Source organism: Halictus rubicundus, chromosome 6 (genome assembly GCF_050948215.1).
Source record: "Halictus rubicundus isolate RS-2024b chromosome 6, iyHalRubi1_principal, whole genome shotgun sequence".
NCBI classification, from domain to species: domain Eukaryota; kingdom Metazoa; phylum Arthropoda; class Insecta; order Hymenoptera; family Halictidae; genus Halictus; species Halictus rubicundus.
Window position 1 is genome coordinate 13,080,152 of NC_135154.1, and position 108,755 is coordinate 13,188,906.

The 108,755-nt window shown below is 39.3% G+C and overlaps 3 protein-coding genes across 8 annotated transcripts; 2 read left to right on the top strand and 1 right to left on the bottom strand.

The window, feature by feature from the left end:
• The first annotated feature begins 1,232 nt into the window (after positions 1 to 1,232).
• LOC143355311 (adenosine receptor A1) lies at positions 1,233 to 41,334 on the top strand. The gene is made up of 6 exons (XM_076790042.1): positions 1,233 to 1,280; positions 5,932 to 6,078; positions 30,329 to 30,363; positions 31,712 to 31,971; positions 32,781 to 32,997; positions 37,903 to 41,334. Exons 4-6 carry the CDS (start codon positions 31,719 to 31,721, stop codon positions 38,567 to 38,569), a joined length of 1,137 nt encoding a protein of 378 aa, XP_076646157.1. The 5' UTR covers positions 1,233 to 1,280; positions 5,932 to 6,078; positions 30,329 to 30,363; positions 31,712 to 31,718; the 3' UTR covers positions 38,570 to 41,334.
• Positions 41,335 to 50,949: 9,615 nt separating this feature from the next.
• Positions 50,950 to 53,674, top strand: Polr1f (RNA polymerase I subunit F). Its single transcript, XM_076790038.1, has 4 exons — positions 50,950 to 51,372; positions 51,508 to 51,650; positions 51,718 to 51,913; positions 52,001 to 53,674. Exons 1-4 carry the CDS (start codon positions 51,182 to 51,184, stop codon positions 53,337 to 53,339), a joined length of 1,869 nt encoding a protein of 622 aa, XP_076646153.1. The 5' UTR covers positions 50,950 to 51,181; the 3' UTR covers positions 53,340 to 53,674.
• Positions 53,675 to 55,059: 1,385 nt separating this feature from the next.
• Positions 55,060 to 93,542, bottom strand: Cyc (basic helix-loop-helix ARNT-like protein cyc). 6 transcript variants are annotated; one of them, XM_076790032.1, is made up of 17 exons: positions 93,083 to 93,542; positions 85,082 to 85,550; positions 82,131 to 82,607; positions 79,882 to 79,953; positions 79,590 to 79,676; positions 75,678 to 75,915; positions 67,813 to 67,905; positions 66,765 to 66,882; positions 65,465 to 65,647; positions 64,028 to 64,268; positions 62,925 to 63,063; positions 61,308 to 61,426; positions 61,152 to 61,234; positions 60,873 to 61,033; positions 60,440 to 60,581; positions 59,752 to 59,826; positions 55,060 to 59,378 (listed from the first exon to the last, which is right to left on the bottom strand). In XM_076790032.1, the coding sequence occupies exons 1-17, from the start codon at positions 93,096 to 93,098 to the stop codon at positions 59,194 to 59,196; spliced, it is 2,898 nt and encodes a 965-aa protein (XP_076646147.1). In that variant the 5' UTR covers positions 93,099 to 93,542; the 3' UTR covers positions 55,060 to 59,193. The 6 variants fall into 6 exon arrangements, with proteins under 6 accessions (XP_076646147.1, XP_076646146.1, XP_076646148.1 ...); XM_076790031.1 differs by having other exon boundaries at positions 60,440 to 60,587; positions 93,083 to 93,470; XM_076790033.1 differs by lacking the exon at positions 59,752 to 59,826 and having other exon boundaries at positions 60,440 to 60,587; positions 93,083 to 93,463.
• Between the last annotated feature and the right edge of the window lie 15,213 nt (positions 93,543 to 108,755).

Genomic DNA, 108,755 nt, shown 5'->3' on the forward strand with positions numbered 1-108,755 from the left:
AAATCTACCAACTGGATGATTTCCAACGTTCCCGTCGACGATTCCAGAATGAACGGACGCTTCCTGCGCCATGGTCGCAAAACAGCCCTCCGACCTACAGGGCAGGGCCTAATTTACGACACCCTTAAGTGTCGCTTTCCCTTCCTGAGTTCCCTGATGAGGAAAACTAAACGATCGTCCGGGACGCTCGGAACCTTTGCGTTCCGTCGCAACATCTGCTGCGGAAGGGTTAAACAGTCGCGTTTGTTTACAGAAGCTGTCGTAAAAATGTATGTTCAAAACGCGTCTAGCATGTTTGTCGGTAAAAATCGCCGAAAACAGAACAAAAACCGACAGCATAACCGTCGGTCGACGGGTGTCGCACGTATCGGACGTAAACCGCGAGCAACGTCCGTCGAATTTCAATTTTCGTGGAGCGTCGGCGATCGTACCAGACGTAATTAATTCTCGGCCTTCGTGCATAGGGATTGAACCGTTCAATACAAAAGTGATGTAAGCCAATTTACTCTATTGATTTTTTGTTTTCGTACAAAGAGGAACGGTGCTCGATTTGTAAGCAATTTTCTTCATCTTCTTATTAGTATCTTTCAAAATGGCAGTCTTGAAACTGCTGGGATTAAGTCATTTGCATCATTAGCGTATATATACGCTTAATTTATTTTTTCTTACAGTGCTGAAATATGAAGTTCTTTTACTTGTAGCCATTTTTGTACTTGCATATAATAAAAAAAAAGTTTGGCGATGAAGGCCTTCTTTTCACATTTCCTCGTGATGCAAACGGGTTAACAAGTCAAGTTCAAGGATCGTCGCGCAAGTCAAGTTTGACGATCCCAAAAATTTGCAATCACACGAATACGACGTTTTTTCATCACCTTCCAATCTAATTTTACATTTTCACTTTTCCCGAAACCTCATAGACTTCCAGGAACCGGACCGTTGGCGAGGTACCTGCAACCCCCCTAACGCCTACGATTTCGGACGGTCCCCGGGTGCCGGTATCTCGGCGAGTTCGAAGAAAACAAACAAAAGCGGCGGGGTTGTCGGTAAGGTGAAAAGCAATCGATCCGAAATCTAATGGTAATTTCAAGAGCGGCGTGCAGGTTGTCGGGTGGGCGCTTGCGCACCGTTATCTAGAAGGCTCTCGGCTGATTCTCTCGGTCTTTGTCGGCCGCAGCCGCGATCCTCCGTGTTCCGGCTGTGTCGCCCACCTCGGGCTCAGTGAGCCGATGTGTGAGCGCCGCGACGCCCAGAGCAGCCCCGACACGTCGAGCATCGTCGACGTGGGTTTGACAAGAGGCCACGCTTTTGTTGTTTTCATTTTTCTCCGTCGTCTGTCGTCGTCGTTGTTGTTTAACTGTTGTTGTTCTACATTGTCGTCGCTTACATACTCGCCATTCGTTCTTCTCGTTCATCCATCCCCGATCGGCCATCGTGGCGCGGCGCACGCGGCTACACATCGCCGATCGGTTTGATGTGTATCGAAAGGGTGTCTGGGAGAGGGAGATGGAGAGAGAGAGAGAGAGAGAGAGAGAGAGAGAGAGAGAGAGAGAAAGAAGGAGAAGAGGGAGGAAAGGGCAACGAAGAGAGAGAGAGAGAGAGACAGATTAGAGGCGCGTACATGTTCACCTTCCTCTTCCAACCCGCCCCCTCTCTTTCACCGAAAACCACCCCCTTCACCGGATTAACTCCATCTTTCTCTATCTGGACATTCGCACGTTCCTACGCTTGACACGGTGTGTCCCCCGCTGTTTTCTCCTTTGCATAGAGACCGGTGATTTTTACGTGTCCCCCGTAAAACGTTCAGGCGTCTCCTCCGTTCGTGCCGTCCGTCCTCTCCTCGACCAGTCCGGGCCGCTCGCTCTCGTCGCGCAGGAGGAGGCCACGAGAAGCCAGAAAGAAAAAGGGGATTACCGTGGTCGAGGAGAAACGATCGTTGACGAGCCATCCGCCGGGAAGGAGAATGACATAACACACGGCCGAAGGGTACATTAAGCGGGGTTCACACACGCGCGCGCGTAACAACGAACCTTGGGACGGTACGCGACGCGCGACGCCACATAGTGTTCGGGGGCGGATTCATGACGCGCGTCAAAACGCCCGCGTGCAACCCCGGTCCACGTCGATTAGTGCACACCACGTTTACTCGCCGGCTCCTCTTCGTCGTTCCGAACCACATAGATATGGAGATCAACCTGTTGACCCGGGGTTGATGAGTCTCTCATTCAACCGGCCGGACAGTGTCTCTCCATTTTCGATCAGTCTCGAGGTGCAAGTAACTCGCATTCTTTCTTTCGCGAGCGACTCTCGGTGGCGTGTGTAGACACGTTTAAGACAATGCATATCGAGCCGGATCAACTGCTAGATGTATTCGCGCACGCCACGAGAGTCGCTCACGCGAGAAACGTCTACTTGCTGCTGGTGTATTCGCAACTTTAGTCGTTCCTTATTTCGAAGCATGTTCGAGCGGGTGACCGAGAGAGAGAGAGAGAGAGAGAGAGAGAGAGAGAGAGAGAGATTAATAGGTTGCTAACCCGCAGCACAGATGATAAATGAATTAGCGTCGAGGGTCGCGTTACAGAAGTGTGAACCCAGCTTTACATGCGACTAACCCTTGTGCTCTTTCTCCCCCATGTAAGAAACGAACAACAAAAAGATAGCTGGCTTCTTTCGTTACCTCGTTCGAACGTGTTGCTTTTCTACTTTTTTTCTTGTTGCTATCCCTCTCTTTCTCTCTCTCTCTCTCTCTCTCTCTCTCTCTCTAAAAACCGGACAAAAATTGATGGAACAGAGGAGAGAGGGGAAGGGTGTAATGTATTGTGCGTACGGTCAAAGAGAGGGGTGAACAAGAGAGAGAAGGATGGAAACAAAGGGGGCGTACGACACGGGTGAACAAAGACTGCGATGATGGTAACATGTTAAAGACTTTGAAAACGATGGATGGGAAACTTTTTTTCAATTGCTTGATCCTTCGCGCGACTTTGATTCACCATTTTCTTCCCCGTTGTCTCCGCTCGTCGAGCTTGAATATTATTTTTGTACTCGGGGAGGAGGTGGGGGGTTTCCTCGTACGCCAATGCATACGGATAATAGATTTGGTTGAAAAAGCAGCGTTCGGTGAATTGCTCGATTCAGGACCACTGCCACGGGCCCGACTTTCATTTCATTTCTTCCTTTGTCTTGTTCTCTTTCCTTTTTCTGCCTCGCATTGTGCTTTGGAGCACGCACTGTGCCCGACATCCGCGGCACAATGGGAACTAAGGATTTGATTCCAGGTTTGACCTGTTGATTCTGCGGTGAATACGCCTGTCGTTACGCGAAGCATGCACGCTTAATAATTTACCCCTTTCGCCCTCCGATGCTATCAATCCGCGACATGCATGCCGGTGACTGTTATCTTGTGAACGTATTTCGCTGTTCTACATACATAATACACTCGTCTACGTCGCGCGATACCATTCACGATTTGCATCCCGCGTCTATGTATGTACGCTGCGAGGACCGCCTCTACACAGTCGAAAACCAATACACGCGAACCGTTCTTTCTCTATGGAAATGATTGTACTGTACCGAGGCCCGCCGGCAACGCAGCTTCTCAACGTACGCTTGTGCGCGAACTGGTATGATTGATACTATGTATTTGGTTGTTTGATGTACTTGTCACGTTGAACAGATGGATAAAAAAAAACATACCAGGAACAAAAACGGAAGGTGTTGCAAGGATGTTGTCACGTTTGTCTGTGTCTGCAGTACGTAATAAAATTGTATCATTGTTACTGGTTGTTAAGGTGATACGTTGTTTGAAATGTTCGACACATTCTTTCATGTTGAATGTTGTTTGAGCTGTACCACAAAAGGCGTAGTACGTATGCTATAGTTAAATAAGAAGGTTGAAAATGCTCTTAAGCTAGATGGATCGTTCGATGAATTGTTAGGAAAAATTATCTTTTTTTGTGCGTTCATTTTGAACAACAGGGGGATAATTCACTTAAGAGAATAGAGATAAACTCGAAAGGTTTGAAACACCCCTGTTGTCGCGGTAAATGCTGTAGTCATTCAATTTTCTGTAATGAAATTTTTTCTACCTTCCACCTCTTTAAAGCTACGACTTGACCCAGATGCTTGGAGCTTCTTGTAGGCATATACAGGGTGTGGTATTTGAAACAGGCAACTTGAGCAAGTCGAGTGCTCCTCGCGATACGAAAACATGCCAATATCATGCTAATTTGATGGTAATATTTTTTCGTAAGCCGAGACGCACGGTAAATGCGAGGATTAATTTCTTTTTTATATTGCGAGACATACTTTTCCATGAAAGAGATATATCGTTTAATGAACATTTCCAAGATACATTCAATGTTCGTCTGGCTGAAGGTCGTCCAAGGTTATTTAAGATGAAACACGTTAGCATACCTTTTCTCACGAGTATGTTTTTCAAACTAAAATATTGTTGATATATTTTTAAAATGTATTTCAGTAAATGATGATCCCTGTCACGTAGTTGGGAATTTGAAAAATATATAATTGTATGATGTAGGGAACAGCAAGTAGAGTGAGGGAAAAATTGTCATGCCAAGATGTTGTTATTGTAAAAATATAAATATGTTCATTTAGAAACATGAATAAAGAAAACGTACAATTAAGGATTTTTTTAGCACTTCTCCTCTTATACAACTATCGTTTTCAGCCATAAAATTGAAATAAATTCCCTGACACGAATCTTGATAACAACAGTAGCTATTTATTAAATAAAAAAAAATGGGTGTCAGACTGTTTTTTTTTCTACTGCTACCCTCCCGGTCGAGATATAGGGTTGTAACATCGAATGATTTATAGCAAGTTCCATTTACTTTAAGAGCATTTTTTATTTCATTATTCAGTTATATGTTACGGAGATATTCTATATAAATTCTAAAAAGCATTTATTGCGTGATAGCCCATGTACAAACAATTGTTGATCTTTTTTCAAATAGAAGCTGTATTTCGGCTTCTTTTATAGGAACGCGAATAGTTTATAACAAGATCAATTATTTATTACGCGAACTTTAAGAATAGAAAATTACACATCGCTTATCTTAATTCGAGTGAAGAGTATAGCAAACGGATTTCGTTTAGGGAACCATGTATTTTATTTATGAGTTATTGTATTAGAGTTTATGTGTTCGGCTGTATTTAGTAACAAACAGTTGAGATTAAAATCGAGCATATGCGGCGCACTAATAATTTATTCCTCACGGTCTTATAAAAGCAATGAATTCGCTATGGTTATTTCAACACTATATATTACAATAATTGTAAACTACTCGCGCTAATTTAATTAGAGCGCTGAACAGTTTCCAATTCGAGTACCCTTGCGTGCCGTCTCGGTAAACATAGCGAGTACTATTAATTTAACTATTTCGCAGAATATTCGCGGCAGTAAAATCCGACATGCAATTTCCATACTTTTGCTTTCCATGCTGACCCATCTCGGTTGCTATTATTTCGTACACAATTTTTTCTTATCGTATCTGAATTTCAATTTTGATTCATCAAACACATCGTTAATTTCTGTCAACTCTACTGGGGTCCTCGAATGAGCAATACATCTGAAATTGCATTTTCCTAAAATATAAGATTATGTTTACCAAAATGAGGACTCGGCCCCGAACAAATTACGCGATCCTAGTGATAAAATGAAAATGAAATGAATGGATCGAAACAGACCGTCAGAACGTAGGTCGACGTAAAATATTTTTCATGATTTTAACTGCCATAAACGCAGAAAGATCCGCCAATGAAATCCCAGTTTCGTTAGCGATTTAATTATAGTACACGTTCTGCACGCTGGGTAATGAGAATGCACGATGGAGATGTAAATCGGCCCGAATTTATTTTCAATATCGACACGAGTGTGTTGCGTCAGTAAACCGGTTGCATGGTCTTCTGCGATAGAAACATCGCAACGGAGGAGGCCGAAATTCACGGATCCGCGAGAATTCCGCGTGCCGCCGGGAAAACCGAACGAATCCATGGACGCTGATCGTTTGTTCAAATATTATCGGCCCTGAGGAGAGTTCTCTTCTGCGTGGCAACCGCGTGGTGAGTACTGCTTATCTCTCTTGCATATTTGTTTCGTCAGATTTCTCAGGTACCATCCGCTCCACCGATAAAAGTAAAACCTGTAAATACCAACCTCGGCGATAAAATTGTTTACTCAGTTTTTCCATCCGAAGTGTCCCCGGTATTTCGCGCGAAGAAAACCATTTAAATGGTAACAACAGTATGTTGTAAAACCAATTCCCAGACTCCGTAGGCTTCCTGTCTCTGGGAAGAAAATATCCGAAACGTTTTCGTATCATTAATAATATCCTACAGGAAAAACAAAGTTCGGTAACAAAGAAATAGAATTTTATTTTGACAAAAAAGAAACGAATAAATCAAATAACGTAACCTGTCCTTGCTTACATTATGATGTCGCCAGTAACCTAGCAGTTAATCCGGCATAAAACGATAAAATAAAGAAAAATATATATCGTTTCGAAGGTGTGCAGAAAATCATTAGCGGTTGAATACCGACAATAAGTTACTGGTTGACAGCCTCTATATGAGATTTCGTTAACTCGTCAGCAAACGGAAATTGAAGGACTGTTATTCATTGTGAAACAGCAGACGTCGAATTTGTATGCACCGATTCACACCGAATGGAATCGACCGGACATAAACAGCTCGTTAAACATTATAGAATTTTTTATTCGCCTGAATTCTGGATACCGACCGAATCGTAAATACGTAAACAGCCGCGGTTTAGTCGTCCGGATCAGATTGAAACGCGTTAATAGTATTTAAAGCATCCTTGACAGAAAACCGATTATTCGCTTACGTTCTATTTCACTCTATTCGATCGTGCGAATTAATTAAAAAATATCTCAATCATCGCCCATCGTTGAAATTCCTGTTGGACAATTTATTTCTCGTTGTGAGCCCTAATTAAGTGAAATAAAAGGCGTTTATACATTTCGCGCGACATTTTGATTTTCTGTGTTTTCCATTTTAATAGAAAAATTAAATAGGTATCGGAATGGAAGATATGAAGTAAACGAATTAATTAAATTTGACAATTTCAGTTAGGATAGGATCAATCAGAAAAAGTTATATGGCGACAAAGCGTCTTTACTGCTTCGCGATACGGGTCCATGTAGCAAGAAGGAAATAACGAGAAATTATGAGAATATGAAAACAGTAATTGCACAAAAAGCAGGATCAGCTGAACCGTAGCATGAATTTCACGCGCGTCAGCAGTATTCGCTAAACGTTGTGGCAGCCGCGTGTACGCGACGCTGAATTATAAAATAAAAATTTTTAAATCTTTTGTGCGTGCGCTACCGGTTCGCATAACACGTCCGCATTGATTTCGATCTTCTCTACTAATTTTTTTGCGCATTTCTCTCGCGCATCGCCAATTCCATTAGTAAGAGTGTTCACTGACGCGAGAACCTACTCCATGCGTGCTGTACACTCTAGGGAAATTGCAAAATTAATTGTGTCTCGTGCATGTTTGCATTCGCACAATGAAGCGGGCGTTATACGGCTAAATACAGTTAAACACGTGTTCAAGGATACTGGAAATTAATTAGTAAAGTATAATACGTATGATCGTGTATTGTCTGTAACGTGTCAGACGAATTTTCGTCTGCTGGCACCGAAACGAACGTTCACACAGACTCATGGATATGTTTTACAAACTAAATCTGCCAGTTGCAAATTAGACAAAATTATTTTATACACTGTTCGAAACAATATTAACTAATGATAGTTTGTCTTTATTTTCATTGTAGGATTTGTAACAATAAAATTTTGACGAAAGAATTTAATATTCTGCAAGTCTTTTGTTGTAACAATTACATTGTACAAAGTGACTAATTTGACAAAATTGTTATACGCTGTTCCGGAATATGTGCTTTGCTTTGGATAAAAAATGTCAACGCAACAATATTAACCAATGGTAAAGATTGACTATGTTTTCTTGAGGACGTTGTCTCTATTTTTCTTGTAATTTAATATTCTGCAGTTCTCAGAAATTGTATGCAACAAATATTGTATTCTCACCTGGTTCGTTTTCTCTCGAGGATAAAGATAAAACACCATAATCGCTCACTTGTATAGAGAGGAAAAGAATACAGTGCGAATATACGACTCGGTGTACAGTATAATCTGTTATTGCTGTGTTAAATATTGACAATATTTTACTGCATACAATTTATCAATTTAACTTCGTTTACCTACGTTACGCGGATAACGCAGTACGCACACCTACTATGGCGTTTGCTATTATCTGCGGTTACACGTAACCGCGGCAGGGCCTGAAACACATTACCCGCGGATACGGTGGCACTGCTGTGTTTATTACAAATAAAATTATAGCAATGCTACTTGTCTTAATGTGCCAACTAAATTGACTCAAACGCTTTATTTTGACACTAACATGAACATTTTATTGTTCAAAAGAAAGACGGGTGTGCTCTATAAATTCACCTGATAGCTAATCAATGTTGTTAAAAGAAAGAGAGTTAAAAAAACACAGATTTTAAATTAATTAATAAACGTTTGTTACTTCGACTGCGGATCTTTATGCAGAATAAAAAGTTTCTGCATTGATTTTGAGAATAATACCTATGCCGGTGTCATTTCTGACCTACACCGATATTTGTTATATGAGCATTGTATGGTTCTGCTAATAGACTCATTATTAGTTTCAACATATTTTTCTATTCTTTGTTCTTCATTTTATATAATCTTTTATCCATTATTTTAATATTCATTTGGTTAATTATAATAGCATACCTTAGTTTTAATTTGACAAAAGCATTTTCATGTATAATCTCTCTTCCATATAAACTACACAATTTTATTAACAATTTTATTTACATTTTATTAACAAAATTCTAACTTGAAAATTTGAAAAGAATTAATGAAAAATTGAAATCGTTTTGTTTTTTGAAATTCCAAGTTCAGAATCGTAATCAGAGTTACCGAAAACATTCTATTACCAAATATTTATGGAAATTAAATCATTCTTTCGTATTGAATCCGTCATTTTGTTTGTTGTAAGCTTTACATCAGATTCACATTCAAAGGCACCAGAAATGTGGGATTACCAATTTTCAAGAGAGTCCAATGATTTTTTGTCTTACGTATCCGCCATTTTGTTTTCAGTAATTTTTACAATCAATTCATAATCAGCGACCCGAAAAACCACAGAATATCAATTTTTAAACAAATTGGAATACTTTCTATTTTGGCCACGTTTTGGCGATTTCCGACCACTGTCCGACGCGCCGAAATAATCTCGCTCATTGGCATGAATTTTTCGGAGACATAAGTTTCCCTCGTTCTCGCCGGTGGTAGGGGAAATCCGGAGCTTGCGGTTCGATGACCGTTCCAAAGTTGTTTTCTAGTCTCGATCGCAGTTCGATCGTTATCGACTCTGTTTTGCGATTAAATCGACGGGAAGTATCATCGCGAAACTTTCGCATACGCGGTGTAGCGTAACCCCGGGTAAGTCCGAGATAATTTTAGCATTTTTCGGTTCAATGATAATATTTGCCTGTTTTCGAAATGGGCCAAAAATACACGAGCGCCTGAATCTCAGGCGCCAATCGAACGCCACTTTGTTTATCTAATAAACATGTTTGATCTTCGTCGGTTTCCGTTGCGAATTTTTTCTTTTTTCTTTCAAATTTTTTATTTTATAATATATAATAGATATATAATTTTTTACCTCATCATATAATTATGTAAAGATCAATTTGTTTGGAACTTTAACTCTTTCGAACGAAGAGGTATTAATTATGATGAATACGATATTATTAAAAGCGAAAATTACTCGAAAAACTTGGACCAACGTGAAAATTGCAAGAAAGTATGTTTCAGCGTAATTGCAGGGTTTTAAACGAGAATTACTTCGCTGTATCAATATTTAATTCCCGATTCCGTGCTAGACCGACTCCCCCGGGATAGACATCATAATAGTAACTTATTCTCGGTTAAAATCCTTTCCCTATGAGTATACTGAATCAGCGTTTTCTACAGTATGCTCTGCATGATCGCTGTACACACCCCCGAGCCGTACGAGCACGCGGGGCAATCTCGCGAACCGCCGAGAGATAACGAACGTGGAAATGTTAATGAATTTTTTTCGTAATTCGTACGTACCACCACCGCGGGAATCGCCACGGAAAATCGGAATACATTTGAATATACTGCACCTATCTTTCCTGTTGCACAAATCTCATCGTTTCTGCATAGTCATACATATGCAACGGGCCCGCGTCTTAAATGGAAATGGGTTATTACTCGCACGTAACGTCATTCCGACACCGAAAATAGTAATTGTCTCGCCTGCTGCGAGACAAAGCGCGAGGGACGCGCGTCTTTACGTTGAACGCCATGTTAACGTTTCTCGTATATGGGAACACATTTATTTCACCCTGTCTAGAACTGCCATTGAACCGTTTGCTCTCGGATAATTTAATGTACTAGCACATAACACGTGAAATTAAATTTTTGTTCCATTTTCGTCATGCTAATAAATTGCACAGGTTCAAGGAACATATACATAAATTATAGTATAGTATGAGGAATAAAATTAAACGAATGATTTTAGATTAATTGCATACCTTTACACATGTATAACCTTTGAACTACTGATCTCCTAGAATTCAAACTTGGATTTTCGCCATTTTATCGCCAAAATCTACAGGATTATATAAATAAAAGTTTTAAATTTCTGGTTTCCCGAGGTGAAGTTTAACCGAAATTTTTGTTCCATTTTCGTCATGCTAATAAATTGCACGATTTAAAGTAACACATTAAATTGTAACATAGTGTTCCTCGTTGTGTGTTTCGTCTATGATTGTCTAAGCGTGCAAGCTTATTATTAGCAAAATTATGAAAATAATTTCAAAAATAGATGAGACCTTTTAACGAATTCTTTCTTAAATGGTGCCAAGTAATTTTACTCGGGTAAAATTTCATACACGCATTCGGTGTGTGTTTAAGTATAGAATTTCCGATCTGGTCGTGTCTTGCGGGCACGTCTTTTTTTCATATCTTTTTGCGGTGACCCGTATTCAGACGTCGAGGCGTGACACAAAGGACTATAGACACATGATCTACGCAACCTGTGTAAGCATATACTCGAATCCCTCAATTTCACTTAACTCTTTTTTTCTGAATCCCGGGGTTCTTGTCATCCTGTTCTCCCACTTTCTGTTTCCCGTCACTTCACGTTTATAGTGCCTCACATTCTTGAATACATTATCCTCGCTCATGTTTTCAGGGTATTCATGCGAGAAGCATCCGTTTTGATCAGTCCACGCAGGAGAATATCAAATTGATTTTTTGACAGGTTCGTTATCGGCGTTTATTTCGGCAACGGTTTCCATAGCTATTTTACTGCATGTAACGAATCTGATTGTCAAATCCGGGAAACAACATTGTCATGGAAAAGTCATTCTTGTCGGACATTGTACCCTGTGCATTATAATGTATTACAACGTGCATACATTGATTTCCTCTACTTAGAAATATAAACTAACGATTGTCAAACATCCGTTATACTTTTAAATAATATGCATACAATTAATTTGGTTTTCTTTACTTAAATTGTCAATTAGCGATTTTTAGAACCACCTTTTATTTAGAACAATAAAGAATACTCATTCGGAAAAATGAAAGAATCGGTAAGATTTCAATATTCTGTGAAATAAGAATAATATTCGAACACTCTTTTCGATGAGAAGTATCAGGAAATCAGAAAATGAATTCCGTCATTACTTAAATTGATTTCCTATAATGAATAATGGATATTCTATGAAAATAATAATTCTTTAATTACCTTTCAATTGGAATAAGGCCAGAAACTAATTGCACCATTCATTTTTTTCGTTTACTATTTGACGAATGATCTTTATTAATATTTCATTGAAAATAATAACGAAATCACGAAAAGTAATAAATCAGGTTTCGAATCTGTACGTATTTAATAATTTATTTATGGAAAATAATCGAGAGTCACGTTTCGGAACTTTTTGAAATTGTTTTTTTCCTTCTCTATATTTAACCACAACCATATTTAAATATCAAGATCGGAATATATGTACATATAGTTCCCTGGTCAGTCTAGCACAAGGTGACGTAGTTCCTCATAGACATTATCAGTTTAATTAGTACGATTCCCACCGGATAGTTCACACGTGGAATTCCATAGCAGCAAACATGGATATGAACAAACATTTAATTTTCGTAGCACATGTACTTCGAATTTTATTGTACTAAAATATGCATTTTACAAAGTGTAATATGTATAATACAGTAAATGAATTTATACAATAATGAATTGAATTACAATTAGCGACTATGCTATATTTAAATTAGTTACGAGATATAATAAAATATATTAGAGAATGATAAAATCGAAATTCAGATTTCGTTTTCAAGTTAGTAGCCGTCAAAAGTTCGTCTGAACTACATATAGTGATCTGCTAATATTGGCGCACGTGAGTTAGGTTAGTACACTCTCGAATTTCTCCTTTCGTTGACTTCTGGAACCGCTCCCTAAAATGATTTCATACAATCGAGCACCTTAAATATATATGAAAAGTGATCTGATTAATAATTGAAATAGACAATATCAGAAACTGATAAAAATATTATAAACTGAGCATTCATTGTTAAGTATTAATAAATAACCACTACTGCATTACCAATGTTTTTAAATTGACACCAGTTATCGTAAAATGTTATTAATAATGGTAAGAACCTTAAATAAAATATTTTTCGAAATAATTATGATCTTGGACAAATAGTAGATCGATTTAAAAATATTTTGAACATTTACAAACGTTTCAACGATTCTGCATCCACACTATTTTCGGAATCCTGTCCAGTCACGTTGCCAGAACGGAAATACAAGATTCAGAAATGTCTCCTATGAATTATAAATATTTTTTGGCGTCACTTTATTCCGCACTTCAATTATTAGGAAGCGTATGCATCTTTAATATTGCAAATCACGCGAGAGCACGTGTAAAAAACCATATAAGATATGAGAGGGCAAGAGGGCACGGATGCAAAAGAACTAAATAAAAAAAAAAAAAGAGATTAAATGTGCCACGTACAGGAGGATGTAATCTACACCGAAATGAGTTTTTGCATTTCGAGATGACACTATGTTGCATTAGGTGGATGAAGAGTGGATAAGGGTGGCAGAAATATGTGTTTCAAATAACCATCGTCGAGGTTCTGCATGGAGTTTATGTCTCTGCAGTTGTGAACTGTTGGCACAATTTTTCCATCAATAATGTATTTGATTGTTGCTCACGTATAAAAATTGTAAGAAATCTACGTAAATTCAGTCTCGCGATTTTTATAAAACAAGAATTCGTTTTATATCGTCTGCAAGTTTTACCGTTGCGTTTGCTTCAGTCGAAAGATCTTCCACATTGAAAATACGAATTATTTGCAACAATAGACAGCTGATACGTTCGATCGAATAATTTCTGCCGGGGGAAGTGGTGGTGGTGGTGGTAGATTCTTATCGAGGAGTTTATGAAAAAATTCAATGAAAAATAGTCCCCTGCGCGAGAAGGCAAAAGAATTGCTATGAAGAGTTTGGCGGTCCTTCAAATTCTACCGCAACGCACGGCTCTGGCTGTGACGTTTCGCGAACGAGTATGATATACGCCCTGTGCGAAAATTCAAGGTGAAATAGCAGACGCAAATGGAACCCTGGGAAACAACCTCGCGCGCAATTTAGCACGAACACTAGCCGAACAAGACATTACCTAAGCAGATTTCTACAATATAGACGGATCGCGTTTATTTTGGAAGTGTTCCACGGAAAACACTGCTCCATAGAGCTGAAGGATTCGCTGTCGAAACGAACCGAAGGGGGTGCGGGGTGGGGAGGGGATAAGAGAAAATAAACAGAGTGACCGTTCCGTTCTGTGTAAATTCGCCTGGCGCGTGCAAGTTGCCATTATTGTTCATGAATAAGTATGAGGAACATTGTAAACACACCTGGCTCGCGAGTCGGCGGAACTTTTGCAACGGACCGGATTTTCCAATATTAAAACGAGAGAATGTTAGCGGAACGTCTATCGGTTCATAAGAACCAGTTCTTACATACAAAATACTTGATTTCTGTCAGTAACGTTCAATAAAATTAAGACTGCGGATCTTCGCGTGAAATAAAAATGTACTGCATCGATCCCAGCAATAGGAAGTTACATAAAAATTGATTTACTCTGTGGCTTGTCAATAATGTACCAGTAACATCAAATTCATTTGATATTTCTCCTAATTTGTATTTCATTTATTCATGTTTCTGATAAATTCATAAAATGCACAGTCTAGGCATAGGTGCGTGAAATCCGATTTTTTGCCAAAAAGATGGCGCTGGGCCACAAAAAACAGGCACACAGATTAGAAAGCGCTGCGACTGTATGAGAAAACTGCGATAAGCCGGAAATATTGTGCGGGTACGGAATATATTAGGTTTTCCCCCGAAAAAAATGCAGAATGGTCCTTTAAAAAGTTAAATGGCGCGGCTAAGAGGAAGCTTAAGAAAAGATGAGACATTAATGAACAGATGATCGCGGTTTTCCCTTGTGCTCGTGTTATCTGACAACATTGAACGTGCGCATCGCGAAAAAAACTTCTGGGACGACCTAGTGGAAAATGGCGCGGAATAATAACAGGATCCCCGGAAATCCCCATCGGTAGGTTGAACAAAAGCTTAGCCGGAACCGAAGGAAACAATAACACCCGGCGAACCATTTTCTGCGATAGCATTCGCAATAAGCTGGGCGTGCTAATGCAAATGCAAATGCAAAAACACGCTCCCGACGTTTTTAACAACGCAGGCTTTGGTAGGTAGCCGCTCGTGATTCACTAACGGGTGGAATAACCTCGAGCACACACTTCACGCGTCGATACGTGGAACGTTGAACAAACGGGTCATCCGATAGAGACGAAATTCGCTTCGCTTCACAATGCCTTTTACTTCGGAATGTTTCCCCAATGAAGTTCAAATCCACCGTTCAATTTTCCGGCACGTTGATCCGCAGGACACATTAGCGTTTAATTCAACTCGCCTCTTCGAAACTGTTATCTCGTTCGGAGCAACTTCGAGCGTAATTTGTAACATTACATTAACCTTTGAAACGCTGAGCCGCGGCCACGAACAGCCTATTCGCTGGGAATCATACTTTAACCACACCGAAACGTTTTATCTACTGAGAGCCTGTTGTTTGTGCTGTTCCAAAAGAAAGCTTGAAAATCTCTTTCTACATACACAAATGAAATTGCTATTGAAAGATAAAATTCGTTTAAAAATCCTACGGCGTACACTTCGAAAAATGACGAGACACGATTTCGAGACGCAGTCCCGTTGATTGAGAGAAAAATGAGCAATGAATATCATTTGGTTGTCGGTGATTGGCAGCAAAATTAATGTTAGCCAGGAAAGTTTAAATTTTAGTATGCAGGGAGCAGTTTCTTCCTGAAATTGTTCGCTCTTCCGTCACGTGGAACGCAATTAGTATAAATCTCTCGAGCACCGTGATAATTGGCTCATAATTCAGACGAAAATTGCAAACCGGGCTCAATTATATGTATGTACGTCGATGATTAACGCGCAAGCATGCTCAGCAGATTCTGTTTCAGATTCCAATCGGGCACCGACAGCTACCGAAACAATATTGTGCGTGTAAAAAGGAGCTATAGTCCATCGGGTTCTTTCGATTTATGTGATAACGTTCCCTCGAGAGTTTTGTTCCGCATCGGTTTGTGACTGCGCGGCCCTCGCAAATTAAACAGGACAATAATAGTAAATTTTATTTCGTAGCATAAATCAGAGGTGCCCTGGCAATTTGTAAACGAACACGAGGGGGCACTAGATTTTCAAAAATAAACACAACAGTGCTTGCTATCTGGTATTAACCAATGTGTTTGATCTTCGTCGGTTTCCGTTATGTTAGTACACACTGTGATGGTTCTCGCAGTCCACCGGTGATTATCGTTTAGGCTATCGGTTGCAGAAATCGGCCCGGTTATCCTGTTACAGCCGAGCATTGAGTAGTAAGCGTTTTCGGCATTGAGCTATCGTAATCAATATTAAGTTACGCACGAATTACCGCGTAATCTGAGGTAAAACATACTAAACGCCCGGATACGTGCAATTTCCCTGGTAATGTCCCCGTGTAGCGGAAAATGGAGGGAACGTAGTTAGAGTGGACTACTCGCTGAGAACAGGTCGTCGCAGATTGGCTTATCGTTTCCAATCGATTGGGAAGCATCGTTACGCGGTGCTCCATGACTGCCTAACAATCGTTTCGAGCCTGCTTGAGATGCAAATCTTGATCGTGAGCGAGCCACCCAGTGCTTTGGTCCACTCAACATACTTCCTTGTAATTGTATATACGTATACGTATTATACGCGGGACGCACATAGGGTGTTCGGCTGCGCGTGGTCATGCGTTTAGGGGGTTAATTCTGCAAGCCGAAGATGGAAATTAAGGGTGTCGGATCTGCTGTTTCAGCGTCGCTCGAGCGATTCGAAATCTTCCTTAACGATAGAACTACCGAGCCCCAAACAAGACTGGTGTCTACGGGTTTTGCACTACAAATTAGCTTTCGCACGAACTTAATTCATCCCCTTGCAAATCAAATTCAACTTGTCGTGATTATGTACGTAATAAAAGCATGTGTACATGCCCTAACAGTAAGATAAAAATAGTTTGGATAATATTTATTTTTAATATTAAACAAACTTTTAACTCGCATACATGATGTGTACATAATAAATGCTTGTACACATGCCCTAACAGTAAAATAAAAATAGTTTGGGTAGTATTTACTTTTCATATTAAACAAACTTTTAACTCGCATACATGATGTGTACATAATAAATGCTTGTACACATGCCCTAACAGTAAAATAAAAATAGTTTGGGTAGTATTTACTTTTCATATTAAACAAAATTTTAACTCGCATACATGATGTGTACATAATAAATGCTTGTACACATGCCCTAACAGTAAAATAAAAATAGTTTGGGTAGTATTTACTTTTCATATTAAACAAAATTTTAACTCGCATACATGATGTGTACATAATAAATGCTTGTATACATGCCCTAACAGTAAAATAAAAGTAGTTTGGATAATATTTATTTTTAATATTAAACAAACTTTTAACTCGCATACATGATGTGTACATAATAAATGCTTGTACACATGCCGTAACAGTAAAATAAAAATAGTTTGGGTAGTATTTACTTTTCATATTAAACAAAATTTTAACTCGCATACATGATGTGTACATAATAAATGCTTGTATACATGCCCTAACAGTAAAATAAAAGTAGTTTGGATAATATTTACTTTTAATATTAAACAAAATTTGAACTCGCATACATGATGTGTACATAATAAATGCTTGTACACATGCCCTAACAGTAAAATAAAAATAGTTTGGGTAGTATTTATTTTTCATATTAAACAAAATTTTAACTCGCATACATGATGTGTACATAATAAATGCTTGTACACATGCCCTAACAGTAAAATAAAAATAGTTTGGATAACATTTACTTTTAATATTAAACAAAATTTTGACTCAGTGAGTACAATGCCATAAAAAACACATGTAGGAAGGTAAACAGTATTTGAGAGTATCGATAGGAAGAAATTAATTTTTATTTGGTTACAGAGTCTTCTAAATGATGCATACAATTTTTATTTCTCATAGAGATCCGCAGTCTGCACGAGACTAGTGTTCCTGATTTCTCAACATTTTTCATTTCTCGAGAAATGAGAAATAAGACTATATTTCTCGAAAATTCTCGAGAATTTTTAATGAAATAAAAAAATATTAGGAAACTTATAATATTTGGAATATCGTTAATAATATTTATCGAAAGGGCAAAAAACTTTAACTCAGTGTTTATTCCTGTTCAATATGTACATAATTTTAAAAACAAGGAAAAAATAGACGCTAAATATAACCGATAAATTTATTTATTTAAAACCAAACTTTTATAAAGTGAAACATTACGCTTTTGTTTTGAAATGACTTCTTTTTTTGTAACAAAATCTGTGGCCGTAGAAAAATTTCTTTCATTTTGTGTGCATGTTGGCTTTATCGTATATAGAACATCCAAAAGTTGCTGAAGATTGGGTGTCCTTTTGGGTGTGCATGACCTCACATCGACATGCGTTCGCAACAATTATTATAAACTTTCACATTGCAAACATGCACACGTAGGCATTGATATGCTGCCTGTAGATATGCTTATACGTACGCGATTGATTAGTAATATGCAATTTGAGTTAGCTGAAAATTCATTTCCGAAAATATGTTATAAAATAAATGAGATTCATAGAAATACTGGAATTTCTCGAGAAATGAGAGATAATCAATTATAAAATTTCTCGAGAAGGAACACTACACGTGACGTATCAGAGGCATCTTTGCTGAATAAGGAACATAGGTTTCTTGATTGACTTTTCATGGTTTTTGACGGGCGAATCTGCAAATAGTGGTGGCAGGTAGCCGCCTAGCGTCTGTTTACAGCAGGGTGGCGACCCTAACCCGCAGCTAATGGCAAAACACCGAGTGCGTCGATGGTCACTTTGACGCGCGTCTGGCTATCCGAAGTGTTGGCGTGACGAAACCGGCCGCAACAAAACAATGAAAAACAATCTACAAAATCCTTCGGACAGCTTTCCATTCCCGGCGACCAGACAGCGTAATAATAAATTGGTTGCTGGACTCCTAATTCCGGTATTAACTTCTCGACGACTGAGAATATCCATTAATCTGTCCGTTAACTTGTCCATTAAGGGAATCGTTAAAAAGGGCGAGCTCCATTTACCGATATCATAACACCTGACAGTTCTGAAGGTCTCGACGACATTTTGCATCGCAACAGATTTATTTCTCCCCTTTTTTTCCCCGCGAGAATTTTAATATTTTAGTCGATGCAAAATATCTACCTCCATTTCCGAATTTCATAAAATAATTAATGAAAATGGAAATTTGTATTCAGATCCATAGTCTAGTCACAATATTAATTGCTCGACTGCGGATCTCTATGTAAAATATTGATTTTCAATATTAGCTACAAGGTATAGGAAACAAATAAAACTTTATTTCTTCCATTAATCATTTCGATAAGTTGAAGATGATGAACTTTTAAATTCTGTTAATTCCTCTGGTGTTTTACATTTCAAATCCACAGTCTACTGATTACAATAAAACATTAGCATCGGATTCAATGGTTTGCCGTTATAACCATTCGTGTTATGTATTTTTGTTTCCGTATGCAGTATCAGAAATCGATCACAAATATTTAGGGGGCGTAAAGCGAAGCAATTACAATTGACATAACAACAATTTTGTCATAATCAACGCAAGTACGGTAAAGTTTATGCTAGTGTGGATATTGACACAATACAGTGAACAAATTGTTTGTTGAATCAAGAAAAATATTAAAAATTCTCGACAGGCGAATTAACTTGTCATTCCCAGTTGAAAGGTTAATCAAATCCATATTAATACTAATTTGTGCTGGAAATGTCTTTCACTGAATTGTACTTGATCACGCCAGGAAAATGTACGAAATAAACTGTGTTCGGAGTACGTTCACCCATTCTCAGGCGAAGGAAAACGTAACGCACGTAGTTTTGCTTTTTGTTTTGCCGACTGCACCCGCCGCCCTTAATACTAGCTGCACTTAAAAGTATCTTTCTACTGTTTCTCACTGTTCTATGTCGCAGTGAATTTCCACTCTTGTTTAAACGTTCGTCTTCCATTGGTTTTCCGTTTGCAAAACAGGACGCGAACAGGGTAATTAAACGAGTAACAGAGGCAACTCAAAATCACTTACAAAGAAAGTTTTGTAAGTGGTAAGTTAAAGAATTCACACTGCGGAGGAGTTTCAATTTGTTCGAGGAACTGATGTTCTCTGGATCTTACAAAATTAATGAAGGGCTACGAAACCAATTACTCGTATCGAAAGTTTCCCTTCTTGGATCATTATCGTTGGAAAGCAAAATTACACAACCCTGACCCAAACAGAAATTTCGGAATAAATAATGTTTAACTTGGGGTAGAGGGATCGATCGACGTGGGAAATTAAATTCTCGAAAAATCGGTGGACAGTCCTGTCAGGTCAGTTCGTACGGAATCTTTTCATTAATTTCTTTAAAAATTTTAAACGTTTTTCGTGGCCTGACTCGGTGTCATAGCGCAACCGGTCATCTTGGGAAGTAGAGGGATCGATCGACGTGGGAGGTTGAATTCTCGAAAAATCGGTCGACAATTCTGTCAGGTCAGTTCGTACGGAATCCTTTCATTAATTTCTTGAAGAATTTTAAACGTTTTTCGTGGCCTTACTCGGTGTCATAGCGCAACCGGTCATCTTAGGAAGTAGAGGGATCGATCGACGTGGGAGGTTGAATTCTCGAAAAATCGGTGGACAGTCCTGTCAGGTCAGTTCGTACGGAATCCTTTCATTAATTTCTTGAAGAATTTTAAACGTTTTTCGTGGCCTTACTTGGTGTCATAGCGCAACCGGTCATCTTAGGAAGTAGAGGGATCGATCGACGTGGGAGGTTGAATTCTGGAAAAATCGGTGGACAGTCCAGTCAGGTCAGTTCGTACGGAATCCTTTCATTAATTTCTTGAAGAATTTTAAACGTTTTTCGTGGCCTTACTCGGTGTCATAGCGCAACCGGTCATCTTGGGAAGTAGAGGGATCGATCGACGTGGGAGGTCGAATTCTGGAAAAATCGGTGGACAGTCCTGTCAGGTCAGGTCGTATGGAGCCCCGTCCCATCGCTAATTCCGCGTCAGCCTGTAGTTCGCAGGGGCGTCGATATTCAAACGTCGAAACGTCGCAACGCGATTAAGCCTTAATCTGCATAGTAGGTCCAATCACGATTCGGAATATTATTAAACGCTGCTCAAACAAACCGAACGCGAATCAACGTTTGCGTGCCAATCACGTTCGAACGCGTTGAATGTCTGCTTCCACGCCACACGATCGTGCCCCGACTAAACTGCCAGCGCAAATCGGACCTAATTTCTTCGAGTTTCGAGGGAGCGTACCGATTGCCGGGTCTGTTTCATACGTTTCTACTCGACGGCCCCGGCCATCGAAATCCTGATGCAATTACTCGAACGGGTACGGTATTTACATGCATTTACATTTTATCGATCGATCATCCCTCTATCAACGAGTCGAGTAGGCAGAAAGTAAAATGAGCGTGTATATTCAATTCAATTCAATTCGGTTCAATTCAATGCGGCTGATTCCCTTTTTTTTTCTCCGTCGCTCTTGTAATACGGAAACGTGTACGAACAGTTTGCTGATCGAGTTTGTAATATCGGCTTGTTATTTTTTGGCGGCGTCGGTCTGAATCACCATTTACGGATCATCTGCGTCGTCATAAGCGATGAGAATGACCTGGATCGTGCGCATCGATTGCCGGGTTACATGCCTTGTAATCCACCTGAAAATAGTGGGGAGGCTTAGGTCACTTTGACCGTGTCGAAATTGCTCGGAAAATACCCCGCCTAAGTCTGAAAAGCCCGTAACTTCTGTTTTATCGATTCTTGCAAATTTTACTTTAGCACAGATTCCCTTGAACCCTTCAACTTTCCCTAATCACCTACACTATGGATTTTATGCACTCAAAATACAACTGCGTCAAACGTGAAATAGGTAATATGTCAGAAGAATTTAAGGATATTGTTATTTTATTTGCAACTTGCTAACACGTTTACGAAGAGAAATTAACTGCCACATTACTCCTGCATTTCTAAATTGCTTCAAGAATAATTTTTTTTCATAAAAATCCGCAAGCTAGTTATGTCACGTTTTCTGCTTCCATGATAACGATTTAGTCTAGGAAGCAGAAGAAATTATTAAACGAGAAATAATTTCTGAATACTGATACAACACAATATTTTTTACGGAAATAAATAATAAAAATATATTTGTTGATATTTCATATACTATTTGGTATCAAGTTTATAATCTTGCATATTGCAGCTGATTATTGATAATTATTAGGTTGGTCTCGGAACTGTTCTATCTGCATTGAACAAAAGCGTTGCCAGATGTACAAAGCAGAGAATTTTCTCGGCGATACGAAACATTTTAGTGCACGGACGGACGTTGCCACGAGTTTCGTGATATAACATTTCGTAAATGTGAACAATTACGTCGCGTGTTCCGAAATCCTTCAACTCGTTGGATTTTATGCACCAATTATAAACCTCAAAGTTCTGCAGAGTGATTTCAACAACTTGCCAAGCCATAGAGCACCGTGCCAACTAAAATTAGCAAAAAATCCCACGAAGACACTTTTCTGCTCTTGAACAATCTACGGTGCGCAACGACACAATTTTCTCGCGAGTATGTTGCTGAAAAATGAAACCACTGAATGTTACGTTCAAGACGATTCCTTAGGACGTTTCATGGGCAACAGGAAAATTTCGTAAAAAAATGACGTTAGAAGTCGTGGCGCGCAAGAACCTAATGCCCAATGCCTCGTGCCTCGGGGGAGGTGGCTCGAGACGCTATCCCGTTAATTTTGCAAGATATGCAAAAACGTAAGGCACGTTTTTGTGGGGCAAATACCTTTTCCTAGGCCACGTCTTTCTCTCCCTATCTAAGCAGCTTGTTCCCTCTTTCCGTCGACTCTCCTCCTGTGCACCTTTTGTTACTTCTCCGTCATTGACTATCTTCGCCTCCCACCCCCTCCGGCGACCAGTAGTATAACTCCTCCTCCTTAAAACTATCTGCTCTGGTTTGCCAGGCTTTCGGTTATGGTTGATGGAACACGTGGTGTAAAATTCGCCGGCTTCGAAAAACGGCTGACGGCGGAGAAGCCGCCGGTGGTTGCCCAGCGAGCCTTCCAATCGATACAGCTTCCGTTCACGTACTACCCTCCCACCTTCTGCCACGCAGTCTGGGTGTGGTGGTGCCATACTACCTGTTAGACGCTCCGGATCCAATATGGTTGTATGTATACAGTCGCCGGACAAGATTTACGCGAAGGGTATGTTCTGCATCGGTGGGAAACCGCGTAAATCGAATCTCCCACTATAAAACACCGTATACCAATAAGAGGGAAAGAGTCGGTCTCAGGAGGTATACGACACGTGTACATACGCAGCCGACATACAGGGTGGTACCACATTTCAAGTCTCGCATTCGATTATCGCCCGGACCAAGTCATGGTACATATGGGAGTACGTTCGTCGTCGGAACCGTTTTTTTTTTTTTTCGTCGGATCGCCCAATTTTAGCGAACTCGTTCCTGGGTAATGTCCCGAATCATGCGAAAACTTTGGGACCGAAAGGTTGCTTATATCGCGTGTAGAGGGCATTGCTTGATCTCTTGCGGTTAACTTTGAACGGAGGAAGGGACAGTAGGTGCCGTAAGTCGGTGATAAAACTTTGGTGGTTTTCATTATTTTCGTATGGAACTTTGATTAACACATTCGCGACATTTTTCCGTTTGAAATGATGCCAAACACCATCCATATTGTCGACGTAGAGTTGCAAGCAAATATTATTTAGATATAATGAAAAATAGAAAATTGTTTTTTAAATTCAACAAATATGACAAAGGATTAACGCTTTCAAAACCGAACATACCGTTCGGACGTCGATGTCTGCATTTTTCACGTTTCTCATTCATTTTACACGAAGTTCCGAAAATTTTACTGTTTTATCGACTACTACATATTTCAGTGACGCCAATCGATAGACTTCGGTTCGCGTAGTGGGCGGACGTTGTAAATATTGCAAACTATTACTACGTAATTCAATTTCGAATGTCTCGTTTCTTTTTAGTGTCATCGAATGCGTCAATTACCGTCGTATTTTTCATCCGGTATTAAAATCATCTTTCATTTGTATAATCCTATGGAAGCTACGGGATATAGAGTTAGAAACCAGGATTGTGAGCTAATCAATCACGCTTTGACTAGCATTGATTGAGGTTGACAGGATCAATGACTGACGTGATCCTTGTCGACGGAGCAATCGAGGCGTATGCTCCAGGAACTGGTACTATTTTTGTTTAAAAATCTTCTAAGTGACTTTTCGAGAGACTTTGCGCTACCACGAAGTTGCGGAGATTAGGTCATCAAAATTATAAAGACAAACATCTTTCTAAAGAGCTTATGTATTCGTAACATTGCAACTCAACATCTCTAATCACATTAAGCTATTTCAAGCTCTCATTAACTGCAACAGGATTACAAACGATTATCTACTTCCGTGCACTTTAATCTACAACGATCTGTTACATATTTAATTCATATGCGATTAACTTTTAATCCATTTACATCCGGTAGACAAATTTACAATTATCACGGCATTGTAGAGTGTAATTTATAAAATACATTAAACATTTTTCAACTTAGTATTACCATAACAGGAGATCTTTATCAACACTCCAGTATTAATAAAAGATCTCAGAATGATCGTACATTTCTTCTTTTCATTGAAAACTAAATTCCTCTCGTATATTTTTCAGATGGAGATTTTCCTTGCACTAAATTACAAACTATTTATAGTTTATGTTTTTCCAAAGTTTTTTGAAATACAATTTTCTCCAAACATTTTTCGATAACTTTGTCACTTTATCCCAATATATTAGAAACTATCGAAGTCGAATTAATACAAATTTGTTTCTATTTGCAATCGTTTCTGAACTTTGAAGCGTGTTGAACTTTGGAGGGTGGTCTCACCCGTTAAATTAATTAAGGGGCGCAATCTAACGTTTCTGTCTGTTCAAGCCTGCAGAGTTTGAAACTGGTTTTCTCGATTAGAAATTAAGTATTCATATTAAGAGCCATCTTCGCGAAAGTCTTAATTGTACGCAAATAAATTGCAACAAACTTCGCGGTGGTTGAAAAATATTGTAAATGGCTCGGATAGCTCCCCGGCAAGTTGGCGTGTTATAAATGGATTTCATGAAAGTTTCAGACACATTTGACCATGCTATTCTCGTGAGACAATTACAGTCGAGTCGCCGCATCCGAACACCCATTATCCGAAATACCCCAATGCACGAACTGTGTTCTAGTATGCGAACAGAGTGTGTTCTAGCAACAGATTACTCGCCGTAGCAAAATTTCAGAATATGGCAACGAACAAGAATAAACCATGGATATTGCAATGGAGTTTTTAAAAACGAATTATTATTTCTCTGTTAATTGGCACACTGAAGTCCCTGTTCTATACAGTTCTGGCATTTCCGGGGAAATATTGTGTTTGACCGAAGGTAATACGATAGACAGGCATCAAACAGTCAATATTTGAGGACATCTATCAAAAAGAATAAGTGGACCCTTATTTGGTGTATTCAGTGGTTCTCAACTCGGTTATTAGGAAACTGCGAATCAAATAAAAAAAAAAATAACAATTTTCTACCCGAATTGCAACAAGCAGGGATTCAATAGAATTTTATTTCCTTTCTTCACAGTCTCAGTAACAATGTAACATTATTTTAACATTGTCTTAATCTTTTTGGTACTCTTATTTGGTTGCCTCTTCAATTTGTTCAAGCGGATATTTGGTAAATTTTTCAAACGCTTGAGAACTGAGTATTTCTATGTCAAATGTTGCTTTTTCCAAACTATCTTCAAACGATTGAAGATCAAAATGAGTTTTCCTTACATGTATTTTTATAATAACTACATTTACTCCTTCTTTAAAATTTACTTCATTTTCAAGGATTTTCAAGGTTCTGCGCAGGTCTTAATTTCAAGTGTACCGTGGACTATAGATGATTCTTGTAAATATTCTTGATTGTACTCTAATTTAGCCACTGGCACTTTGCCAATGTTCTCTACAATGCTGTTCCGTGCAATCAGCTAGGTTTTAGTATGGTTTCATAGATTTTCAGCTCATTTTCCATTCTACTTTTAAGTTCTTCACTATTTCATTTATTTTCATTTTATTAATATATTTCGCCTGTTGGCTTTAACGTTAATTTGGAAAATTAATATAATTTTAATTCCATTCAATAATTTTCTATACCACTGTTATTAATCTGTAGAGTAGACTAATCTGTAAACTTTTGAATATATTTATATTTTTAATATAATTTTATATTTTTCCAAGCACATTAATAGTAATTATATCGACATTCTCGAAATTTTTGAATCTTTTCACTGTTTTAAATTACACCTACTCGTTCTTGTCATAAATGTATGAAATCCGCAGTCTAGTAATAAGTCCCATGAACATAGTCATATTTTTAAAGAGTTCGAACATGTTAACCTAAGACGTAGATTACTAGTTGATCTAGTGACTCGTCACAAAAAATTGCTAAACGACCCTGACATTATACCTAAAAGTTTTGAACTTTCGAACTCCGAAACGCCAGTCGTAGATCATTATATTCATCCTTTTTTTAGGTCAAACTTTTTTAGAATAAGCATATCGCTCCAGGATCTTATTACTCGGGTTTGCACTTTCGCTAATGCTATTCCTAGCATAGCAGATTTTATCTGCACTCATTTGATTCACTTAAACGCCCCGTTACAAAACACACATCGATACCTAGTGCTTCTTAGATAATTCGCTTATACTATGTAGCTTCATTATGTTCGGTTATTCTTGGTACACAAATTTTCCATTTTTTGGCCTTTTAATTATTCACGTGTCTATTAACATAGCGTGTTCATTATACATGTATACGCTTGAAATTACTTTGTTTCATTAACGCGTCTACTGCCGAACCATAAAAATTCCATAAGATGTACAAATTAATTAATCATTCTACCAAACAAGAGACTGAAAACGTTGGTCTTAATTAGTCTGCGGATTTTATGCATTTATGATAAATTGTACGGAATTCAAAATAGTAAAAATCTGTGGAATTTAGGAATACTGTTACTCGTATTAAAACGAACACATTCATTATCAGATGTTACACACGTGCGACGGCTATGATTTTGAATTTCATGATTTAGATTTTAATTAAATATTTCTTTTTGAATCCACTGTAATTACGTCAGCAAGGCAACGTGTTAAATTAGGAAGCTTATTGGCTGCAATGTGTACAAATTGCTAACATTAAATCAATTTATTGCCGGCGTTTGCTGTTCGTGTTCGGCGCGTCTGTCCCGAGCCAAGTGAATCGTGCGGCCCTTTGAAACCCGACTCGAAAGGCACCGGACGAGGTGAAAAATTTCGATATAAACAGCCCAGGCTCCCGTTATTTACGTTCAGTCGGTCGTGCCTAACTCGCGTAACATCGATTTCCATGCGAGTTGTTTCCAGGCGTTGCCGAAACGGCAAAAACAGGCCACCCGTCAGGTCGAGTAGAGACCGTTCCATTACCGCTGTTAACGTTTCTTCGTGACCGAGTAAGTCGAAAGTAGAGGACGAACATTCTCCAAAGACCGGACACGGACACTAGCTCACGAACTGAAGAAGCTACTCGAAACGAGCGGGGTGAACCAGCCTAAACCAGCCTGACCAGTCGAAACGTACTGCGTTTTCCGCATTTTTTTTCGTGGATAATTAATTCGTGAAAAATTCCGGGTTTTTTCGACGATATTAACGTAACCCTTAACTTTATACCCCATTTCTTTTCACACAACAAAATATCATCAAATAGTCGAATTATTCGCTGCTTTTTTAGCAACGGTATTCTAAAAAGAAGTTGAAACGATCGAAACTTTATATTCAAAGCGACGCCATCTTGTTACTTTTCGATACCTTAGCCAGAGGCATACTGAATAAGAATCGACTGGATTTTTTATTTCAGGTAAGCAGAACCGGAATTACGGCACCCCATCGACGTACTGTATTTTTTTCATACACTAGTTTGACATGTTCCATTGCAGTAAAATTTAATTACCTTCCAGCAAAAAATTTGCAATCACCCTCTCAAAACAAGTAATTACATAGGAACAAAGCTTATGTTGATGGTTTTTACTGAGGGAAATTTTCAAAAAAAAAAAGCTTAAAAACACAATGCTACACTAGAATACCCTGTGAAGGGCGTGTCTCGAGATTTTCCCTTATTTCAATGATCTACATTGTTCAGCATACATCATTCTAAATAATATACACTTTTAAATAAATTTTATGTCAGCGTCAATCAATACGATTGTCTTGCATACTTTTTATATGCGCGTGAAATCGGTGATTGTATTATGTGAATTTTGGTCAAAATGCGATTATCGATCAACGTGCTTCCTAGATGGTGAAAAAAGCTACAAAATGGAGACGACAGTCTCGAAAATGACCAAAAAATTCAATTCCTACCGTAACGCAATCAATAAACTCGAAATTCATTGACAAAATGTGTCGATTACAATGGTGCTTGCTTTGATGATCCTTCGGACATTATCAATAATGGATTGGACTTGGGCCACTTTCAAAGTGATGGTTTTAATTATCGAACGAACTGCGACAACTTATGCTACTTATACTCTGAATACACTTAACCGCAAATGTTGTTTACGGCCGCCAATTTGAAGTTGTACACGTAATTACGGACAGCAAAAAATAATTGACGAATGGACTTAGGCCACTTCCAAAATAAACGGCTCATTTATTTGTAAGAAGCTAAAGAACACATTAAATCCGCAGTCGAGTAATAACACCGAGGGTCTACCGGTTCCTCGAAGTCGAACGGGTGGCCGATGGAAAGAGAGAGAGAGAGAGAGAGAGAGAGAGAGAGAGAGAGAGAGAGAACGCGTGAAACATTTTTCCGAGCACTATCTCCCGAACGAATTTCATCAAAATCGGTGTGCGCCGGCTGGGAATGTTGACTCGCGAGTCAGCCAAAGGGCTGGGATCTGAACTTTATTAGAATCGCGGCAGACAGGCGTTGCATCGCCGAAGATGCGTTTCATCCACCTGATATGCAGGTACCGTGTGTGTATATTGGCTCCGCGGTTCAGCTTTGAAATCGGCCACGCAACGTTTATTTCGCACGGACCACGGAGCGTGAACCGAGCACATACTGGACACGTGTGTATGTATGTATGTATGTATGTATGTGTGTGTGTGTGTGCGAGCTTCGCGAAGTTTACCGGCGAGATTGGCTATAGCCGGAGGAACAGTCGCCGAGACGAAGTTTCGGTGCGTTGGCTCGGCTAATAAGCTAGCGGCAGCTCATGCTTGCCCGGAAGTGATATGGAACGCAAAATGCGAAATAATAACCGAACTGCTGCTCCGTTCAAAAAGAATCGCATCGACGAGACGCGGGGTCGTGCGCAATATCCGGACACCAAAAGTAGACAATATACATTCTTATCCGAAAAGATCGTCGCAGCATCGACGGGCGACACTATAAAAAAAAATAATCATCCGACGAACGTGCTGAGTCCTCTCATTATTTTCGCCTCGAAAATCACTTTCATTTCGACGCACTTCAATCCTTTGTAGCTTCGCGTCACGTCGAGACCAGAGAAGCAATTTCGGAACCATTTTACTGGACCCTTTCACGGCAGGCAACAAGTAACTTTGAGTTTGCAGACAATACACTTCGCGTAAACTCGACGCACGAATTACAATATAATTAACGTAAAACGCTTGCTTATTCTGCATTCGAGATCGTTCGACATTTGTTGACGCGTTCACTACGAGTCGTTGTTTCGGCAACAGCCTTTATGGTTCCAATGAATGCAGCTCGTGAAGTATACAGGGTGTCCGAAAAATGTTGTACTTCCTTGAAAGCAAAATAAAGGGGACGATGAAAGGAATAATTCCTGAGATCATTTGAAGTATTTCACCGCGGCTTTGTTGCCGAGTTATTCACGAAAAACACGGACCAATCAGAGCGCGGCAACAGCGGACCGATTGGTCTGTGTTTTTCGTGGATAACTCGATAACAATGCCGCGGAGACGATTTTCGCTAAGGGAAAGGTTACTTGAAATCACCTCAGCAATCAGCCGTTCCAAGGAAGTACAACTTTTTTCGGACACCCTGTAGAAAGGGTCTCTTAATTTCAATTCGTTTTAAAGAATGTGCAACCTTTAGAAATTAATCGTGAAATATTAAATTCTACAGGTTTGCCAAGCAAGCTCGAAGTTTACGGGGGTTTATGGAAAATTAGCGGGTGGGGATGAAGCTAATTAGTGGAATAAACCAATAGTGGGAGGGCCAGGGAGAAGTGCTCGAAGATGAAAAACCTTCGGAGGGAGTTCAACCAATTATATCGTGTCTATAATAGTGACTCCGGCGGGGTAATAAATATAAAGTACATTTGCAATATTAACGTTGAATTTTCTGTTGCAGAAACCGGGACGCTGAAATACATGCGGCTCGAAAACGTAAGTTTTCAACCTCATTCATTATGAAAGATCCGCAGCATCCTCTATTTATCTAATTTATGACCACGGCTGGTTCCATCTCTTTGGCTTTGGTATTGTGAAGCTACGATCGTTTAAATCAATATACAGGGTGACCAGTAGACTGCGGATCTTTATCCAAATAAAAATCTTCCCGTATCGATTACAAGAAAAGGAGGTTACAGGAAAATTTAATAATTTTAATAAGTGCATAATGTGCCAGTAATATTCGACTCGTTCGATGTTTCTTCCATTTTGAGTTTCGAAAATGTAGAATAGAAGTCGAAAAGTTTAGAATAGAATTTTTTCATACGAGGCTCTGTTTTTGAGAGGATCGAGTTTGTCTGATCATGATCTACCGATTCTACTTGTTACAAACGCTGTTGTAAACGCGCGAACTTGACGGAATTTCAAAGCGAACTTTTTCGAAAACAAAATCTCGTAAGAAAAAATTTTATTCTACACTTTCGACTTATATTTTTCTATTGAATCACCCCCCTTTCCGGGTGTGCCAGTTACCACCCTATTTAATTAGACGCACGCGTGTTCCTAGTTACCGTTTAATGTTCCTCCAGCGAACGCATTTCTCAAAGGATCATTTCAATGTTTTTACCATCCTTCTGCCTGTCGATTTACTGCATACTATTCTTTCGCTGCACTCAGGAGAAAAGTCTGCCAAACGTTTTTGTGATTTAACTGTATATCATCATCGTCCCGTGAAATACGTAGAGTCCTTTTCCTTTGCATTCACCCATTACATTAATTCCTTTTGTCGTTCTTTGTCGTCCTTGCCTGCCTTCAAACGTGCTTTACAGCCTTTCAAACATAACCATTTCCGTTAATTGCATGATGAACGAGTTGTGTCCCCTTCTTCCTGCTTCTTTTATTTTCATTCATCTCGTTCTTACTTCTCCCCTGTTCCTTGTTCCACTTTTCCACCTCGTATTTTTCTTATGTTTAGCTCATTAGAGTTAGGTATTGTAGCAGCAAAAATATTTCAATCAAGATGTTCGTCAGTAGACTGAAAAAAATTGTCTGCTTTAACTTCGTGACACAAGAGCTACGTAGAAATTAATTTTGTGTTCTTCACAATTTTAATGAGTTTAAAAGTGACACGAAATTATATGCTTGAATTTTCTAAATTATTGGTCCGTGTATTCATTCATTTTTGCCATGAATGCATAAAATCCGCAGTTTACATAAACGTCTTCGCGCATTTGTCCAAAAAATGGAAGCTGCCATCTTTTTTTTCGCGCATTTAACCGAGCATCAGTGAGATCATTAACAGTGTTTTCAGGATGCAATTACGCAAACTGTCTTTGTCTTCCAGTCTCAGGATGAACGCGACGATAACATACACGAACGCGACGAGCACTTTAGCTGAAATGATGGGCTTCGAGCCGGATGTTAGAACAGATAAAACCGAGAATGCGCTGGACAACGACCTTGATATTTCACCGGTGACATTGTCCTCGGCCTGGTCCAGAGTGGGAAGACTACTTTTGTTGTCATCAATGGCCGTCGGCGGAAGCGTCGGGAACGTGTTCATGATTTCCGCGGTGATGGTCGAGGATCAGCTGAAGAAACGAGGTTCGCCGATTGTCATTCTATCCTCTCACGAATCTACCGGTATCACTATCACGCGTCACTTGCCCGTCACGCTCACTGATAAATGGGGAGACGCTAAGTATATCGTATCTCTTGAGAAACTTTATGCTAGCCATTTCGTACCGTGGCGTCGCATACCTTCGAATGGTTGAAGAATCAGGAATATTCAACAATTTTTTTATGTATCAAATTATCGTTCTTTGAAATGTCAACGGGTACATTTTAGCATGTGACATTTGAGCAGTAAACTGGAACATCCTAGCCGCCATTTTACTAAAACCATATCCGCAAAAGCTTTTTAATTTTAATCTTACATTAAATTAGACGAGAAAGCAATTTTTAGAAAAGTTACAGCTAACTTAGTTTAGTCTAAATAATCCGCGTCAACTGCAACAAACAGGATAAAATTTATTATTCAAATTCTTCCAATTTTACTTCATAATTTTAACGATGCGGAAATACTATTATCAATTTTTAAATTCCGTAATTATTTACTGGAAAATACCACCCTCGGGTCTTGATGTTTTCATGTGCTGTCGAAGTCAGTAGAGTGGTGAAGTTTTTAATTGGCAGTTATTGAAGACTCATTAAAAAAGTCATCGAGATCGAGTTAGAGTCTAGTATTTTTATCTCGTTATGAACAAACAATTCCTTTTTGTTTTTTTTTTGTTTTATGCACTGACAGTGTATCAACGCCAAACTGATGACGAATTATTCATAACGGTGGTTCTACATTTGATTACAGTGATGTTCAGGCAGTTTGGTGTAATGGATGAATATTCGGTTTCCAGGGAACGCGTTTCTGGTGAACGTTGCATTGGCAGACTTATTGGTAACGGGTGTCGTGATACCGGTGTCAGTGATCGTGATCCTGGCAGGACATGAAGAGTCGTTGAGCACATGCCGATTCGAATGGACTCTCGTGGCACTCTGCGCTTTGGTCACGATGTTGACGTTGGCAAAGATCGCCTCCGAAAATTACACTCGTCTTTGTCTACCGCCAGAAAAGTAAGGACAGTTTTAATACCCGCGAATTCGAGTTTCGGTCTATCGGTCTTCTCTTGTTTCATCAAATCGTCAGACTAACAGTAAATAAATTCGCCGAATTGAATACGAACTTATACACGAATCTTTTATTTAATATTTCAAAGTAATTTTCTTAACTGTCATTAGTGCCATCACTTTCTCAAGCGGCCTTGAACTAACAATTACTATTTAATATCCTTAGATGCACAACTATTTGTACCTTTAAGTGTTCCTCCATTGTCTGGCAGTGTTTCTAATACACCGAAGCAGAATTTAGTGCCAATTGGACAAGGATTAACACTAAATAAATTGCTTCGCGCGAGGATTAAATATGGGGATATCTTGCTAGATTGAGTTTCAAACATTTTTGAGAAAAATATCAATAAAATCTCGGACCTCTCCCCTTTAAATTGCGCTTTTTTTTTTAATTCGTGGACAGCAGAATTGTGGACAGAACAGGCCGACAAAGGCCGCAGTGAACGGTGATTCAGGTAGACGCGGTGTTCGGTTGACCGCTCTTCTCCGGTAGAGTTGGTAACAGCGGTTGGCAAAATATTTGAAATAGTAAATAGTCTGCTTTATTCGAAATTGTGTCGATGACTTTCTAAATAATGTATTCTATTTCCCGGCAGCGAGTCTACAAAATTATATTTAAATATAATATTTCATTCGAGAGATGTAGAAACGGGGAAAATAAATTTCAAAACATTGTCGTTTCTCTATACTGAAAATGCTATTGAAACGCTGTTTAACGTCGCTGGACGGAATCATAACAGTTTTATTCGAAACAGTTTTTCTTTTTATAAAACGTGTACAATTTCGAATCTTTTCAAATTCATCGTGCGCAATTCGCGGAAATTCAAACAATTTTTCCCTCCTTTCGGTTCCCACCGATGCGGAAGTGTCCGCGAAGTTGCACAATTTTCAAAAACGGCGCGTTTCATGCATATCAAAGGACGCACGAAACTGGATAATACGTCGGTAACAAGCTCGCGTAGAACAGTTTCTAATTTCCCAAAAATCAAGCCGAGCTCCAGTAGCCGGTAATCGCGTTACATCCCGATTATTCATTAATCCGATTAGCTGATAATCCAATCACAGTCTGTTTAGTTGATAACGAACGTTGCTTTGACCAGCAACCGAGATAAGTTTTGATTTTCCTGGTGTAAACAGCCCTTTAAAGGAACAAAATTGACACTTTAACCTATTGTACAATTTTCATTTACTATTTTCTTCGTCCTTTTTCACGATCCAGCTAACGGGTAGAAATTGCAAGGATTAGCGATGTAAAAAGCAATATCCTCGTGTCAAAGAGCGTGGTGTGGGAATCAGGACTGTATCATGTCGTTCGTTGGCCCTGGACATTTCTTCCATTTCTCCATTTATTCAGCACGTTGATTAACTCTCCCAACAAACTTCTTTTTTAATTCAGTTCTGTCTTCCTATCTCCTACAGCCCCGTAGAATCTTTTTGAACGTTCTAAAATGTTTCTTTTAGATCCTATATTTTTCCGTAGGTTTAAAAACGTTTCCTCTAGATTCTACAATTTTCTCGCAGGTTCTAAAACGTTTCTTCTAGTTCCTACAATTTGCCGGTAGATTCGAAAACATTTCTTCCAGTTCCGACAATTTTCTGGTAGGTTCTGAAATGTTTCTTTTAAGTTTTATTGAGTCCTATAATATTCGTCGTAGGTTTTAAAATGTTTCTTTTAGAAGCCACAACTTTTTCGATGATGCTAAAATGATCTTGCAGATCCTACAATATCTTTCTACGGTTTCTTCCGGCTGTATCTCCTGTAGGTTTTGAAATGTTTCTATAGTTGGTAGAATTTTCTCCTAGGTCCGAAGCCATTTCTGCGGATCCTACAACCTCTTCGTGCTTTCTGAAACGTTTTTGTAGACCTTAAGATTTTTTCTAGGTTCTGGATATTGACCTAAGGCGTGCAGCGAGTATGGCGACCCAGCCCTGATTGGAATATCTTGGCCCTCAAAGGGACGGTTAGCTTTTCGGAGAAAATAGTTAGGTCGGAGAGAAGCGTCGCATCGATTGTTAGCAGGTCCGCTTCGCCGTTTGCTTCGGCGAACATTAACAGAGGCGATGTCGTGACTTCAAGCGTTATTGTTGCCCATGGCAATAGGGAGAGATTACCGGGGCTTCCCGGCGAAGTTTAAGGGGGACACGGAAAGGTGTACCTTGCCGATGTTAAATTTCCTACGTTTTCCTTTTTCCCAGAAACCCTACCAGATGCTTCTTACGCCACTTTCCAACGCCTCCTCGGCGCTTTAACTTACATTTACACGATGAAATTACAAAATATTTCTCAGAGGAAAAATATAGATAACTTCTGAAGCAACCTTGATTGTATTCTTAAATATTTTTGTTTTCAGTCCCAAGAATTGCTTACCCGCGACAAAATATTTCCTGATTTCAATCAATCACTTACCAGCTATGGACTGTGTGTGATTTCTCTTGAAAATTGATTTTTTCATACAATTATCTCCCCTATACTCTTGAAACTGGCCCACCATAATTCCGTACCGGGTACTCGTATACACAAAATATTCATGCGATTGTTCTGCGACAGAATTATAGCGAGCGTGCAATTTCAGTAAATCATCGTAATCTAGTTTGATAACGCAGACAACGCAGTTCGCATTATATAGAAAATCATAAAAATTAATGTTGATGGCTTCGGGGGGGGGGGGGGGCGGCGGATTAGTAGCCCTAAATTATCGGGCATTATGCAGGGATTCTTTTTGCTCGGGAACACGCGGGCGAATCGATCTTCGTAATTCGTCGTCTGGGAGCAATAACGATCCGAATTCCCGGTGGCGAGTACTCCGCTTCATCAGCGCCGAAAACAATAGTGCGTTTACGAACCAATTCGGAGTCGTCGGAGCTCATTAAATTCCGCATTGATGCGTTAACGAAGCGAACTAACTCAGCAGTCGCAACTCTCGTAGATTGCGTACAGCGCAACCCCGTGTCGTTCATCGATCGATCGAGTTTCAGGTTGTGTTTCACGAACGTTAGAAATTTCGCGGGTCGACGATCAAGCGGCCGGCCATGTACACTCCTGTACAGCTATGTGGCACATATACATATGTACCGTCTTTAATTTCTCGAAGACTACGTAGAATCTCTGAGCGGAACACACAGTATCATAATTGTTACCAAATAAAGTTCGCCTCGCTGACTTTCCGAGCAAGCAGAAAGAAAACGGAAACGAAGAGTTTATAACATATATTCTTGCAAAAAAGGAAGGTGCATAACTACTTGCCGCGTAATTAATAACGGGAATATTTGCCTTTACTTCTTTCTATTACTTCAAGCGTCTGATTTCACGAGGATTTCTATAGACTTTGTGTAGTTCCTATTTGTCATGGGTTCTAACGTGAGCCTGTATACCTTGCAATTTTTTTGTTGGCTCTGAAACGTTTTTTCTAGGTCCTACAATTTATTCGAAGGTTCTCAAACGTTTCTTCTACATTGTACAATTTTTCGCGAGAAATTTGTTTTTACAAGTTTCTCGTTATACTTCTCGAACGTTAGACATTTCGCGAGACGACAGCCAAACGACCGGGTACGCATGTATAGGTTTGCCGAGCGATTTCGAAGTTTGTGGGTGGAGCCGAGGGAAATTAGTGGGGTGGGCCAATGAGGCATGATGGGGAAGTCCCACGGGGAAATTTATGGGAGGTGCTAAACGGAATTGGTAAGAAATGCTAAAGAAAATTAGTGGCGGACGCTAAGGAGAATTATTTGGAACCCGGGCAACTGGGGAAACCGGCGAGAGAAAGAATTTCCGGGCGGTGAATTTACAGAAAAGTGGCGAGAGACACTAAACGTTTGCTGGAAGTTCGACCAATTGCATCGCCTCGATGATTTACGTGTCGCGGATGATCGTAAATACACCGTGGAACATTTTTTCCGAGAAAAACGAGCTTGGTCTTGCGCCAATACCATTTAGTAGTGGTCGGAGCGAAACGTTTCCGTTTCCTTGGCCTGGACACGTGTGGTACACGCTCTAATCCTCGGCATGACGAATCACGTTTGACCCGGGATTTAAAATAATTCATGAGCCAGGAATCTTAGGATCTTTTCACAAATTTTCTTTCGCCTTCTGTTCGTTGCGTAAAAATGTTTTTTTTTTTTGTGAAGATTTTATTGGATGATTGCAAAAATTCCTGCTCGATTTTTACAGAAAAACCACGCCATTTTTACGAAAAAGAAAAATCCACCTGCTCGTGTTTTTACAAAATACGTCTGAATAAATAAATGCATCGGATAAGTGTCCACAAAAACGCCATCACAGTCTCAGTAATTGTACGATAAAGAATCTGAAATCCGATTCTCAGTAATTCTCTCCGAGGCTCAGTAAACATTCCGAAAGAAGAATATATATGAATGTTATGTCTACTTTCTGACATGACCTTTGTCCACCTAAAATGGCAATTCGCGACACTGTGGAGCGTTCCGTGTCTGTGCGGATAGTATAAATCGACCTTTAATATTAGGGGGACCCATAAGTAATCAATTATTTTGAAATCTAAAACGAACTTTCTAGTAAATTCAAGTTTTTATTTCTTAATTTATTATATAATCTCCATCATTATCAAGGGACAGTTTGCCATCTTTCCTGCAAATTTTCAATCCCCCTCTTATAGAAATCCAGTAAAAAAACATTATACTTTTTGGGATATTTTGAACACAGGCTGCTTCACCGAAAACTGTAAAAGAATACGCGTTTCCTCTTCAACGATCGGCACAGAACTAAAGGCAAAACAAATTCTTTGCAAATAGTTGATTGCTTACGGGTACCCCTAATATAAATACAATACTGTGTGTCGTGCATGTATGTTTACATAAAAAATCGCTCGTTTCCAGATACGCGATCTACACACCGTGTGTCGTGACAGTGTTGATCATACTGATCTGGCTGATATCAGCGACGGCAGTGTTGCGGCAATCGTTGCTAAACAGCGGGCCGGACTTCTGTCGTCGCCGCTTCAGCGGTATAACGTTGGAGCAGATAATCGAGGCGAGTCTGCTGTTAGGCGGGCCGACGTTAACGATCATCTTCTTCTACACCAGACTGGTGATCCGTGTCCGACACGCCACCAGGGGTTCGTATAAGCCGCCGGTCGCGTTCTCCTGGGACTACGAGCTGACCAAGGCGAACATATATAGCTGCTTCATGTTCCTGACGTTCTGGCTGCCGTTCGGCGTGGCCGTCTGCGTGAACTCGTTCTGGCCGGTGAGCGCGCGCGTCATCTACAACCTCGCTTGGTTCGCAGTCTCCAAGTCCTGCTTCAACAACCTCCTCTATTGCGTGGCCGACAGACACTTTCGGAGCGCGTACGTCAAGCTGTTCCACTATTGTTGCTGCAAGACCACGGTCAGCTTCTCGAGGAGGACACGAGGCGATCCTGCGAGGAACACCAGCGACGTACGTTTCAGGGTCCACATCATCCACTCGTACACCAGCCCGGCGTCCTGCAGGTCCACCAGGGAACTGGGCAGGCCCAACGGCCGTGACGTCTACGAGCTCTAAAGCCGGAACCGCATCACGGGATACTCGCGGGAGCGTCCTCCGCGACGCGAACCGATCGGGCGCGCCGTCCAATTCAACAATTCTTCTTCTTCTTTGCTGCCTCTTCTGAAGCGCTTCTGAGACTGACTCGCAGCCCACTTACGCTGGATACCGTTGCGTTTTGCCCGGAGAGGTCCGCTCCCTTTCACGCCGACTTCTTGATCATGCTTCTTTCAGATCCTTCGATCGTTGCGTAGATCAACCCCCTCGTCTTATCGAGTCTGACGCAAGATTAGACTGCGAATTTTATGCGTTTAGGGCGAATATGGGTGGGTGTAATTTGGAAGAGTACAAAGCTTTGAAAGCACTTAACAGTATCAATGTATTATTTTCAGGTTTCCGAAGATATTAAAGAAGGGAAGAATTTTCCACTTGCTATCAGTTTGTTGCAATTGAATGTAGACATTCTTTATTTTCCATAAAAATCCGCAGTCCAGTCGTTTTTCGAAGAGTACTGCTATCGGTAGTTCGTCGGAAAGTCAGCGTGACTTGGGAAGCTTCTCGCGAGCAAGTTTCCGAAAACTGCATCGGAGCGTTGACAATGATTACGTTTATGAACGATACGCATTTGTGCAAACGCTCGGATATGTAATACGCGTTCAGCAGGAGATGGCAGTGAGAAACTTCGTGCTACACATTTTCCGCTATTGGCCGAATCGCTTGACAAAGATAGCAAAGCACGTATCGAGTGCGCTGAGCACCTACTATGTCTACCGTTCCCGCCAGAGCCTAAGCGTAAGAGTGGGATCTCACAGATCACCCTGCCCCCCACTGTCGAAATCACTGCCGTCTCCTGATGGACGCATTGTACTTGCTTATTATTCTTTTGTGATCGCCCACGAGAAAATCCGCACGGATCGGTGACCACGTTGCCGCGTTATTTCTTGTAAGAAATCGCATCGCTCGCTGTTTCACTATCGAGACGATAGTGTCCTAATTGCTGATTATAGTAGACTAGAGACGGGGCGTGCTCGTGCTCAGAACCGCATTCAATGCGAAAGGAAACATTTAGGAGATTGTGATCAACACCGAAACAAACAATCGCCGTCCACTCAAAACTTTACTCTGCTCACGCTCCGATGTTCAATCTGCGTGCACTGTTTAGGCGTGCATCAGCGTTCGTACAGTCGATCATTTTTTGTTAACAATTTGGTTGCACATTCCTTAACCCATTTAGTCTCGAAGTCACTTCAGTCAGAATTTTGTGGAATTTTCGTTACAAATATGATTAGCAATGAAATGTTCACTCTTTCGCGAATTCCTCAGCATAATGAACTATTTTTATAGTATTGTTTATCCCTTCCACTGGATGCCAAGCTAAACTGATACGATACTTGAGCAAGAATGTCAGTAAATTATTTTTAATCTACCGTATATGGTATGCTAGGCCTAAATGGGTTAACTACGTAACAACGAGTGTACAGAGTGTGTACGAAATATTTATGTGTACACAATGGATTTTGTAAACACGTTACATCCATTTCGCACATTTATAGGTGGACAAAATCCAAATTGATTTTTATCGACATAGAAAATATACAAGTATTAATTTAGTATACGATATACAGTAAGAAAAACGGGTATTCGTGTATTTATATTGTTTGATTTTATTTAACAATTTATGACAATTGGCATGCTGATAATTATTCACATAAAGAAATTCTATTTCCACCTCAATTAAATTGTTTTTCATTCACTATTATGCGATACTGTGAATAAAAAGAGCTAAGGCTGAAATGAATCTAAACAGTGCACAAGGATCAAGGAAATCCTTCCATTTTTTTTACCACATATATTATATATTCTTCCAACTTCATTCTTCCATGAGTCGACTGTTTTATATATTATACAAATGATACGCAGAATTCCTTCGAATCGATTTCGAAAAAAAAAAGAGAATCACTATACAGCTGTTTGGTTTCATAGGTGGGATTGCAGAATGATATTTCTATTTTCTTATAGAGTGTTTTCTATTTTATTAAAAACTCTATTTATTCCTTACTACAGCAAGTTGGTTCACAGGACTCATTTAAAAAAACAAAAACAAAATGTATATTCAAATTCTCTCTGTGAAGCCTGTTCTGTGAAAAACAGGTGAAGCTAAAGTTTTGAAGACTGAAAGAACAAAAGCAGCGAGAGACTCAAACCTGCGCAGGTTCGTGAGTGCATTCGAACAGTCCATAACTGAAGTTAAACACACCTTTCATAACACAATGAATATTTGGAGAATAATGATATATTATGTAGCGGGTAGGATCGAATCTATAAATGTGACTGAAATCATGGCTAAAAACATGTATATCGTGGGAGCTGAATGAACACGAACTAATATGTTTATAATAATGTTGATAATGGTAATCGTGATGATTTTACGAAGAGGTTTTTGTTGATAATTTCGACTAGCTCGATGTGAAAGAGTTATTGCGACGAGATAGTAACAATTATTTGGGCAAGAGAAGTGAAGAAGAATATGAAAAGTTAGTAATTATAAGAAGGTATGCATATCGTGCAATTTCGTTAATATCAATTTCTTAATCACAATGTAAAATTATTCCTATTAGCTTTTAGCGACTTTATTGAAAAAGCTTAGCATTAAAATTCGTTTTGACTTCGCAATTCGAAAACAGCTTATTCTATATAGTACAGTGACGTCTTGATCTAAGCCGAACGGAGCTACACGATCTTAGTCAGTTCGCCTATCCCCTCCACTTGGGGACATACTTTATTTTTCATTGTTTATTTATGGGACCGTCGCCAACTTATACGTGGAATTTTCCTGATTAAAATGACACTAGGCACGATATAATTTAAACTGTATTTAGTGGTTTAATTGACGGTATGTAGTGCGCCACAAGAAAATAGCAGCCGTACACGATCTATGTGACAGTACGGACCCGAGGATTGGGCTTATTGTTAGATCAAGACTTTACTGTGATAACAATTATTATTTACAATGACTCTTTGATATAAAATGAAAAGTAACGTCAATGAGCAGTCATGAAGTGAAACCAACACAAACGAAGAAAAAAAAAATGTTTGCGAACCTAATCATGGAAATAAATAATATATAAAATTTAATGAAATCAAAGAAACGATGAGAATAGGAATACGAAGTTTATTCGGTATAACTATCGTTACTTAGAATTACGTGTGCATTATTATTTTTTAATTTATAACTTTGCATACGAATGAGAATTTTCTGTCGTTTCAATGTTGTTATTATTATTATTTTGTCAATGAGAACCAGAAAATATGGAGACGAGCCTCATGTGCTTGTACTTCAATTCAGCAATATCTGTTAACACATATTTATTAATGTTTTAGTAATATTACAGTAATCTTATTCAGGTTTTCTAGTCGTTAAATATTAATATGTTGTAATTCTTCTGAATTTCCATTTTCGGCGTGAAAATGAAAGCAAGGTGGAATTATACGAAATATTAATCGAGCGTAGAAAGCCTACGCAGGTAAATGTAAACGTTGTCACGTAAAAATAAAAACTCCTATTTGGCGAAGAAGACACGACTGAAATTCAACATATTGTATCTATAATTAAACAATTTTTAATGTTAATTTTTATAAGAGATGGCTGATCCTTCGACATTATTTATACATTGGCTGAAAATATCAAATTTGTCCGAAATTGTCAAATATAGTTCTTGGAAGCAAAAACGACTACGATTATGTATAATATTTAAGAAATCGGTTACTCTTGCTTATCAGGCAACGATGATACATATTTTATATTTTGTATTACACATTTTACCAACAGCAAGAATAAGTCTTCTTTTTCAAATGACGATAGAGCAATTTATCAAACATTGCGTCGAATTCAAAAATTGAAATTCGGAAACATACAAGCACACAACTCGAACCATCAAATTATGGTTTAGCAAAATCGAGCTATTGAAAGTAACAAAAATATTCTTCTCATCAATTGTCTACTAACAAACGAAAAACAAATTACTTTCAAACTCGCTTGCTCCTGGAAAATGAAAAATTGATTGTGACAAGAAATAGAAAGTGCACTCTTCTCGTTCCACTGTACGAGGAGTATTAAAAGCGCAAAAGGGAAACGCATTCACTGTAAATACACGATACGTAGTAACTCGTACACATATACAGTAGTTGGTCTCGTGATTCTATTTATTAATTAATATAGTTATCGTAGCAACGTATCTCCTGACTGTGTGTATAAATATATTGTATGTTATAGATCTCCCGTAATGAATTGATCCAAACGAGGAGCGTCTAGGGCCGGCTGGCATATGAAAGACAAGTGCTTAAGAGAGCCTCTACGTACACCACCATTTGTTCGAGACAATAGGTAGCATGCGGCCTCTTTGGCTCAATTCATTCCAGGGCAGCTATACATGCCTTCTGTCCATCTGTGATCACACTTTTAGGTATGATTGTTCGGTAATGCGGCATAATGTACATTGCGGTCTTAAATTTTGCACAGGCTTGGTAATCATATCGTTCTGATGGATCGTTTCATGAATCGGTCATTTTTGTACTTGCAATCCTACACCAATTCGATTATTTTCTACTGCAGTCGGAGCAGTCAGATTTATAACATGAAAATGTTGCCAATATTCTTATACTGCAACGATGACTTTTTAAATAAAGAATTAAGTATAAAATAATAATTTCTTAAAGTTAAAACGAAAAAAAACGGAGGTTTGAAAGTTCAATAGTTGCAGAAATAAAAGTTCTTTTAATAAAATCGGAGGGAATTGTTATCTTTGAAGTTCTGTATTTTGTAAACTATTTTGAAACAGACCAATTGGTGGAACTTGAAATTCACAGTTTAATGAAATTCCTCTCTCCCATTTGTAATACACTACATAGAGTAAGGGACCCAGTTATTGTGGGGGTACCAATTACTGTGCCTTTATTAAGTATTCTTATTTTTAAAGAATAATGAATATTGAAAAAGAGATATTACATTTTTTTAGTACCCACTATGCTTTAAAAATAAGTATAATTAATATAGGCACGGTAATTGGTACCCCGACGGTAATTGGGTCCCTTACTATTATAATTGAAAGGAAATACAAAGGAAATACAATACAAAAATGATGGATTCAATACAAAAATAGTACTTAATTTATTAGTACTTAAAGGAATTCCTTCTGAATTCTTATATGAACTGTCTAAACTTAATAATCATTTTTAGGAGAGAATGAACTATAACACATTGTCAGCTATAAGCAAATCAGTGTTATATCCTGATGACTTTACAGGGTTGCAGAAGTTGATAAAATGATCTCGAACACGCATTTTTACATTATGAATTTTTGTCTATTTCGTGTAGTAACTCTTTTAATAGACCATTTTAATAGTATTCCTGTAATGGTAAGAAAGTTTAAGAATCGTGGTGCTAGAACAAAATATTCCAACTGCGAGAGGCAGTGAATATGTTTAAAAAAGCAACCGATCTACTCGACAATAACACGAAGAATAAATTATCAATTTTATTACTACTCTGTGTAAGAATTGCGACACCACAAAAATAGCAAACTAATTTAATCAATAGTTTATGTAACTCGATGAATAGTGAAAATGGCAATTGTAATGATCGATTTCGTCTACTAGACAGACTTTGAAAAATTGATTGCATCGTTGCGACTGTAGACGTGCATTTAAAACCACTAAATATTGTTACTCTTCAAAAGCTTAAATCCGTACTAAAATCTGACATAATTTCCAAAGTATGTTAAAAATCACACGAAATGTGAATCCTTAGCTTACAAAATTAAAAAATTGTTAAGAATACATCAGTTACAAATGCATTATCGTATGTTTCTGGTTATCAATTGTTATAAATAGATTTTTTAAAAAGTTTATTAAAACGATTTGCAAAAATATTGAAAGATCTCTATGAAGTTTTAAAAATATCGATTGTTTCACCTTGATACGCTAACAGTCCAGGGCCCCCTTCGCGGTCAAAAAAAGAAAAACTAAATAAAAAAATTAAGAAAAAATAAATAATACAAAAATTTTTGGTACTTGAGTTAATTTGGGTTAATTGAATAGGCCCCCACATGCCTTCCGTCGCTGGCCAAGAATGTAAAATTTTATTTAAGTCTTACTTTTCGAAAATTGTTTAAAGCGTAAGCATAAACGTGTGCAATCTCATTATAACGTTTTTTTCTCTCGGTGTTGCAATTCTAATGCGAGTAGGCACATTTTCTCGTCGCGCCGGCCTCGTGCAAAATTTAAGGCTGACGTCGAAACGACGAAAACTTCGTTAAAAGTTGCAACAAAAACGGATCACTCTAACACGGGTACAAAAATCTCGATTGAACGTATCGGGAAATTCTAAGGGAACGCGGGTTGTTCTAACCAAAGACAAGGGGACAGGTAACCGAGTGATAAGAAACGCCGATAAAGATAGTGCTTGAGAAATGGGACCAGGAAAAAGTTCGTCGTAACCGTTTTTTCCCGGCTACACTTTTATTATACAGTTTTTCTTGTTCTGCGACTGTCGCAACTTTCAAGCCGGTTCGCCTGTCATTCGGTTGTCGCCGTTCTAGGGAGGAGATTGTTTATATATATATAAAAACAAGATAGACGCCGCGCGAGTGGTCCCAAATCATGGCAACGCGACGAAGATCATCATTCATTAGAATATTGGAGTGGTTGCAAATTGTCACAGATTTACTGGAATTTTTTCTGGATTTAAAATAATATAACATAAAATAACTCATTCTAATTATTAAGAAAAGAAATAAACATCTACGCAGCTCCTCCATTTTGAAATTAGTACAGACGATTTTTATTTCCGTACAAAAATCCGACATCTACTCGCACTACTGTAATCTTCCATCGCGTATTTGCAGTTTTGGACCACTCCGGAAATCAAGTAATTGTATAATTGTTTCCTCCGATCGCAAGACGCGCGACGGTCGTGAAAGTTCTGTTTTGTCTAGGGAAAGAAACTATTCTAGTCGTGTAACCGTTTAACGTACTCGTAAATGTGCGTATATACGTAGAATATCTCACACGGAACAAAGAATTATATAGCGTGCGACGTAGAGGTGCAGCAAAGTATGAAGTGGTCGATGATTTATGCGAAAACAAACGAACAGCGTGTAGGAACATTTTCATGCGAATTTCGTTCTTGAGAAAACTGAATTGAAACGTGCAACAGTTTCCAGCAGACCTCAAATTCTCTGAAACTATGTGTAGCACTGTGAAACTACGCGCGGAGTATAATAGACTTGCTAAAACGTGCATTATACTACTTTCTTTGCTCGCTTAAAGTAGAATCAGCGAGTACTGTCAGACACACTAACAAATGGTGCGCTCCCCAGAGGCTCGCTACAGTGTCTCCCTTAGCGTTGCGTCTTCATCACCACCATTTTGTAAAGCAGCCAACGACGATGCAGACAGAATAGCCTCCACTGCTCTCGAACGTCTCGCTGTGCTCTTGTACCGCGTTACAAATGTTTATTTTCTGTTTTCTCGAGAACGAAAATGGAAATGAATCGCGGAACGTTGATTTGTTTTCGCACGAAAATCCTGCTGACGCGAATTTGTCCCGCTGTCGTCGTCGCCCTACGTACACAAGTCGTACAACAAAATATTAATATAACCGAGCATTCACGAACAGATACACGAAACGAAACACTTATTCAAATCATAATATCACTTCGATGACTTCTCGCTGGTCTTAAACGTGTCTGCGACACGCGTAATTATTATGTTCGAAAAGATCCGCTCCATTACGAACACTCGCGCATTTATCTCGTTACGTAATAAGCGAATTGAGGAAATCTACCGGGCAATATTGTATATTGTATACCGTGGATAATATAGTGTTACATAACGTGAAAAGACTAATCTGTAGAACTCGTATTCCGTCTATAAGTGTAAACGTTAATTCGCGTTTAATGATGGCCGTTGTAGCGGTAGCAACGCGTGACGTCATGTTTCTCGAATTGTACTCGATCATTGCATTATTCGCAGCATAATACCATCGATCGAATTATGTTGTGAGTATTTTTAGCCCCGTCTGCAAACAGGTAGCTTCACTCTGTCTCGGAGGGACGATGGAAAATATTTGTCTTTCTTTTTCTTTTTTTTCCGTTAGTATCAACGTTTCTTGAAAATGATCTGTTGTCTGTTGACTGTTGAAAATGAATGTTCAATCCTTGGATGTTTTTGACAATTTTATGGCAGTTTCATTGAAATCTTTACGCATCAATTTGTACACTATGATCATTTTAATACGTTACACTCAATGATGCACTTTTACATTACGCCCGACGGAAGGTTAAAAACACTCGATCTCATTATACAAAGTAGTCCGTAATTAACTGTGTTAACAGAGCTAATTACATTGCGGAAAAAGCAGTCGAAACGGATATAATAATTATCTCGCACATACGTATATCCGTTCGAAATGCCTTTTAATTAGCAGACAGAAGCTGGAATTTATTTACATTGATTCAACCCGAACAAATCTTACACTCTGTTCTCAATTCATTTTTACCTATACAATTTCTCCTCTTTTCATCAGATGTTAATGTATCCATTGTTCGAATTAACAATTCACTTTTCCGTTTCTTCGTCCACTATTTGCACATCCAATGTGCAATTTTTTAAGAATCCGATACTTTCCGTTTCGTATTGACCCGGCACTCTGGCTTCGGTATCGAGAAGCTAATGCATAAAGATTGCTCTGGTAACTGCTAAATAATGAAATTGTATCGAATCCTGTGAACAATGTACAGTTTTACCGAGTGAAGTTGAGCTAGAGGGGGGAGGGAGGAGGGAGATAGATGGTCGCTATTAGTCACCATTAGTTTCCAACACTTCTCTCTATTTTCCCCCATCAATTCTCCTTAGTTTCATTCGCCGATTCTCTCTCTCTCTCTCTCTCTCTCTCTCTCTCTCTCTCTCTGTCTCTCTCTCTCTTTCTCTTGGCGCGCAGACTGCAAATCCCCATTGGCTTCTCCCATAAACTTCAAGTTCGCTCGGTAAACCTATAGCACGATAAATAAGCGCAACTGAGTTTGTACGGGCCGATTATCCTGTCGATTGAACCGTTTTCCGAAAACCGGACAGCAAACAGATCGCCGCTATGATTGTATGGTGCTACTTTCTATAAACCGAACAAACGTGCAGATTAACAAAGTGCGGAACCAATTATTCTACTTCGCGGTAGCTTAGTCGTGAACGACGATAGAATTCTAGGTAAGGTGTGTATATAAGTGTGTCTTGTAAATAACCGGACTGCGGATCTTCCTGCGAATTATACAAACTCCGAACAGCTGAAATTTTAAAATATATATTCCCCTCATAAATGGTGTGAAATTATTCGTTAGAAATTCCATGGAAGTTCCGCAGTCTTCGAATAACAGTAACATTCCCGACGGCTTTCCCTCGTCATGTTTATTACAACGAAAGCCTTCGACGTCCTTTATACTATTAGATTATTCAGATCTGTATTTATTGTTCCCACGTCGTACTCGTACTCGAAATTGATAGAAGACACTTTGGAATTAACACTGATTTTTCAAACATTTAGCGAAGCAATGATTGTAATTCAAGTAATTTTATTGTTTCAACTCTACCAAACGAAGCGGAGATGACATTTTCGTGTTCGCAGTCTTGAGCGAAGTAGTTATTATAGTCCAAGCATTTTTATTGTTACAACTCCACAAGTCACAGACGAGGTCTGTGCAGATGCAATCGCGGCCTGTGTGCACGCATTGCGTTCTATTTTGGGAGGGAGCCGACATCGATGTAAGATCAAGATTGTTTTATTCATCCAACACTTCTGGCTAGCTCTTGCGATAAGTTGTTTCCTTACAGTTTTAATTCCTTCTGTTCTCAACCAAGTTTTAATTCCTTCTGGTCTCAAACCTGCTACATCTAATTATTTTCAAATGGCTGCTCCAGAACAAAGCTATGTATGCCTAAACCGAATAGAAACGTACCAAGCTTGAATCAGAAATTGAACGATTGATAACATTTGTGCGTAAACAATTTTATCTTTCTATACGTGAAACTTGCAGAGACTAATTCATTATTTCTTTTGTGATGAACATTTGGATGTTCTTCGTATTATTCAGACTTTCAGAACATTTAAAACATTCTACTACAGACTGCATAATAACAATGTTCCGCTAAATATATTTAGTAACGTCTACGATGCCTAATTGTTGAAATTCCGAATCGAGAATTTCAACTTCATTGATCAACCAGAACAAAAACATCGACATCCGCCTAAAACCATAGTAAACGTTTGCAACTGATGAGACTAACATTGTAATTAAGTAACAATGCACCAATACATGTAGTAAGTCGTGTAAAGTCACACGCGATTGAACCGAAAGTCATTCTCAGAAAATAAATTTCAAAATGTTTGAACTTTGAATTTTCTTTCATAATAGAAAATTCTGTTGTTTTAACTATTGTCTAGAGAACTTCGTATTTCCACTTAATCGCTAAACTTTGTTTAACAATTGACACTACCGTCACTATGATACCTCATAATCGACTCGATCGTAACAGACATATGGATCTAAATAATGAATACCCGAGTAACTTTATAGAAATACCGTTATAGACACTCGACTTCAATTTTCGCGACACAATTTACGAAACTGAATATCGCAAAATTCTCTGGTTGCCAGAACCTGGTAGCCAAGACGAACGAAATTAAATTTTCAATATTTTTCTCCCTGTGAAATTCTTATACTAAGTCGCCGCACATGAAACTCTGAGGACCATGAACTCACAATAAAGTTTCTCCGTTCTCTTTTGTAGTGATCGAAACTTTTTCATATTATTTCACTATAAAACGATATAAAGTGGCAAAAAAAAAAAAACAAAAAAAAAAGAATAAAATAATATGAAATCGATGTTGTATTAATGCATGTCCAACTACGCGTGACGAAACGTGAACTGTTTATGTGACTGTCGCTAAGGGAATTCCGAATTAGATTAATCGCAGTGTAGAATAGCGAAAGTCTTATCACGTAGACGTGTTAGGGTAGACATGTTAGCGACACAATAGAGTCTAAATTATAATATGAGACATTCTCATTTGTAGCACATCGATATCCGTGTACTACGCACGACATGAACATGTATTTATTTTATATCGGATGTATTTCGCGTTGATGTATCTTTTGCAAAACCTCGTCGTCGGCGACGCCATTTCGGACACTAATTATGAAAATGAAAACAACGCTTCGTTTCGTGGATGTATTGTATTTCATCGTGGATTCTGTAAATGTAGATTTTATAATGTTGTAATAAAAAGATTTCTTTCTATACGATCTGGTTATCCGTTACCGTGACCAGCGCACTTATTAATTTAAATACATTTACATTCATGCGTATTCATTCAAGACATCGAATTTGTAATTTTAAACTAACAAGAGACATTACAAAATAGACAGAACAAAATAGAACTAAAATGTAGCATGGTATGGGCCGTTTCGCTTGCTGGTCGAGTGGTAGTGTACAGGTGATTGTAGCAGTACCATGTGTAGTGTTGACGGGAATTTCTTCTCTTTCTGAGGAATTGTTGCTCTAATAATTTTCCTAGCTACACAACTCGTGAACTATAACACGAAAACAGTGAAAAAATCCAACTGAAAACTATTTGTGAATATTACAAGACTGAATTGTGAATTAACAAAAACTGAATATTCCATATACTTTATTTTTACTACGGGTCAGTAATATGATTTGGAGTCTGTATGTATTTGATCAGATTTTATCACCTATCGTGGATTTCATCAGCGCTAAGGAAAGATGATGCAGGTTCTGGTCCAGCCTAAAAATTGATGCAGGTTCTGTTCCAGGTTAAACAGATGATGCAGGTCAGTGTTCAAGATTCTTCCGCTGGGTGGCGCCACACATAAAGTCCGGCAAAATCTGCAAACAGCGCCATTCCTCGTTTTGCCGCTACGGTCTAGTGGCGCTATTTACAGATTTTCAGGAGCAGATGATTCTTGCCGCTTATTGCACTACCCCTTATGGGAATATCGGCAAGAATCATTTGTTCTCTTCTTGAGGGGTTGGATATTTTAACAGCAGAGAGGATTGGTGTGAGACACAAACCCCCATATGGTAATTGGCCTAATTGGTACAGTTTTTGAAATACTACTCCTATACCTTATCTATGATCCAACGATTGAAAGGTTATTTTTGAAAAATTCATAAACAGTCATAATTACGAATAATTAGAAATAATTAGAAATATTTTGAATGCAAGAACGTTACGTTTGAGCAACTAGTTTCCGAACTATTTAAGTTTTTCTTTGTCGATGTTTCTATGTGCCCCTATCTCAATGTACTCCATTCTCCACATTTTATTTGAACTCCTTGAAAGTCCGAAAATTCCTTCGGGAATACTGCATCTGTAGCGTGTTGATTTATCACTGATAAATCATGTTTGGATCATTCTGAAATTACGTCCGTCAGCGTGAACCTTATCATTTGTCTATATCACCGGCAAAACATGGACTTAACCTCCACACGTTTTAATGATTACGCTACATGTGATGCGTGCTAGATAAATTGTTTACTTATTTTCCATAAATTAAAATGAAGTTCAAAACATACACGGGAATCACTTGGTCTTTACTGGAACTCACGGGTCTGCTTGAGGACGACGAATCTCGTGTTTATTTCGAGAAATACAAAAAACATTTTGGTTTGCACCCATTCCATTTAACCAATCTGAATACCTCATTGAACGAGATATTAAGCTCAAATTTGAATTCTTACGATGCTGAGTACGTACTTAATTTATATAATTTTCACTGTATATTTACGAACATAATAACTTTCACCTTAATAGCCATTAAGCAGCAAATACTCCAAATTTACATGTTAATTCTTAATAATGTTTTTTCTTATAATGATCGCAGATTGAAAGGGTTCCTGTTGGCTTATCAAAACCCTAAACTATTAACACCATTAGGTGAAATCTTTTACGATACATGTTTCATTCACATTGACGTAGAAGCAGAGTTTTATGTATTTAGACCAGAAGTAGGATCTAGCATAAAAGGTAAAACGTTAACTTGTTATATCTCTTTGAAGTATATAATTCATTATTATCATGTACGGATTTATAGGTATTGTAAACAAGAAAGGAGTTGACCATATCGGAGTCCTTGTACATAAAGCATTCAATGTATCTATTCCAAAGCCAGATGACGATGAAAATTGGTTAGGCAACAATCTTGAGATTGACCAAGAAGTAAAATTTGTAGTGACTCTTCTTGATCTGAATAGTAAACTGCCGTTCATTCGTGGTACTTTAGATCCAGAGTAAGTAGTAAATTGTAATCTGCTATCTTTGATTAATTATTAAGTTAACTAGCACTAGGACAATATTAATTGTTACTCTTGTTTCAGCAATTACTTAGAAGGATGTAAATTAATAGAGAAGACATTTAGTCCCAAGACGCAACATGAGAACGTCAAGAATAATGTAAAAATTGTACATAGCGTTAAACAGAAGAAGCAACATACATTTTTTGATTCAGAAAATAGTTCTGATGAAGATACAGTGCAAGTTAAGAAAGAAACTCCTAAACGAAGTAGGAGAAAGTCGTTTGAGCAGGAAGAAGTGATTGAATATAATGAAGATAAAACGAATATTAAAAAAGTGAAAGAATCTAAATCAAAAAAGAAATCGAGGGATTATAGTTCTCAAAGTAGTATTGATGAACATGTTGATGTCAGGACCGAAAAATCACCAAAAAAATTACCGAGAAGATTGTCCAGTGTGGAGCCTGAGGATGAATTCAGGAAGATTAAAGTAGAGATCGCAGAAAATATTAATAGAAAACAGATCAAGCAAGAAATTGTATCAGAAAGCGGTAGTAAATCAAAGAAAAGTTCTGCAAAGCGAAAAAACTTGGATGAAACCGATAATTCGGCAGAAGATTTTACTGCGGATAAATACATCAGGAATTCTAGTAAAAAAACTTCCAGAAAACATAAAGTATTGGACACAGATACTAATGGAGTACTTAGTAATGTTAAAGTGGAACAATGTAATAATCGTTCTCTTAATGACAGCCTTGAAGTAGTAGAAGAGTCTCCCAGTAAGAAGAAACATAAGAAACAGAAAAATGCTAAAAATATTAAAGAAGAGGATTCCGCAGAGATTAGCTACGAAGAGAATGAAGATAATGCAAGTAAAAAGACACGAAAGAAACATACGAAAAAGGTTCTCCTAGATATTAGTGAAATCAAAGTGGAGCCTACATTTGAAAATGTTGTAATTAAAATAGAGAAACCTGACGATACAGGTTCTTATAATGAAACAACTGAAAAACAAGTTGACCACGATGTTCACACAAATCGTTCAAAGAAAAGAGATTCTGTAAACAAAGAGTTAAAGGTACACAAAGCAAAAATCAAGAAGGAAAAATCTGTATCAAACACTATATCAGATGAAGACCAGCAGGAGTTAAAGGCACACAAAGTAAACGTAAAAATGGAAAAATCTGTGGCTTACTCTATATCGGACGAAGATCAGGAAGTGGTCAAGGTAGACCAAGTAAAAATGAAGAAAGAAATGTTTGTAACAAATATTGTATCAGATGAAGATCAGAGTGATACACATGACCAATATATTCAGAAGACGAAAAAACATAGTAAAAATTCCCCAAGGAAACAATCAAGTGAATCAGAAGTTGATCATAGTAGAGTTAAAGTTAAGATTGAAAAATGTACTGATGGCTAAGATGTTGAAACATTTGAGAATGTTTCATTCAATTCACATTCTAAGACATGTGTATACACATACACTCAAATACACTCATAGATGTAAAGATAAAAACATCTTATTTTTCTATGCTAGCATTGAAATTGTACATAATATACATACTTTGTCAATAAATTTTAATAAGTGATTCTTCTCAGAATACTGAATCCTATATATAATTGTCTTTATAATATACTGGTGAAATCCGTTTATACATTATGATATATGTATTACTTTGACACATGGTGCATACTTGATAAATTAGAGTACAAATATGACTTGAATGCTATGTACTAAAAGATTTTTGTAACATACTATTTCCATATCTTTTATATTTATTCACCCTTCACCTCGAGTTTACCGTCTGCAAACATAATTGACTACATAGTTTGCTTCTGTGCATTACAGGTACTTAATTCTTATGTCTTGTATGTATGAAACCTTTCGTGTCAAGGTTTCTAAATATAAATATGGGACCAGTAACAGTTGAAGTTGAGAAATGTAAAAACATGTTTATTAGTACATATAAATTTACCACTTTACATCACAATTATTGCATGTCCTGTAAGTTTAGATTTCCATGACAATTTTACTGTACAGATAATTGAAAAATTCTGGAGAAATTCAACTTCAATTTCCAAGAACATACTACCTTACAAAACACTTATATATATGATTTTGTACTTAAGAATGTTAATACCATTTACACTCCCGAACAAAAAGAGCACACGCGTGCTATTTTTAATTTCTCATGTTATATTGATTATGGTAGTAATCAATGAGTTCTCTTGGTAGAAATTTAAACACACAAAATGATAGCACACATAAAGTACATTTACGAGTATCTCACGACATTTCAGGCAACTAACGCGTTCAGCTAGTGATCACTGCTTTTTTTAAATTGATATTTTCATAATGGGCCATGGTAAAAGTCTAAGTGACAGTAAAGTAAACATATTTCTTGCTTTAAAGAAGCAAAAATTCTCTCCGTAACTGTTGAATATACGGGTCTGCCGAGCTACAGTTATAGAAGAGGTACTACACAACGAAAATGAAAGAGGGACTGAGGTTCGGGCGTTTGGCAAACGTTAAAGGATTCATGCGAGCTCAGCCTTTTAAATTCAAAAATAAAAGTTCCTTATTTTTGGTTTTTCATCATTGAAACTGTTACCATCATATACGGGAGTGATCTTTACGACAGTTATGGAGAGAATACTGTATATACATACAAGGTAGTGCAGCATGATATGCTTGATATATTTCACATACGTACAACGAATTCATATTCAATTTCTTACAACATAAAGTGTACGTAATACTTTCCAGTTGTCTATACATATATTCCAAATTTTCTTCCTTTTACAAGGTTGTAGAAGATGTTAGCAAATTACTTACAAGAAAACTATTTGCAGCAATTTTTTGTATTTACATAGTTCGGCCAGCACATTAGAGAACAACCACTGTAATGTCTACACTGCAAATTAATGAACTTTATCTTGTTGCTGTCCTGACTTCTGTCAACATTTTTATAAGATTATATTTTTGGTAGTAAATGATTAAGTTTGATGTAAATGGAACACTTTCTTCGAACCTCGATGATGTTCTAACGTAGTTTCAAAGCAGCTTTCAATGTGCTTTATCACTAGTTAACATTAAAAATGGTAAAATTTAACATTTATAGTTCATTTACATCAACATATTTGTATAATAGCAATCATTTGTTTATTTCGAATGACATACAATGAAAAATTGTATATAAAAAACAATTATGACTATCAAGAGTTTTTTTTTCAATCATTAGTGTATACACACTTTCTTATATAACAACGTTTTCTCTAAAGTGCCATTTGTGTTGTGATAATATATATTTATTTACATATACACTCTTTATGTACATTACTTGTATATATAACATTACTTTTCCAATTGATTAAGTTGTATAATGAAGTGGCTCCATCAATTTGTTTCAAATGAATGCTATTTTACAAATGAAATTAGTAAAGAAATAGTGGGACGAATGGTTCCATTGGAATGCTTATACAGCCTGCATACAAATCTGCGTTGTTGTTTGCTTAAAATTTTAAGCACTATGTTAACATAACATTTCTTTCAGAAATAACAGCATCCAAAACTAAAGATTTATCACCCTTAGAACCATTGCCTAATTAAATAACCAGTTTTGCAAGGCTGATTATGCATTCGTTGCATACGAGAATGTGTAAAATACAATACGATTTTAATTTTTTTAATGGAATTTTAAAAAGTTTCCTGTTTAATACATTCTTTCCACAGGCTGCTTAATAGCATCTATAAATAAACACGGTGGACAAATCACAATGTTAAGTTATATAGGACATTTTCACCATTAATGTTTTTAATAAATTTTATAGGCAATGCAAAAAGTAGAAGTTACAGCTGCAATAGGGTACAACAAGTCACAAAATGAATATGGTAACTTGTGTCTTCGTCCAACTACGTAAATACAGTGGGACTTTTAAATAATTGTAGGAACAAATCTAATCCTTAATTCTGTGTTCTTTTAATAATTCAGTTTCCAAAGAACTTTCTAGATCGTATATTTCAAAGAAGTCACCCATTTTTCTATACATCTTCTAAATGCTGAATTTCATTTTGAAAAGTAATCTCATCTTGCCTACAGATTAATAATGGCACTGTTCGATGTCCCCCGAAAAGAAACTTCCTTTATACATATACAGTCGGGGGTATAAATTATAGTAGTGTTCTGTTGTTGTTTTCCTAAGTGTCCTATAAATCTCGACATTGTTTTGTGACCTGCTTTATCACAAGATATCCTGTTAACATAGCATTCTGTCACTTAACAATCCATCACAGTACGCAGATGGCATCAGTTGTGCTCTACTCGCTAAGGTCGACGATAAGATCATCTTAGCTTCTTAAAATAACGTATGGCATTCTTGCTGTCAATCCTTATAATATAATTAGGTACGCTCGGCGTTGTATCACGCATTCTATCAAATACATATTTACACATAATCTGTCACCAATGAGCGCGGAAGTGTGTTGGCCGGTCTATCATCTACCTGTACATTGCAGTACAACACATATACATTTAGAACTATGTAAATTATGTTTAGAATACATATATACAATGTTAGCTTAGATCTTCGCTTCAGGAAACTGTCGATGTACAACGATTATACATGGAGTTGCTCGTGAAAGTGTTGTAATCTAATGCTTGTAATCTACATATTGTATATTGTTGTTCAATCAACTGCATGTTGTAACTTTGAGTTTTCGCAAGAAGATTCTAATTGAAATATAATTCATTCAGATTTCAATGGAAGTACTACTACGAATTATGTTGATTAAAAAATCATTAGAGGTGTGCGAGAACCTTATGGTCGAGACGGGTCGGGATGAGTTGAGTTCTCATATATATTTTTGTGTAATATGTTTGAAAAATTTAATTCTAATACAGAGAAAATGTCAGTGTTCAACAATATAATACTTCTTAAATGGCAAAGGAATAAATACTATATATTATGTCGCATATAATACATATTCCTTTGAATACAAGCATCCAGATACTTTGGAGACCAACTATATGTACAGGGTAGAATCCTTTTTTATCCTTTTTTACTTTAACATGGAAACGAATAAGTAATGCATATTATTAAAACGGAATTGGTTTTCAATGTCCTGATAAATAAGTATTAAATTGGTAATAAATTTCTCAGAATGTGCTATTCTTTTTTAATCATCCTGTACATACAAATATCCATATAATTCTTCATATACATACAGGATGGTTGAGTTTGTAAATGTTAAAAAAACTATTAAGTTCAATGACGTTAATGGAGAATCATTCTGCGAAGGAATCAGTATTATTGCAGACTCTGCTTTAGCATTACAACATTTAACACTTGTAAAGCCAATATGATCCTTTCCAGATTCAAGATACACTGCTAAAGTATTTATTAATTGCTGATTACTTTTTTTAATGTAAATATCACAATTAAGAAAATATTGGTCCGAAGAGACATAGTATGCTTTTTTACAAGAACTTGTTTGCAACGTTACCGTTTATCGATGTACTTGTACAAGGTAAATGTTAATTAAACCACCCTGCATATCGTTCTTATCGAACATAAAATTAAGATTGATGGGTGATGATGAAACACAAATTGAGGTAGGAGACCTGTAATCACACAAAGGTCTTGAGCGAAACATTGAAATTGACACCTCTGAAGAAACGTTTTAACTACTTAATAAAATTATCTAGAATTAAACTAGAAATATGTATGTTTAAGGAAGCAAACCTTTCGTAACAGATCGCCAAGAAAACCTTATAATAACTTTGTACACGATATTCGAAAGTTACTAGCCCTGGTAAATAGTATGCAATCAATTGTTTTGACACGATCCTTGCGGAAACTACTTACCATACTATACAATGTAGAAAATAACATTAAAAGGGAAAAATATTGTTTATTAAAGGAATACAGTAGAAAAATCGATTGTACCAGAAGAAAATATTATTACAATAATGACTATTTTGTACCTTATTCAATCCTATCAATTTAATATAACACAAATATAAAAATTGTAGAAAATTCTATAAGAACTGCTGTAAGCTATTAAAAAATGTTTCATTCGAATCCACATCAGATCGTTACCTTCTTCTATTTAATGTGTAAACAATTAATACTGATGTCTTCTTTGTTCGATCAAATACTTCCCAGTTAGCCAAATCTGTATCGAGCAAATTTTGTGCAATGTTTGTATCACACTTTGCGAGCAAAAGGCTTATCCATTTGATACCAAACCCTGCTTGGAGCAGAATTTGGTGCCTATTTTCTATGAATTCGGCACCAAAACTTGTCAAATTCCGAGTCAAATGCGGAAACAGATGGAAAGGAATTTCAGTGTAAACTTCTAAATTATATAATTTTAAGTTTCATCTATTTCCAACAATTTAATTCCATTTTTCCTCCTAGAGCAAGGTTTACTCTTGGAACAAGTTTAGGTTCGCTCTTAGTGCGACCGACCTGCCCTCTATAACGAAGCCAAGGTTTGGCCTCGATTTGGTCTTGATTTGGCATGGAATTCTGCCTGCAAACTTTGCACTCAAATACCGAGTCTAACGCGGAAACAGATGGATCGAATTTGTAGACAAATTTTGGTGGAAAATTTATAGCAAATTGCTTACTGGGTTTTTACCAGGGTTAGCTTCCTTTTCTCATTCAGAGTCAAAGACCAATCATTCGCCAACTGCCTGCACACGCCTAACACTGGAACTACCAGACAAATCAAAATGACCAATTACAAATTCCTCGTCCCACAACAGTTCAGATATCAACGATTTCTTCAGTTCATACATCAACAAAGCTGGAATCCAGAACAAATATCTCTTTTATTCATCCGAAGATACGTTGTATCAGAAACAATACAAAGTTTTCTTTTAGGGCCTTGAATTTTACCTAGAAAAATTTGATACGTACAGCTTGAAAAACTACAGATTGGACATTTTGGTTGCTTGGTGGTTCTAGTGACAGTGTCTCTTCGTCATCGCAGGAACGATTCGTTCCTGGAACAAAACACTTCACTACAAACACAACTTGGAAACAGCACCGTTACAGCACCAAGCACACTCTAAGAACCAAAGTCAAAGGAAATCATCTGGTCGCACCAGTTTCCGGGAAGCGTGAGCATTACAATAAATGTTCACACCTAGCTTGGTCCTCACCCGATGTTATATATACACGTGGGGTTAGTTTCTAGAAGAGTCGATGCGAGGGGCTTCACTTCAGGCACAGGAGAGTTCACTGTTCACGCCCGGAATGGGAATGTACTATGGTAGTGGCCAGGGCAAGCCAGAAAAGTCCACGGGACCACCCAAGCCAGCGTCAGCTTCAAGGAGGCTCATTATCACTGCCATCGCTGCCTCGTCGTTGCCATCCGAAGGGACTGGGTTCGGTGATTCGTTTATGGTCGTACCACCGATCATGTCCATCATGTCTTCGTCCGGTGAGGCTCCTGCAAGGAGGGGAGATGTTACGTTATGCGCTACATTCGTTAATGTATCGATGTAATTTAGCCTGACAGAGCAAAGTAGATGGATTCGAGACATGGGAGAAAGGAAACGTTGACCTGGGAAAGGAGAAGTTAGTCATAAGAAGAGAGATCACGTGAGTCAGTTATGGGGACGGTTGGTTCATGAAACTATTTACTCTGCTTTGTCAATAAATATAGTCTGTAACACCTGGACAAGATATGGCTTTTTAAAATTCGATACCAAATTTAGTTTAGCTTAACATCTTTGTTAAAATGAGTGACTAACTCCAGAATGTGTCACACCTTGTCTGAGGTCTATATCAAGACTTCTTTAAACGACAGTGCTCTAACAAACCAGGATCGTATGTGGACTTGATTACTAGTTGTTTAATCCTTCGGATGATCAGTCTAGGTTCGAAAGGTTTACTATCTATGTTGTGCGAGAAACAAATAATATTGTATTACCCATGGTAGAAAGCGTTCAACTAAAATTATTCGAATGAACGTGGAAACTAGTATGATATATGTGGAAAATTTAGTCGTGCCGAAGATCAGTCAATATATTGTTCTACAATGTGAAATCGAATCGTGTAAACGACAAAACATTCGAATATTTTAAGCATAGGAAGTGAAAATGGGGAATGTCGAAAAACTGATTCAACGCTTACGACTAATTGAACACTTTCTCAAATCAGTGTTCAACTCACTTATTTTGTATTTCGTAAATAAACAAAGATATTGATTTGTATATCAACATTTTATTTATAATTTTTCTGACAGGCGCTCAGCGTATTCTTTCAAGTACTTTTTGCCAGGGGTAATATGTATAGCGAAACGTGGAAAGAAACTTAAGTGGTTTTCCATATGTTCGAACATAATTTTCTTTCGCCTTTGTTAGCTCAAAGAGAAAAAGAAGTGCGTCGGGTTTAGGAGAATCTAAAATTTTCTCCGAGCGACCTAATCGTTTTTTTTTTCTTTTCATAAATCCGGCGATCGCACTACACACCAAGAAACGACTCCTTAGAGACAGTAATAGCTATGACCTTGGTCGTTCGCGATGCTGTTCAGCTGCAAGTTGTTTGCTATGTGGTTGTACGTTGGTGTTGGATTGCTGCTGCTGTTACTGCTGCCCCTAGTTACTTGCGCCACATCCTGGAGTCTCTCAGGCGATGCCGTTGTTGTTATCTGTGACTTAGAAGAAGAATTTATTGTTGTAGGACGGACAAAATATTAAGAGTTTGAGCTATTACACTAGCAGGGCCTAGGGAAGATACTTTGTGCCCACTATGAAATATTTTACACGTTTTTGCTAGAAATTCTGAAGAAACTGCGACTATTGTTTAACATTACAAGTTTTTTGGTGAAAGCTTCATGAAAATTAGTATCTGGTCACCATGCAAGTAAAAGGCAGAACTAGATCTTTGAGGTGGACATAAGATGTTCAATGGGGAGGATAATTAGTATAGATGGAACTACCTCGGTGTTCAATAAAGATGGTTCCGGTCCTGGTCCAGGACTACTGCCAGAAGAGGAGTCCTCGCCACGCCTTTGAAGATCCAAAACCTCTTCAGCTATTTGTCGTCCGATTTTACTTACCTCTATGTGACTTGAGATCAATCTTTCTAGTCCGCCATTACCTTAAGAGAACGAAACTTTTAACAACTTTTATAGAGGAGGCAATAGAAGGTCGAATTTAATTTCAATAAGTAACGGTTAAAAGGAGTATCATAACATTTGAATTCAGTTTATGCTTACTTTGCGTGAAATAGTCATAATTCCCCTGAACGCTGGAGTCCTCGGACCTGGCTCCGCTATTTGTGGCTGATCGAGAGTCACAGCTGTGTATAATAATTTGCCATGGATTAATTGTGTTTAGTTCACTAGAAAAAGTGTTCATATGTATGTACTTACGAAGCAACTGAATTCTTAGCTATAAGATACTCGATGTCTTTGGTCCACGGATTTCGGAAGGACTTCCACTCGGACTGTAGCCTTACGAAGCTCGCACCCTTGGTCCTGAACTTGTATATCTGAACAAAGAAATTGATAGCTAGTTATATTTGCAACTTTCTTCCTAAATTCCTAAGTTAGTAAATATCTATTGAAAATATTTTAATCCAATCCCGGTTAACTACGTTGTTAAATGTATAATACACACGATCCTGGTTTTATACTCTTTTTTTATTTATGTATGTTAATAATGCGACAAACTTATCAAATTAGCCTTATAGATCAACTTTTCAGAAATCTTTCAATATAAAATATTGCAATAATTTAATTATTGAATCTTTCTTGAACGCAGTGAAATGAATTGGTAGCCTTTAATAGTACAGTTAATATTAGGTAAAATTTAATATTTTGTATTAGTGGGTTTATTAGTTGTTTCAAAATGAGATATGTGTGTTTCAATAAGAATAGATAACAATGCCAACATAGTTCTTTTATTTATGAAATTCAATGAGTATGGATAACGATACGAATATCTTTTTTTCATTTCCGAAATTGTAAAGTTTAATTCATAACACTTGCACATTGCAAGTAGAAGCATATTTCCTTGCAGTTCTCAGGAAATTCTCAACAAAATTATCAATAGACGAAACAAATTTTTGTGATGCCATTCTTGGTAGTGAATTTTCTAAAGCCATACATTTTCATAAACGTCTTTTGCCCATTAATTATTATTTTTGTGCAAATGCATCGAGAATTTACATGCTTCATATTTTTCTTACAATTAGACGTTGCAACATTGACTATTCAGTTTTACTAAATGCATCTTTGCAATTCATAAGACATAGAAAATTCAAATAACATCATTAACATTAGTATCAGTACATTGTGTGTGTTTGTGTATTTACAGAATATATTGTCGCTTCAACACTAATTTCAAGTCATCCATCGACTTTCGACTTGTTTCTATAATAATATCAATAATATAAATTTTAACAAACAATTGTTTAATTTACACAATAGATAACAGATATCTATGTATGTTTTTACTTCAGATATTTATCAGCAGACATTCAAATATATAATAAGATGTTTTTTAGTATTTGGGGTCCGATACCAGACTTATCGTATATTAGCATTTTTGCAATTTTTATGCATGATGCAGAGATACTACAAATTTCAAGCGAGTTTATCGCGAAAGAAAAATTTCTGACACTATCCTCTCTGTACTGCGTTCTCTCGAAAACTGTCAATGTAACTTCTCTGTTCGCCTAGAAGCAGTGTCGCCAGATGAAGACTTGTTCCCCCACTCTAATTTCCCCTTCTGCCGCGCTATTCCCCAAATGTCCGACGCGTTCCATTTCTGTCGTGCATATTTCGGTGCTGGCAGAGAGAGGGTAACTCTTTTCGTTTAATTCGTGTTTCCTCCCCTCATTTGGCGACACTGCGTCTGTGGCTCGCGAGCCACCAGTTGCCCAGGGCTGATCTACACTCCAGAGAAGGTCAGTGGGGAGGAACCAGGAGTAGGGAGAGGCCTGCTATAGTTGAATACCCTTAGGAGAACGGTAAAGCGATACTCACTTGCGTGGTGACGCACTCCGAGGCCTGAAGGGCAGCTTTATGAGATTCAGCGAGATGGGGAATATCATCGTGGTGATAATATTCGTACATGCTTGTGCCCAGTAATTCTTGCGGAAGGAAACCCAACACCAACGTTGCCCTGGAAATATATATATATTATTAAACAGCAGTATCCAGTTATTATATTGTCGTATTAAATAATTAACATAGACCGAGCGGGTGTTAAACACAATTACGATGTCTGCGTTTCAGATGTTAACACGCTATAAGATATTTCAGCTTTTATTCAAGATTGTAATCGGTATTTAAAAGATGAAATATGAGATCTATATCAAATTAGATGAAACGACGGAACGAAACAAATACCTGAAGACATTAATCATCGCGAGACTAGGAATATTATGTTCATCGTAACACGTCTAGAGCAGGCGACCATGAAGCGCGAAGAACTGTGTAAAGCGATGTAAATCGATGAAGTGATCGTTGTATCTCGGTCGTCGTCATGATGTTAATAAATTAGTTTTTTAAGAACGAGCAAAATCCTACTGCTATAACACTCTTCCATCTCTTCATTTATAATGTTAAAACAAACGTTCACACTCTGACTGACAAACCAGATACTTCAAAAATTCCATGAAATTGACGTAATCTACATAAGATAATTCAATGTGTTCCCTTTCTCAGGAACCATGAGCGATATCTTCAAAAATTTTTGTTTGTTTGATTCCTTTTGTTTCTCTGAAAAAATATTCTTGACAAATTCTCGAAGTTTGGTGTTAAAACAATTAAAAAACGTTGCACTTACTGCGAAATAATTTTTTAAGAAAGTTTTCGAAAACCCCCCGTGCTAAAATATTCAGGAGAAAGTAAGGAGTCAAATAAAAAACAATAGTTTTTCAAGATGAGTTCCTGAGAAAAAAATTTTATGCGAGTAGAACACAATTTTCAGATAACTTGACTCTAAGTCTAGGAAAGAATATGTTCTGCAAATATTTGTTTCAGCAAAAATTTTTCACCAAAATCAAAGTCCGACTGCCCTTGAAGATTGCGTAACAATTTACAAATAATCATCTTCGAATTGGTTGATAGAGGTGGACGCTGACCTTTGGTCGACGAAAAGAAATTTTCCATCCATCGCGTGTCGAGAGACAAACTTGATGGGCCTCAATCGCGGCTTCTTCGGCAAGGATGTAGGTATCGTGGACTGCAGTCTGCCGACTGCGACTAAACACGATAAATTGCACGCGTCCCCGTCGCCGTCGCCTTCGCTTTCCTCGAGATCGATTTTCGCGGGCGCCCATGATTTCAGGTACCCGGTGCACTGGATCACACAGTACTTCCAATCTGGGAACGAAACGTGTTCTCACTTACTTCACGCTTGCATGTATATTATTCTGTCAATTGAATTATACGAGCACACACTTTAAATCGGAATAACTTTTTCATAAATGGACCAAACGACTACACTTCTTCTGCCAAGCTAGACGGATTAGATTATCAGATGATCTGTGGCGAAAATTTTTGAAAAATTGCGTTTAGTCTGAATTGTGATTTTTACATCTTTTTGGTTCGGGCTTGTATCGAAAATTTAAAAAATGTGTTTCGCAGATACATATAAGTTTATTCGGCGCGTGGAAGATGTATATCAAATGAAAGAAATGCGAGGGAGCGCCAGAATCTCTTTCACAAGAATTCGTGTGCCATTGATTCTTTTTTGCCGTTCCTTTGAGATGTCCTCTTTTCCTGTAAATTCCCAACGCGAATATTTTGCCGCGTGAATCGTCAAACACGAAAAGTGGACTGCGTTTCGGCGACCGATGAAAGAATCCTCCTACCTGTGTTCAGTTTTTAATCTCTTCTTCTTTCTCCTTCTAACTCTGTGCCCATTCACTAAATCGCCAGGACGGATTTTAATTGTAGAACATTCTTTTATATATCGGGGAATTCATTACTGTAGACTATTCGCAGCGTAGATGTTTCTATATGTAACTCGAGTTTTTTTAAATTTTCACAGTATTTCTACAATAAAAATTGTTGTATTTCTGTAGATTTTGTGCGTTCTCTACCAATATATGATGCTTTTTACACTGATAATTCTGGGATTTTTTAAGCGAGGGCGTTCGAGAGATTCATTATGACTCGACCGCGGATTTTATGCGTTTATAGCAAAAATGAATGAGTGAAATACAAAACAGTGAAAATTTGCCGGCAACTGGAGTAATCCTGTTCTTTTTAACTCGCTACAATTATTAACAGAGATTTTTATTCTGCTTCCCGTAACTGAGGAAGACAATTTTTCTTTTCGATTGTTATTACTAATTAGGAGCTCGATCGACCGTCAATATGTACAATTTTATTTCGATATAAGACGACGCTTTTTATTTCGAAATAAGAAGGTCGCTATCCCCTCTTCTCCTTCTTCATCCGAAATACGATGAAAGGAAACTAGTGAAATATCGGCGTGGGTCAGAACTGACTCCGGCATAGGTCTAGAACTCGCAGGACTCCGAGGATTAAGAAACAATCGATTCAACGCTCACCGACATTCTGCTGCTTTTTTCGCCGATGACACCCGCTGGTAGTGTCCGCTTCTTCTTTCACCTGCAGATCACCGCAACGAGCACTCTCCACTTTTCGCTTCATCCTGCAGAAAAATGACCGCCGCGCACCTGGACAGAGTCTCGAAACACCTTGCGGCACGTCTGTTTTCACTGGTAACATTGCTGGAAAGATAAAAAGCAATTGCTAACAATTGTGAATGTTAACAATTCCATCGACACGTGTCGAATCTTCTAATACGTATGAGAAAAAATTTAATCTTGAACGTCCCCGCAAAACAGTCAGTAGAATGAGACTAGAAGAATTGTTGTTCATGTTTAAAATTATCACGGCAATAATTGAATGAAAAATTTAACATTTCCTTTAGCAGTCGAAGTAGAAACTGACTACTGTTTAATATTTTATTATTTAAAATTTGTATTTATTGAGACGTCATGTCTTACATTCAAAAGTATCAAATTCACAATCATTTTGGTGGTTCCCTCGATCGTCGCAGATCACAGGTTTCCATCGTGATTTTTCTAATCTCTTGGGGCTAGTACGAAGATGTTTATCGACAGGCAAACGCCGCCATACCACTGACATTTATCAGATATAAAATGCACCGCGGGATCACTAGACGCGGCAAACCGGCCCGGAGAATGTCGAAAGGTGTCATAATTAATGGATTCTCAGGTAGAAAGTCGATGAAGCTAGCCGTAAACCGCGATGGGGTTAATTTTTAGCGTTCGGTTGACTGGAACGAGCGGACAGCCAATGAAATGTCGTGTATCTCTGTTTAGAAGAACATGTTTCTGCGCTGACCTTACTGCACTGCAAAAAGTATTGCCGACAACATGGCACGGATATAAAGTACTGTGCTACATTCTATCTATGATAAATTAAAAAACTCACTTACCCTACCTTTACTAATTATTATGAGAAAATACTGAATAAAGAAACAATTTGTTTCAACGAGTTGTCACAAGCCATAATTTTGTTGAAAAGTAAACTGTCCATCAAACTGGCTTGAAATTTGTTGTGCAAAGTAAACCAAATTTGAAAGTTTTAGCCATTTTTAATAGTAATTTAATGAATACTGCTACTGCTACTTTTTTATTGTAATTAATTATTTTTAAGGGTTCTCCAGTATCATTCGTAGTACCATTCGTAATACCATTTCATCGCATCGTTGCCGCATCATTGTAGTATTGAATTGATTCTATCGAAAACACGTGGAGCAAAGAAATAAATTTTCATTTGCTGCGAAGAATGTCGAAAATGTTTAACATCGATACTTACTTTTTGCGTCTATCAGTCGTTCGCGTGGGCTGAGATCGGAGGAGGATAATTGTTCCTTCACTTTGGCGACGTCCTTTGGATGCAGGATATCGAACCAGCTTTGACCCAACAGATCACCCTGCGACAAAAAAAAAACAGATTTCACTCGATTATTTTCTCGTACGTGTTATGAAACCGATCACAATGTTTTTGTATAAACAGATTTATAAATTTATCCAAGTTTATAATGTATTGGTATTTCAATGGTTGAAAAAAAAAAGAATTACCACGGAGTTGTCTTTACGCAAAGGAATCACTTACCTTCAAATTGTTCATATCATAACCGCTAATAAGAAATAATTCGAAATTTTTAGAATGAATTGTCACACTTTGAAACTTACATTGCAAAATTTCAAGTTTTGACGAAACTCGAGCGACAACGAATGGGACTGTAGACATCGTGTCTGTTCATTATTTCCTTTTCTACTTACGCCAATGATTAAGTTCGCGAATGTACTCATACATTTCTAATTAAAGTGTAGATACATTTGTAATTAGGCGTTGCATATTTGTGTAAACCCTATATTTTTCCCGACTAGAATCTTTGCTGAAGGTTAATGGAGTACTTGCTTTACGTTCAGTTTCAAATTTTAACTATCGTATCTGTTATGAATATGCGCATACATGGCATAGCTCATTGCCTAGACAGACAAAATAAATGAGCGTCTAATATATTCACTTACCGAGAAACTGTCAAGTTGAATATAAGAAAAAATGCACAGAGAGGTAAAAATGAAATGAAAAATTTTTGAGAAATGAAGTTGGGTAGACCTTAACAATCTCCTTTCCTTTGTAATAACCAGTGCTGTAGGTATACAGAAAATAAAGAAATCAGGATCACTAAAGTTAAATATAAGGAAAAAGGCACGGAGAGAAAAGTAATGAAAAATGTTTGAAAAATGAAGTTCGATAGGGCTTAACTATTTCTCTCGATACAAAAACAAATAAAGAAATGGCCAGGGTAGTGATAATATTAGAGCATTTGAGAAGGAAACGTGTGACCGGTTACCTGAGAATAATTGAGTGTCTGAAGAACGGACTCGGACACGTAGAGTATCCTCCCGCGATCACAGCCCACCACGAAGACAAAACCCTCTGCGGCCTGAAACAGGAGAAGCCGCCTTTGATTACGTCACCAGGATCAAATATTAATTGCTATCACGTAACAGGTGTTGCAGTAGTGAACATCATCATCGACTATGGATCAACAGCGTTTCAATTACTAAAGCTTGGAAAAGAAGTATTGGATGTTTTTTTTCGAATAAACAGGATACCAAAAACATGAAACAAAATGCCCTATTCTTTTTTTCGGTTTTATATATTTTATTCAACAATTATTGAAATTATAAGAATCTTTTCACGGTAATCGAGTGATCACATTTTTCCAATCAATATTATGATAAAATCTGTCTACAATCTAAATAAATTTAATCTTGTTATTTTTATGCCAGTCATTTTTAGTGCTTGGTAGGTTTGGTTACATTGTCAAAATGATTAATGAAGTTCCTGTGACTGTCAAGGCATTCGATGGGTCAGAGTTTTACGTTACCAGATATATTTATTAAAAAGCATTTGTAACGCATTCCCCAGGATTTTCAGCAATGCGAACACTATTGGAATTATTTCGCTGAAGTCACACTTGACTGCATACTAAAGATGTTTTGCCAGCACCGTTAGTAAACTGCAGGATTTCTGCATAAACTGCAACCGCAACCGAGTAAAACAGACATCACTCTCTATTTTGCACACTGAAACCGTTCACTGATGTAACAACTATACAGGGAGCATTGCACAGCACAAGAAACTCGATTTTTCATTCCATAAACAAGCTATTAGCAATCTTTTCCTTCAGCTTCGTGTCAGAATTTAAAAAAAAATAAAAAGAACGCTGTATTAATGAAAAAACCTGCCCAATGAAAAAAATTTGCTTCACCTATAAACAACAGAGAGTTCGATTAAGCGAAAAGGTTATTGCATCGATCGATCGGTTACATCATATTTTGCCATCGAGCCGTAAGCTTTCCAATTCTTAATTAGTAATTAATAAGAACGTATCCTAACATGGTCAAGAACGCGGAACCGCTTTCCTACCAACCTATTAACCAATTTTCCTTCGTCGATATAAACATTAGAACCAGTTCACGAAGCAGCCTTTATTTCGTTAAAAATTGTGCGATGCCGGTTCTGCGGCTGAAGGCTCGATCGCCAAATTCGATCGAGCGTAAATCTTTCTCGTGCCGACGAATTAAAGAGCCCGGCCGCGCGTAGAACTACACAGTGACATTAATGAATGTTGCATACGACCGAAGATATATCGCCGCAGGCTTCGCGGATGCCGATTATGCAATTGCGACGCACTTAGCTGTTTTACCTGGTACGAGATCGACGATACATGTGTGTACACGAGACCGATACGCCGCGCCGTTGATCGCGCTATCGCGATCGACGGATTCTAGATCCGATGCATTCGGGAACGCAGGGCACATTTGGACGAAATCGGATTCAAAATCAAAGAACTTTCGATAGAAATGAGGTAGAGCGATGAAATTTTTTTGAAATGAAAGCTGAAACTTTGTAGAATATGGGAAAAATAGGGAGATTATTACCATCCAATCATTTCAACGAAAAAATGACTTCATTAGTTTTTGTCACAAAAATCTATTTTTTGCAAAATCCTGAGGTCGTAGACAAATGTTGAGACCAGATTTGAAATTAGCGTGAAAAAATCTATGGGATATGATGTATAGCATGTTAAAAAAAAATTTTTCCGCGCGAGGTATTGGAAAAACCACAATTTTCTTGAAATTGTGCAAGTTGAACGAATTTTCTCAAGGTTAAAAAGCGTTCGTACCATAATCTCCCTATTTTTCCCATATTCTACGAAGTTTCAGCTTTAATTTAAAAAAAATTTCATCGCTCTACCTCATCTCTATCGAAAGTTCCTTGATTTTGAATCCGATTTTGTCCAAATTGCCCACTGTGCGCCGCACCGGGGAATCGGCATTATCATAATGCCATTATGGCATTCGCTGCCCTTCGACACTTTTGCTTTCAACCTTCCTCCGAATGCTTATTGTGACAGACTGGGCCACATAATATGCATGTGTGAAATGGTTTTATAATTTAGTCGAAGAGATTCGTGGCAAGAGTAAAATAAAAACCTTCATAATATGTCAATTTATTTATTGAATTTCTGTTTATTCATATGATATGAATGAGCGGAGAAAATAAAATTAGGTACTTGTACTTCTTCGAGTATTTCTCTACCTGAGAAATTGAAATACTTGAATTTTTAACAATCACGTTTTTACGACCTCTCTGAGAAATTTCGGCGATCAAGAATAATTAATTGACGTGGATACAGTTAATGTGAAAACCAATCTTGTACAATATTTATTGTAATATGAGTACTGCGTTACATGCTGACAAGGAAATCTTGCGTACTCGAGCGTACGAAGGAACGTTACTATCCGATTTTTACATTGTAAAATCATGCGATCGTTACGCATTTACATCGTCTGTTGGGGAGAATGTTTCCGTAATCATTTTTCAGACGGTATGTTTTCTTTCGATCTGTTACGTTATCGGCGAGCTATTAGTCACCGTTCATTGAGCGAGATTAGGTATTGAAGTAGGTGAAAGTAGAGAGCTGTAGGGATATCCCGAAGGTAAAAACTAAAATCCTATGATTAATGTTGTGTTCCGTAGCGACAAATTATGTTTTTACTAGATTCTGGCCCCAGTAGAGATGAATTATTGTTATTACTATTGGCATCGAGCAGTTCTTACAGATACTGTATCATTTTAGTAGATTGGCGCTTACGACATGGCCAATACGCGTAAAGCAGTTTGTATGAAAATCTTTTTTGCCGTTCATCCAGTTCGCTCAATCAAAATAGTTTGCACTGGCTCGTATAAATAATTTACAACGAGGGACTGTTTTGTACAGCCTCGTATAGCGGATATCTCATAGTAAAAAAATGTTTACGATACCCTATGGGGATAATGCATAACAAGGATGCTTAAGAATTGCTTTATGCACTCTTAACTGTTTAAATATAAAGAATCGTGTATATTTACGAAAACTAATATTCTTATAATTTTTCATTTGGTCGTACGAAATAATTTATAAAAGCGAGAATGTGCATACAAATCTGCAGTCTTGTCATGTAATCTATAAAAAATTGCAAAGATAAATTTTTACGCAGCTTCGCATCGTTTTTAACGACTAAAACCACTTATTACCTTGTTACTTAAATTATTTACAGTCTACAGAAATCATTATAAAATACGGTGATTCATGGGAAACAGCTTCTATAAATCTCTACACAAAAGTCGGAATTTGCATAAATATCTGCAGTGATTTATGCCGAGGTTTATTATACACGTTCGATTAAGCTGTCACCGTGGGGGTCATAGGTGACCGGTATTCGATTTGCTAGTGACACCGTCGAGGTCAACGATTGCGGGTATTTGACCGAGATACCTTATCGCAATGGTGACCAATGACAACAGTCATGTTGTCAGCGGCGCCAAAACTTGTCTTACAAGTGGAACCACCAGTGACCGTTGCTGTGAAGGCCGTAACACGACGAAGGACATCGGTGATCGGCAACATCGTAATTAGTTGGGACATTTGCTTTATGGAGCTGTTGATATTTATGCGTGGACTGCGAATTATTATGCAAATTCAAGCGTGAAGGAATAATTGACGAAAACAGGTATCAATGTAATCTAAAACCTTGCTATTCTAGCGAGCATATTTTCCAGATACTTGTTCAAGCTTGTTCGCATTTTTATATGTAATTACACTGGGGATCTTTATGCACTTACGACAAGTGCAAATTCGTATTACCACGGTACAATTCGTATTACACATAAACGTACCACCACCGGTCGAATGACCGGTTCTAGATTTTTTATTTGACAATTTTTGAAATTATTAAGATGCTTCCACGAGCAATGATTCAATAAATATCTTTAGTAGAGCACGCGTTGCAATGAGAACCGCGCAAAGTCTAAATAAATTAAATCTTGTCATTTTTATAAGGCAGCACGTACCTGTTACATTTATAGCTCGGTACGTTTGCAGTTAATGTCTGCTGACCAGAGACTTCCACCGAAATGTAAACTACCTGCAATTTCGACCAGTTGCAATTTTTGAAAAAATTTCATATCGTGTGTAAACTGTTCTAACTTCTAGAAAGAACCTCAAGTACCTCTTCTTTAAATGGACGAATATTAGTGGGCATTACTACAACACTACGTTTGCGAGTGAAAAGGCAATTTACAGTAATCGACCAGTCTTATTATGCTGTGATATCGATACCAATCTTTCGGTATCATCGTACAGCTTTATTAGCGCAATGTCGGTATCAAAATCATACCGATCTTAAGTGCCGGCTGGTGACAAACGGAGGTGTCCCGATCGGCAACAATAAGTAATCCGCAACTACTTCTTGCGTGGCATTAAAAAAACAAGAGTAAGACAACAAAGAAAAAAAAAAAGAAATATCACGCGTCCGGCTTTGTCGTATCGGTGGCTGTGATCAAGGATTCCGAGTTTACAGTTAGCACGTTCGTCGCGCGATGGAATTGTTAATTTATCAGCGAGCCGAGCCGGATACCGGCCGAGTGTATCGGGAGTAATAAACTCGGCGCTCCGGCCGATCGACAATGAAAGTTTCCGCGGTAATAATGGAGCCGGTGCCGATCCGAGTGCTGGTATGCCGGGCGTGGTCACTCGTTCTCGGATATTTTACCCGCCAAGCGGCCGGGTACCGGAGCGAAGCGGGAACCGAAGTCCCGATAAAAGATAAAACGTATCCGCGGTACGTGCGCGACAATGAAAAATAGTGGCCACGCAGCCGACACGGCCAGTCGCGTGACGGAATCTATTGTGTAAGGGAACTCCGGCCGTTCCATTTTATTAGAACGACGCGTTCGTAACCCGTTCGAAACGCGAGAAACGCACCCTAGCCGCGACGTTTCCCTTTTTTCTTTTTTCTAAACGAGATCTCTACACTTTATTGCGCTCATTATAACGGCTGATTGTTGTCTTGTACGTGGGTAGGACTGCTGTTAAGGGGGCCGGCAGGGTTTGAAATCCATATACGTATGCATGGGTCAAAACCTTTTCAAACTATCGCTTCAATATTGCAATGAGCAGTTTAGAAGTGGTCAATTGTGTTTCCTAAAAGTCCAATTTATGTCTGTATAGAGCCCAAATTGCGAATTTCTACCTCATCGTGGAGTAATTTGTAATATTCGGCAGAAAATTCGAATTCTGAAGCAAGTATGACGTCACAAGATGGCTGCCGCTGAGAGATTCTCTTAATTTCGCGAGATTAAGAGTTCGTATCGAGAAAAGGACTCTATACAGACATAGCAAAGACATGTACAAACACGGTGGCATGCATTTTTAATTGATTACTTACTTATTTAAGACGTAAAATGTCTAGAAAAAAAGGCATAGCATAACATAGCGTGACAGTCAAGGCCAAATACCTGCCGGCCCCCTTAACACCGTGCTGCACACCTGGCAAAATCGCCGGGTTTCACGATTTTTTTTTTTAGGAAATTGATTCAATTTATTAACCCTTTGCACGCGAGTGGTGACTCTGAAGCGCCACTAGAAATTGCTGTGGCATTGTTTTAAAGAAAATACAAAAAATATTACAAAATATTTGTTACATTACGAAATTTGTATTTAATAGATCACTAAACATTTCAGTATTATATGCAGAAATCGGATCAGTTGCGTACGAATAAAATGAAAATATTCTAAGACGGAAGAAAAATTTAGTTTTAGATTGAAAACAGCGCCGAGTGCAAAGGGTTAATTTAACCCTCAGCACTCGAATGGCGACTGTAAGGCGCCAGTAAAAATTGCTGTATCATTATTCCAAATATTTGTTACATTGTTACATTTGTTTGTATTTAATAAATTACTAAACATTTCGGTACTATACGAGTAAATTGCACCATTCTCGTATGTACAGTATGAAAAAATATATACAGAAAGGAAATATTCTAGGTAGGAAGAAATGTTTCGTTTTAGAGCTAAAATGGCTTCGAGTGCAAAGGGTTAATGGGTACATAGTAACATGAATCTGTCCGGTTATATTCACTATCTCCGTTTACTAATAAACTGCCGATATCCACTCGAATAATTCCTAACTTTCAAGTGGCTTTTTTTCCGATCACAATTATGAACGTTTACAACGAGTTATAACTAGTCAGCGGATTTGATGCATTTTTATGACAAAAATGGATCGGTCGAAAATTGTGAGGGCGTTAAAAAAATCGAATAACGAAATGATTACGAAATGCATTTTCATTTAACTTCTGTTTGTTACGATTGTCGTAAAATCCGCAGTTTGGCGACAACGAACGACTTAAGCCACCACCCTTTCGAATCCTCTTTTCCTATTCGTGTTTCTTTCCCCCCATAAATTTTGGACGGCGTGTAATGAGTGAGGTATCGCCGAAATCTTCGATACAATCGATGATCGAAAGCGCGAGTCAAGTACCGCGAGCGAGGTGCATTATCGGGATCGTGCCGGTGCCCGGCGTCTAATTGCAGATCTACACGCTTCGAGCCCATTCTCTTTCGCTCGTCACGAGATCGATCCTCGTGAAAAATGTGTAGCACGCCGGAGAAAGGTTCGCGGCGACTGTTAAGCACAGTCTCGGTCCGCTATATAAAACGATTGCGAAAGACACGCGGGACTGCCTTTTACAAGCGGCGCGCCGCGGCGAAAAAGAAAAAACTTTTCTCCCGCGTTGCTCCCAATTAGCGGATCGGCGATTTCACTGTACGCATGAGAAACCCCGGACTAAACGAGCAACGAACTGACGGGGAGTCGCAAGCTCCTTTTCGGATCGACCTGTGCCTCGATAAATGACACTTCCGCGATCCTAACGTGTCAAACAAGCTCGTTTGGAATCTGCAGTGACTCCCACTCGTACCCGGACGCTTTTAAAAATCGCATAACTTTGTTAATATTGGACCGCACGACTTGGATTTTCTTAAGAAGTTAGCGCAATTGGTTTGCTACATAAAGAGAGAAAAATTTTTTACAACAAACTGCAATTGGTCGAAATTGCGGAGAAAATACTAATAGTTGTATTTTGCGACTTTTTTATGTGGACTTACATTGAAAATTTAGAAAGTACGATTTGTAGATCTGTATGAATTATACATGTTCTGAGAATTTCATAAAAATCGGTCAATGAACTACAGATGTTCCAAAATGATCACATAAGGGCGAAATTCCCTGACAAGGCCAAAATTCTAACTCGTTTCGAACCACAGTTACAGACTCATAATCTCACAGCTCACTCGAAGATCGTCAAATTCATTTTACCCACCTGTTAACTATTTCAAGAATACATGATTTTCTTCTAATAAATTCTTTTAGCATTTTATAGAAGGTTTCATTAAAAAAAAGTTAGATGAACGATGAGAGAAGGTCATAGAAAATGATGGTCAATACTTCGACGATTAAAAATAAAGTGCGTTGACGTTCTCGTTGAAAAACAGATGCAAATGATATTACAGTAAAGTCTTGATCTAAGTCCAATCCTCGGGGCCGTGCTGTGACATACAGTGGATTCCCGTTATAAGTCAGTTGCGCGGTTCTGGCGAGAGACATTTAAACGAAATCTGATCTGTGCACGCTGAAATACACAGTCATAGATTTATGACATAGAGACAGATAGTGACAAGAAGGCTGAGAAGGCTGCCAAACTAACTAGTATAGGCAAACTAACTAAGGTCGTGTAGCTCCGTTCGGTTTAGGTCCAGACTACTGTACTTCTGGGATGACCTAATCCGTTTCGATTGTTCCTGGTTGAGGGTGTTCGACTCACCTGAAGTATCAGCGTTTTCAATTCCTGATCGCTGAGGAACGCCGGTTTGTAGTGACCTTCCGTGTAGGAGGTGACAGCCCCAAGGATGGTCTTCAGATGCTGAACAGCCATCCTGAGGACAGTGAGCTTGTCGAGTTTACGGGACATCGCGTGACACATCGGTATCATCGCCGACAGCTCCGTGATGTAGGTGTTCATCTTGTCCCTCCTCCTCTTCTCGATCTCGCTGTGATTCTGCCTGTAACACGCGTCGAAAATGGAAACGTTCAATTACTTGCAAAGGACATGTCTGCAAAATTGCAACGTCTGGATACACAATGAAAAGTTCGGGATCGAAATGTTGTATCGTGTGCAATCAAAACCTTTTTGTTTTCAATTGCACACGTTGTCTCATAACTAAACTGCGAATGACGATGCAAGAGACCATTGAGGACTATACTTTATAGCGATTGGGACCAATCGGAGATTTATTTAATCTATTTGCGACGTTACAAAAGAAATCAAAGCATCGTTAAACTTTGTTCAATCTTTTGCAATGCTGTGCTGAATGTTAGACAACCGTGTGATACGACGATGATGTTCGTGGTTTGCTTGTAACACTTAATTCGCGTGTCTGACCATTACCGGTTATTTCTACTTCCACGAATGTATTACGATATTCGCGGATAGTGCAGAAATGTCTTGAACAGTGGTATTTCTAAATAATTTACTAGAAACGAATGCTTTGTTAATTATTAAGTTTACTTTGCCAATTATAGTAAAGACACACTACCAATTATAGAACATTTCTTCAAACTTTGTTCTTTCTGAACCGAAGTTTTCGACATGTTTAACCAGTAAATTTTTCTCGTTCGAAAATGTAAATCAGGCATTTTTGGTATATGGTGAATCGAACGAACTGACGGTAATTCGAGGCCAAAATGTTATAGTACACTGCAAGGAATTTGCTGACGAGAAATCGATCAAAGTTTTTTGTGTTCGTTCGTGTTATCACAGAAGTTGTTAGGCTTAACAGGGGCGGCCCTGATTCCTTGATACTTGACACAATTAGGAGTCACTAATTGACACAATTACGATACACTTTGTCGTGTATAAATGTGAAATGTGAAAATCCATAACTAATTATTAGACTGCGAAAGTCTAGAAGAAAGATTAGAAGAATTAGGAGTTGTCGATATGTAATTATCGACTTCTTAAACTAATTATAGAAAGAAGGAGATTTCTGTTTGGCTCCTATATCTTTAAATTGATGGAGACAGCATTAATATACATAGCATAAAAATCCGTAATCTAGTAATTGTCAAATCAACGTGTTAATTCTTGTTTCACGCAGGTTCGTTCAAACGATTATTTTCAAAAATTTCAAAATATTTTACTAAATTTTAGCACGAGAAAAGTGTCACCATATAATTCTCCTTTTAATATATCTGTGTGTTTGCGAATCCACAATACACGTATTTCGATACGGTTGAATGTGAGTGCGATTAGATAGACGCATGGAAACGTGCAGAACCGTCGGTATATATTATCAACTACAAATGATGAGCTAACTTGTCTCCGCCAATTAACAGGTCAAATTTCACGCTGTCGTTTTGTCGTCGGTTCAGACAACTCGCTCGACGACGCGGCGACCGGCAGCGTCGTCAATCAATTATGAAAGACGAATCAGTTAACAAACGGCGCTTTTGTCAGTGCAGATTCGCATTCAGTGGCCCGGCAGCCCGTCGACGAACTGAACTGCAGAAGGTCGCTTCGAGAAAACTCCGGTTTCGATTTGTGAATGGGCCCTGAACCCTTCTTCTCCCTCCTAATTGTTAAAATGAACTCAGACCTTCGTTTTCAGACCTTCTATTCCTCCTAATGGGAACGAATGCTAATTTAAGTAATTCTCCAGTAACGATTTTTATCTTCTGGGTCAAGATGGACCCAAGATCCTCCGTCCGAGGGTTAACTGCGACAGCTTCAAATTCATTTCTCGTTCGGCTCACAGGAAGAAAATTTGCAGTACACTTCATGATCTGTAAATTCTATAAAGCCCCATTCACTTTCTCGTAGTTTTCGAGGTCATCATCGTTTACCGTAACTTCTTACGTCCGCTTTTTCTTGCCATCGTAAAATACATTTTGCCCTCGTAAAATAAATCAAAGACGATCCTGAAGAAGAACTGTCGAGCAGCGTGATTATTTCAAAGGCCTGTTGGAACTATGCCAACCAGAAGAGAAACATCATCGGTGAATAAAGATATCGCGTTTTCTCGGTGTCGTTCGTTTAATAGTGACTCCGGTGGTGGTTTAGAGTACTTGAACGACGCGTGCCACGTTTTTCACGATCGTGTCCACGGACACGGCGACACGAATCGGATTAGTGACGTCGCCGGTGAAGCCAGAGCAAAGAAATCATGGTAGGTCAAGGTGGAGCTACTTTGCCCGCACCTGACATAATAATACGTAACCGCTGACCAGGATTTAAGCTTCACCGGTGTAATGCGGTTTTCTTGATACGACGGGAACGCGCGACGGACTGGTGTCCATCACCCTCCCCCCATCCCCCGATTATTTAAAGTGCATCAAGTGCACGTGCATCTTCTTTTATATAATCGATTGACCGTGAATCTCGTGGATTCGATCCTCGCCTCACCACCGGTAGGGTCACTTGTGACCCACGGATTAATCCTCCGCTTCTCCTCGATTGTTTCGGGCGGCGGACAACTTTTCTCCTCTTTAACCTTTTAACCCTTTGCGGTCCAACGTACGCATTATGTCGGACGTACAAATTAATTCGTAGGCTTTTCCTCGTGGATTTATTGATTATTCAGAAACAACCGAAATACATTCTACCCTGCAAAATAATTTCTCTCACTTTCCATTAATATGGTGATTGAAAGATTTGAATTCAAAATACAGTTGCAATTGATTAACTTTGAGAGCCACGAATCAATTTGTGCACCTAATATTTTAGATCTTGCTGCGACATCATGTAACTGAGCAATATATATGAAATGTTTCACTTTCCTCTTAACATATGTCCATAAAAGTCACGATAATATCCAAACAATTTATTCAATGAACCTATTGTGTTTCCGAAATCGTGGTACAATTGGAAAAGAGTGGACTCTTCACGCACATACTATACGTCAGTCGAAACTGTGGAATCATACTTTTTTCTTTTCAAGATCATACCCTTCGAAATGATAGAGCATTAATGTTTTCTTACATGACATGATACTTAGCTCATTAGTCTATATGAGAGTAGTGAATATGTAGCTTGTCATTTGTTGTAACAACAGAACAAAACTGTTTACTAACAAAAACCATTAGGTCAAAGTATATTTTAATTACAATAATCCGTATCCACGTGATGTGGTACTTAATCTGCAATTTCTTTGTAGGCGATTATAAAATATTAATGTTTTACTCTAAATGTAAACTTCTACTAAATACTAAAACCAAAATAGCTTTCTCTAGGCGATAAATATGTCTACAAGAATTTTATTTTGAAATTGAACTGTTACTACAAAATATCCTTGAAAATAAACATCGACCACTTCAAAATGATAGCAGAAAACAACCTTGAAAAAATCCTTTCTATCATGATCATATTCATCCCTTTAAGAAGAGTACTTTTTTCCTAATTACTTTCTTGTGTCGTCAGAGACAGCTGTCGACTATGCTAAGCCGAAAAGTGTCTGACAACAAGCATCCTTATTTTCAACGAAAAAGTTCAGAGCTTCATTAAACACCTTGATAGCCTCATTAAAGGTGAAGGTGCAATTTATCAGGCTCGCCCACGCTGGACGGTGGGGTTTGTGCCCTTTCACTTCGCAGTGGAGATACGAGAGAAACTTTGCAGTGCTCCAAACGGCTGCTACTCAGCCGAAATCATACTAAGTGTTACGCATACGTTCGTACTTACAGGAAGCAGTAAAGGCGTGCGATGCGGAGCGTCAGCAGAGTCCTATTCAATGGCACGCGTACCCGACGAACAATCGATTTCGATATTCTGAAAAACGGAGTCCTATACCAAACGCTTTCTTCCTCGTCTATTCTCTAATTTACTTTTTTCTTTTTTTTTTCGCAACGATTCACCCCCTTTCCAGTTGTACCTCGATTTCGAAAACAACCTGGATTTACTTTAGCAGAATTATAACAGTTCCACTAAATCTGCCCCTAAAAGTCTATCAATCGGAGAGCATAATTCTACTCACTTCTTACTGTCGTCGTTTGTGCGAACTGATTTGGCATCGTCCCCCGTGTCGTCTAACAAATCACTGCCGTCGCTGAAACAAAAGATAAGCGGAGACGATTTAGGCATTTCGTTGAAAAATCTGCGTCCCTTATCCCAGTCTTATAAAAACATGTTGTGGTAATTAAATGCTTAAGATACTTTCTCTTTAAATGTTTATCGGGAATTAATAATAATGCGATCGGAGAGGGTAGAAATAATTCATATGCTTCATGCTTTTAAATTAGAATGATATCGGCTCCTTCTGTCCGTAAGCATCCTTATAGACTGGTTCGTTGTAATTTTAGTCGACGCGGAGGAAATAATGCGGAACCGCGGAATAATTGAGGAAGACTTATGCTCGCGCTTCGAAACGTCGAAACACCGAGAAACCAAGCGCCCGCGCGCGCGCGTACAAGCGAAACAATTTCTTCGACGTGCAACCCTTTCGAGGGTGCGACACACACCTTTTGATGCACAATTTCGCCAAGTTTCGCTCGCGTACAGCTTCCGCGAGCCTTTTATTGCTCCTCGAAGTTTCGTGAACCGACGACAAGCATTCTAGTCGGGATTGTTAACGCGATCGCGACAAAATATCATTTGAATACGCGAGGTGTCTTGTAACCGGTGATGTAACTCGGGAAAAGATCAATCTGCATGAGAAACTCGGTCAACAACGTTGGAGAATATTTTTCTGCACGATGCTTCGCTTTCTACGGATTTCATTGTCACTTGGCTATTTTGACTGTAAATTAGGTTGCCCATCTTTGTACATTGTGCAAAACAAAAGGAAACGCGAGCATTCGCCTAGAGCAAATTAACATTTTTAACATCCAAACATAAGTATACAATAAGTGTAACATAAATACCAATCCATAGTATAGAAATGAACTTACTCTCCAACGGAAAAATTAGTGACCTAGCTTGTATTAATTAAATTGTTTTGATCTCACGGGGATTTTTGCGATACTCGACGCTTAACGTATTACAAAATGAGCTAATATTTTTTACTATGTTGCTAACTACGCGGAATATTGCGGACAAGGTGGGAAACGGGACCCGGGTTTGCGCCAATTACCGAACGCAATTTCGAGAGGCCCGGTATCCCGGGGGAGCGCAAATCTTCGGTGTTCTGTTAATGATTAAGTTAACCCTTTGAGCGGGTAACCGACACCTTGATCGGTAATTACTTGGAGTTGCGGTCGTTTAGCGGGAAACGTCGCGGGAACGGCAACGGAGGGGATAAGGGGTGGAAAGATGTTTGTGGATGGAAATGTCAGTCTTGAATACATTTGGGAGGCTTCGTTTCCGACGTGTTCTCTACACTTCTACGCGGGTTAATGTGTAATACACCGACACTACTGTACGACTTCCGCCCACGCGGCCCGTCGAACCGACTTTGTTAGGAACACGACGGATAACAAAAAATATCTCCCGTTTGTGTCCCCATAAAAAATGCTCGACCTTATCGATTTCTTTCGTCAAGTTTGTATGTGCTTTCAATTTTATAACTCTTGTCTTATAATAACGATTAAGAAAAACTTGACGAGGACTTCAGACATACTAAACATGAATGGCATTCGTTCCTTTTAAATCGAAATAGAATTTGTTATTCATTTTCTACTAGGAAATAATATTAAGAGCCAAGACGTTTTAATGATTGTAGCTATGAAGAGAATCACACTGCAAGAGGTCAATAGACTGCGGTTCTTATGTATTTTGTTTATAGAATTTAGAAATACTGTTGCATTGTTTCTAACTCATTAAAATTATTAGGAACGAGCGTCTTTCACGGTGGGGTGTGAAAAAGTTGTAACATATAACTTTCAGTATTTTCCCCGTAATTCCGATCAATTGCAGTTTCTCCAAAATTTGTTTTCCACGTCATGTAGTAAACAAATTGTTCTAACTTGTCAAAAAGTTCTAACTTGTCCAATATTAAAAAATATGGTAACTATTTAGAAAGTACCACTCGTCTCCGATTGGAAAAGGAAAATGTTGTTCAAAGTGTGTAGCTGCACGACATATTTAAATTTCATCAAAATCGGAGACGTGTGGTACCTTCTAAATAATTACCAAAAACTTATCGTCCTTTTAAAAATATCCAAATGTTACTGTGATTCATTGTACACTATACTAGTATCTCTCTTTCGTTAATTCAATTTCACCGATGGTAATTTATCCGACTGGAGATTTAGGGTTAAGTGTTAATTGGCAAAGTGATGGTCTTACTGGCATGACAGTTTCCGTTTCCTCGGAATCGGCGTGAACTCGTCGGACGTGTCGGTGTTGGCCTGGCCGAGGCTCGGTGTGGTGGACGCGCTTCGTTGCTGATTGTGTCGATGATGATGGTGATGATGGTGATGATGATGACGGTGATGGTAGTGATGATGGCCGGAGGCGGGTGCCTGGTCGGGTACCATGGTCGGGGGTGTCTCCATAGGCTGGGGCGGTTCAGCCCCCGTTACGACCCCCTGGTTGCTGTTATCGTTCCCAGTGGCTGGTGCAATGGTGCTGGTAGTGGTGATGGTAACGGTGGTAGCGCAGGTCGTGTTCGGGCTGGTGGTGGTGGTAGTGGCGGTTGTCTCGTTGGTGGCGGGGGTTGGAGTCAGGCTGAGACCATCGCCACCCCCCGCCGGGACCGCGGATACCTCGCCCACGCCAGAGGCCGCGCCTATGTCGCCGAAGTAAACCGTGGAACAGGTGTTTCTGAAACAATAAATCGCGTTTCGATCGATCAGACACACGCCAGCCGTCGCCGCGGGGTGCACGGTCCGCTCGAACTGGAACCGTCTTGCAGTTCTCGCGCATTCGAGTGTATAAACCTGTGTCCTAAAGGAATCGTTCTCCCCACGTTTCGCCAGCATTGCAGCTATTACACTACTCTCTACCGTAACTGTCCAAATTTTATCTCCAACCACTGCGGGGAATCCCCCTTGGAACCAGTCTGTAAGCACGCTCGATGACCGAGTCAGCGAGGGGTCGAGCATCGGTGAGACTCGTGCCAATGCAAACGAAGCAAAGATTCCAAGTTTCCTCATTTTTCTATGAAACTTTTACCATCGTATTCGTCTCGCTTTTCTGATAAAAATGACACCAAACACGATATGGTTACGATCTTAATTACGTGTGTAACCAGCGAAGTTAAGAATTCGTGTACCTTTACCGTAAACGTGAAGTCGGAAACTTTTAATCGTTCGTCAATTTCTATCCTTGTCTACGTTCGGTACGCTACAAAGAATGTGGCACTTCTTCTAGAACTGTCGCTCGACAGACCCGAAGAGACGACAGTTACGGAGAGAATACAGTGCATTCTCGTTACGAGTCAGTGCCAGCCTTACGATTTGGAGTCAGTGGAACTCTACCCACGCCGTCTCTCGAGCTACGTGCAACGTTGTATCGGAGAAAGACATTTTCTCAGTCTTCTTGTCACTATCGGTTAGTAGTCACAGGCTTATGACTTACAGACGGATGTGACTCTTAGGTTTCCAGCGTGCCCTGTGTACTTCAAATGCGACGCTCGGCGAGAACCTCAGATTTCGTCTAAGAGTCAGTCGCCAGAACCGCGCAACTGACTCGTAACGAGAATTCACTGTACTGTATTGGGAGCTGCAAAGAAGCCACCTGCGACGACACAGGGGTTAGGGGGGTCTCTCGCTTGTTCAGGGGTTAGGGTAGTCTCAATGTTTAAACTTTGGTTTTAGGCACCCTTCGACTCATCTTGAAGAAGAGATACAGATAGAGAGAGTCTACAAATACTATTTCTTAATCTCTTGTTTCTAATGTCGAACATAGAAAAAGATGGCGATGGGACTATACTGTTTTTTTTTTATGAAACTTTTACGAACATTTACGTTCGTAACACGTTTCTATTCGCGATACAGTAGAACCTCGATTATCCGAACTAATTCGAAACTTGTATAGTTGTAAAAAGTATGTCTGTTTGAAACACTATTTAATAGTAGACACCTTTACAGGTATAATAAATCATACCGAAACGACACATACAAAATTGCGATACACATGCGGATACGTGTGTACGATAAAATATTATGTTACACGTAAAATGTATGACATATTTGACTGATGCTTCATGCCACTTCATGCTGCTGTCATGATCACGAATGGTAAACCATGGTAAAAGAATTGATAAGTGTACACTCATAAAATAAATATGGTTATCCACGTGATTGCAAACGTTTCCATCTTCTATGTTTTAATTGAAATACACAAAAGATATTGATAAAAGATACCTATAGATACTTTATTAATTGATAGCGGGTCGTTCTACGTGTAACGATGCAAGAGTTACTGGAATACTGGTCGACTGATTTAATACTTCGTACTTGTAACGAAACCCTAAACATTTTTTGTCTGAACAAATTGTCCGTAACATAAACTGAAGCACATGTAAAAACACTGAATTCGATAATGCTCAATCATGCGTCCATTGAAATCACTGACTCCACATAGTCGGCAGCCATATTGTCGCGGCCGAGACGCCACGGGATTGTACGTATTTTTCTTAAAGATTCATCATCAAATTAACTAACTGTATAAATCGTCTACGACTCTTTAACCTGTGTATTCATTATCTAAATTCCGGATTTTTACAGTACCCGTGATTTTATAAACATTTACTATTTTGATTACAAAAACGGAGTAAAAATATTCAATTTCATAATGGTATCAATGACAATAAACATTTAGACCACATGAATCTGCAGAACTATTAATTCTTTGAATGGAGAATCCTTAAATTAAACAATAATCTATGCAAATATCGATACACCAATCTGCATTGTTTTGCTGTGACTGTCGTTTCCACTAACGTGCAACGTGTTTTCGAAACTATCAAAATTGCATGCATTTAAGAATCTAACACACCGATTACCTGTAGCTATCAACTATAATATCGTCTCAACGTTCTGTATAAAATAATAAAATAGCGATTAAAAATGTTCATAATAACTTCACTTTTATTATTTTAACGTACACCAACTGTTCCGCGAGTAGATCGATTTTTTCGAGAAATTAATTACACACGACGACAGAATTTTGTAAAACATCAATTCAGCGAGTGTAAAGCTCAGTAACCACACACATATTCATGCGAACTTCCCCTTCCTCGGCGAGCCTAGCCTTCGATAAAACACGACAAGAACGCATGTATTTCCACTTACTCTTGTACAGCCGAGAGATTATAATAACAGCGCGGGGGATGGTGTTGATGATGCTGATAGAGCTGGGTCCCGGTCGAGGACATACCGGTCACCACTTGGCCCCGGTTGCTATGATGTTCCTGATGGATCCTCGGCTGTAGCTCCTCCAACGAGATGAACTCCTGCGGCTCCTGGCTCGGATGGAGGAGCTGCGTGTAACTCTGTGCCATTTCTTGGGCCACCATCTCCTGGTCCGGTGGTCCACGAAAGCACAGCAGGTCCTCCAGCTCCTCCTCCTGCCGCTGCTGGTATTGCTGGCGATGATCCTCGAGCTGCGTCTGCTCCCGATAGTAGCGGTGACGCTGGAGACGTTGCTGATGATGATGATGATGATGTTGAGGCACCTCGCAGCTGTTCACGCCGGCGCCATCGCCGACCACAACGTCATTCTCCACGACACCGCCGCTATCTGGCAGTAATCCACCCTCGTCTGGGGACCCGCAAACAGCTGTTCCTTTATCCCGATACCGATTTTCGGGACCGCGTGGTTGCAACGCGCGGACGACCAACATCAGGACCGACGCAGAGACTCGGGCTCAATGCTAGACTAGGATCAGTATTTGGATCGGAGGCGCGACCAAGATTACCATGATTCAATTCAGGACTTCTTCTAGAAATAGGAATAACGCCAAGATAAGGACGAAGACTCGAGCTGAGATCAAAAGCTTAGGATCAAGGTCTTTTTCAAGTGAAAAGTTCTTCATGCCATTTGCATGGTGGAGTGTTAAATGTCTGAACAAAACCTTGAGTCCGACGCAGAGACTAGGGTCAAGATCAAAGTACCAACATAGAGACTGGACCCGAGGTCAAAGCCAGGACATAGAGCCCAGACACCCTAATCAGAAACAAGGTCCCAGCTATCTTCAAGTTCGTCGATATTTTGACCGACCTATGTGCATGATGAAGTTCAAAGTATCAGAACCTTGATTGATAGTGCCCCCTTAATTGTTAACGACCATGGCTATGTAATTTAGATCTGAGAAACAACACAACATGAGAAAAGTCACGTGTGCGTGACACCTGTTGGAGGACGCTGATTCAGCGAAGTCACGCACGCGTGACATCGGCCGTCCGTGTGGATTTGACTTGAAGAATAAATTGAAGAACAAAATCGCGAAAATTCTCACTTTCTAATCTTTCGTTTCCATCAAGTTGGACCGAAGAAATATTGTCGTTGACGAGACCATTGCCATTCTCAATCGGAGAATCTTGTCGGGCGTTTTTCTGCCAGCGAACGATGAGCACGGATTTTGCGTGTTACAGAGTTTGATAAGATTCTAGTTGGCAGATTACGTAAGTGGCTGTGTAATTATTCATCGCGGACCGCGTTGATGTAAAACACGACTTTCTAAATCACTGACCTCGTATTTGAACGTGCCGCTGATTGTCATCGGGTTCGGATAAACGGTCCCTTTGTGCACCGGTCTTATTTATTCGCCTCCCGATCACACCGGGACGATTACGATAACAACAAATTACACTAACAAATTACACTAGTTATACCATGACCCGGTCAATCAAATGGGCGTCACTTAAGAACGTATTTGTTTTGAATTTGTTCAGCATACTTAATTCGCCAGTCCGCTCAATACACTTCGTCAACACATTAAGGGAAATACATCCGTACGCTACCTTGCAACAAATTAAGCATTGAGACACTTGTTACAAATTTTTTACTTTTTAGCTCAAAACTGTAATTATTTGTTCGTGAAGTTTGAAAGTGACTTAAATCGATATTAAATTGAAAAAGTTTTCTTGTAGCGAGGAATATTTCTTATATAATTAGTTGTTGCATTAGTATCTCGTACCAGTAGGTGTTACGTTATTTTCTAGGATAAATTGTTGACAGTATATTTTCTTATGTGTATGTTTACAATTTTTACCGGACAAGTGTAAATACGGTAGGTCAACAGTAATTACGCGGTAGACGGCAGTGTAAATAACAGATTGAAAAGTCTTTAGAGGCGATATGAATCTCGTTAAATGTAATTTACTTTGTCCGCAAACATCATCGTTGGTTCCACATGCGTGATCGCAGCTAGACACGCGTGAAATCTTATTAGCTGCCGGTTCCAATAACTCCGAAATAAAAGTACGTTCTTCGGTACGTTTGAGTAAACCGTGCTCCTAAATTGCGCTTAGAGGCAATTAAATTTTCGAAGAGACAATATGGGCACGTGGCCACGAACAGACAACTACATGACAGTCGCAATCACTTGCAGCCGTTGGCAGCGGGCTGACAAATTGACGACGAACGAAAGGCCGATCAAAGTGATCTATGGCGAGCCGTGCACCGTCTGACAGACAATTTCATATTTTTATGACATTTCGACGGCCGTTCGCGGAAGAGCGTCTCGGCGAGCTCATGTAACTTACTGTGATTAGGGTAATTGTTGCTGGTACTATGCACGTCCGCCGAAAAGCTTCAACTCAGTTTTGTTTATTTACCAGCTTACATTATTTACTATTTACTCAGTTTCAATAAGTAAAAATATAATTTTTATTTAAACCTATTTTAGGAGTTTGCTGAATTGCTCGTCAAAAATCATCTTTATAACTCTAGCACTTGTAAAATGAAAAATTTCAAACCACTCTGACGACGAATGTTAGAACTAATTTGTATATTGCAAAGTGGATCGTAATGCAAAAATGTCGTACAAGGCAAGACCCTCGAAGTGTTTTATAATTATTGATTTATTTTCAAGATAGCTCAACCATGTGTTTTGTAATTGTTGATGGTATTGTCCTCGGAATTGTGGAATAAATAGGCTGGGAGAAATGGAACAGTAGCACTCTATTATCAGAACGTCTAGATGCTCTATTATGCAAATGTCTTATCACTGGACTGTCCTATTATCTGTAAAGCGTATACAGTATTTATATTCTTCTATATATATTCATATACATGTACACTACCATTAAAACGAAATCTTCTCACAATATTTCAGTAATACATTTACATTGAATGCGTTCACAGAACTGTAACGTTGTCGTCAAAACGGAAATGCATGTACTCTTATCAGCTGAAACGACACGTGAAGTGACTGAGAAGTGGGAAACGACGAACGTGTGCAACGAACATGCTGCAAAAATGCTTCCGCGAAGCCAACGCTCAGTTGCAAAAAATAATTAGAGAACCATCGGTTAACAATTTTCGCCAGGGTGCTGAATCATCGGACGCTACTATTGGCAAAGAAAAGTGTCATAAAATAACTATTTGTATATTGATCCTCGTCATTATTTAACGTGGACGTATTAGCGACATTAGGCTCACATACCTAATTTCCAAAGTAGCGAACGAATGATTTAAATAACACAAAAATTGCTGCACATTTTTCCACTGTCACTTGAGACTGCGATACATAATCTGCTTTTCCGAAAGAAACATTATGGATCGTTAATAAATCCGTGCCTGCGAAGGGTTAAATGTGCAACTTCATTCATAAACTGCGTATTCAGACACCCGTGAGAAAAAAAAGCTAGGTGTTGCATAAACTGCAGAAGTGCTAGTTAGAAAACTAAAATAGGGTAAACGACCGGAAGACCGACCTCGCATGGCAAAAACAGGACATGTTACGACGGTCGCCAGCTTTTACGGCTGCCCGGATGACGGAAAGCTTCGTACCATTTCCATATCGTCATGAAGTCATGCAGGAAATGCATTTCTACCTAATTTTTTGGCATCGTTACCCGTACGCGAGACCGCGCCGCGCCGGTCGTCGGGTTGAAATTAAAAATTTCCTGAATACACAATACATCCGCGAGCGTTGCGCCGTCGGGACGCCATTGTTAAGGAAAATTCAACGCGAACTTTGATACCGTTCGCGCGCAACGCTTCATAAATAATTTACCGGATTTATTCAAGCACGAATTTCCAAGAGTTCCGGAGATCGTTCGAAAACGTTTCGAATTCGCCGCCGTTATGCAACCGAAAATGTGTCCGGGAATCGCGAAATTTTCCACGCTCGCCAAGGAAAGCGGCTGTTCGCGGTTGCGCAACCGAAAAATAACGTATCGCCGGCGCAATCAGTTTGGAACCGATTAGGTTGCGTTGCGTTGCTTTGATCGCGCGAAAAATGGGATCGCGCACCGTCGTCGACGACGACTAATTCGCAGCGCGCGCTGCACGCATGATTGTACAAACAGTGTCGCAGCGGTTGCAGAAAAACGGTCAGAAAGCTCTGTTAAGATCATTTTCAAACCCTTACGGCCTGCACCCAGTAGTCAGCTAACCGATGCATTCGTTTATGCGATACGGCGAATTGCAAAGTAGCAGAATCGCGCGCTAACGACGATCACCGGCGCGATGTTGTAACATTATCGATTACAATTTTGTAACGACTATCTTCCTCTGCGCGGAAAAACATTTCACTTGACTTTTCCCTTGCGCAAAGATCATTAACTACAAGCGAGACTTCTTCGTCTTCTCGCGGTCCGTCGCGCGCATGGTAATCGCAAATTAGAGTCGAGAGCCGGAGATGCTGGCGATCGGCGCGCAAAAAATCCCGGCGATCTATCCATCGTAATTTATAACTTGACAAAATTCCTGTGCAACGGCCACGCGATTATTAATACCCGACCCTAGGCTCCGAATGCGTTAAACTCATTCACTTCACGGTACTCGCAGAGAATTTTTCTTCGTCATCGCAGCCTTTGAAACGGAATGCAATGAGCAAATCAATTACTATTGGAGAAGCTACTACGTACTCTGTCGAGAAGCACACGATTCGCAAAAAGCAACGTCGTAAATTCAAAAGAATTAATACGTCAATAGGTAAGCTTTCGAAACTATTGTTTTGCGAGAAAGTAATGCCAGTTGCTAACGGCTAGTTGATCGTGGCTAGCCGAAACTCTCTAATAACAGAAACTTGTTATTCTTTTGAATGTTCGATAAATTATGAAAAATACCGCACGCGTGTCGCGGAGCTAATCGAAATAATGCCCGGAGAGTGATCTCGAATATGCGTTTTGTAAGTCAATATTTTTGTATGTACAGAGTTCACAGCAAAGATAACGTTAGATCAGTGATTAACCTAAAGTCTGATCAGTGAAACGAATATGTCACGAAGAGTAAATGACCTTTTAAAACTAAGACATCCACAATTCAAATATGAAAACATATTTTGCGATTGCATGTCGATGTTCATCGTGACGGGACTGCGAATTTTATGCATTTATGCCAAAAGTGACTAGGCGAAACATGAGAAGACTTTAAAATAATTCAGTATCATTGTTATCTACTTGTTCAGATCGTTGAGGGAGGAAACGAATGTTTATTTGGTTCCAGTACCGAGCAATCGATGCATTTTTATTTTTGCATGAAAATCCGCAGTCTAATGCAGAAAAAAAAATGTAGAAAATTCAATTTATTATGGAGATGTTTCGTTTTACTTCTTCGTTCGTAAAATGCTTATTTAGGCGTATTCCGCCTCCGTTTGCATTCTAATTCGTATTTTACATTGTAAAATGTTAACCGTAGTGTCAGAGGATCGGCAAACACGTTCGAGCAGACTCGAAGTGCAGTTCAAAATTGCAGCGAGCCTTATCGTCGTTCATTATCTTCGCGCGAGTGACTTATCGAGTATTCAGCTGTGAAAAAATGCTCGATATCGCAGCGGCCGCTATCTGACTGTAGGTCAATGAATAGAAAAATGAACAATCACCGGAAGATATAGACGATCATCCATGACGAGTCAACTCGTCGGCCTTCGTTCATCGTTAAAATCGGCATTACAGCCGTCATCAGCGCGCAACAACGAAAAATGAAAGACGCTTCTTGCTTGCCACCTGTTCGCTAACGTCACGGTACTCGAACGTTTCGTAAAAATTCGCGCGAACAGCTATTTTCACTCGATTCACCTTGGACACGTGTGAAAAACTAACACTGATAGCTGAAGTACAATGGTCCGATAAGAAGATGATGTCAGCTCGCAGCAAACCAGAAGTGAACGATCAAAGACCATTATCACGGCTGCAGGGGCTCGGCTGAACGATTATCTTACCGAGGCAAGGAGATAGAGGAGGACGAAGAAGAAGAAGAAGAAGAAGAGCAGAGGATATTTCTGACGGAGAAACAATAAGAGAGGGAAACAAAGTAGTTAACAGGCGTATAGTAACCAGAATAAGAGAATAGAAGAAGGTGAATGGGCGGAAAATCGAAGGAATATTCTCCGCGAAAAGGAAAAAGCAGACAGTTAAAGGGGATCATCTAGTATTCGTTGTTTTTCGAATAAAAATGGTAGAGCAAACTGAAGAGCAGAACAGATAAAGGTTCCAAATGATCCATCGATTTGGATAAGTCGAAAAAATCATTTAGTATTCGTTGCTTTCCAAAGTCGAAGTGAAATGTGATAGGGCAAACTGAAGGGCAGACGAAGGTTCCAAATGACATACCAATTCGGATAAAAGTCTCAACAATTTCAGATCGTTGCGGAAACAGTAACGGACTCATCTATCTATGAACGATTCAACTTACGAGCGTGTGTTACTATCAGATCAGTTTCGGCAACTGTATCCTGAATCAATGAAGAACTTAGGAAGAAGTACCTTAAACGCTCGCCGAACCGGTCCACAGGTACGCAGATCTATCCTAGGGAAACGATTCACGATTTCATCGACAGGTCTCTGCGGACCATTCACCGATTTATTCACTAATCGTCGAGCCTCACTATCGATCACTTATCTCCCACATATCTATCACCGTATCTTCACTAAGTGACCGAAAGAAACCGATCGGAAACCTCACACTGCCACCTTCCGATGCTATTCGGCGAGTCTCTCAGGCATTGGTGCCCTAAGAACGAAGACCTCAAGTACGATGCACACGACACTGCTGAGAAAGGATCGATTCATCCTGCTTCGATCGATGGACAGGCCATGGGGAATAGCTTGAACACAACCGTCGGCGATGCACATGAACACCGTCGAGAAATGATCGATTCATTCAACATCAATCAATGGGCATGGGGAACAGCTTGAACACAACTCTTGGCGTCACCGAAGACTGATCGTGTTCAATTTAATCCAACCAGGATGGCCAATTCAATATCCAAAATGGCCAATCTTTAGGATTGTCTAGGAGGACGCTTCTCTTCCGTCGGGAGCCGACCGAGTTCGGTTTAGCTCCGTCAGATTTGGGTCGAGTTCACCGCGTGAACACTTATCGCCAACGACGCGACGTTCAACCGTACCGGAAGAAACAGGACAATCTACATGCAGCATCAAATCTACTTTGAACAACTCGGCCAGTTAGGACCAAGTTAGGCATAGACGCTCGTAACCGACGCATAACGAAGCACGTATCAGCTAGGACCGAGGCAAGAATACGCAAACACTGATCACCGGCCGCAAACGACACTGTCACAAGACCGAAGAAACGTATCACTGACAAGTGCGTACATGTACTGATCAGCTGTGGATAGCATTCAGAGGATGAACACTCGGCACTGTTGCACGACGAACGACACTGTCACCGAAGCATGAAGCTTCGCTGCGAAGCAACCTTGTCACTGTCATGATCAACTGGACTTTCAAGACACAGGGATCTGCCTCGCACTGATAGCTCTAGCACTGAGCCTAGTCCAGGGGATCAATGCTCATCACTATCCTGATCAATTGGACTTAGCCTCTGAGCCTAGTCCAGTGGATCGGCGCTCATCTCTGTCGCGTATCGCAGAGCACACGATCCTAGACGAGCCAAAGGAGTTGAGTGGCCGGGTCCGCGCGTTGCAACCACGTGAACATTGCCGATCCTGATCAGACGAAATAGGGTCGTCAATTCGCGCGTTGCAACCCCGCGAACACTGCCGACCCTAGCAAGGTAAGGTCGAGTCACTAGGTGTGACCTAGGAGTCACTAGGGAACCGAGGTCGAGTCGTCGGGTTCGCGCGTTGCAACCACGTGGTCTTGCGACGGGGGGCTGTCCCCCCAGGGTGCGGAGGATCCTCGGGGTCCGAGTCTTACCGAGAAGCGCGTACATCCACGTCGCCGTCGACGACGAGGAAGCGGCGGCATCCTCGAGGAGCGCGGAAGGCCTGTCGCCTTCCCTCCTCTCGGCCGATGCCCTCGTGCCTCGAGGGCGCCCGTTCGACGACGACGAGGTCGTGCCGGCCGCGGCTCACCGGGCCGAGTAGATATCGCGAGAGAGCCGGCGGGGCACGTGTGCTGCACACTCTGGCCACGAGAGAAGAGGAAGAAGAAACAAGCGGGAGGGCGGAAACGCGGTAACACGTAAGAGCAACGCGTCCGGCAACCTTCGCGATCGTTTACCGTGCCGCTACTGTCCGTGCAAGCGTGGTGGTGGTGGTAACGAGCCACTTCGCCGAGGCTGCCAGCGCGCACTCTTCACCTGACCGGCCAACGAACAACGAGTGGGGGTGGTTGGTTGCCGCCGGCTCTGGCGGTGGTGGTGATACCGCCCGATAGTGGTGGAGGAGTTAGGCGACTCGGCGAGGAGACCGCCACGTGCTCCCTTGTCGTACAGGTGGACATAGCCGTTCCCTAGCCCCTTGGCCAACGCACAGCGGGCTGGAAATCCGTTTTTTTCTTTTTTAATTACCGTCACCTCACCGACAATTCATTTCATCGACAATCGTTTCACCGACACGATTTTATCGGCACCTAACTTCGCCGACAATATTACCACTAGAACGACCGGAGCAGTCAACATGACTGATTCCTAATTTTTTTCTTTTACAATTACTGAAATTGTAAAAATGTTTTCATCGGAAATTTTTTAATGAACCTCTTCATTGAACCACATGTTACGATAAAAGTTGTATGAAGTCTGAATGGGCACAGTCTTGCCACTGTTACAAAGCAATATACGTCAGTCGCATTTATTGCTCGGTCGTTCTCGTGTTAACTCACCGACATTTGTCAGTTATTTCCCCGACAATAATTTCCCCGACAGTTATTTCATCGATCAGTGGTTTGTATGTAAACATTGTCGGCAAAACTCGGTATCAAGGAAACCATTTGTCGGGGAAATGACTGTCGGTGATATGAAAATTTCGGTGAGTTAATATTGCCGGCGAAGCTAGGTGTCGATGAAGTCGTGTCGGTGAAACGATTGTCGATGAAATAATTATTGTCGGCGAGGTGATGGTAACTCTTTTTTTTTTGTGGCCAAAATTACTTTAGCTTCATTTCAAGGTTTCAAGGTTATGGTATAGTAGGTCGTTGAATTTGTCTCGACATCAGCTAGAATATTATCAAGTCAAAAATATACAGGGTGATCTTGACCTTGGGTGAAACGGTTGACCTTTCGACCTATGTTTACTAAAGCTTTTTTACTCGGCACAGTGTATCCTATATACCATATAAATATTGAATGCTATTTTTTGAACACCCTGCATATTGATCACGAAAATATAAGCAAGTCTTCTTCTCGAATTTTAGGTTTGAGAGGAATTTTTAAAACATGTGAATGAGTTGTTTTTCTATGTATTGTTGTAATTCAGTCGATCAATACCTACACAGGGTGTCTCAGAACAGGTGGTAAGAGGGGGCATACGGTGATTCTATGTGCAAAAGTAAGGAAAACAAACGAATAACATTGTCTCGATTGACGCTTCGTTGTCGAAAAAATTGAGTTTGAAAAATCGACGGTTCCTTTTGCGAATGCTAGGATGCGCGAATCCGTCGAAGGAACTATCAACCGAAAAAATGTTACTCGTTTTTCTTTATTTATTTTTGTACTTTGTCACCTCATTCCCGCTTGTACCACCCGTTCTGAGACACCGGGTATAAAGCGTAACTATATTAGACACGCGTAATTGTGACATTCTATTCAATTGTTAATCGTGTTGACAATCTTACGGATTGGAAGGTGTATGCCAACCTTATTCCTTATTTCTGTTTCTCATTTTCGTACTATCAATATATATTGTAGCTTCTCAGTTACATCACTGCATATCGTTACGACTTGACCACGCTTCGGTATTACGAATCGGCAGCGCTAAAGAGTTACAGCATTATAGTGCAATAATTGCACAACGCTATAGCGCCTCGACTGGAGCCTCAGGCTTACCGAATCACATTAAGACGTGCCGTTTAAACTTTATAGCTTTGTAGTTTAACCCGTCTCGCCCGTTTTCCGCGTCAATATGATACAATTTTCAGCGATTTCACAGACGAAGTAAGTAATCGTTTTTTTATTACCAACTACATAAATAATCTCACTTAACCCTTCCACTACGGACGACGTGTACAAGCGACGAATTAGAGGTGCTTTTTCACTACGAATAGCGCCTGAAGGCGCCCAGCGAAAGACGCTCGTTTAGATCCATTAAATTAATTCGAAGTCGTTTACGTTGTAATTATATCTCGATGATACGTATTGCTTGGAATGTCTGCTAGGGTGTCCAGTAAATTAATGTAAATGAACAAATGATAGTAACAGTTGCGATAAACTCTTCATGTTGACATTTATACAGTAATGTAAACTTTTTTTTTTTTGTTTAACCTATTCGCAACTGCATTAATTTATTCACCAGTTGTTCGAGTGACATCTCACGTATTCGATTAGCAATTCTAAGGTGGTTCGATGGTCCTACGAAAAAAGGTTTCATTTAATTCTATGCCATCAAGTATTGTTAGAATTGTGTTCCGGAACGTAAGAACTTAACAATGACACACACATACAGCCTTCTTATAGAAATAGCACTCGGGAAATGAACTGGCGAATACTAATTTCAGCAGACATGCAGTTTAAGTGTTCGTTCATTGGACAGGCCACCCTACTGCTATTGCTAGTTTCACAGTGCTCGAGTAGCTCTCCTCGAAAAAGCAATCCAGATCAAGAAACCGACGAATTCACGCGTCACGGATCAAGTTTCGAGCAGTTCCTAAAAGAGGAGGAATCGTTGTGAACGCCGATTGGTCTACTCGTCAGCCTTCCCAAGGGGTTAGACCTGCGTACTATTGTCCGAGCACCGTCGACGGCGTGCATCGCGTAGGTGTAGGGCGGATTTAGTCACTCCCACTTCCGCCGGCGACAGAGAACCACGTGGTCCGCTTCCTCGTGTCTCGCTCGGCGCGCTATTACGCTCGCCACGACTTTCCATCTATTTCTCTTTTTCTCTCTCTCCCCATTTGATTTCCATCCCCGCGTAAACTGGATCGTTCATTGGCGCTTTAATGACTGATATTTATGAAAGCTTCGCAGCCAACCGCGCTCCGGAAATATCCGGACACTAGCACGCTCGCCACTGAAATGTCTTGCAAATAGCTTCCCCGATTGGTACGCCAAAGTCAGGATTTTTGCTGGTCGTCGTTTTCGAAGCCTTCGCGATCACTATAAAATTATCTAAGCCTATCGTAAGGAACAAAAATGAAGTAAAAATTCTCCTTGTAATCATTTTAGTAACCCGAAAATGGCGTAATCGAGAGGATATATTGTAAGTTATTAAAAAACCGTTTATTTTAAAGATTTGTATTAAAGGAAATAAGCCATGTAAAATGAACGAAGTTAGGAGTTAGGTGTACATAAAAGTGTTTCAAATTTCGAGCAGAAACTTTTAGTAGAAAGGTGAAAATTATCAGGGACGATCTCATCTTCTCAGAACCGTAGATTCCTCTTATTCAATCATCTCCAAACACTCGAATGCAATTGTGATAACAGTCCTAGGTACGGATCCGAAACTGCGCACTACACGACGCAATTCGTATCGCAACATCGACGTTTCCTAATTCCAAGAATGTTATCTTCGATACGACAGTAATCGACTCGCACGTGAGATTAGTTTCCTTGTCGTCGAGTCCTATCAACGTTGACGCCTGTCTTTGCTATTTTATGAACTACTTGTTAATCGACTCTTAAACGAGAGTGCAACTAGTATCAGAACTTTTAGCGTAATTGCAGAAAACTTTGCACATACTAATTTAAAACTTTGTACACTTGTTTGAGTATGTTTCGAAGATACGCAAATTTTTTGTTAAAGGGAAAATGTCAGCTGCTCTTTTCCATTTGTTGTGCATCGTCGCACTTGTGCCAGCGCGTTAACAATTAGATATGTTGGTTCCCGATCGCTTCCGCGTTTACGTCGGTGTATGCTCGATTATGCGAATCGACTGTGCAAAGTGACGTAACACATACACAGTCGTTAGGAAGAGGAAGGAGAAAAGAAGCACCCGCGATTCTGTCAGCTCGAATTTGGACGGGACTGGGAACAATGAGCCGCTCGCCCCTAACAGTTTCTTCCCCTTCGAGCACAAGGGCTCCCTAGGAAACTCTGAATAAGGCAGTTCAAGGGTTGTATGCACGCTCCATTTTTCGGACCCGGTATTAAACCGAGTATGCCAATCGATGATACAGTACCGGTCCAATTATTGGCTGTACAAATTAATTCGTGACCCTGGCGATTGGTACTTTGTTCTAAATTGAAACCATCTTCGTTCGCCACGTATATATAAACTGTATTGTATTCACATTGATTATGGTAAAATTTTTGTCATCTTTACTTGTCGTTCCTTACGTCTTTGTTCATAATTGAAAAGTCACTCGGTTGAACGGTTAACGTTAGTAAGGAATTGTTTTTGGGGGTACATTTCTTAAAACGACAGTTGTCGGGAACAAGATTGAATGAAAATTCCGGGACGAGTTTTCCAAGTGACGAATTTTTCTCCGAATCAGGGAACTTGATCACCTCGAAGGCGAGCGTTTCGAGGGAAATTGTTCTGGCGGTATCTGGCACCGGAAGCCACCGAACTGCGAATTGTTCGGGACCCGACAGGGGTTAATGCATGCCGTGTGTGTACGAAGTTCGATAAGGAAACGAGGAAACACTTTATTCATCGAGCGCGTGGAGTCGTGCGGGAATTTCCTGAAACTAGCGACGAGAAAGGGAAATAAACGAGCATTCGGCTGCCTGGAACTTGCAGCGAAGTATTGCGCGACTGAAGAAAGTCTGTTACTTTTTATAGAGTAGTCTATTGTTTGCAAATCTATATGAATTATTAAATAGTATAGATCCGTTTCAAAATGGTTATATCTTGGCACACCTTGAGACACATTTATGTACAGCGAAAAGAATCAAATTTCAGGTCGGTGTATAAATAAAAATAAATAATACTATGGAGACTGTGTTAAGCGTTTCAAAGGTGGACCCTACAAAAGTGGACACGATGAGAAAGACGTCAAATGACGTTTGAAGAACATCTTGTACTGGCTCTGTAAACATGAGGAGATCGTTCGACAATATGTAGGAGACAGCAACGATGTTTTATGGAAAAAGTTTCCCCTGTAACGGTCAATATCTAACTCTTATTTACATGCAATTTTTCTCTTGCCTCTTCTTCTTTCGCTCTTTAACGTCGCATCGACAGCTCGGTCGTCAGCGACGACTATGTTCGTAAAAACGTAAGAAAACAAAGAGATTTTTGCATTGCCACATTGTTTGGGAACCATGCTCAGTTTTCCACAATATCTCGTTTGTTTGCACAGTATGTGACGCGAGCAGTAAAGACGTCCGCGAGATCTCTTGATCCTCTATCGACGCACAGTTTCTGTGGAGCAGCATTAATTAACGTTAATCACGCGCGAATTAATCCCGTTTCCAACGGAACACGATAATTGTTCTCTCATCGGTGCAACCGATAACTCCCTCCACTCCCCCTCTCAGCGATATATGATCGATGTCGATCGTTTGAAGTGACCACAGGAGAGAGGTCTTTCGCGATTCGCCCCCCTAAATCCCTGTCCCTCGATACTCATTAGCAGTGATTTTTCGGTAACCGGAGGATTAGCCTGCGTCGATTAATTTACTGTGATTTCGCACTCTGGCCCCCTCCCGATCAACCCCCTACCCCTATCTCTGCAGCATAGCTTATCCAATTATTTATTGCGAAAACGAAGCGCTTCGAATTAGTGGTCCTTGACCTCTGTTTGTGCTGTGAAATCGATGGAAAACGTTTCGACAACGTTTCTGCGATCACTGGATCCGATCGATAAGGATCGATCGTGAATTTTGTGCGGCGCGACCGTGCCCGGTGAACGTGCAAAAATTGTGCAGGTCGTTTTTTGAATTATAATGCTGCCAGGATTGAATTCCTTGCGTAACAGCGAGCCGAGAATTGAGAACGATGAATTAAGTAGAGTAGGTGGACGATAGACAGACGTGTAGCTTATGTGATTACTAGACTGCGAATTTTTATGCGTTTATAACAAAAAACGGCCAGGTGGAATTTCAAACTGTAGAGGAACTGAAGGAATTTGAGAATATCGATATATTCTTTGCAAATTCTAGTATTCATGACATACAAACACTTTACTTCACTCTATCTTACTTTAAATATTTGATACATCCACGCCATAGCCAGTCACAATTGTAATCATATTTACTAATGGCTTGTAATCACAATACTTCGTCAATTACATTATTAATGATGCATCAGTCGACCATACAAATGAATTCTTTAATGAAATTACAATTAAATAGCGGATATAAGTTGGTGAACAACGTTTCCTGCAATCAACGTATTTTAATTAGGTTATTAGATATCTGGAGTATATTCGTTTATTAGATTCTTGAATGACACAGCTCGTCCAGATTTCTTTTCCTCGTGTTGATTGGTAAGATAACACTGGTCAACTTTCTGTAACATTACACTGCCACCCATAATAACCCTCTAGCCCCTAAAACTGCCCTTCTGTAACGAGTGAACCTTGAACCCCAGCACTTCATTCTCATCTCATATATAACGAAACAAATTTGCGTTAACAATTGCATGGTTCAATAAATTCAACAATTCAAAATTCAAAATCGTTCAGTCCTTATGAACGATAGACTACACTCTCAATCGGTCAATATTCCACCCTTATATCTTACAATTTTATACGTCTTGCTTATACATAGATTGCGGATTTGTAATTAGTATAACCCTTTCACGTCATTCCTAAACGAGATAATTTATTCACTTACCCTCAAATCTACATCGAGCAGTACCACCTCCCCACTCATTTGGAGCCATGACCCATTTGTCTGTAAACAAAATGTGCAGATATTATTATATATACACACAATATATTTACGAAATATTCACACAAAATTCACTGAAAAAGAGGCTGTTCCTATCTTGTAATTAAATAATGATTACCGACTGAGGAATTTTATGCAAAATCAAAATTCTATTAATTGCAAGATATAGGAACTACGTAGTTGTGTGATTAAACACACCTACTACAATCATTCCTGACTCGCAGTGCGACGTTATTACGATATCATTATTATTAGGACTGATTGAGAACAGTTTACCACCGGGAGAAACAATTTATTGAGTTTCAGTGCTCCTGCGATTCCTCGAAGGATCGCGAGACAAATTAACGAATCCCCCTTTTTCTTTCGGTCATTGTACATTTTTATAATTGGCCCCGGGGAACTTGTTAATTAAGCGTCGTATAGTTCATTCAGCTGTGAAAGAAGACGAGGAGCGTTCTTCCCCGCGCTGGAATGAGTGACAGCCAATAAATCAACAGTAAAATATACACCGTACCTACTCGATGAACGCGTAGGCATTATGTTCAATACGATGAACATTAACGACTCTGACCTATTTAAAACGTAGTTTTCAAGAACTATGCTCAACACAATTTTTATTTTACTTTTCTCTGTTGTCGCATCCTTTTTTCCAATGTGCTTGTGATTTGTTAATAATTTGGACATTTGTCTTTCAACCTTAAAGAATCCCACTCTAGCTTCCCCTTCCACTGTGGCCCGGTCACGTGATGCGTTCGAGAGAGAGAGAAAGAGAGAGCTCTCTTTTTTCCCTGAATTCGTGCTCCCTCCCCTCCCTCGACCTGTCGTCGAACTGCGACCCCTCTGCTATGGCCGCGCTCTGATTGGTCCGTGTTTTTCATTAATAACTGCTTAACAAAGCTGCGGAGAATCGTCCCTTTCAATGAAGTGCAACATTTTTCGGATACCCTGTGTAGATCCTGTATCTCGCAATGAATCCGGACCATTTTTATCTCGCATAAAAATCGGCCAGTCTTGTGATAAATAATTAACGAGACGCAACGGTTGGTCTTGTCGGATTTCAAATAAGAAGCAAAATGTCGCCAGCGTTCGCTGCAGTGTTCGCCAGTGTATCTCGCGGTTTAGAGACAGACACGCTGTGTCTTACAAATGCATGAAATCCGCAGGCTAGTAATTGTCACCAAACGAAACGACGCGTGCATTATTGTAACAGGCACACATTTTCGTCGCGAGAATGCCGTTGAATTCCGGTTGCATAACCAGATCCGACAACAGTACAACAATTTCACCACGTGGTTATATAAACGTCATCGGGCGTGCGGCTGACAGATTACGTCTTGTCGACGACATCCCCCTATCGTGTCGCGTCGGCGGATCATAAAAACGGCCCTTTACGTCCACCCGAACAAAAGCGAATAATATCTGGAACGTATCCAGAGACTCCAGCTAAAGGAGCAACTGGTCAGCAGCGTGCAACAACGATAACAACAATTCGGAAATACAGTGGACCCAACAAGTATTCGAACACCAAATTCGAAAAATCGCCTATATTTAAACTGTGACAATTTCGTAAGAAATCATCATACGACAATCAACTTGGGCTCATTCTAAAAGCTAGAAGCCTCTAGTATCATAATTGTAGGAACAGGATTTTTCTAGATAAAGTATCTGCCCTTTATTGGGATAACGGTATACAATTTGTCAAAAAAACGCGTAACATTTCCGCATAATCCACCTTTTATTTTAATCTAAGATTTTTTCCCATGATTCCAGGGGGCGAGAAGTCTCGCTTCTCCTCGAAAATGCTATTACATTCTGTGAGAACTTTGACAAATTTTGTACGTGACTAAAACCACCGTGGAATTAAAAACTTTCTGTCTTCGAATTCGGATAACGAATGAAACTCAGCTTCCGAAAAATTCGGTTTGAAAATTCTCTCAGAAGCATATTATTTATTGCCGTAATGTAAAAAGTGTAGTAGTATTGGCGATACAATTTGAAAGTGGACGACGCCAACAGGGACTGAGAGTGACAAGAAAAACTGGAAGTACGAAATGGAATTTTTTTACACGAGGTGTTTTCACAATTTTCAGGGAAAACGAGTTTGGAAATTCGTCGTACGTGTCATTGAATAACTATCGGCTAAATGCCTGTCAACAACTTACCACGTTCCGTTTTCGTTACAAGACAGCGACGAATATTTATCGCAGAGTTTCTTGAAAAACAAAGATCCGTACCAAATATTATAATACATATTTTCCGCTAATTTTCTAATGTAGAATCACTCGTTGTCCAATGGAAAATGACGATGTAACTAATAAAAAAACTACTGCATTAGGTAGTAGCTACGTAGTAATACTGCAAATTAATTATTAGGAATACGAAGTAGCAAAATTAGTGTCATAAGTATAGGAGGAACTATTAATTTTAATATTAATAGTGGAGATATAAAAACTTAAGATATTACGTAAGTGTTTGTCAAAATCCAAAAACTTTATGTAATGTATGAAAAAGAGAATAAATTGGATTAATTGATTGTTGCTAAGAGGGAAAAAAGGTTTATTTCGTATGAAGATTCGCAGCCCAGTGATTATACATACGTGCTAATCTTCTAATTGGTTCCTGTTTCCGGTAATTACTTTGCAAAAATGTAAATTTGCGTAAATATATTCGTAGTGAATATTTACACTTCGTCGTTCACGCTCGTACAAGTTTTTACAATTTAACAATACTGTTTGACCTTTGCTTTGAATGGATATTCGAACGATCGCACTTCTGATGTTTACTATAGAATTATGCTCGCGGGACGCGCGTCCCTGTGTGTCAGGTGGCAATAAAGGCTCGTTAGAATCTTCCCATTTGACACTCAACAGCTGTGCATTCTCTATTATGTGATACAGTGACAAGGCAGCGGGGCAACTGTATAAGAAGATTCGCATTGTTCACCGCCGTGAAGAGTATTCGATGCTGTGCGACGGTGTGTGGGACGTACATACACGACGAATACGGGGTTCGATTTTTTTTTTGTGCCTAATCATTAACAATAACGCAACTCAGACGAGTGCGATATTACGCGATCGATCGAAAGATACATATTTCAGATTTACATACATAAAATACGTGTGTCTTTATTTGTCCCTTCAATCAGAGTACCGAACAAAATTTTAGTATTGACTGAATAATATTCGATTGGAGCTTATGGCTCTCCTGCTTGTACTCCAGCCTCAACCGATGTCGTAATCATCTCCTTTGAGACTGTGTTTCATGCTTTATATCTCTTCCATTCGCGAAATGCACATAATTGTCACGTCAAAATTCTAAAACGCCCCTAAAGCAGCCAGCACTGACACGCAGTTGTAATCGATTTGCAATAAAGGCCGAACGAGCTTGTACAGCCGATATATCACAGACACTGCGGCCAATCAAGAACAATAACCCATAAAAGAACTGTAAAAGACACGTTTCGAAATTCTCACCGGGAGAAAACATTCCTTCACGTAACGGGGAAACGTAAAAACCGTGTGCAATAAAGTGTTGCGCACCGCGGCGTAATGTAATGCAACGTAATCAACAGAACCGATAAACTTATTACACGCGCGCATCTTGTCATGCGGGTTTCTATGATATAATACTATAATACGTTCAATCGCGATACGCTATTCGGCTATTATAAAATCATCGTAACGTCTATGCACGATCCGCCGCCGTAGGTTTGCAGCTCGTGTTAACGTTGTTGCATAACAAACTCTCCCGACAATTTCAGCCGCGATGCAGTTCACGGTGGTTTATGGCGGTTCACGATCTTCGATCACTTCGTATCGATCGTCGGCGTTTGCGAAAATCTCAACACACATCTTTCTTTCACCTCCGTTTACATGGAGTCTTCTTTCTTTAACCCCTTGCCGTGCAAAAAATTTTAAAAATCAATGATACACACTTCCTACATGGAACGTGTGCTTATCGAGATTTTTAAATGCAAATACAATTGACGCACGACTGGCAAAGATAATAAAAATATTCATTTAGAAAGTACCTATAACATAATCAAATTTCATCACAATCGGAGATGAGTGGTACTTTCTAAATAATTACCAAAATATTTTATTGCATCTGAACTCGTGCATAAGACACCTTTTTTTTTACCACTGAAATTGTTATTGGAAGAGCTCGTTGAACGAGCTCGTTATTCGAAAATTTTACGCAACCGGTTAATCGAAATAATGACGTTACAGTCAACTGATTTGTTTATGTATCCATAAAACGAACGTAACTTTCTCACCAACCTAACATAACAGCGCTCGTAAACGTTGGCACGCACCATGCCTAAGAATACAATACCACATAATAAACAAAAACGAGGGTTACTTCAATATTCCGTTGCATGGAAAATCATTTCAGCACTGTTTACGATTAACTGCGACAGTCTAGCCATTCTTAATCGACGCAATATAGTTAATTGAACTTGGTGCGAACGGTTCTTACCTCTCACCGGTATAATACAGCTCCTCCTACCAATTCCGATTGGTTGCTTTCAACAGTTATTCATATCTCGGCTTCAATCAACTTTTTCTAATCCCCACTTTCAATTTTCTTTAGTTCCGTCCAGTAGGTCCCCTTAATCGCATATGTTTTACGCTCGTTTCGCATAGCAATCTCAGGATATTCTAATTAATGATCACCGGACGTTGCATCCTGAATGTAATCGCCTGAAAAAACATTGCAACAACGCTCTAACTAGCAATCTTACCCAATCTTTCCTTCTTTCCATTTTTATGGGGCTTTGCATGTGTGTACAAAAACTAAAGAAGCTATTGTTGTATCTCTTATAAAATATCTGCATAATCCAGAATCTCTGCAAAAAGATTCAGAAGGTACATTGTTTTATTTAACATCCAAGGCAGATATGTATAAAACGGCAAAACAAATTCTAAGCAGACTTTTTGGAAAATATAACAATGATTCTTATGAAAATAGTGAAACACTTTCAGATTCTCAGAATGAGGAACTATCACTGGAAAAACAGTTGGAATTAGAAATTGCAGACAGCCTTCAAGAATTTAGTGTCAAGAGTTTAGCGGCGGAAGAAAATAAATTCCGGACTCTAACAAAGGAATTCCAAATCTTTGAGTCCATTGAAAAAGGGACACCTAATCTTCAGCAACTTTTGGATGTTCTGTATACGATAAAGCCAACATCCACACAAAATGAAAGAAATTTTTCTACGGCTCCAGATTTTGTTACAAAAAAAAAAAAGAAGTGTCTGATTCTACATTAGACGCATTACGCTTCTTAAGAAGTCATTTCAGAAGAAAAGCGTAACGTTTCACTTTATAAAAGTTTGGTAAAAGTTTCCCAATATTTTTTTATTTTATTAAAAATTCTCGAGAAATATAGTCGTGTCTCTCATTTCTCGAGAAATGAAAAATGTTGAGAAATCAGGAACTGTTTATAACGAATATCGTATGACTAACAATGACAAGAAGTTTCTACACGTGTCTGGGAAAATTGACCGCCCCACTGAACTATGCAAACCGAGCAGGCTGAATCATTACTGCGGAGTGTGTAGGTTCGGTACTCTTTCTGACGACAACGCAAGAATCATCGGTAAGAACAAGCGGCTGGTATTTACCAGCCGGCAATGTCAAGGCGACCGGCTTACTTCCTTATCAACGTTACATTACGTAATCTGCAACGAAGTGCGGTGCAACGATACCGTGATCCCGCTGCTCCCCCCTACCCCCCCCCACCCCACCCCATGCATTGGTGGATTTCCGCGTCTGTGTGCATGCGTGTCTGCTTGACCTGTGACGTAAAAGTTGTAGGAACTCGCGCGACGCGCAAGGCCATTTCGAATATTTGCGAAGCGAGCTTCTCGACGACTTTGTCTACTCCGGTATTATGACGATGTTAAGCGGCTGTCAGACTGTTGTAGAAAAAGCATTAACGTTCAGTAGGCAGACATTTCTCTGCTAAAATTTTCTTCAAATGTATGCCTGCGCTACATGTCCCGGTTCGCGCCCGGTATAGTGATGATAGACTGCTCGTCTGTACACAACATAATATTTTCCAAGTTAATTGTAGGAAGCAGAATCGAATGAAAATGTTATTCTGCTTTTAATAAATCTACATACAATTTGATTTTCTACGAGAAAGTTCAATTAGGAACAGCAACTTGCTCCAAAAGATAAAATTATTTGAATAGGAAACAAAGAAGCGTTGTAATGAAGGACTAGGACAACTGTTATGGCTGCTATGCGAAAACACCATAATAAATCATAGTCATTGACTTCACATAGACACAAACTGTGAATTCTGTTTCTATGTTCGTGAAACTAGTTTTTTTTTTCAAATGATAATTGAATTACATAGGTGGTAATACTAACGCTTAGGGCTATCAAAAAAACTGATCGAACGACGTACTTTTAATTCTACACATGCCTTCTTCGCAGCCGATTACAAAAACTTGCGGCGAGAAAAAACAGGTTTCGTGCCGTATTATTGAACGATCGTGATCGCGTAAATGACAATTTTATGTAGACTGCGTTATCATTTATTTTAATAGACGTAAACATAGCAGTACTTCTTTATAAGGATGTTATGGGGTCTTATATTAACCTTCGTACGCCGTGCCAATACAGTAACCAAAATGAAAATTTTGTGTAGCAAACGCAAGATATTCCATTAATAATTTTACTGGTATTGGTACTCTTCAATTCTTTTAATGTATTTGTCGTTTTAGATTTCATCCACTCGTTTTTGTGACGAGTGACCGCATCGATTTCCGATCGATTTCTAGTCGGCATGATTTCGCGGTAAAAAGCCGATTAAAGAGTCTCGCTTCCGCCTCGGGAACTCTGAAATGATTCAAGCATCGTCATTGGTAGCGTGACCCAGTCAAGATCGCCGACGGCGACTCGGGACCCGGCTACACGGAAACATGGCGGCTCTCGCACGGCACCGAAAAGGTCAAAGCGTCTTTCAAATGCAAATAACATTTCGCCGCGGTAAGGGCAGACAGAATGCTGGCCGGTGATTGCGGGCACCGCGGGTCCGGTTTGGTTACCGTAACATCGTTTTACGTCTGATAATTATTTGCGTCGCGGCGAGGGAATATCAAATCAAATTCCTAAAACATTGGACGGGTCACGTCGGCACGCATGTTGCATTCACTGCCACGGCGCGCACACTTTCTCTCCGTTTGCCGAGATTCGCATGGTCCACGCTGCCTGCCGGCGCATAGTGCCTCGAATACTATACTAGACGGACAGAATTAATTTTCTAACACACCGAAAATATTTAAGTTTAATCTGAGCTTGATTGGCACATCGTAAAAATACTGCAAAGTATTTAAACGTTTAAGAGACATATTTCAGAACAAGTTACTCCGAACAGTGTACAATAATAATAAAATGACGTGTTAGAGAATTATATATTTTACGGAAAATTTTGTTTCATTTAATGTGTGCGAATATTTTTCTTCGATCCCCTAATGAAATTCTCAGTTACGTTTTCAAACTATTCTTAAAATATTGTAAAAGTGACTGCATCTGTTGGTGTCAAGTACGCGCGACGATGTAAAAGGCCATAATCACTTAAACGTGGTCTCCTGCAGCATTCCAATGATCGATACGCGTCGCGTCTGAAATGGCTTTTCGGAACAATGAGCAATGGATCCGATAAAGGGATCGATTTCGCCGATTTTCAGAGCATCGCGTCGCCGCAGGGGCAGATTACTGATTCAAGGTTTAACGAGGAAGCCATCGGCCATGTGGCAGCCTAGCAAGTGTAATCGATGATTCACTTTTCTACCCCCCTCCATCATGAACCCCGATTTCTGTTCAGCCGATGCAATGTTACGTAACAAAAATATACAAGCGAATACAAATCTGTGCCGATCGTTTCCGCGACTTGTGGTCACGAGCGAAGGAACAGTCTCTTAGAAAGCGAAGGTGCTGGACAGTTTCAAGAGAACCAGAAAATAGGAAATACTATGATAGGTAATTGAAGCCCTTTCTATTCCCGGACCCAAATGTTTATTATTCCAGGTTGTAAGAAAATCTGAAAAAATTCCGAGATACTTGTCGAAGTCTCTAATTCAAAGTGAGGATCAAAATTCGAAGGAAGAAATTATACGAAAAATTTTCGGCTGGCCCTAAACGACCCATAATGCCGGCGAAGGGTTAAAAAGGACATCAATATTTTGAAATAAAGCATTACATCAAATTCAGACATTGCAGTTTTAACAAGTAGTCCTCGGGAAACAGCGATTTTTTGCAAAGTTGTCGAAATAGAGACATCCATTATTCCACGTGTGATTTAATTCGCAAGGTATTATAAGATTGAAATGCCTTCGGACGATTCCCAGGCAAAAAATCGATAAATAGTCAGCCGGTTCGAAGCATCCTCCGCGCGGATAGGATTCAATCGAATCTCGTTGCTTTTTTGTTTGCATTTCTGACGTAAGGCGTTTCGCAAAATTTCCGCGACCGTGCAGCTAGTCACGAGCAGCCGTTTCCTCCGAGAGGAAACCGCGACTACAATCGCCAGTTAATAAATATATAGCCGTGTACAGGTTAGCCGACACGTTCGTACACACTCGAGGAGGATTACGTAACGTGTCTTGCGTGTTCCGCGCCGCGTATTACCTCATATCGAAGCAA

Bases quoted from the DNA above. Each gene is read 5' to 3' on its own strand.
- LOC143355311 (XM_076790042.1), top strand. From the start codon at position 31,719: ATGAACGCGACGATAACATACACGAACGCGACGAGCACTTTAGCTGAA. The intron at 31,972-32,780 runs GTTCGCCGATTG...TTCGGTTTCCAG, and splicing joins GGATCAGCTGAAGAAACGAG to GGAACGCGTTTCTGGTGAAC. The intron at 32,998-37,902 runs GTAAGGACAGTT...GCTCGTTTCCAG, and splicing joins CTTTGTCTACCGCCAGAAAA to ATACGCGATCTACACACCGT.
- Polr1f (XM_076790038.1), top strand. From the start codon at position 51,182: ATGAAGTTCAAAACATACACGGGAATCACTTGGTCTTTACTGGAACTC. The intron at 51,373-51,507 runs GTACGTACTTAA...TAATGATCGCAG, and splicing joins TTGAATTCTTACGATGCTGA to ATTGAAAGGGTTCCTGTTGG. The intron at 51,651-51,717 runs GTAAAACGTTAA...ACGGATTTATAG, and splicing joins AGTAGGATCTAGCATAAAAG to GTATTGTAAACAAGAAAGGA.
- Cyc (XM_076790031.1), bottom strand. The intron at 63,064-64,027 runs GTCAGCGTCCAC...ATATATTTCCAG, and splicing joins TTTCTTTTCGTCGACCAAAG to GGCAACGTTGGTGTTGGGTT. The intron at 61,427-62,924 runs GTGAGTATCGCT...TTCTTTGTTCAG, and splicing joins CGGAGTGCGTCACCACGCAA to ATATACAAGTTCAGGACCAA.